We start from the raw sequence: 144,179 nt of genomic DNA, 5'->3' as shown, positions 1-144,179 counted from the left end.
TCACCTGGCTTCTATGTCCCCTCCTATATTCCTGATGCCATGGACATCTCGATCCCATGCATCTGATTAAGTCTGACTCAGTTTCCTCCAATATGTTCAGTGGCATGGACATATATTCCATCCACCTGTTTTAAGCCTAGCATACTGCATGGCTTGAGCAATAGCTCAAGTGTGGGAATGCTCATATCCCATCATTTCTCTGTTCTTTTATGGTAACCCCCATAATTATCTCAGGTGTCATGATAAATACAGTGTTGGATTTGGCCTTGAAATCTGTTACCAATTGTATTAGATTTTTTAATTTCTCATAATAGCATGAGGATGATTAGGCAGATGATGCAAAAAGTGATGAAACAAAGATAAAAATTGTTTTTAAAAATTAATATCGCAGCAATTGTCTTCTCAATTTACCCTCCATAAGGGGGGACTATAGTAATATTAATTTTAAAGAATGTTTCAATTTTTGTTTTATTATATGTTTCATGCGTAACAACTAAGATTCTGAATTCCCTTAGACATGTTTTTGAGAACTTTCATTGTTTGATTTGATTATTGACAAAGCTGTTTTAAAGTTGTGTTAAGCTCAATTTTGTAGGAAATTTCCCTGGCTGATTACCAGCATCCACACATCAACCCCTGAAAAGACTTCCATTCCACCACTACACCTAGCAGACATCTAAGAAAAGACTTTCAGAGACTGTAAATGAACAGTTTTGTTTTCTTGTTGTTGTTGTTGTTTTCTTTTATCTTTCTGTTATAATATACACCATCTGTTACATGTACTCTCTGCAGAGGCCCTCCCTTTGCAAGACCAATGTCAAAGTGCCAGTTCATGAGGACAAAAAACCGCCCCTCTGGACAAAACTTTCCTCTCTCCCTTTTCTATATTGTTATTAACATATTGTTAGTTAGCATAGGATATTATATTCTGTTATTTTTTACTGTTTCATTAAGGAAACACCCCATTTCTTGAAGAAACAAAGGGGGGACTGTAACAATTGGAATGATGCCACCTGCTGGAGACTTACTGTAGAAAAGCTCAACCATGAGGTGAAGGTCTCTGAGGGCAAGACCATGCGTCTTTTCTTTGGCGTCAGGAAGTGATGTTTGTTTGTGGGAGGAAGAAAGGGAAGCCTGGCGCTCTGACTCTCTTCTTTTCATGTGGACTCTGGTAGAGAGTGGAGCTAGAAGCATACTCTCCCTTTGATAGATTAATCTAGGTCTTTCTCTCTCTCTTTACCAAATTCTTATTCTCCTTAATAAATGCTTAAAAGTCTAACTCTTGCTAAAGCTTATAATTTATTGGCAACCACTCATTAGATATTTTAGACAGACTAGCTAGAATTTTAGCCCTTAACACTAGTTGTGTGATTCTGGGCAAGTCACTTAACCCCAATTGCCTCACAAAAAAAAATGTTTTAAAAACCTGTTATATTCCACTTTTCCACCTCAAAATTAAACTCTTGAAATATGACTTCTGACCTCATCAAAAAAATGAAATTGATTTCTCCAGAGTTGCCTATAATTTCTTTGTCTAATTATCTTCCTATAACCTGACTACTTTTACTAATTGTACACTGTTGAATATTCTCATTTCTTATATATTCTCTCTTCCCTGGATTTTCATAACACTATGCCCTCTTGGTGCTCCAGTAATTACATGCCTAAGCTACTTCTTAGTCTCTATAGTTGGATCATCATTTCTGATCTGTCCCCTAACCATAGTCTATCCCAAGACTCTGTCTTGTGATCTCTTTTCTTCTCTCTCTAAACTTAATTCCTTAGTAATCTTATCAACTCCAATGGATTTAATTATTATCTCTTTGCAGATGACTACCAAATTTATATATTAAGCCTATATCTGCCCCCTAAACTCTGGTGCCTTGTCACCAATTGCCTTCTGGACACCTTGATGTCCCATAGGTATCTCAAACAACATATCCAAACTACTTATTAACTTCCTACTAAAACCCCCTGCTTGACTTCCCTATTTCTGTCTAAGGTACTATCACCCATATTCATAACCTTGGAATCATCCTTTACTCTTTATTCTCATTTAACCCCTTTATATATAAGCATATTATATCTCCACAATGTCTCTCAACCTGCTTAATCAACCAACCAACAAGCATTTGTTAAAGGCTACTGTGTGTGAGGCACTGTATTAGGTAATAGGGATACAAAGACAAAAATGAAACAGACCTTGCCCTTGCCCTCAAGGACCATCCTCCACCAGAAGAATATACATATACACATGTGTGTATGTGTACATACATATGTGTATATATCATGTGCACAGTCAATCATGCACATATACATATATGTATTAATATGCATTTATGTGTATATACATATATACACTGTGTGCATATACATGTGTGGGCACACATATATGTATACATGTGTTTGTATACATGCATGTATTTCAAGATAATTTTTGGTGGGAGGAATTAATAGACAGAGGCATCAAGGAAGGCTACAAGTTCTTAACCTGGGGGGTTCTTGACCTGGTTTCCATCCATTGCTTTCAAGATTTTGATAACCATTTCAATATACTTGATTTCCTTTATGTTCTGATATATTTTATTTTATTCATTTAATAACATTATTCTGAGAAAGAATCCATAAGCTTCAACAGATTGACAAAGGGGCCGGTCAATGACACAAAAGGTTAAGATCTCCCAATGTGAAGTGTGATGCTTGAGCTGAGTCTAAACAAAAAGTCCAGACTACCCTTAGGTAGTAAGTATAAGTTATATTCTAGGCCTGGGGGACAACATTGCAATGGGAGATGAAGTAACATGTATGAAGAACAGTAAGAAGACCAGTTTGGTTCAAACATAGAGTACATGAAGGAGAACAGATGTAATAAGACCGGAAGGGTAGGTAGAGGCCAGGTTCTAAAGGACTTTAAATGCCAAACAGATGAGCTTGCATTTGATGGTGGGGATAATAGGAACTTATTGGCTATTGTAGAGTATGGGAGTGATATGCCTTAGGAAAATCACTTTGGCAGCTGTATGGAGACTGGGTTGGAGTAGAATGAGACCTGAGACAGGAAGGACAATTAGGAAGTCATCATAATAATCTGGGCAAGAAGTGATAAGACTCAAATTAGGGTAAAAGGGTAAAAAGAAAGAGTAGAAGGAAAGAAAGGATAGATATGAGAGTTGTTGTGGAGGTACAAACAAGATTTGTCATCTGATTGGATATATAGAATGAGTGAGAGTGAGGAGTAGAATGTGATATTGAAGTTGTGAACCCAGGTGAGAAGGATAATGGTGTTCTTCTCTGTTTATATGCCCACAAACCTAGGTCAAGCCCTCATAATCTCTCACCTTACACTATGACAATAGCCTCCTAATCGGTTGTCCTTCTACTGATCTCTATTTTCTCAATCCATTTTATAGAGATGTAAAATTAATATTACTAAGGTCTGGGTCTGACCATGTCACTCCCTCACTCAAGAAACTTCAGGGGCTCCCTGTCACCTATATGATAAAATTTAAACTCCTCTTTTTAGCATTTAAAGTCCTTCACAATCTTGGCTCCAGCCTATGTTTCTATGACAGCACCATATTTATCCTCCTCAATATACTCTACAATTCAGTCAAACTGACTGAATTGTTTTCTGATCAAGATATTCCAAGTACTTAAATGCCCTTGAACAAGTTGTTTACCATGCCTGGAATTCCTTCCTTCTTCAGCTCCACTTTTGCCTTTTCATCCCTAGTTTCTAGTTCAGTGACTGGCATATGGTAAGCACTTAACAAATGTTTGTGAAATTTAATTGAATTTAGAAGTTCCAGGTCACAAAACCAACAAGATGGCAAGTTAGACACTTTTATCAGCCCCAAATAACCCTAAAAAAAAAAAATGAGAATTATGGGCCTGATGTAGGACAACTGCAGATGAGTCTCAAGGACAAAACATAGATGACAATGACACAGTCAAAATACTTATGAATCAGCACCAAAGAATGTTAATCCATAAAGCGTTCAGTGGTCACCTCTATCTCATCACACTTCTGGCAGGGATGCACAAACTGACCCAAAGTCCTGTGCCTGACAACCACACTGAGATCCCCTCCTGCTGCATACTTTACCCCATTGTCTATTCTCCAACCTAAAACAAGCTGCATATGCTGAGATATGCTTGAGAAGTGGGGAAGAAATATACTGCTTTTTACAGTCCTTAGACTAGGGACATACAAGGCTACAGATACTCTGTCCAAGACAACCTCCACCAACACTGCAAAAATGCAATGGACGTTACTTCAGCTCAGAAAAAGAAAGTATGAAATCCAAGGAAAGAACTGGGGCAAGGGGTCAGAATAAGTGACTGCACTGTGTTTCAAGAAAAGGGAGGTGAAATCTACCTAGGTCCATGTTAGTCCTTTTAGAGGTTATTTAGGACAAGAATCCAGATTGGTGAACACTAAGTCCTCCGGGGTGGGAGGAAGATGAGGAATCTTTGCAGCTCAGCATCAGAGTTGGGAGAAGTAAGAAAGTGTGTGATGAGGAAATAGAAAAAAAAATAGTTGCGAGACCTAATATTTCAAAAGGAAGAAAATTTAATAAAAATCCAAGTATGGTCAGAGCTGTGCATAAGGAAAATTAATTTAATAGCTGAATGGACAATGGACGGCTAAAGTGAGAGACTTTAGTTAAGGGGGACTAACCAGAAGGATTTTGCAATAGTCCAGATATGAAGTGATATAAGCCTATACCAGAATAATGATAGCATCAGGGAGAAGGATACATATACAGGAGTTATTAGAAACATTGGAACTGAAAATAATTTTTTTTTTAAAATAAGGTGGAAACAATAGGACTTTGACAACTGATTGGATGGGGTGTGTGAGAGAGTATGGAGTTGAGGATGACATCAAAGTTTCATGCCTGTGCAAATGGAAGGATGTTGGTAAGGATGGGAAATAATACAAGAAAACTTCCAAGAACTTTTGAAAAAAGCAACAAACAAAATCCATAGATTTCTCTCTTTTTTGGTGGATACAATTTAATTTTTTTTAATAATCAACATTTTTATTTAAAGTTTTGAATTCCAAATTTTCCTTCTCCTTCTCTCCTTCCCCTCCCCCTTCCCTGAGGCAGTAAGTAGATATAGGTTATAGATGTGCAATTATATAAAATATTACCATATTAGTCATTTTATATAAGAAAACTTGAATAAAAGAAAACAATGAAAGAGTGAAAAATATCATGCTTCAGTCTGTTCAACCAATATTAGTTCTTTCTTTGGAGGTGGATAGTATGCTTCATATTTAGTCCTTTGGGATTGTCTTAGACCATTGTATTGCTGAGAGTAGTTAAGTCATTCACAATTGTGAATTCTCAGCAATAGAACTCATAGAACAATAATGCTGTCACTGTGCACAATGTTCTCCTGGTTCTGCTCACTTCATTATACATAAGTTCATATAAGTCTTTCCAGGCCTTTCTGAAATCATCCTGTTTGTCATTTCTTTTTTTTTCTTTTTTTTGGTGAGGCAATTGGGGTTAAGTGACTTGCCCAGGGTCACATGGTTAGTAAGTGTTAAGTGTCTGAGGCCAGATTTGAATCCAGGGCCAGTGCTCTATCCACTGTGCCATGTAGCTGCCCCTGTCATTTCTTTTTTTTTTTTTTAATTTAATTTAATTTTTTTTTTAGTGTCTGAGGCTGGATTTGAACTCAGGTACTCCTGACTCCAGGACCGGTGGTCTATCCACTGCACCACCTAGCTGCCCCTTTTTGTTTTGTTTTGTTTTGTTTTCCTGTCATTTCTTATAGCACAATAATATTCTATCACCTACCAGTTTGTTTAGCCATTCCCCTATTGATGGGCATTCTTTGAGTTCAATTCTTAGCCACCACAAAGAGCTGCTAGAAATATTTTTGTACAAATAGGTCTTTTCCTCTTTTCTGGGATATAAACCTAACAGTGGAATTGCTGGATCAAAGGGTATGCACAATTCTATAGCCCTTTGACCATAGTTACAAATTGCTCTCCAGAATGGTAATCCATAGATTTTTGCCAAGAAAAAAAAAAAAAACACGTTCAAAATCAAAGACACATAACAGCTAAACCTAACAATTCCAGTGATAAATAGCATTTCCTGCATATGGATTAGTGGAAAATTCTGAATTAGGAATAGGAGGAAACAGGCTCATATTCCAGCTTTGCCACATTCTACCTGTGTGACCTAACATAAGTCTTAGCCTCTCTGAGTCTCATATGACAATCTGTACAATAATCAAGTTAAACAATAAGACTCCCATGGTCCCTTCCAGGTCTAAAGCTATGATACTATAAACCTAAATGGATTATTAAGAAAAGAAAGAAAAATAAATCATTAGCTTAAGAAAAACTCCCAAATTAGGGAAACAGTTGACAAACATGTGAGGGAGTAAGCAATCATAAAGAAAGAAGGAACCCTTCCAATCTCATTCTACAATACAAATATGGTCTTGGTACCTATGCCAAGGAGAGAAAAAGAAGATAAAGAAAACTACAGACCAACATCATTAATGAACATTGACAAAAAAAATTAATAAAATATTATTGAGTAGCCTACAACAAAGCTAAAAGATTATATACTATAATTAGGTTGGGCTTATACCAGGATTGCAGATAAATATAATAAACCATGTCACTATATAAATGAAAAAATGTATAATATAATTACATATACTGAATATATTGAAAAGCCTATTTAACACTATTTCTATTAAAAACTCTAGAAATCATAGGAACAAATCAATCTTTCCTAACATAGTAAAGAGTATTCATCTAAATCCAAGAACAACCATTATTTATAATAAGAAAAGTTAGAGAACATTCCAATGAAATCAGGGATTAAAAAGGATATAATTGAGGGCCAGCCCATGGGTGTGCTTGTAAAACCATACCAGGAAATTAAGAACCTAGGCACTAGGAGCTTTTAGCCCCACCCAAGTCTGAGGTATCTTCCAAAGCCTCTCCTGCATTTGAATCATTCAGGAGAGGTTACAGAGGGCAGTTCATTGAAGGAAAGGGTGCTATGGGCTTGATATTTTTATGCAAGCACTTTCAGAAACTTCTAGGCATGTTACTATGGGTGGGGTCAAATGGAAACACAATTTACTGAACCATCTCACGTAGAGCTTGTAAAATTTACTGAACTATCTCATGTAGGGATACACCATACAATATTGGGTCCCCAGGGGGATGAAAATTATTTCTTCTATACTGATGGAGATGAAGAAGGCTGGAGTACTTCATTATAGCAGATTCCCTTACAACAATGCACTGTTAGCTATGATGAAGATGATACCTGGGAGCTTACAGTAGACTACAAGGAGCTAAGCAAAGTCATCAGGTCTATCACTATAGCTGTTCCTGATCTTTTCAACATTCTAGACCAGGTATGTCTGGCCCAGACTGAGTATATGGCTATCAACCTTGCCAATGCTTTTTTTATTTTCCCCTACTTCTATGTTTGAGATTAGTCAGGAACAGTCTGTTTTCACTAGGGAAGAAGTCCAATATCCTTTCACTGTCCTTCCCAGGGCTACCCAAACTCTCCTTCATAATGCCACATTATACAACTTATTCTGAAATGTGCCTGAAATCCTCTGGGCTTTCCCCACCCACCATAATCCCTAAAACTTAACTTAGCAAATTAGACCCTGGATTTTCTTTGGGTTGATTTCTCTCTCTCTCTCTCTCTCTCTCTCTCTCTCTCTCTCTCTCTCTCTCTCTCTCTCTCTCTCACACACACACACACACACACACACACACACACACACACACATAGTATTTTATTTTTTTCCAATTACATGTAAAGATAGTTTTCAACATTATTTTTTTTGTGGGGGGGGGCAATGAGGGTTAAGTGACTTGCCCAGGGTCACACAGTTAGTAAGTGTCAAGTGTCTGAGGTCAGATTTGAACTCAAGTCCTCCTGAATCCAGGGCCAGTGCTTTATCCACTGCTCCACCTAGCTGCCCCCTACTATACTGTCTCTTATTGGGCCTTAGGTACTACTGATCAGATGACACATGATCACAAAGCACCCTTTGTCCAAAATTGCCTATTATGGGTTGGGTGATACAAGCTGATCCCTCTAGCAAGATGGGTAGAGCACAGGAAGCTTTTATTGCTAAATGGAAATGGTACATCAGAAATCACTCTTTCCTGGGACCCTCTGATATTAAGGCTCTTCGCAAACAGGTGGTGACTAGGTCAGGGACTGAGATCTCTACAGCATATGCTGGAGCCCTGCCTCCTCTGCTGACCCAGTAAGCAACACCATTTTGTCTGGTGATCTGATAGTTCCATCCACTACAATAGAGACATATACGACTGGACTTCAATGGTCACTATTCTGGTAATGAGATACCCTAGGGAGTAAGGGTACTGGCAAGTCCTTCAGGTTTGTTGAGTTTCAAGCTGCATGGCTAATACATGAGAGAGCCTTGAGGCATGGAGTAGAGATCTTCATTTATACTAGTTCCTACACCCATGGCCATGGGTCCAGCCAAATGATCTGGGGCCTGGAGACCATGGGACTGAATTAGCAAAGGCTCTCCCCGTTTAGGTCAGAATCAATGAAAGAATTTTGCTGATGCTTCCCACTGTATACAGTTGTTTTGAGGGCATTTCAGCATCCATCAGAAATACATCCTAGATGACCAGGTTGGAGCTGTTACTAGAGTAGAAGAAGTTGGGAAATAGGTCCAGTGTTACTTTGGACATTTGGGTGGTGATGTCATACTATGCTGAGCACAGGACTATATGACCCTCCTACTCATTAAGGACAAGACACCTATTCCTAATCCAAGTGGTCCTAAACCTATCCCCAAGTGGTAAAAGGGAACTCTCATCTCATGGCAAAAGGATTGCCCCTACTCATGAACAGGTTCATCATTATGCAACTGACTGCCCATGTCAGTTGTCCAACCTCTCAGAAGCCCTATCTGTTATAAATCAATACTACCTTGGAAAGAGGAAAGGCTCTTTTATCCAGTGGTTTCTTGGATTTCCAAGAAGACTTACATGATGAGAATGGATTGTTTTGGGACATAGTTCTAGCTGATCTGCTCTGGCCCTTATTCATGTCCTTCCCCGCACAGACTTGCCTTAGCCACAAGATCCTTGCTCCCTCATAGGACTCCATACATCCTGGAAAAGTAATTTATGTTTTACTCTATTGTCAGACTTCCTTTCTTTGGAATGGTTCAGGGAATTCCTTCCCAGAAAGGGTTCAGGGGACCAAGGGATGGATTGTTGGGAGGTATCTTGATTCCTGCATGGGGAAGGTGAAACTGTTGTTATATACAACCCTGATTCAGGATAAATAATTGTTGACTCTACCAAAAGTGTCCATGTAGAGATCCTGATGTTCCTGGAACTGTTCCTGCTCATCATTACCACATCATATCAAGGAGATGAAAACTGTGACTATAATAAAGATGTCATCATTTGTTCTGGGGCTCCAACATTCTCAATGCTATTCTGGTTCATCATTACCCCTCTGCATTAGAAGTGAACTTCAAAGATGTGACATCACATGGACAAGACTGAGACTGAGAGTCTTTCTGAAGGAGTAAGGAAAGGCTTGGGACTTTGGGATTTTATATTCTTCAGTGTTTTTGTTTTGTTTTCGTTCCATTTGTTTCTGTTTTTCCTTTTCCCTTTAGTATTTCCCATGCTAGGACTGACCTGTAAAAGACTTTGAGACCTGTTGCTTCCAAAAGGAGGAGGAAAAGCCTAGATTCCGTGATTCCACATTTGTATTTTGTTTTGTTTTTTACTTATTTACCTGTTCTTCTTTTCCCTCAGCTGTAAAAAGGAGAAATCAGCAGTTTTCAAACCTTTTGGTCTCAGGACCCCTTTACACTCTTAAAAATTATTCAAGATCCCAAAGAGTTTTTGTTTATGTATTTTGCAATTATGAATATTTATCATATTAAAGGTTAAAGTTGATAATAAGTATTTGTTGATGACAATTTGTTAAAATATGCATTTATTAGTTAATTGTAAACAATAATAAATACATTACATGTTGACATAACATATTTTATGAAAAAATGACTATTTTTTTAATTTAGTGAGGAGTGGTGTCATTTTTTGTATTTTTGTAAATCTATTTGATATCTACCTTAATAGAAGACATCTAGATTCTCATATCTGCTTCTGCATTCAGTCTGTTGCTATATATTGTTATGACTGAAGTACATGAAGAAAATTCTATTTCACATAGTTATGTAATTGGAAAAAGGAGGTATGTTTTAATAGGTGAATAATGTCTTAGTATTATTATGAAAACATGTTTTTTTTATTTCACAAGCCCCCAGAGGGGCTCAAGGACCTTAGGAGTCCATGGACCACACTTAAGAATGGCTATGCAGATGTTATCCAAATTCTCTTTTAACTTTTGATGTTATACCCTGATACAATGGGTAGAGCACCCGTCTGAATAAAGAATACTTTTCTAGACTGATGGTCCAGTCATATATGCCTTATCACCAAATTTCAGTCTTTGAGAACAATTCACCTCCATGTAGTAGGATGTTTTGTTGACCTTAAAGGTTAATTTTTCTTTGGGAATTTTTTCAATAGCTAAGGCCATAGATTTTACTGCTGCTTGCTTTTTTAGAATTTTAATCCCCTATAAGCACCTTTACTATTATTTTTGCCCTTATAATCTAACTTGATATATACCTCAATAGAAATAAATGGGCAATGGGAAAAAAGAGAGGAGAACCAGGAAATTAATTATCACTGGTTTCTTAGCTAATGGGTAATCAATGTGCTGGTATGTATGGTAGCTCAGTTGGTCAAAAGTACAGTTTGAATTAATTTATGATTCCTTCCAAAAGAAAAAGTTAAGAAAGAGCTTAGAGTTCATGTTATATCTACAAGTAATAGTGCAAAAAAGAATCTTGCCCCACACCAATCCTTGCAAAAATAAACTCTCATATCTGGGAACATAATCCCCATTCATTTTTTTGTTTTTATTCATTTTTAATAATTGCTACTTTTCCAAAAAATATTTTATATACAATATTTTACTATGATAGAAATAATATAAGAGAAAGTCTATTTTAGTAAAGAGCATCTATAAAAGTTATTAGAAATTAGAGTAGGAACATAGTATATAGCCCTTAAAATAATATTAATATTTCTTTTTAGATTCTTGGTTTTATTCTAATAGATTATATTTGTATCAAGAAACACCTAGGGTAAGCTCTGAAACTTCACATGAAGATATAATGATATATTTGAATTGTTTTATCAATCACAATATTTTGAAAACTTTGTCATTCGGTTGTTTTCAGTCATATCTTGTTTTTCAGGACCATTTTGGGTATTTTCTTGGCAAAGATACTAGAGTGGTTTGCCATTTCCTTCTCCAGCACATTTTACAGATAAGGAATTGAGGCAAACAAGGTTAAGTGACTTTCCCAGAATCACAGAGGTATTAAGTGTCTGAAGACAATTTAAACTCCAGTCTGAACTCTACCCACTGTGCTACCTGGCTACTCTTTGAAAACTTATGAAGCTCTAATTACATATGGTTTATTAGAGATTGTGTTGTATAGCATGCAATCAATTGGGAAATACAACATTGGAAAATATAATACTGTATTTTTTAGGTTTCTAAAGCAACTTGATGTTCTTTGGAATGAAAAACTCTGGAAAATGAAAAATGACACCAAAGAAAGTGAATTCAGTTTCATGATCTTTATTTTCTGATCATCTACGTGATGCTGTATTTCTTGCCATAATGGGGTATTTGACCCCAAGACTAACCTTGACTTCTGCCTTTTTAAAATTCATAAATAGTAAGGAGCAAAGCTCAGTATGCCAATAAAGACAGATGAATAAATTATTGGATTAATCTTTTTTCATCAGTTCATCTTTTGTCATTATGTTAGCCATTAAGAAAAGGGGTCTTTTTTTCTAATTAACTTTTACCTGAGAAGTTGCCTCTCTCTGTGATCTAAACAGCAGCAATAGCTACATTTTAATATTAACTCCAAGCCAGGCAATCATTTCAGATGATTTTAATTTCAGTGCTACAAGGCCTCTGATTAACTTGCATTCACCTATTTTACATCTTCTTTTCTTATCTTTTCTACTTATTAGCCTTGTATCTGATTTTCAAATATCACCTTTTCTGCTTATTACCCCTTTTCTATGTTAACCTCAATCTGATTTCCAATATCCAAATTTCTTATACCAAAGAAATACTTCACTTCCATTTCCACCTATTGGTCTTGAGTGTACTAATATATTGTTTCCAGAACTGAGCTTTTGAGGTTCTTAGTTCTCAAATTTATAAATTACTACAAGTTATTATGAGTACAAATTACAAGCGTTGGAACTCCCTCAGTAAAAGTTATAGCAATGGTCCCCACATTCTGGGCTGAGGTAGCACCTTGTAATAATTAACTCATCTCCATCATTCTGTTGGTCTCTTTCTCTTACAAAGTATCCTGGATGAGACCCTTTCCTACAAATGTAGGGGTAAGGATTGGGGAAGAGAGACTGTTCATTTAAGAAGAAAACAAGTTTCAAACATCATAGAGAAAGCCATAGATTGGACTTTTGAATCTTGTTATATGTCACATGATCATGGAATACTTTGTGGTATTTTCCTCTTTTCAGGACTTATTAATCATAGTGCTCTATTATTGAACAGAGTTATAATGCTAATTAATTGGGGAGTAGGGTTAGGAAGGATTAGGGCTGGCTTGGTTGACTAGGGAAAGAAAAGTAATTCTGATCTAGGACACAAGCTTCAGCAAAAAAGGGGCCACTAAATAATGCTGCCTAGGCTATGTGACCCTGGGCAAGTCACTTAACCCTCATTGCCCAGCAAGGAAAAAGAAAAAAGAAAAGAAAGAATGCTGCCTAGGAAGATTATTTGTGACACCAGTTTAAGCCTAAATGTTTATATATGTATATATGTACTTATACATATACAGAGATATGCATATATTACTGTTGAATTATTCATTTAGTTCAGTATGTTGTATATGTAGAGTTGATCAAAAAAGGAGTTTTCATCCTCTAACTCCTGTGAGGTTAGAGACCATGAAAACTGTTTCAAAATTTTGTAATTACAAAAAAACCCCAGATACACAAAAAACTTCCCCAAAATTTCTATTTAGTATCCAGGCATTTTGAAATGTATACAAAAATTTCTTCTTTCCAACTCTGTTAATGAGAGAATTGTACTGCTAATCATAATTTAAGAATAGCTTCATTTTGGCCACTTAATAGAGATTCACATTAGAAAATGAGAGGTAAAAATTTTGTCTAGTAGGTAACATTAGCATAATATTCTAGAAATCATTAACATATATTTTATGTTGTTTTATGCCTCCTGTTTTCATCATCTGTAAAATGGGGTAGGTCTCCAACATTATGAATAAGGCTCTATGTGGCAAAAGTATTATAAAGGATGTTAGAAAAATATCTGAACAAAAAATAAATGGATCAACCCCATAGCAAATACAATGGACATCACTGGGAGCCATGTTCTCCAGTAGGATTCAAGCAATATGAAGAGACTAAAAAAATAACCAGAATGGGAATGTATGAAAGGACATGGAAGAGAATCCTAGATTGGTAGGTATATATTAGGTTATAATCTGCATTTTTAGAGAGAATTTCCACATTGCTGCAATCCTTGATCTATAGGAATAAAATGAGGTAGATTGGACCTCATTTCCACAGTTATTATCAACATTATCATCAACAAATAACATTTATTGAATATATACTATTCAGTGAGTACTGTGAGAGATCTAAAGAGTTATATAATGTGGTCGCTTGCTTTCAAGTATCTAAAAATCTAATTGGGGTTGAAGAGACAGGACATACATAAAAAAGAAAAATAGCAACATAAGCTAGGTGTCAGATAAGGTCATGAACAAATTCTGCAGAAAATCTCAGAAGGATGAAATATAATGGGGCTAGATTGATAGAAGAAGACTTTCCAGTAGAAATGATGCTGAACTAGATCTTAAAGAAAAGGTAAAAATTAGATAAATGGTGAGGCGGGAAAGTGTACTTTATAGAAGAACAGTTTGAGAAAAAATGGCCAGTAAAGGAAAAATGTAACTCAAGGGAGTGCTAAGGGGATATAAAAGACCTTCCCAAGGCTTCTTCCAGATCTCAAATTCTTGGATTCTAAGTTTAAAAGTTGCAATGTTTATCAGTGGTATTGTTTCTAATATTAAAAGAAGTTCAAGTGTTTTAGCAAGACTGAACATTTTCTTGTTGCTGTTCAGTATTTTCAGTCATGTCCAACACTTTGTGACCCCTTTTGGGGTTTTCCATACAAAGATCCTGGAGTAGTTTGCCATTTCCTTCTCCAGCTCATTTTGTAGATGAGGAAAATGAGGCAAACAGAGGTTAAGTGATTTGCCCAAGGTCATATAAGCTATTAAGTGTCTGAGGCTGGATTTGAACTCAGGTCTTCCTGATTCCAGGCCCAGCACCACCTAGCTGACATAGATCATATGATAAGTCATATACTGAAAACAATTCTTAATGTATTTAAGCTTCTTTCCTTGAAACACAAGTAACCACTGTGCTGCCTTAAATGGAGCTTCTACACAGTCCTGGGAAAACAAAGTGCTTCCCAGCTTAAGTGAACTGTGCATGCCACAGGCAGGAAGTTACAGTTTTTTAATGACACAATATTTTTTTGCTTAAACAGACAAAGAAGAACATGGGATTTGAGGATATATTTTCCTCTGTTAGGTTTCATTTCTTCACTAGGATTTGCATAAACCACTTCTCCTATTCCACCTAATCCAATGGTGCTTCTTGCTTTGCTTTGTCTGTGCTTTGCCAAATCATCAGGAAAAAAAAAAAAAAGAAAAGAAAAAATTGTTTGGTTTGCAGATTTTTGTTCCGGGTAAATGATAAACAAAGAAAAAAGGACTAGTTCTTCCCAGTATGTGTAGCAGGGCTGGTTCTATGAGTAGGCAGCTGCTTACATGGCATGATTTATCTCAAAAGTTTTTGTATGCTCAAAGAGGTTCATGTTAAAATGCAACTACCTGGAGAAATGTCAAGGCTTATAATTTACACCCTAGTTAGGAGTTAGCTAAAAACACAACTGAGACACAATATAAGCTTCCGTGGGAGGTGGGAACACCAAGAAGAAAGGGGATAAGTGGATGAATGGATGAGTGAAAAAGCATTTATTAAGTAGTTAATATGAAAAGCACTGTTAATCACTGGAGATACAATTAGAAAAACAAGACAGTGTTTGTGATCAAGGAAATCATTCTAGGTGGCAATATAACAAAGACTGATTTGGTCTACTTCACAAATTTATCATGAGCCAGCCCTTTGGATGAATAGTAATAATTAAATGAGCATATAATCACTATGCTCAAAAGAAGGAAATATTCTGACGAGGATGCCTCATAGTCAAATTGTTAAAGCTGTAAGGGACTGTGCTCTGTCCTGGTCAGACCAATTAGGAAACACGGTTTTCAGTTCAGGAAGTCAGAGCATTAAGAACAGAAAGACAAAAATGGTGTGAGGGCTCAAGACCATGTTATGTAAGGACTACTTGAAGGAACTGAGTATGTTTAAGTAGGATAAGAAAAAACCTGGGAGAGAGGGAATGATGGTCTTCAAGGATGAGAAAGGTTTGTGTAGAAAACATGGATCAATGGGAAAACTGGAAGATGGTATGGCAGAAACTAGGCATAGACCAACATCTTACAGCTTATGCTAAAATTAGGTCAAAATGAGTACATGATTTATACATAAAAGGTGATATCATAGGTAAATTAGGAGAAGAAGGAATAGTTTACCTCTCAGATTTATGGAAAGGAGAACAGTTTACAACCAAACAAGAGATAGAGAATATTATGAAATGCAAAATGGATGATTTTGATTACATTAAATTAAAAAGGTTTTGCACAAACAGAAGCAATACATCCAAAATTAGAAGAGAGGCAGAAAATTAGGAAACAATTTTTATAACCAGTATTTCTGATAAAGGCCTCATTTCTAAAATATATCAGGAAATAAATCAAATTTATAAGAATCCAAGTCATTCCCCAATTGAGAAATGGTCAAAGAATATGAACAGGAAGCTTTCTGATAAAGAAATCAAAGCTATATTGTCATATGAAAAAATGCTCTAAATCACTATTGATTAGAAATACAAATTAAAACAACTCTGAGGTACCACCTGACACCTATTAGATTGGCTAATATGACAAAAAAGGAAAATAATAAATGTTGGAGAAGCTGTAGAAAAATTAGAACACTAATGCACTGTTGATGGAGCTGTGAACTGATCCAACCATTCTGGAGAGCTATTTGGAACTATGCCCAAAGGGCTATAAAAAGCTGTGCATACCCTTTGACCCAGCAATACCACTATTAGGTCTTTTCCCCAAAGAGATCATAAAAAAGGAAAAGGACCCACATGTAAAAAAATATTTATAGCTGATCTTTTTGTGGTGACATGGAATTGTAAATTGAGGGGATGCCCATCAATTGGGGAATGGCTGAACAAGTTGTGGTATATAAATGTAACGGAATGCTATTGTGCTGTAAGAAACGATGAGCAGGCAGATTTCAGAGAAACCTGGAAGGACTTCCATGAACTGATGCTGAGTGAGATGAGCAGAACCAGGAGAACATTGTACACAATATCCAAAACATTGTGTATTGATTAACTGTGATAGACTTGACTCTTCTCAGCAATACAATGCTCCAAGATAGTTCCAAAGAACTCATGATGGAAAAGGCTCTCCAAAACCAGAAAAAAAAAGAATTATGGAATCTAGATGCAGATTGAACCATACTGTTTCTATTTTTTTGTTGTTTTTCTTTTTTGAGGTTTTTCCTTTTTGCTCTGATTCTTCTTTCACAGCATGACTAATGCAGAAATATGTCTAATGTAATTGTATGTATATAACCTATATCAGATTGCTTGCTGTCCTGGGGAGGGGAGTGGGAGGGGAGGGAGGGAGAAAAATTTGAAAGTAGAAATCTTATAAAAACAAATGTGGAAAACTATCTCTACATGTAACTAGAAAATAATAAAATACTTTAATGGAAAAAATGAAACAATTACTTAATCAAGTTAAAAAATACAGTTGAAGATCAAATGAGATAAATTCTGTAAAATACTTTGTAAAACTTGAAATTATTTATAACTGCCAGGTGATGATGGTGGTGGTGGTGGTAGTAGCTGTCATTATCTTGGCACTCAGATAATAGATTTTTAAGACTGGAAGAATAAAAAAAAAGAAAAGACAGATCAAGGTAGTTTGCTTGACCCCAGTGGCAAAACTAGGCACAATAAGTGGAGGTTTCAGAAGTAAAGATGTAGTATAAGTATGAGGTAATATGAATGAAGATGAATGTATAAATAATTTTGATAAAAAATAAGAGGGAAGGATTGAAAATGTTATGATTTTTATACATTGAAATTAGTAAAATATAAATAGTAAGAAAGTTTAGTTGTTTGTATTTGATGTTTAGTGTTTCTAATAAAGCTTAAATTTAAAAAGATTTTAGGCTCAATATAAGTAAAATCCTCCCAAAAGCCAAAATGAAATGTATAATGAATTACTTTGGGAGGTAATGGATGCCCTCCTTCCTGAAGTCTTCAAGTGTAAGCTAAATGACTATAATTGGATATTATATAAAAGATATTTGTGGTTAGGTACAGATTGTACTGGAAGGTCTCTGAGATCTCTTCCAAATCTAATATTCTTTGATTCTGTGACTAGATATATTGCTGCTTGAATAAAAAGAGCTCCTTAAATCTCAGAAATATCCAAGCCAAATATGCTTGCTAAGTCATATTCTTTGCCAAATCAACAAAAGTTTTGGTTTTTCTCAGTTTTTGTTTTTTAAGGTGATATAAAAATTTGTTAAGGGAAAAGACACATAAAGGTATTTTGTCCTAGATACCAGATTTATTTTGTGGCACCTTGGCAGAGGCAAAAGCCATTCAAAATAGAACACTTGAATATTCATTTTATTCTTGATAATAGCCTAATCAGAAATACTGGGAAAAAAAATTATAGATAATATTTCTTCAAATTTTTGGAAAATTAAGTGTAGAAAAAACAGTTCAAAATAACTCCATAACTCTCAAAATATAGAGAGCTAAAACAACTCATATCCAAATTAAAGACTATCAGATTTTCAGGATCAGCATGTTGTACTATAATCTACAGATGGAAAAACTTTGGGGAAGGCTCTATTGTGGTCAGTGTATGAAAAAATAAAATGTGGTTATATACTTAGAATCAAGCATGAAAGGAAAAATGACACCTGTTACTTAAAGAGGAGAAGGCATTGGAATATGTTCACTAGTACAACAGTGAAACCATTTTTGTTCTCTCTTTTTATTTAGTGGGTTTGTGACCAGTCAGAATTAGGGGATTCACTTCCTCTTTCTGTTGACAATGACTATATATCGTGGCTAAGTACTGCATTAACTGATAAAACAGATATTTTTGTTGTGAGAAATTCTATTATTCCTAATATTAGATACTCTTTCCCTAGAAATAAGGTGCTTTTTGTGTTGAATATTGAACATGATTGATAAAGTTTATGGAGAGTGCCTAATTTATGTGTCTCTTGCATACAAAAACCTGCCCCAGTCATATATGGCATCAGTAAATTCCCTTTTTCCTTATTATAATTTGGAGTTTCCCTCCCTAAAAAATAACAGAATCTCAGAGTTGGAAGAAACTAGAGAGGTCATCTAGACTGCACTGAACTTGAATGGGAACCCATGATGTCCCCGGAAAATGGATGTGCAATCTCCATTTGAAGGCTTACAATGATTGAGGAACATATTACCTCCCAAAGCTCATTCTACTTTTGTACACTTTTTCTTCCCTCTCTTCCCCATTGCTAATGCCCACCCAATGTTACTTGGGATTCTCAACCACAGTCTGGGTCCCAATTATCTTAACTCAGTTTATGTCCACAGTGGACTCAGCCATACCAGGATAGGGAAGTAGTTCCTATAAAGGTTCTACCCTCTTAGCCCTTAACTCCATTCTTCACACAAACACAAACCCCAAATTCCCACCATTTAACTTCTACCCCAGTCCAAATTCCTACTTTTTATTCCATAGTTGTACCACACCAATTCCTCATATCATAATTTTTGTCCCTACAAAGTGACACAAAGAGCCATCTTAGTGCTTGGATCTCAGTAAGGTCAGAAACAACTCTGCCTAATCCTCCAGTTAAGTCTCAAATTTGAATCCCAAATGTACTTTCCATGGGAAGCACTATTATAAATGATTAATGTATAAACATAAATATATATATATACATACATATACATGTGTATACATACATAAGCACATACATATATCAAATAGTCCAAGGAGCACACAGGCTATGTAGGCCTTGGCAATAAGTGACTGACTCACTGTCAGTTACAACCTTTCCAAAATAATTTCTGAGGTTCAATCAATTTGTAAACTTTCAAAATACAATTCATCTATAAGATAAAGGCAAACGTAAGGAATTCACAATTTTTAAATAACCACTATGCACTCTCTGTTTTTCTTTTTGTCCTTTCAAATTTTTTCCCAGTCCTTTTCTGTCTGCTCTCTTTCTAATTATCTTGTTCTTTATCCAAGCTGGAACTTGGCCCTATTATTACCTTACTCCTTTGTGATTCCCAACCACTCACAGCTTACTCCTTGCTCCATGTCTCCCATTTTCTGTTCTAGAATCCCAGTGATAGGTTTGGATCTTTCTGTAGGGATTTCTGGGTCTCTCTTTTTCCCTCCTTAATTGTTCCTGCCCTCTAGTGACACTATTGAAAATCACAGAGAGAAAAAATCCTTTTCCATTCAATTATGTTCAAAGAAAAGAATGCAAAATAGAATTTTAAAAGAACTTGACCTATACAGAGGGCAAAAATAAATTCCTATTCAGAGGAAAAAAGGAATTATATTGGAAATATATGGTCTGATCGATGCAAAACAAATCCCTCAATAATAACCATAGATATTTTCGGGTTTACTTTCTTAGAAAGACAGGTAATATGAAATAGTGGATAGAGAACTAACTTTAAAGCAATAAAATGTTGGTTCAAGCCCTACCTCTGACACCTACTGGTTGTGTAACTGGGCAAATCACTTAACCACTCAATGCTTTCTCTAAAAGAAGTTTCAGTGAAGGTGCCAACTAATATTAGTAGAGGAATTTTCCTCACCAGAGTTCCCTATCCCAGTGAAATCATAGACCTAGTGCCTAATACTATCCTCTTGCTTTTCTTAGAAACACAATTCCTCAAGGAATCTCACAATCCAGATGCAATATCTCCCCCAGTATATCAGCTGAAGAAACCCCCAAGATTCTCAGTCTAACTTTAACTACATACATACTCCCTACTGTGTAATAGCTTATACAAGCCTATATCTGACCCGTTCCTCTAGCTAGGGCAAATTCTCAATTTAGGGATTCTCTTAGATGCCCTATTTAAATATATCTATCCAGTGATTCAAGAAAACCCCTACATTTTCCAAGTGTCCTCCCTAGTTTTCCCAGAACAACTTCTTCAGTTGAGACATATTTGGAGGGCAGCAAGGTGGCACACTAGATAAAGCACTGGCCCTGGATTCAGGAGGACCTGAGTTCAAATCCGACCTCAGACACTTCACACTTACTAGTTGTGTGACCCTGGGTGAGTCACTGCCCCACCAAAAGAGAGAGAGAGAGACATTTGCCCTTCTTGTGAAACTTTCTATCTCCCTTCTAATTCTTTATGCACCCTTTCCTTTCCCCTTTAATTGTTCTCATCCAGTTGTAGCTACATTTAACAGAAAATATCACCTGTTAATGAAAGTAAGGTTAAAAAGTATTTTACTTAGATGACATTTATGAAGGAACATTGGAAAGGAATAATTAATAATAGATTCCTAAGATAAAGTAACCTAAGGCCTAGATGTTGCCTAAAAAGGAGAACTATAGCTGATGCAATATTTAAATGAAAAAAAAAATCATGTCCAAACAGAGAAGTACATACACAAAGAGAGAGAGAGAGAGAGAGAGAGAGAGAGAGAGAGAGAGAGAGAGAGAGAGAGAGAGAGAGAGAGAGAACCTAGTTAGAAGCCAATAAATTGAGAGACAATGTTCAAGGTACAGTGTTGGTTTCAAAGTCAGAAGGGATCACCTCCGACAATAACTAGATGTATCACCACAGGAAAGTCACTAAACTTCTCATCTGGTGATAATCTCTGTCATACTTACATCATAGTGATATTATTGTTGCTGTTGTTCAGTCATTTCATCCATGACTGACTCCTGGTGACCCCGTTTGTTGTTTTGTTTTGTTTTGTTTTGTTTTTTGGCAAAGATACTGGGGTAGTTTTTCATTTTCTTTTACAGATGAGAAAACTAAGGTAAACAGGGTTAAGTGATTTGCCCAGGATCACACAGCTAGTAAGTGTCCGAGGCCAAGTTCCAAATCAGGAAGATGAGTCTTCCTGACTCTAGGCCTGACAATCTATCCACTGTGCCTCCTAGCTGCCCTATAGTGGTATAGTGAATATCAAATGATATGTGGAAATTTATTTTGATTTGGGGACCCTACCTTTAGGCTGAGATTAGAAAGCCTTAGGCCTTCAGGGTCTCTTCTGTGTGGGAGGTGCTGGTGCCCCTCCCCCTCTGCTTCAGCTGAGCCCAAAAGCCCCGTGGGCTGTACAAGATGGCAGGTCAGACAGCTGGGGGGAGGGAGCAGTAGCTCCCTCCTCCCTGAGCAGAGCTATCCGAGAGATCTCCGGCTCGTCCAGGCCGGGCTCTGTCATAGCCTGTGCTGAGGCACGTGATGCTCGAGCATCCCCCCAGCCCCAGCCACAGCTCTGGCTGGTGGATTAGCTTGGTCTGCGGGGGCGCAAAAAAAAGCCCCAAGGTTTGAGTGGAGAAAAGAAAGATATATAGACCTGGGGGTGAGACAGAAAAAGGAGGTCGGCGGACAAGATTAGGAGAGAAGGAGGCTGAAGGACAAGATTAGGAGGCCGGACTGACAGAGCTTGGGAGAGGCTGACAAGATTAAGAGAGCCAACTGACGGAGCAGACAGACAGACAGAACAGAAGGCAGCAGAGAGCACAGACGTGGTCAGCACAGGGCACAGGTTGGAGAAAGTGAAGATTAAGAGGAGTTAGAAGAAAATAGCTGAGCAGGGAAAGTGTAACGTGCCCTGAGGCAAGAGGCCAATGGTCCTTATTGTATTTTTAAAAAGTTCCAGGCCCAGCAGGTGGAAAGAAACAGTGGAAAGAGACACACAGCAATGCAGTCAGGTTGTATGTTTTATTTCCCTGTATTCTTAATTTAAATTGTATCTCATAAATAAACTCTGCTTTGATTATTTCGTTAACAGGCTTCTTAATATTTTGCTTATCAGTTTGGGAGCAGTGTGGTGGAACTTTTTAAACGGCCCATGCTAAATTAATAGCAGTCAGATAGCCAGTTAGTCAAAAGTCCCCAGATTAGTCCTCCAGTCAGATTAGCCCCAAATTAGGCTAGTCATCAAAAATATTTTTACATTAGAATGGCGACACAGATGGGGCTTACGGCCCAATTATAATTTTTCTAAAGTTATAATATTTCATATAATTTTTCTTAAGTCCAATTATATAATTTTTCCAGACTAGATTATTATTAATAATTTTTTTACAGATATCATAATATGTGAATAGCATTTTATAATTCCCAAGTGTTATGGGATAGGGTCAGTGACTAGACCTTCAATTTCATTGGTATATAGTACTCCCAAATAAGAAATTCCCTCTACAATGCAGATCATTAACTTATCTGCAATTTATAACATTGTATTTGCCTGGGACATCAAGTAGTTAAGTGACTTGCCTAGGGTAATACAACCTATATGTGTCAGAGGCAGGACATGAATCCAGGTCTTCCAGCTTTCTATCCACTATACCACATTGCCTTTTGATCTGTTATGTGAGTATTATATATAATCAGAGAGTATGTTCTTAGTTCAATGCCTGACATATAGTAGACATTTAATAATTGCTTATTTATTCATTGACTCTGATTCTCAATATAACAAGTGAAAGTCCTTCTAAAAGAAAGAACTATATGTGGGATGGTGATGAAGAAATTTGTCTGGCAGGAGCAGATGGTGCATGCAAAAGAGCAGATGGAAATGAAAATGGGGGGGGGGGCACAACTGGCAAAAATCCTTGAAACCCACAATCAAGAGGTTTAATCTACAAAGGAAATTGAGAAATGTGGGTAGTTACTGGAGGTGGAATGCTTCACTGAAAAGGGGGTGGATAAACGATGTTTGTTTTTTAAAGAGTTTCTCACAAATAGAAAGAAGTGACCTTTATAGGGTTTGAAATTCAGCCTTTCAACTAGGTTAACAAAAACAAATGTTCAACTAGTTAGCTACCAGCAGAATTTTACAGTCATCAACCTGGTTGCAAATTTCAAATCCTGTTTAAAATGATCTATCCCATCTTCAGAAAGCTGCCTTCTCTAGATATAATTAGCTATTTTTCACCCATACAGTTGCAGGTCATTTGTAATGCATGTCAAAGGATGGGTTCTACTCTGGCTTCAGCAGCTGAAAGCCTTTGAGCTGATGGCCCATGAATTTGCAGTTTACTGGTAGAAGGGCAATGAGACAACCAGGCTGCTTCTGAATATTTTAGATGGAGGTATCCATGGGAAAACAGCTAGAGATCTACATGACGCCAGTTTTAGGAAGGAGGACCCTGGAAGAAATCAGCATTTGAGATTGCCAGAGAACCAATAAGTGCTCTGCTCTTCATGCAGGTCTAATACTATCTTTAAACACCAGAACAATATTGATAGATAACTCATCTTAGCACAGTGCATAGAGCTCTGGGCCTGGCGTCAGTAAAACCTGAGTTCCAATCAGGCCTCAGACACTTGCTAGCTGTGCAACCCTGGCAAGTCACTTAACCCAGTTTGCCTCAGTTTCCTCATCTGTAAAATTAGCTGGACAAGGAAATGGCAAACCAATTCAGTATCTTTGCCAAGAAAATCCCAAAATGGAGTCACAAAGAGTTCAACCCAACTGAACAACAAAAAGTCCTGACAAGACTCCTCACCCACTCTAGCTTCACTATAGTTTTGGCCCAGGCTTTCTGATTCCTGGACTTTACTCTATATTTCCTGTTTTGTATTAGTCACCTCAGCTTAGCCCTACATTTTTAGTTTCATCACTCATGGCCAAAATATGTGCTATGTTCTCTATCCCTTTGAATCTGGTAGCCCCCTATAGGCCTCAATTGGACAAGTGCCCAAAATACACACACACACACACACACTCCAAGTGCTGACCATGGAATTAGGGTTATGCAACCAGCTTGGCACTGCCCTGTTTTCAATAACTGTACTTGGAAATTGTCACCACAATTGCCTCTCTGACACAGCTAAGACTTCACTGTCTTTTCAGGTAGTTATAGATTTGAGCTAGTCCCAAACTCTGCTTCATGCCATAACTCTTGGCGTTCCTACATAGCAATGCACAAGTAACTGAAAGCTGGATTTTACTAGTAAACCAAAAAAGTTTTTTTCAAAAGCTAAAACCTGAGTATATGTTGCTAATAAGTTCAATTTAGGGACAGGATTACCTGATACAATGGAAAGAACACTAACTCTGGGGATCAAAGGACCTAGGTTAAAATCCTGTATCTGGCACTTACTGCTTTTATGACCTCAAATTAGTCATATAATTTCCCTGAGTTTCTTTATCTATAAATTGAGAGACTTGGACCAGATGGCATTTGAAGTCTCTTTGAGCTCTAATCCTACTCAAATCTGATCTTATTATCTAAAATACCTATCACAATATATTATAATAGATTAAAAATATTATAAATGTCCTAGAGAGCAGGGACTATACCTGATTCATTCTGCATGGTTACAAATGGGTAATAATTATTATAGTAGCTTCTAATTTATGTATTGTTTTAGTCAAAGAATGAACTATTCAACTTACATGAATTTTCCAGAGAGCTGAAGCTTATCCTTTAAGTTCTAAAACCTTATTTTTAATCTCAACTCCAAGGGCAGCAGTCTTTGGATCACCCCAAAACCTGGTTGCAGAGATAACCACCAGAAAGCCTTCATAGCCTGTGGTCTACATGGAATTTCCCTTGAATTTTATGCTATCCCTCATGGTATTCATTGCCATTTTGATAAGCTCTTGAAAAATGGAAAGAATCAAGTACATGGCCAAGTTCTCCATGAGTTCCCCACTCCCCACCCCACTGCAATATTTCATTGAAGTACAAAGGACTGCAACCAAAACACTGATCAGATCTGGAAGAACTTAATGATGGACTCAAGCAGTGGTTGCCATCTACTGGCAGAATCCTAACATAATGGCTGCTTCTTTTGGAGGATGCTCTTGACATTTCAATACATCTAGGGATACTTCTGAGGGTGACAAAACATTCCAAGAAATTCAGCTCAGATAAGTAAAACCCAACTCATTATGAAGCCCCCAGACAGCCTACAATTAATCCACATAGTCTGGTGAGTGAAGAAGTTAGCAAGAGCAGCTGGATGACACAGTGGATAGAGTGCCGGTCCTGGATTCAGGAGGACCTGAGTTTAGGTTCGGCCTCAGACATTTGACTCTTACTAGCTGTGTGACCCTGGACAAGTCACTTAATGCTCATTGCCCTGCTCAAAAAAATTATTAAAAAAAAAAAAGAAGTTAGCAAGCTATCAAGAAAATGTCACTTATAACATGACTAATGCAGAAATATGTTTAATGTTATTGTGTGTGTATATATATATATTTATATATAAAACCTATATCAGATTACCTGCTGTCTAGGGGAGGGAGGAGGGAGGGGAGGGAGGGAGAAAAATCTGAAATTGGAAAGCTCATATAAACAAAAGTTGAGAACTATCTTTACATGTAACAGGAAAAAAAATACTTTATTTAAAAAAAAAAAGATGAACAACAATATAATAGGAAGGAAAGACCTACACATTAGAAATACCTTAGAAAAAGAACATAAGGAAGCTTAAAAACACTGAGACAAACAAGGCAGTGTTCCAATTACCTTGTAAAATTTAAATTATTAAAAAAAAATACAAACTCTGTATTGGGGAAAAATAAACTGGACATAAGAAAAAAAAATGTCAACTCAGATTGCCCCCTAAAGCCTACATATTTCTCCCAGGCTCTGAGAAAGACTCCTAACAGCTTCATCATTAGCTCAGGGAATCACTTGCCTTGGCACAGGGAAGAGGCTATAGTAAACCTGAAGTGGCCAATGCTGTTGGGCATTGCAGTCATTCAACAAATCTCTGGGGGTCTTGAACTTGTTTTAATCCTTCAACTTGATCAAAGATGGGAGAGGGAAAGACAATCCATTGTTGATGCTTTTGTCATAACCAGCTGATCCCCCATTTCTCTAGACAAATGGGGGGTTGGTTGGTGTCCTTTCTTCTTGAAGAGGACCAAAATGACATCACTACATTAGAGTCAAATTACAGTATGTCTGACTGTGAGTGATCAGACCATTATAAGCTCTGAATGCTCTACTACAGGCCAGGCACAAAAAATCTATATGAACATTTGGATTGGATTCTCTAAATTGTGCATCTCATGTTTCTTTTGAGCTACTTCCATTCTGTTTTGCTCAAAAAGCACCCATGCTGGGTGGCACAGTGCCAGTGTCTCCCATGTCATGTAATCAATTCCAAAGTTTTGGGGTTTTTTTTTGGTGGGGCAATTGGGGTTAAGTGACTTGCCCAGGGTCACACAGCTAGTAAGTGTTAAGTGTCTGAGGTCGGATTTGAACTCAGGTCCTTCTGAATCCAGGGCCGGTGCTCTATCCACTGTGCCACCCAGCTGCCCCATTCCAAAGTTTTTAAGAGAGACCCTGAGAGTGTCCTTATATTGCTTTTTCTCACCACCATGTGAGCCCTTGTCTTCTGTGAGTTCTCCATAAAATAGTCTTTTAGGCAAGCATACATTTGGCATTCAAATGACATGGCCAGCCCATCTGAGTTGTGCTCTCTGCAGTAGAGTTTGAATGCTTGGCAGTTTAGCTTGAGAGAGAACCTCAGGGTCTGTTATCTTATTCTGCCAGGTAATCTTCAGAATCTTCCTAAGACAATTCAAATGGAAGCGATTCAGTTTCCTGGCATGGTGCTGGTATACTGCCCAGGTTTCACAGGCATACAACAATGAGGTTAGTAAAATGGCTCTGTAGACCTTCAATCTGGTAGTTAGTCTAATACTTCTTTTCTCCCACACTTTCCTTCAGAGCCTCCCAAATGCTGAGCTAGCTCTAGCAATGCATATGTCCACTTCTTATCAATTTGTACATCCCTGGAAAGTATACTGCCAAGGTAAATGAACTTATCCACAGTATTCAAAATTTCTCAATTTGCTGTAACAGATGGTTCCACATATGGATGCTGTGGTGCTGGTTGATAGAGTACCTGTGTTTTCTTGGTGTTAATTGGTAGGACAAAATTATCATGAGCAGCAGAAAATTGATCCATACTTTGTTGTATTTCAGCTTCAAAGGATGCATTGAGTGCATAATCATCTGCAAATAAAAAATTATCCATGAACACTCCCTCCACTTTAGTCTTGGCTTGTGGCCTTTTCAAGTTGAATTTGCCATTAGTATGATAGCTGACCTTGATGCCATGTTTGTCCTCATTGACGGCATTTGACAACATGGCTGAAAACATCATGCTAAAAAAACATGGGAGCAAGCACACAGCCTTGTTTCACTCCATTGGTGACTGGGAAAGTGTGGGAGCGTTGTCTATTATCCAGAACCCAGGCAAGCATGTCATCATGAAACTGATGTTCAATACTGATGAACTTCGGAACTCATGACACAATCGCTCCAAAAAACATCCAAATAATGCCATAGGAAAATGCCCGGAGCAGCAAAACTCACAGAAGTATGTGCTGAAATCATCTTCTAACCAAGAACAGCTTGGAAGGTCAGAAGGAGGGAGCTGATGTGCTGATACAAGAGTCGGGCCCAACCCCACAGTCACCCTGACACAGATCCAGTCCCAGGAAGGCCTCAAAGAGAAGGAGACCCCCAGAGCCTCTGAATCAGCTGAAGCACCAGTGTCATCTGGAACTAAGCTCACAGTCTGGTGAGTGGGCTGAGCCCTGGGCAGGGGAGAGACTACAGGGGTCTATGCTAGTGCTGAGGCAGAACTTGGATTTTTACACCCCTGCTGAGAACCAGGAGGTAGGCTCGAGTAGCAGTGGCCCAGGTGGCGGAGGGGCACAAGCTCATCGGAGCTAACAACCACAACACACAAAGCTGGTTGATTAGCAAGTTGGTCTGTGGTCATCTAGGACCAGGAAACAGGCCAGGTGAGGAAAGAACCTGATTCTCCTTAAATCATACCACCTGGGACTTCTGAACCTTGGGATACTGCAGCCTGGAAACAGTGCCCCACTTTAAGAAGCTAAAAGTCTAGTAAAGAAAAGCAAGATGTGCCAACAGAGAAAGGTGAGGACCATAGAATGTTTCTTCAGTAACAAGGAAGACCAAGGGGCACCCTTAGAGGAAGATGTCAACATCAGGGCCCCTATATCTAAAGCTTCCAAAAAAAAATGCAAATTGGTCTCAGGCCATAGAGGTGCTCAAAAAGGACTTTGAAGATAAAATTAGAGAGGTAGAGAAAAAAATGGAAAGAGAAATGAGGGTGATGCAGGAAAAACATGAGAAAAAAGTCGACAGCTTGAAAAGTCAAATGGAAAAACTCTCTGATGAAAATAATTGCCCAAGAATGAGGATTGAACAAATGGAAGCCAGTGACTTTATGAGAAACCAAGACACAATAAAGCAAATCCAAATGAATAAAAAAAAATAGAGGGCAATGTGAAATATCTTCTAGGGAAAACTGCCGACCTGGAAAATAGGTCCAGGAGAGATCATTTGAAAATTATTGGTCTACCTGAAAACCATGATCAAGGAAAGAGCTTAGACACCATCTTCCAAGATATTCTCAGGGAAAATTGCCCTGAAATTCTAGAAGAAGCTAAAATAGAAATTGAAAGAATCCACCAATCACCTCCAGAAAGAGATCCCAAAAGGAAAACTCCTAGGAATATTATAGCCAAATTCCAGAGCTCTCAGGTCAAGGAGAAAATATTGCAAGCTGCCAAAAAGAAAGAATTCAAGTACTGTGAAGCCACAGTTAGGATAGCACAAGATCTAGCAGCTTCTACATTAAAGGACCGGAGGGCATGGAATATGATATTCCAAAGGGCAAAGGAAATGGGATTACAACCAAGAATCACCTACCCAGCAAAACTCAGCATTATCTTTCAGTGAAAAAAATGGGACTTTAATGAAAAAGAAGACTTTCAGATATTTGTGATGAAAAGACCTGAACTGAATGGTGAATTTGACTTTCAAATACAAGACCCTAGAGAATCATAAAAAAAATTGGAGCTGGGGGACATATCTGGGGTCGTACAGTGGGCAATTGTCTTGTGTCTGAGGCCAAATTTTGGCTGGGATCCCCTTGGGTCCAGGGGTGATGATTTGTCCACTGTGACACTTAGCTAGATGATAACATCTTTAGGGTTAAATTGAGGGGTGAAGGGAATTCACTGGGGGAGGGGGAAGGGCAGAAGTGAAATCCTACATGAAAGTAACAAGAAAAGGCTTATGGAGTTGGGGAAGAGATGGAAGAGGAGCAGGGCAGTAAATGAATTTTACACTCATCAGAGCTGCCTCAAGGAGGGACTAACAGACACACCCAACTGGGTGGAGTAATCTATTTAATCTGGGCTGTAAATGAGCCTAACACTCATCAAAATTGGCTCAAAGACCTCAATCTCATTAGAATTGACTCAAGGAGGGAATAATGTACATACTCAATTGGGTGGAGGAATCTCTCTAACCCTGCAGGAAAATAGGAGGGGAAGGGGATAAAGAGAGAGGGGCAAAAGGAAGGGCAGAGTGGGGGAGGGGACAGAAAGAAGCAAATCCCTTTTGAAGAGTGATAAGATGAAAGAAAATGGATAATAGAATAAATATCATGGGGAAGGGAATAGGATGGAAGGGAAACAGTTAACAATAGTAATCATGAAAAAGAGAAAAGGGGGAAAAAATTGTACAAAAAAATATAGCAACTCTTGGTGGAGGCTAAGAATTGAGAATCAAGGGAATGTCCAGGAATTGAGGAATGATGGAAAAAGTTGTGCTATATGATTGTAGTGGAATGGTCTTGTGCTACAGGAAATGACAAACAGGATGATCCCCGAAAAACCTTGAAAGACTAATGAACATCAATGGCTGCCTTGTCTTGTCCAACCGAACCGCTCCGTCCTCGTCCACCCCTCGTCCGTCCAAACCTCTCTAATCTTGTCCGCCGGCCTTTCCTCCTTGCTCTTAGTCCTGCGTTACTGTTCATCTCATCCCCCTGCTCAGCTCCCCTCTAATCTAATTCCCAGGTCTATATATACCTTTTCTTCTCTCCACTCAATCTCGGGGCTTCCTGCACCCCCACAGACCAAGGTAATCCACCAGCCAGAGCTGCGGCTGGTTGGGGGGGGGGGGGCGGTGCACAAGCCTCACGTGCCTCAGCACAGGCTATGCCAGAGCCCAGCATCTCTGAGATACCTCCGCTCAGGGTGGAGGGACCTGGGGGCTTTTTTCCCCCAACTGTCTGACCTGGTGTCTTGTACAGCCCACGGGGCTTTTGGGCTCAGCTGAAGCAGAGGGGGAGAGGCACCAGCCCCTTCCACACAGAAGAGACCCTGAGGGCCTAAGGCTTTCTAATGTCAGCCTAAAGGTAGGGTCCCCAAATCAAAATAAACTTTCACAGTTGAAAACTACCCTTACATGGAAATGGAAAATAAAATAATAGTACCTATCTTGCAAGAAAAAAAAAATACTGATGAACTTCTCCAGGCAACCAAATTTTGACATAATTTTCCATAAGTCTTCTGTGCTTTTTAAAAATTAAGCTAAAACGGTGTTTTTAATTAATTGCTATTGTACCACTTTTGGAAGTAAGCATTTATTATTAATTAATAATATATATACCAGTAAATAATTGACCATGTGGTAGAGAAAGCAGAGAGTTTTAGCATGCTGGGTTAGCAAGAGCAGTAAAAAAGCCCCAAAAGCCCCATGCTGTTTCCAGTATATGGTCTCAAGCAGAGTTCAGAAGACCTGCACTGTCTTAAGAGGGAGATCCAAGCCAAGAACATGTCCAGGGAGAGTGAGCCAATGGGGTAGCTATGTGGTGCAGTGGATAAAGCACCGGCCCTGGATTCAGGAGGACCTGAGTTCAAATCTGGCCTCAGATACTTGACACTTACTAGCTGTGTGACCTTGGGCAAGTCACTTAACCTTCACTGCCCTACAAAAAAAAGAAAGAGAGAGTGAGCCAAGTGCCAAGAGAGCTCCTGTTGTGGGCAAGGGAGTCATTATATGTTGATCAAAGCTAATTGGTTAGCATCATTCAATTCCATTGGTTGACATGACTTGAGGGTGGTATAAATTAAAATGGAGATGGACAATGGAGGCTTCCTTGAACTCCTGAAAGATAACTTCCTCTTGCCATATAAGCTAAACAATTTCAGTCAGCTTTTGTATGAGCAATGGACCATCCCCCCCAATCTTGTAAATTTCAGCTGAAATAGAATTAGCACCAGGTAGTTTGCCACAGGAGAAGAGCCTAATGGCATTCAAATTCTCTTCTTCATTGAAAATTTGCCTAGAGAGGAGTTCGCTTCAACCTGAAGTAAATGGTTAATAGCTTCAGCATTGATTGATGATGGTCTGTGGAGAACACTGAGAGGGGCATAGGGATATGACCCTCCACTGAAATGGAAAGTGGCCCCCCTTCGGCCTAATGATCTGATCTCAAAGTCTTAAAGCCCCTTAGAGCCCCCTATTTCTCTCGCTCTCTGTTTTTTCTCTAGAGAGAGGCAATAATGGGAAGCTACTATCCCCCTTTCTAAATATAGGCATATCAACTTAATAATTGCTTCATAGAGTCTGCACCGAGACATTATGTAGACATGATACATTGTTGCAGAAACAGAAAATTTTGCAAAATAATCTAACAACCCAGGAGAGAGACTTATCGCTGAATATTCCAGGAGAATGATTTATTGCTAAACCCAATTACCGCATTTTGCTCAAATTAGATGTCTGTAAAGAGTATAAAAACTGCTTGGTTTCCTAATCCTGGTGTGTCACACCTCCTGGTTGTCCCAGTGAGTGTGGTGCACCTTTCTTTCGAAAGAAATAAAATCAATGCTTTGGCCTCCTTTCTCCTCGAGTCTCTAATACAGGGGTCAGTGGGTGTACTTCCCATCCCACTCAACACTATGGAAGTGTTCAGTCCATCTCTCCAGGATCATGTCCTTATCACTAATCAATGCGGGCTCTATCAGCACTGAGTAGTTGAGATGCACTCTATGTCTTTGACCCATAAATAGCCTTCAAGGCATCATAAAAGTGCTTTGGATTACTATCAGCATCAAACTGAATTTCATCTGCCTTCTTACTAAGCCAAGAATCCTGCATCTCTCTCTAAGTTTCACTTGTACTTTACTTGTTTTGTTTTGTTTTGTTTTGTCAAATCTTTATTGGGTAATTTGTTGGGTAACTGGGGCAAGGCAGGCAGGGTCCAGTCTAGTCCTTCTTGGCAGCGGCCTTCCTCATGGCAGCCAGGACGTTACTGAGCTCCTCACTCCTCCTCTTGGCTCCAATGTGAGTTCCCACCCTTTTTTGATGAACTTTAGGGCTTGATTATCCTCGGAGACCTTTAACAATTCCATGGCCCACCTCTCATAAGGGGCAAACCCACACACCTCCTGGATCATATCTCTCACAAACTTGGTGTGTTTGGTCAGGTGCCCACAGTGGCAGCAGTGACAAGGTTTCGAAACATTCTTGGTAACTTTGTGGCCCTTGTTGAGGCCCACAGCCATGGGGTAACAAATGGCCATGACCGCGGCAGGATTGTAGCCTCAATGGCAGCCACAACAGAAAGTTGTACTTTACTTTTTTTTTTTTTGGTGAGGCAGTTGGGGTTAAGTGACTTGCCCAGGGCCACACAAGCTGTGTAAGTGTTAAGTGTCTGAGGTTGGATTTGAACTCAGGTCCTCCTGAATCCAGGGCCAGTGCTCTATCCACTGCACCACCTAGCTGCCCCTGTGCTTTACTTTTTTTTTTTAATTCCTCACTTTTTTAATTTCTTTTTTTTTTTGGAATAGAATTTTATTTTCCAAAATATATGTAAAAACAATTTTTAACATCAATTTTTTAAAACTTTGTGTTCCAACTTCTCTTCCTCCCTCCCTTCCCACCCCCACCCACAAGAACTCAAGCAATTCAAAATAAGTCATACATGAGTAGTCATAGAAAAATTCCCATATTAGCTAGTTGTGATTACTACAGCTCTCAGTGTATCTGCACAAGGTATTTCTTCACTTGCCTGTTGCCATAGGACTTTGAGATAGGTAAAAATGTAAAATGATGATTCTTTGGACTTGTGTATAAATTGGATTTAAGTGATATAGAATTGCATGAAGTCATTGGCCTCACTCTCTCTTCCACAGTCATCACAGTTCAGTGTCAGGACAGAGTCAAGACAACTGGTGATGGCTTGAGATGCAGTGGATAACTGTGGCATCTTCGAGGTCCAACTAAGCTCTAAGCACTCTACAACACTTACTTTAGTTGCCTTCATGGCCGTTGGAACAAATTGTTCTCATCCACCAATGCCACCAGGGGAAGTCTTCAACATGCTTGGAGTAGAGACCCCCCTAATTCACCAGTGGGTATGAGACCCTGAGGTTACCCTCAACCTGGTTTGGCCCATCTGCCAAAACAGTTTACCAGAGTATGGCTGCTGCACGTGCCACAGGTGAAAGTTAAGTGAATCAGGTAGACACCAAAGGTTTCCATCTAGCAGTCCTGAAAAGGGCTCAGCAGCCCTCACACCAGAGGTACTAGTTTCCCCTGAACACACCCTCCACCCCTAGACAAAAAGGTAATAATTCTCAAGTTATTCTCAGTTCTTAACTGTCTATCTCAATCCTCATCACAGGTTGCTAATTTTTTGGGGGGTAGAGGAAACTCCATTAATAGAAGACTATCCCCCATAGACTATTGCTTCCCCCCAAGGGCACCCAGTAAGTCTATAGCCCACCCTATAAGGAATACATGAAACTAGATAATATTCTCCAAATCAATGAATCATCTCTGGACACATAAAACATACTGGGATAAAAGAGATGGGTTTACCAAAGCTACAGGAATCCACATCTACAAAATAATCAAACTACAAACAAAGTCGAGGCTCAGTGCCAACACAATGAGTAAGCTGAAAAGGCTCTGATGACCAAGAACACACAGAAACTATAATTAGAAAATAGTGGTATCCATCTGCTGGTTCATATAGTCCTTGCCTTAAGATGAATGAGAAGATACCACCTCCCTTGTTCTACTGATAAGTGAAATTGCCCAACCATCATGACCCTCACAGAGCACTTAATGTCACCTGGGGGATATAGGTGATCCCATCTCCCTGGAACTAGATGATTGGTTGAGTTTTTAAACTAAACACAACTCAACAATATTAGTGCTCGAAGAACCAACATCATGTAGGAATGTCATCACAAACCCTCTCAGCTGAATTTACAAATTTTCAAAATGTGGTTCAATCTATATATCAATTGTTTCACAAATAATAGGATAATTATCTATTTGTTTAAATAAGTAAGTATTGATGATTTTGCTTGCCACAAGTGAAAATGTTGACCAAGTTTGAACTCCCACAATGAGATTCAAAGATTTTCATTTATCCCTGGTTACCAAATTTCCCTATTAAAGACAGTCAGTCAGTCAACTAGCTCTTTTACAAGGAGCAGCAAGGATGCCAATACCCCTCAGTTATAGAGAACATAGAGAGCAGTGAGTTGGTAGAAGTCTGGAAAGGTAGGAAGGTGCCAGGTAATAAAGGGCTTTTAAAGCTCAAAAGATGTTTGTTTGTTTTTTAATTTAGTCTTGGAGATAATAGAGTTTATTGGAATTTTACTGAATGTTGGCAAGGGTAGCATGATCAGACCTATGCTTTAGAAAGATCACTTTGATAGCTAAGTGGCGAATAGACCAGAGTTAGGAGATACTTGAGACAGGTAGAACAAGTAGCATGCTATTGCAATATTCTAGTTGTGAGGTGATGAGGGCTTAGACGAAGATGGTGGCAGTGTAAGAGGTGAGAAGGGAGGGTGTATTCAAGAAATATTAAGAAAATAGAAATGGAAGGATTGTACCACTGGATATGAGTGCTGAGAGAAAGGGAGGAATGAGGAAAATGACAACTAAGTTGAGACTATGGGTGACTGGGAGGATGGTGGTACCCTTAACAGTAATAGGGAAGTTAAGAAGAGGGAGGGAATTGGGGGGAAAAGATCATGAGCTCAGTTTTGGACATGGTGAGTTTAAGATGTCTAGGACATCCAGTTTGAGATGCTTAAAAGGTAGTTGGAGACATAAGACTAGGTTGGAAAAGAGGTTTAGGGCTTGACAAATAGATCTGAGAGTCATCTGCAGAGACATAACTGAAACCATCAGAACTGATGACATCACCAAGTGAAATAGTTTTGAGGGAGAAAAGGGAATAAAGTAAGCAGAGTCTTTTACACAAATACAAATTTTGCTTTTATTATAAGTGTAAACATCAATAATTCAGGATTTGCAACTTCTTTTCTTCCTTAGAGTATTATTTATATTGACCCTTAGTGATATGTTTATATATATATGTATATGTATATATAAAATTTATTTCAATACTTAGGGATTTATGATTTCAACAATCTAAAATCTCCCTCCAGTGACCAATTACAAACACCACCACCCTATATACCTTAGTAATTATGATGATGATGATAGCATTTATTTAGAGCCTAGTATGTGCCAGGCACTATGTGCTAAGTTCTTTACAAATACTATCTCATTTGATTCTCCCAAGGGCCCTATGAGTTCAGTGTTCTTTTTATTCCCATTTTCTGGGTGAGGCAACTAGAGCAAACACAAAAGTTAAAAGGCTTGTCCAAGATCACATAGCTAGAAAATGTCTGAGGTCAGATTTGAACTCCAGTCTTCCCACTTCAGGGCCAATATTCTATTTATTTACTATATAGCTGTCCTAACAGAGAGTTTCATAAATCGCTGTGGCAAAAAAAAAAAAAAAATTTTACCTGGTTGCCAAACATTTGATAATCAGCCTTTCCAAACTGGTCCTCAGATGGCACACGTATAATACATTGCCCAATCTTTCTAGCTTAAAGACATGGCAGACTTTACACTCCACCAACATGGCATTTGAGAAGCCAAGGTTCACCTCCATGTCATGCTAAGGCACCAGAGAATTTCATAGACATGAAAGAAAAACCATAGTCTATAGCTTGTAAACTTTTTATGAGGAGGAACGGCTTTATTCTTTATTTGCATCCCTAGTACCTCGCAGAATGCTCATCACATAAGTGCTGAATAAATGATTGACTAATTAAAATTAAAATTTTTTCTGTCAATGGCCTCCTAATACAACCAGATTTTTTTTTTTTGGTCTGGTTTTGTTTCTGGCTTTTCCATTCATTTTGGAGATATATGTAGCCTTGTTCAAGCCACTGAACTTGTGGTTTGTAACATAGGATAAAAAACTTCCCCATCTTGTACTTGAGTATTAGTATCATTGCCATTTATATGGATTCCAAAGTTGACAGACAGGTTTAGCTACAGTCATTCCTTTGGGGGAAAAAAAATATGTACACACATCCTATTGTGAAATTACAAACTTTCTCTCATACATTTCACAATCTGCTTACATAACCACTAACTTTTTTTCCTGATATGTCATCAATGTTATCAAAAGTTTTACCAAGCACAAAAGGTGCTTGGTAGTTTTTATATGTTGATCAAAGGTGTCATTTGTATCCTTCTAGGAGAATTTATCAAGCCAAATCTCCCTTCCTTTGGAATATGAAGCATAGAGGAAAGAAAGAAAAGGATAAAAGAGATAGTGCACAAACCTATGAATAACTTTCTCACTTGTCTTCTTGGGAAAGGGGGAAGTGATCACCTCTCCTCACGTCTAATTCTTTGTAGTGAAGGTGACATAAGTCCTTAAAGAATACATGAGGATTTGGCCAATGAGCAGTATATATATATATATATATATATATATATATATATATAGAGAGAGAGAGAGAGAGAGAGAGAGAGAGAGAGAGAGAGAGAGAGAGAGCACTTATCTATTTGCCTGCCTCTGGTTGGAAAATATAACATTAGGGGCAGCTAGGTGGCGCAGTGGATAGAGCACTGGCTCTGGAGTCAGGAGTACCTGAGTTCAAATCCAGCCTCAGACACTTAACACTTACTAGCTGTGTGACCCTGGGCAAGTCACTTAACCCCAATTGCCTTGCTAAAAAAAAAAAGGAAAATATAACATTATATTACATTATACATGTTTATATATGTACCTACATGTATGTATACGTGCATATATATGTACACACATACATCAAAGTATCTATCTCACAGGGTTGCTATGTGTCATGACTCTTTGTTAATCTAAATGTCAATGAATCAGCCATCATTTATTAAGCACCTACTATGTGGCATGGACTATGTTGAGTAAAAAGACAAAGACTAAAATGACATAATCAGTCCTGGGAAGGAGATAATAATCTATTGGAGGAGACAATATCTACAACCTTGACAATAAGAATCTGTGACAAACATATTCTTCTGAAATCACAAGGACACTTAAGACGTAAAATGTTCTAAAATATAAAACACAGCACAGAATTAAAATGCAAGATAATTTGAGGAGAGTAGGCACTGGCAACTAAGGGGATCAGGAATAGCTTCACATAAAAGGTAGTATTTGAGCTAAAATTTATGACTGAAACTCTCAGGATATTAATGTTCTAGTTTCTGGTCCCACATTTAGAATCTTCTGACCTTGCTTCAAATTCTAGTCCTCAGCCTATGTCAAATTATACAGCTCCTGATCTGACTAACTCAATATCTTTTTTTGGTTCCCCTTTCATAATTTCCTCACTCAGATTTTCATTTTTTCATTATTTAAGTTAACAATTAAAATCCTAAAGCCTTTTAACCTGTTCTCCTACCAAAAGCCTGTTTCTCTGATCATTGTTCTCTTTCCTTTAAGTCAATTTCTGATCAATCACATAAGCATTCTCAAAATCCATATTTGCGTCAAAAGTATATGAGGTTAAAAAAAAGTATATGGGGGCAGCTAGGTGGCGCAGTGGATAGAGCACCAGCCCTGGAGTCAGGAGGATCTGAGTTCAAATCAGGCCTCAGACACTTAACACTTACTAGCTGTGTGACTCTGGGCAAGTCACTTAACCCCAATTGCCTCACTAAAAAAAAAAATTAAATTAAAAAAAGGTATATGAGATAATCTCTCACCTACAATTTAAAAAGAATAAAGCTGTGATATACATGTAAGTGTGGAGGAAAGTTCTATTCATTGTTTCTGCTAAGTATCTCTAGTTAGTGTGACCTGTGTATAATAAGGTAGAGTCCCCACAAATTAAAAACATATGCTTTGAAAGTCTTGTTTAACATGTGCTTTTATTTGATCGAATGTCTAATAACTTGGACTAAATCCTGGTAAAGACAATCAAATTAATAATGTAAAATATAAAAAAGAGAGAAGAATATAATTTCAACATTCTAATTATACTTTTTGTCTTTGTTTTTCTGGTGTCTAAAACAGGGCTCTTTACTTAGTAAATATTCAATAGGTGTTTGTTACATTAAATATACCTCAAAGCCGAACACCAAAACAATAATGAAAATACAAAACATTGCATGGACCTAAAGAATCAGAGAGTAAAGTGCTCTTATTGTTGGCAACATATCAAGAAAGCCTTTCGTCTGCAGGATCGTGAAGGAGTTCACTGTGGACCTCAACTTTATATGTATGTGTCTATAGACTGCTATATAACATTTAGATCAGTGAATGAGCTACTTAACAACAAACAAAAACATGAGAATCTTCAATAAAAATGCTAATTAAACATCTTCAGCATCACTTTCAGTGCTGACAGCCTTATCACCGCGAAGCACAGCACTTCCAGGATGCATCCTACACATGCAACTTTCTTGGTTGCAAAAAGTTCTATTATTCTAAAACTGAGTTTCAGAATCACCTTTCCAAGCCTAATGGTGACATTTCAAATGGAGGTGTTAAGACAACAGTAAAGCTTGATCCTGCAGTAAATTAAAAAAATAATTGTCAAGATCAACCTTATCTACTTGACTGTGAGAAACAAATTGTAAAAAATCCCATTTAAAAATTTCTGGGACTCAGTGTTGGAGAAGTATCAAAGGCCTTTATTGATATATTCGCCTGCAAATGGGCCAGCTCCCTAATGGAAATGGTGGCAAGCATGGGACTCGGGAGCCCTTTTTTCTCTTAACCTGGCTAGCTCCGCCCTTCTTCCTCAGTTACAATCTTTGAGCCAAGACACTGGCACCAAACACTAGCCAGTTGGAATGCAGTATAGTCAAAGGATTAGCCCTCTAAACTCTTCCCCGACGTGACCAGCCCATGGTCTTTCTCATCATGTGATCCTGATTGCTGTGGAGGGGGGAAGAAAGGAGTCATTAATAAGCACCCTTCTCCTAGCTGAAATTCACCTCCCAGACAACTTCAATCAGCTTTGGGGGGGGGGCACCCATATTTTCCCACATTGACCCAACAGAAAAACAACTACATGAGGATCTGCTTTTCTCTGTGGCATCAACTAGTTCTCAGTCAGGTCCAGATATTGAGGAAACAGGTCCTGATAACCTAAAAGAAAACAGTGACAGCAGCTCTAGCAATCAGTTAAGTCACAGCTTTTCTGCCTTGATGAATGAAGAACTAATTGATACATTGGAATCCCCTGAGACCATGACTGATATTTTATTATCCTCTCATGAAAAACTCTTTGCCCCTTCTAGTTTAAAAAAAAATGTTCCAATATGGCTGTTTTGATAGGAAAAAGTTTACCTGTGGTTTTGAAGACTGTGATTCTACATACAAAAATGCTAGAGGTATACAGAAGCATCTCCAAAAGATTCATCCATACCATTTCAAACATAAAAAGATATTGAGAATAAAGGATAAAGAGATCTTTCCATTTTTGGACAGTGAACACAGTCAAATAAATAAGAACTTTATTGCTGAGCCTAAGCCATGTTCAGACATAAATAGTGACTCCCCAGATGAAGGTCTAGATCACAATATTCACATTAAATATAAAAAGTGATCTTCAAAATTGTCACCATTCTCCAGAAGCCAACAAGCATTTGTTAAACATTTACTATGTGCCAAGCAATGTGCTAAATGCTGAGGATCTAAAGGAAAAGTGAAAACAATCCCTGCCCTCAAGGGGCTTACTTTCTAGAGGAGACAAAGTGTAGAAAAGGAGGAATATGCAAGAAAAATAGAAAGTAGGTTGAAGGTAACTTTAGAGGAAAAGGCACTAACAGCTACAGGGACTGGGAAAGATCTCTAGAAAAAAGTGACACAATTTGAATCTTGAGAGCAAAGGAAGCTTCTAAAAAGAACAGATGAGGAAGGAGACATTCTATACATGGAGAATAGCCCCTAGTAAGAGAGACAGGAGATGAAACAACATGGGTGGGGAACAGCAAGTAGACCAATATGCAAGGACCACTGAATGCACAGAGGGTAATTGTTATGGGCCCAGGGTACCTCAGATGTTTTCTGGGGGAAATCAAGGAACCTTCTCCTTGAGAAACTAAACCAAAGGATAGACACACCTAAAGAGATAAGTGCAATGGATCTAAACTGAGATAACTCCAGGACCACCACCCTTCATTCCAGTCTCCCCTACCGATTTAGGTGTGACTGCTGCCTTTGTGGGATGAGAGGGACAGAGATGGTTTGAGAGATTGGAGCTACCTCTCACCCAACTTCCCCTAGCCACCACTAGTGGATGGTCCTCCCTCTATAAGGGAACTTTCCACAGTCAGATGATCACCCCATGGTCCTCTATAAAAGGATTTGCCTGTCTCCTCCTGGAGGAGAAAGTTATCTCAGAGAGCCACGCCTCTGTGCCATGCCTTCTCCCCTTGAGAAGTCCAAGGACTTCTTGGTTTCCTTTCCCTAGCATCTTAATAAAATATTATTTTATTCTAATTGGATTTGCGTGAAAGATGGTGTGATTCTTTAAAGAGGAATTCCTAAGGACGCCTACCCCAAACCCCTACCAATTTCTCCCATAACAGTAATACTAGATATGAAGATTAGAAATTAGGAAAAGATTTAAATACCAAACAGAAGATTCTATATTTGATCCTATAGGTAATAGGGAATCACTGGAGTTTATTGAAAGAAAAAATAGATGAGGAATAGGGGAAGGAGATGACAAACTTGGCACAGGGATATGATCTAGTAGGGATGAACAACTTCATTTATTCAGATATCTAGGAACTCTCTGACAAAAGCAGAGCTGTTAATAACGTCTTCACTTGCCTTAGTGATAATTTCTTTCTTCAAAAGTTAGAGGACATAATAAGGTGAAATTCTTTACTATATCTGATTTTCACTAACAGGGAGGATCTGTTTTCCATAATGGATATGCTGGAAACATTGGAAGGAATGACCATTTTATCTTAGAAATTATCAGACATGCAACTTATAATGTGAGAAAGAAGTTTTTGGAGGGTTTAGAGGAAAGATAGTTTCCAGGAGCCCATGGACTAAATTTATTTCAGAGGAAGTTAACCAAAGAGGAATTATATATGCTCAAGAATGAAATTGTGATGGTACAAAGGGAAACAGTTCAAGTGAGAGGAAAATGGGATTTGTCTTAAAATACCAATGTGGATAAACATCATCAATCCACTTAGACTTTTAAAAGAAATGTATAGAATATGGAAGCAAGCCAGGTAACAAATGAATATAAGAGCATGACATGGTTCAGTAAAAGTAGTGTCAGGAATGAAACTATTTTGAGAATGGTAAAGCTTAGAATGAGTTGAGGCTAGAGATGGTAGCTATGAGCAACAAAAAAGTTTTTTCTTTCTTTTTGTTCATTTTTAGTTTTATTGAGAAAAAAGGGAGGATCGAAGATAGGTTCTTTGTGTGGGGTGGATGGGATGTTAATAACTGACAACAGCAAAAATACACCATTTTAAAATTCTCTTTTTGTTTCTCTGCAAAGGAAGACGACTTACAAACTGGAAATAACAGAACAAAAACAACTAATAGAGTTGATACCCAAGATAAGTAAAGAGATGGTAAAAAAAAAAAACAAAAAACCATAGCTATAGCTACCCTTGATGAATTCAAGTCACTTGGCCCACATGATCTTTATCCTTGATTCCTAAAAGAATTAGATGTGATTGCTGAGCTACTGTCAGTGATATGTAAAAAAACATGGAAAATGGGAGCAAAGCCACAAGATGGGTAAATAAATGTCCAGATTTTCAAAAAGGAGAAGAGAAAATGGTCTACAAACTAGCCCAGAGAACTTGAATTATTCCTGGGAAAATTCTGAAACACATCATTAAAGAGATGGTTGGTAAATATCTAGAAAGGGAAGCAGTGATTACAAAGAACTAGCATGGCTTCATCAGGAACAGGTCATGTCAGATTAAATTAGAAAGTGTATCAGACTGAATCCTGGTAGAGAAATCCAAGAAAAAGTTACAGCGAGTCATTTGTTCAGTCCAAGTTGGCACAGGGAGACAGACAGACACACACACACAAACATATCTGTGGACACTAAGGAAGAGGTCTGGGGTGAGTACTCCAGAGCAAGAGAAAGGCTATGCACCAGAGCAAGAGGAGGTTCCAGGTGCATATCGAAACACTACTATGGGAATAAGTGTGCTTTCTGCCACCACCACCACCCCCACTACTATCTGGGTCTTAATGTACCTAAGGGGTATGCCATGTTGATTAGCAATTATACTTTTTTTTTTGAGGGGCAATGAGGGTTAAGTGACATGCCCAGGGTCACACAGCTAGTATGTGTCAAGTGTCTGAGGCCGCATTTGAACTCAGGTCCTCCTGACTCTAAGGCTGGTATTTTATCTACTGTACCACCTAGCAGCCCCCCACAACTATACTTTTTAAAACCCAGCCATTCAATCACTGCTAGTTCCCTCTGATTGTATTGTTATATAATCTATGCCATATCTCCTCCATACTTTATAAACATTTTTACTAAAATCTGAGTAAATTCCACAGCAATTTCCCCATCTACTAGTGTTAAAAAATGGAAACCTCCTCTTGCTGTGGAGTACTCACCCCAAATTATATATATTGTATACCTTTAAAAATTGACTGTGTGATAGGTCTTAAAAACTTCACAAACAAGTTCAGAATAGCTGAAATACTAAACACATTCTTCCTGATCAAAACCTAATAAAATTATAATCAATAAAGGGCCTTTGGAGAAAGGATTCAAACTTAAATTGGGATTAATTTATTTAAATAATTGAAGGGTCAAGGGAAAAATCATAGAAAATGAATACTTTTATTACGTTAAAATGACAATGCAACAATATACCAAAACCATCTTACAGGAAAATTGATATTTCTTGACACATTCAATGAAAGAAAGAAAGAAAGAAAGAAAGAAAGAAAGAAAGAAAGAAAGAAAGAAAGAAAGAGAAAGAGGGAAGGAAGGAAAGAAGGAAGGAAGAATACTTCATTAAACTGGACACATAACTAAAAAATTAGAAAAGCAACAAATAAAAGAACCCAGCCAAGTACAAGAATAGAAACTGTGAAATTCAATGGGAAACAAAATGTAAAACTAAAATTAGAAGCTATTTTAAAAATAACTAAGTAGGTAGGCCATTAGCTAATCTGATTTTTTAAAAAAAGAATACAATACAATACATGAAAAAGAACAAGAAATTAAGAGGCATAAAGGGGGTTATTCAAAAATGTTGCCTAATTAATTATGTCAGTAAAGAAAGAAAATGAAATGAACAAATATTTACAAAAATATAAACTATCCAGGGTCACACAGCTAGTAAGTGTCTGAGGACAGATTTGAACTCAGGAAGGTGAGTCTTTCTAGTTTCAGGCCCTGAAGCTGCCCATAATAACAATAAAGAGTTAACACTTAAACATCACTGTATGGTTTGGAAACCACTTTACAGTTATTCCTTACACACTGAAGGGGCACCCCTGTAATCTGGAAAATCCTTGTAAAATTTTTTGGCCCTCCCTTCATACCAGAGAAGAAGTCTGAATTTTTCTTTTCCTATTATGGGGCATTTACAGTACCTTATTGTAAAATTTGGGTTGATATACAGTACTATACACGTATTTTCTGCATTCCTGAGTTTCTAAACTTTTTTTCTGTGTCCTTTGCTGGTCTTTATGTGTCATCTGCAGCTTCTTCAAAACTCAAAAAATTCCCATTTAATTTCTTATGCCAACCTGCAATATATCAAAACTGTGATGGGAAAGTCACAACGTGGAAGGTATAATTGAATATACATAAGCTTATTTTATCTTCATAATCACACTGAAATAGATGCTATTTTTACCCTATTATATAGGTGGGGGGAAAAAAACACAAAAAAACCCAGTGGCTCAGAGATGATCCAGGAGCACAAAGCTAACAAGTGTCTGAGGTAGAATTTGAATCCAAAGAAAGAATTCAAAGAAAAGGGAGAAGACGTATATGAAGTTATATAAAGTGACAAAAGACAAGCCAAAAGAATACTATGCAGAGCAATGGATGGATGGATGGATGGATGGGTGGATGGATGAATGAATGAAAAAGCATTTAAGGACCTACTATGTTCCAAGCTCTGTCCTAAGCAGCACTGGAGATAGAAATAGAAGAGAAGCTATTAACAACCATATTAAAAAATGGTTCAAATCACTATTAATAAGAGAAACAGAAATCAAAACAACCAATTGGCAAATTGGCAAAGATAACAAAAGTTGAAATAATTAATGTTGGAAAGGTTATACATTTCCACTACGATTCTAGAAATCATTTTGGGATTATTCAAATAAAGTATTTTGATTAAAATATCCATACCCTGGGCAGCTAGGTGGTGCAGTGGATAAAGCACTGGCCCTGGATTCAGGAGGACCTGAGTTCAAATCTGGATTCAGACACTTAACACTTACTAGTTGTGTGACCCTAGGCAAGTCACTTAACCCCAATTGCCTCACACACACACACAAAAATATCCATACCCTTTGATGCAGAGATTCTCTTGCTAGACCTATAACCCAAGGCTCTATATAGTAGTAGCAAAGAATTAGAAACAAAATAGATATCCATTGATTCAGGAATAGTTAAACAAATCATGGTACCCAAATATCATGGAATATTAATGTGCTATAAGTAATTACAAATATGATTAATATAGTGAAGTATAGAAATCTTATTTGAACTGATGCAAAGTTAAGTAAGCAGGGCCAAGAAAACAATATACACAATACATATAACAATATAAATTAAAAGAAACACCATAAAATTATGGAAAAGAGTATTACAAAGTTATAAATAAACTTCATCTCAAAGAAAAGTTTTTAAAAGATAACCCCTACTCCTTTGCAGTACTGAGGAGGGGATTTATCAACATGTAACACTAAATATATTGTCAGATATATAATTTTTCGAAGTATTGATTGATAATTTTTTCCTATTCTTCCTCTTTTTCTGTAAAAAAAAAGTCATATTATGGGATAGCTCTCTGAGAAAGGAAGGGGAGGGATACAAGGATAACTTTTACTTAAAAAAAAAAAGACAATCCCTGATTTCCAGAAACTCACATTCTTGTTAGAGAAGGCATTTGGGAGGTATTTAGGAGCATTAAGCTGAAGAGTAAGTGGAATGGCCCAGTGGGCCTAAGGTTGCATCCATGAGGTGGGTGACAAGATCCAGGCATCATTAGGATATGCCAGCAGGTCAGAGAGAGGTGCTTAGAATCCTGGAGGATAAATTGGTAGGTTATAGGTTAAGGCCCAGGGGACCTTAGGACACAGTGGAAGGGCCGATGGTAAGGTCTAGTTGTCTTCCACTATACAGGAAGCATTGTGGTTGATGACTCATTGCTTATCCAAGTGAAATGAATGACCAAGTACATCCATCAAGGTAGAGAGGCCCAGCCCACCACTGTTGGGAAGTACAGAAAGATCCAGATGATTGTAGCATAGCAAGTACTCTGAAATCCCTCTCTTCTGAAGAGGGGAGGTCAGAGTCCAGTCAGGAGAATAAAGGGAATGTTGCTAAAAAGATCACTGAGGGAAAGAGTTCCCATAGTACCTGCCCCTCCTGGGCCAGAGGGATGATACCTAAACCCAGTGAACTGGTAGGCCAGGGCAAAGGACAAAGAAATTCAAGGAGACTAATCAAATACAATGTTATCGCCATTCTACTGAAGTTAAGGGACTCATTCTTCCTAGGCCATAAAGAAGAATTCCAATGCTTTGGCCACAAACAGGGGAGCAGAAGAGACACAGGTAAATCATTGAGAGCCCGCTTTTAGCCAGGGTGCAGAAAATCTCTGGCCTCCTGTTTTGTTATTGTTCAGTTGTTTCAGTTGTGTCCAACTCTTTGTGATTCCATTTGGGGTTTTCTTGGCAGAGGTACTGGAGTGGTTTGCCATTTCCTTCTCCAGATCATTTTGCAGATGAGGAAACTGAGGCAAACAGGGTTAAGTGACTTGCCCAGAGTCACACAGCTCATAAGTATTCGAGGTCGGATTTGAACTCAGGGCTTCCTAACTCCAGGCTTGGAGCTCTATCCACTGCATCACCTAGCTGGTCTATTGTATTTTTCAGGTATCAACATTCACCAAAATCATATGGTCAGGTGAAGTTGCCCTAGAAAAAGGGGAGGCCAGTTCCTTAGAACACACGATCCTAAAAGTAGACAGAAATTAGGGGAGGAAATGTGGCCCTGTTATCCTGGAGTTTAGGAAAAAATGTGTGGCATCTACGACAATAACTCCTTGGGCCTTGGAAAAGGCATGCCAATAGGGTTGGGAGTTAAGAAGGTAAAATAAGGCCAGAGAAAAGGAATGGAAACAGTGTACCCCAGAACCACAAATGGGGAGAGGAATAAAGTACCCTGAGGTATCCTGGGCAAAGCTCTGGTCACTCAGTCTAGTTAAAAAGCTGATCCTTTAATCCCTTCTTTAAGTTAATGTTTCTAAGTTTCTATTGTATTCATGAGAATGAACAAAAAAGCCTAGCTAAACAAAGACTTAATTAGAGGAAATATTTGACACTTCAAAAGTTAATGTGACCTCTTTGGGGTGTATGTCTAATAAAGGGATCTCTGGGTCAAAACATTTGGACATTTTAATCACTTTTTTAAAGCATAATTCCAAATACCTTTCCAAAATGGTTGACCAATTTGTAGCTCCACCAACAGCACCTTAATGTATTTGTTTTTCCAACAGCCTTATAACTCATTATGACCAATTTGCAATAAGTGAGATAAAACTTGAAAGTCGTTTTGACTTGGATTTTTATTTATTATTAGTTATTTGAAGCAATCTTTTTTTGCAATTAATAATTTTCTATTCTCCTTTTGGGAAACATTTGCTTGTATCCTTTGACTAAAGAATAATATGAATAGAGTAAAATATTTTAGTTAAAAAGTAGATTCTTGGGGCGACTAGGTGGCACAGTGGATAGAACACTGGCCCTGGATTCAGGAGGACCTGAGTTCAAATTCGGCCTCAGATACTTAACACACCTACTAGCTGTGTGACCCTGGGCAAGTCACTTAACCCTAAATGCCTCACCAAAGATTAAAAAAACAAAAAACAAAAAAACAAAACAAAACAAAAAAAAGTAGATTCTTGGTGAGTTAGTATAAAAGAAATTTAAACAAATGTGAATTTTTAAAAATTATATAAGTAGGATGTTAACAAAAGACGATGAAAGCTAAAAAAAAAAACCCTAAATTACAAGAAATATAATGACATTTGCTTTCCATTCTCCCAGTTTTGTTCAATAGGGAACTTTTGGCTTAAAAATTCAGCAAGTGGGGCAGCTAGGTGGGGCAGTGGATAGAGCATCGGCCCTGGAGTCAGGAGGACCTGGGTTCAAATCCAGCCTCAGACACTTAACACTTACTAGCTGTGTGACCCTGGGCAAGTCACTTAACCCCAATTGCCTCACCAAAAAAAAAAATTCAGCAAGTGCTTGTATAAACAATATGTTGGTCACTTTCAAATTAATTAAAACTGTAAAATGGAAGTCTCTGGTTAGGGGCAGATAAACAAATTTTGTTGTTGTTGTTGTTTTTTATTGAGGCAATTGGGGTTAAGTGACTTGCCCAGGGTCACACAGCTAGTAAGTGTTAAGTGTCTGAGGCCGGATTTGAACCCAGGTACTCCTGACTCCAGGGCCAGTGCTCTATCCACTGCGCCACCTAGCTGCCCCAGATAAACAAATTTTTAAAAGACAATATTGCTTTTCTTTCATAATCAAGGGAACTCAGATGTACCATGTTACTGTGATCTACTAGAGGAATTGAGACAGAGACTACCTGAATACCATCAATGCAATGATTTCCCTTATTGGCATTTGTTTGTTTTCAAATCCCACTCAGACACTTAACAGCAGGTCTCAACCTCTCAGAGTCTCAGTTTCTTCATGTACAATGATACTAAAGATGCTTGTACCTCGTAGGGTTGTTGTGAAGAGAGTATTTTGTGACCCTTAAAGTGCTATATAGCTATGAAATGTTGTTGTTATTTTTATTCTTATAGTTTGTTATTGCTATTCCAGGGAATTCAGGAACAATTTGGGAGATGAAGATTTGTGTACTCATTACAGCACTCCTGCATTTACTCACAGGACCGGCCCTATTTTTGCCCTATAAACACCTTTAAGTAAATTTCTTCTGTTCATTGCTCTTCTGAATGAATATTTTTTTGTTCAAATGCCTTTGGAGCATCTGGCAGTTTTCTGGAACAGAATTTGATACCCCTAGGGAAGATTCTGACTTTTCCTTCAGAGGGATCTAGGTAGGGGTCCAAGCCCTATAATGTCACAGCAAAGCCTTCTCATTCCTGCTTGTTTGGGAGAATGCTGTGAGCACCATTCATGATTTTAAGGAAGGTTTAGAAATGAAGAAATGTTAAGTCAAGTCAACCAACATTTATTAAACACCTGCAGTGTTCCAGGAACTGTGTACTAAGTACTGGGGATACAAAGAAAGACAAAAATAGGCCCTTCCATCAAGGAATTTAGAATCTAATTTGAGAGAAAACATGCAAACAAATATGTACAAACAAGATATATAAAGGATAAATTGGAAATAATCTCAGAAGGAAGGCTTTAAAGGGGTCAGGGGAAAAGCTTCTTCTAGAAAGTGGTATTTAGATACAATTTGAAGGAAGCCAAGGAAGCCAAGGGGGTGGAGATGAGGGAAAAGACTTCCAGGCCTGAGGAATAGCCAGTGAAGATGCATAAGATCAGGAGATAGGACGGCCAAGTGCAAATAATAGCAAGGAGGCCAATGCCATTGGATGACAGAGTAAATGGGAAATCTGTAAATAAGGTTTAAAGACTGAAAAGGTAGTGGGGGGGGGCGGCGTTGTGAAGGGTATTGAGTGTCAAAGTGAAGATTTTCTATTTGATTCCAGAGGTGATAAGGAGCCACTGGAGTTTATTGAATTGGGGGGGTGGGGGTGGAGCATTGTCTTGAGTTCTAGGACAACTGAGTGGAGGATGGACCAACCAGCAGGATATTGTAATAGTCTAGGCCTGAGGTAATGAGGGTCTGCACCATGATGGTGGCAATGTCAAAGAAGAGAAGGAAACATATATGAGACTTGCTGGGTAGGTAGAACCAACATGAATTGGTAACATTATATATTGGGGGGTGAGAGATAGAGTGAAGAGTTGAGTATGACACTTAGGTTGTGAGCTGAGGGACTTGGAAAATGATAGTGTCCTCAACAGTAAGAGGAAAGACTGAAATGGGGAGGGATAGGAAGGGAAATGATGGGTTCAATTTTGGCCGATTACTTTGGATCACCAGCAATCATTACCATCTATTATTTTTGTCATTTATACATGATCAGCACTTAGATAAACTTGGATTGATGCTTTATTTAATTTATTATTTTTTTTTTTTGGTGAAGCAATGGGGTTAAGTGACTTGCCCAGGGTCACACAGCTAGTAAATGTTAAGTGTCTGAGGCCGGATTTGAACTCAGGTACTCCTGAATCCAGGGCCAGTGCTTTATCCGCTGCGCCATCTAGCTTCCCCTTTAATTTATTTTTTAACCTTGGTTTATTTGGAGTAGAGGCATTGTTTGTTGTTTTTTTAAGTTATTTACATTGTATAAAATGAAACTAATTTAAACCCATTTGAGAGAATTCCTTTTATTCTAATACTTCTTGAGCTCAAATTACACTAACTTCCTACAGGGTCCCTCTGGATCCCCATAGAGGTTATTGCTAGTCAAACATTAGTTAATTAAGTGGAAAGATGCTCACAGTGAATATTTATACATTTCATTTAATCATCTACCAATGAAAGCAGAGTTAACTCTGGAAAAGATTACCTAAACCGAATAAAAGAAAACCATATAAACTTTTAAAAAATTGTGAAGGTGGTGTTGCAGATACTGGAGTTTGAGGGAAATCACATTTTTTTTTAATAATAGTTCTTAGAATTACTAGTTCCCCATCTCTGAGAAATTGGTCATTGATAGTCCTTCCTTAATTTATACTTAGAAAAAGAGATAATCTTGTCTGCCACACAATAGAAAATGAAAGTGAGTGTTGTAAGATGATAGATTTGAAGTTTGAAGGGACCTTAGATATTATAGGGTCCAACCCACTCATTTTACAGATGAGGAAACCAAGGTGATGCCCAAAGGATTAAGTGCTTTACCCTGATTTATAGAGCTAGTAAGTATCTGAGAAAAGATTTAAATACTTCCTAATTCTTCATTCAACAACCAATCAATTCTCTGTGCCATACTGGTTCATAATAGAGGCAGTACTTAGCTATATAATAGCCCCTACCTCCACACCTAATCAAATGTTTAGTTAATATTTTCATGTTAGTAGCTATCCTAAAATGATACTTATCTTCAAGAAGCTTATATTCTACTACGTGAAACAGAATATAAAACAGATTGGGAAAAAAAAATGGATGGTCAGCATGTTTTTGTGGTAACAGCAATGGATCCATTATCCAAAGTTATTGTTCAGTCATGTCCAACTCTTCATGACCCCATTTGGGGTTTTCTTGGCAAAGATACTGGAGTGATTTGCCATTTCCTTCTCCAGTTTATTTTATATATGAGGAAACTGAGGCCAAGAAGGTTAAATGACCTACCCATGGTCACATAGGTAGTAAGTATCTCAATTCCAATTTGAACTCAGGTCTTCCTGACTCTAGGCCTGGAGCCTGCTGTGCTATATAGCTGCCTCTGAGCAACGAGTCAGAGGACCTGAGTTCAAATCCTAGCTCTGCTACATGCTGCTTGTATGTTCTTGAGTAAGTCAAATAACCTTTTAGGGCCTCTGTTTCTCATCTCAAAAAATACTAGAGTTGGAGTGGTTGATGCCTAAAGTCCCTTCCAATTTTATATCTATGATCTTATGATTTCTAAGTAGTTTGTGACACTATCAACCATTCCCTCAACTCTTTTTCAGTCTCTTTTTTTTGGGGGGGGGCAATTGGGGTTAAGTGACTTGCCCAGGGTCACACAGCTAGTAAGTGTTAAGTGTCTGAGACCGGATTTGAACTCAGGTCCTCCTGAATCCAGGGCCGGTGCTCTATCCACTGCACCACCTAGCTGCCCCTTTTTTTCAGTCTCTTTTCCTGCATTGACCTGTCATTTCTTACTATGGTGGTCCTCTGATCTCTTTACTGAGTCATCTTCTCATATTCTATATTCACTCTTACTGATCTTATCTGCTCCCATAGATCCTATGGTTAACTCTATGTAGACTTCTAAACCTATACATCCATTCTTTTTTTTTTCTTTTTTGCAGGGGGATGAGGGTTAAGTGACTTGCCCAGGGTCACACAGCTAGTAAGTGTCAAGTGTCTGAGGTCACATTTGAACTCAGGTCCTCCTGAATCCAGGAAAGTGCTTTATCCACTGCCTTACCTAGCTGTCCTATACATCCATTCTTAATGTCTCTCTTTAACTCCAGTGCTACACTGCCAACTCCCTGTCAGACACATGTACCTGCCTTCCCTATAAGCATCTCAAACCCTACTTTATCCCACATAGAACTTTTCATCTTCCCCTCTTCCTCTCCCAAATTTGCCTCTTTCTGCTGAGGACATCATCCTTCCAGCCATTCAGTTATGTAACCTCAAAGTGAAACTTCTCCTTCCTCTCCTTCATTTCTCATAAATCATCAGTTGCCAAGTATTTTCATATAAGCTAGCCACTCATACACAGTCACTATCCTACTTCAGGCCCTTATGAATCTCTCTCTGTCTCTTTCTCTGTCTCTCTGTCTCTGTCTCTCACTCTGTCTTTCTCCTTCAACTATTGTAATATTCTCCCTGTTTTCCATGCTAACCCCTCTTTAATCCATCCTCCATGGAACTGCCAAAATATCTTCCTAAAACAGAAGTCTGACCATGTGACTCATGCTTACAAATCTTCAGGAGCTTCCTTTTGCTTCAAGGATAAAATAGCAGTTCTTTAAAGCCCTCCACACTTGGGCTTCAAACTGTCATTTTTGCAATTATGATATTCTTCATATAGTCTTTGTTCCACCTAAGTTGGGCCTACTCAGTGTCCCCTGAACTTGGTATTTCATCTACTGACTCCTAGCCTTCACCCAAGCTATTCTACATACTTGCAACATAGTCCATCATCACCACTTATAATCCCTTGCTTTTCAGTCAGTAAACCAATCAATAAACATTTATTAAGTACCTACTATGTGCCCAGCATTGTGCTAAGCATGGAGGATACAATACAGACAATCCACAGGAAGGTGGGGGTGGGACCAGAAGGTACCTGTTGTGGTTTGAGGGCATGATGTTCAAAGTTGGAACCAAACAGAAATGAAGAGAATGGAAATTTCTTTAAAGACTCCATAAAGGAATTCTTTGGAAGGAGTAAGATTTCTGGTGTTGAGCTTATCCTAGGGAAAGCATAATAATATTCATAGGCTTGAAATCAAGCAAAGGAGCTGATGGGAAATACTTCATTTAAGGCTCACCTTGATGTCATCATCACAGCCTTTCCTCATCTTCCCAGTTATTAATACTTTCTTCCTTTTCAAATTACCTTGTTTTCATTTATTTGTATGCATATGATACCTCCTGGTAGTATGGTAAGCAACTGAGAGGCAAGGGTTATTCCATTTCTGTCTTTGTATCCTATGTATCTAGTCCTAAGCTTTGCAGGTAGTAATTGATTAATAAATTCTAGGAATATAGGAAAGCATGAGCTAGCCTCCCAAATAAGGTCTCTCTCTCTCTCTCTCTCTCTCTCTCTCTCTCTCTCTCTCTCTCTCTCTCTCTCTCTCTTCACTTCTTCCATTCTATTTTTAAGAAAGAAAACAGTCATAGAGCACCTGAAAGAAGAATTATTTTGCCTGCCATTCTATTCACTTTTGGATCAAGTAAGCACCTACTATTTATCAGACCCTATTCTATACTCTGATGACACCATGACAAAAAAAAAAAAGAAAAGAAAGAAAGAAAAACAAACAGTTTTTGCCCTCAAGGAACTTACCTGATCTTGCCAGGTGGTAATACTTTCTTCCTAATCGAATTACCTTGTTTTCACTTATTTGTTTGCACATGGTATGTCCCAGTGGTATGTAAGCATTCTGTTTTAGTATTCCAAGTTAGTACAGAGCTTTACATATACTAGGAGGAGAAAACATGTAGAAAGATACTAAATACAAAATAAAATGCAAAGTAAATGCAAAATAATTTCTGGTGTGTGGGGAGTGCAATAACAACTAGTGGGAATTAGGAGAAGCCCCTTGTAAGAAGTAACACTTGAATTGATCTTTGAAGGGGGTCAGGAATTTGAAGAGGCAGAGAGTAGTCATGGAGATGGCCTATGACAAGGCACCAAAGTGGGAGATAGAATATCATGTACAGGGAATAAAACATAGTCCATGTTTGTTGAGTGAGAGGGAGTATCATGAGATCACTCTAGACAGACCGAAGAGATTTAAATGCTAAACAGAAGATGATATGGAGCATGGATTGTTGTAAGAACTGCAAATGAACAAATTTGAGAATCATTCATCAATTCATTTCTCACAGATGCTACAATTTCTTTCTTTACAGATTCTACAATTCATCTCTAAGGGCCTAAAATTCTAGCTGTGATGACTAAAATTTAATGAGTGGTCGCCTTAAATTAGAAGCTGTAGCAAGAGTTTAGACTTTTAAGTATTTATTAAAGTGCATTAGAAGTTAGTGAAGAGGGGCAGCTAGGTGGTACAGTGGATAAAGCGCCGGCCCTGGATTCAGGAGGATCTGAGTTCAAATCTGGTCTCAGACACTTGACACTTACTAGCTGTGTGACCCTGGGCAAGTCACTTAACCCCCATTGCCCCACAAACAAAAAAAAGAAGTTAGTGAAGAGAGAGAGAGAGATTGAGAACAGATTCCTTATAGCATGGAAAATCCTAGTTTAGTTCTATTCAGTATAGCCAGAGAGAAAAACTTGCCTTTCCCTAACAGCCCACATGAAGTTCTCCCTATTCTGCCTGTCCCTGCCACTAAGCCACCATCGGACCTCACTCCTAAGTGGCTTCTCCCAGAAGCCTCCTGTCAAACAGGAAATAGGGCTGTCCACACATACAGCTCCAAGCTAATTGGCTGGTAACACTGATTGACAGAACCCATGGGCAGCAGACATCACTTCCTGATGCTGATCTGACCTTTGAAACCCCACAAAGGTCACTTCCAGATGTCAAAGTCACATGGTTTCTTTTTAGGCCAGAGCTCACAATGTCCCTCCCAGCAGGGGGTGTCATTTCAATTCTCACACCTTTCACAGTATTGTGTCCTGCTAAACCTCAAACTGTATTATTGTCGAGAATTCTAAATTAGAATGTCTAAAAAACCAGTAGTATATGACTGAACTTACTGAGCTTTTTTACTGTTGGGATCCTAGGATGGGGCATAGTGTAGTGGAAAGAAGAGTAAATTAAGAGGCAGAGGACCTGTATCTGAATCCCAGTTTTGTTACTGGGGACCTTAGGAAAGTTATTGAAAGTCCTTGGGCCTCAGTTTTCCTCATCTTTAAAATGTGGAAGTTGGGTTGGATTTCTTTTTTTTTTTTTAATTAATTAATTAATTAATTTTTTGGTGGGGCAATTGGGGTTAAGTGACTTGCCCAGGGTCACACAGCTAGTAAGTGAACTCAAATCCTCCTGAATCCAGGGCTAGTGCTTTATCCACAGCACCACCTAGCTGCCCCAGGGTTGAATGATTTCTAAGGTCCCTTTCAATTTTAAATCGATGGCTCCCTTCAATTTACAAATAAGAAAATGGAGGTCTGGGACAGATCGGTGGCACAGTGGATAAAGCACCAGCCCTGAATTTGGGAGGACCTTCACTTGACACTTACTAGCTGTGTGACCCTGGGCAAGCCACTTAACCCTCATTACCCTGCCAAAAAAAGAAAGAAAGAAAGAAAGAAAGAAAGAAAGGAAGGAAGGAAGGAAGGAAGGAAGGAAGGAAGGAAGGAAGGAAGGAAGAAAGAAAGAAAGAAAGAAAGAAAGAAAGAAAGAAAGAAAGAAAGAAAGAAAGAAAGAAAGAAAGAAAGAAAGAAAGAAAGAAAGAAAGAAAGAAAGAAAAGATACAAAATAATTTCTAGTGTGTGGGGATGGCAGTTACAAGTGGGAAAGGGTAGAATGGATCAGGAAAAGCCTCTTGTGAAAGTAGCATTTGAATTGAGCTTTAAAGGGAGCAAGGAATTTGAAGGGGCAAAGAGTAGGTATGGAGACAGCCTATGAAAAGTCAGAGAGGAGATAGATTATCAAGTACCAGAGCTGAGATTTCATCTCAAATCCTTTGACTCCAAATCCACAGTGCTTTTTAGCACACCATATTAATGTACTGGATTTGACATTTTTTCCTTCCAGCATTTCCCAGGACCAAGTAATCTTTTCCTATGTAAATCCTACAATTAAGATATTTTGAAGTGTAAAAGGTCAAGTTGATCTAATGTTTCCACTTAACTCTATATATACCCCTCTCTTCCATTTGGAGCACAAAACTGTACAGAGATGTTGGACCCATCATTGCAATAACATGCCAAATCTGCTATCTTCAAAGGCAGATTCTGCAATTGTACCTGGAATATGGAATGAAATTCCCACAATGAACACTGTTAAAGACAATGAGTTAAGAGAACAAGGGGGGGTAAGCAATAAGAAACAGGACCTTTATTAAATAAACATTGGCCAAGCATCTACTATATTCAGTGAACTGGAAAAGCAAGAGGAAAAAGATGTCGATCAAGAGATGGAGTAAAAACAAACTTTTTTTTTTCTTTTGGGTTCAGAGTCTAGAAGCAGTAATTAATGTGCCAGGAAGGGCAGGTAGGCGGTAAAGTGGACAAAGCACCAAATCTGAAGTCAAGAAGATTTGAGTTCAAATATGGCCCCGGAAACTTACCAGCTATGTGACCCTGGACAAGTCACTTAATCCCTACTTGCTTCAGTTCCTCATCTGTAAAACAGGTACACATTGGAGAAGGAAATGGCAAACCACTCCAGTATCTCTGCCAAGAAAAACCCATGGACAAAGTCCATGTCTCCTTGTAGAGTCAGACATGACTGAACAACAACAATATACCATGAATTATGCTAAGTCTGAGGGACAGAAGGGAAGGCACAAACAGTTCCTCTCCTCAAAGAACTCACATTCAAAGGGAGAAGACATGTGACCACACATGTATGTGTACACATACATATACATGTATGTGTATATATACAGGATACATAGGGTAGATACAAAGTAACTTTAGAGAGGAAAACAGTAGCAGCAATCCTCCTGAAGAAGATGCCACTTAACCCAATCTTGAAGAAAAATTGAGATTCCAAAATGAGATGTGGAAGAAGAGCCTTTGGCAATGCAAAGTCTCCCAAAAGGGAGGAAAACGAAGGGTGGGCCTTTACTAGGAATAGCAAGTAGGTCAGAGTAGGTGTGTCATAGATTTCCCATATTTTAGGAGTAAAGAGTAAGAAGATTGGAAAGGTAGGGAGGCAGGGTCCAGGTTGTGAAGTGTTTTAAATGCCAAAGAACTTTATATTTCATCCTACAGGTAATAGGGAGACTATGCAGTTTATTGAATAGGGGTGGTTGGAAGTGGTATGAGTAGATGTATTTAGCAAAATCAATTTAGAAGATAGAGGAAGGATCAAAGTATAAAGAGACTAAGCAGGAAGACTAATTTGAAGACTAAGAGGCTATTTTAATAGTCCTGGCAAGAGATAATGAGGACCTTCATGAGGGTAATGGCTATGAGTGGAGAGAAAGGGATTAATAGGAGATAGATGGAAAAGACAAGCTCAGCAACAAGTACTAAATGGAATGAGAGCAAGGAACTGAGGATAAAACAAGGGATGTGAGCCTATATTCTATAGGGGGAGGTTTGTTGTTGTTCAGTCTTTCAGTCATGTCTAACTCTTCCTGGCCTTCAATTCTGTGTGTCCTCTTTCTGCATATTTGGCAGAAGCAACACAGCAGAAAAGGGAGTACAGGTTGTTAAGGATCACACAGGTTTTAGACTAGTCAAAAACATGAATTTGACTGTTTTTGTTGTTCACTCGTGTCTGACTCTTTGTGATCCTATTTGGGGGTTTCTTGGCAAAGATACTGGAATGGTTTGCCATTGCTTTCTCCAGTTCAATTTACAGATGAGGAAGTTGAGGCAAACAGAGTTAAGTGACTTGCCCAGGGTCACAGGACAAGGATGTGTCTGAGGCCAGATTTGAACTTAGGAAGATGAGTCTTTCTGACTTCAAACCCCATACTGACTGTATCCACTGTGTCACTTAGCTGTCCCCCAAAACTCTCTTCTGCCTCATTTACCTTAAAAACAATAGTTAACAGGGAGAAGGGTTGTTAAGCATTAATAAATGCTTGATGTTTATTAGGCAACATTAGCATGTGTCAAATGCTATGTTGAGTGCCTTACAAAAATTGATCTTCACAAGTATAATGATCCCCATTTTACAGCTGAAGAAACTGTAAGGCAGACAGAGATCAAGTGACTTCCCCAGGGTCATATGGATTGAAATTTTCTGAGGCCTTATTTGAACTTCCAGTCAATAAGCATTTATTAAGTACTAAGATTCAGGTATTTCTGAGAGAAGAATGAAAGGGAAACCTGTAAAATAAAAATATGTCCCAACAGTTTTTTAGTCAATGAAATTTTTGCACAGATTGAGGTGGGGCATGAAAAGGCTTAACTTTTTTTGTTTGTTTTCAATATGATTTTATTGGTAACTTTTATTTTTTTTTAAGGACCACAGGCATTTGGAACACCTTGTGACAAAAAAAACAATTTAGCACAATCTCTCAATATATATGATATTATATCTTAATAGTTCCCAACCTCTCTTCTTCGAGGTGGGGGGAATAGAGTATATTTTATTATCTGCTTCGTGGGACCTTCCTTGATTCTTCTTTTTGGTGAAAGGACTTAACTTTGAACACTTCCCTCTGTCCTGAAAACATTGAATAATATTCTCTGTCTCTGAGCAGATGGGTAAATTGAGTGTGCCAAGGGGTGAGAGCTCATAAAAGAGATTACATGGAACACTTTGCAAAACGTAGTGATATATAAATGAGAGCTTTTTTTTTTTAATCACTTCTATTCCTTAAGCATCACAGGTATGCAAGTGGGAAGGATGTGGCCAGCCACCAGCCTCCTCTAGTTCAGAGTTCACAGAATTGATTTAGGGGCGAGGGGATGGTGGCTGGGAGGTCTCGCGTCTCTGCCGCAGGCAGGCAACCAGCGCAGTTTGTCATGAGTGGATGTGCACAGTGTAGCAGCGAGAACGACTCGTTCTGCACTTTAGAAGCCGAGCACAGAGGATGCCTGGGGGACGGGGGCGGGTTCCTATCCCCGAGGCCATATGCTCGCTAGGCCAAACGACCACCCACCAGCTCTCCAAGTGAAACACCCACGACTCCGAAGCCCCGGGCATCTCCCCCACGCCGCACCAACAGCTTTGGGCTTTTCCCCCGCCCCCCACGCCTCCTCCACAAAATCGCCCCACCCCCATGACGTCTTACTGGAAGGCTGGAGCTTTCCCCAGTCCCCTCTCTTCCCCCCGCCCCTCCCCTCACGCCCCGCCACGCGATTGGCCAGCCGCGCTGACAGCGCCCCCAGTCACGCCTCCGACCGGGCGAATTCGGGGCGGCGAGGGGCGGGGCGACAGTGGAGAGCCACAGGGAGAGGGAGGCTGGGGGGAGGGGGCGGGAAGGGGGCCGCCCGGCGCTCCGGAGGGGAGGCGGGGAAAGGACCCCGGGGCAGCTGGGTGGGAGTGCGCCTCGTGGATAAAGGGGGCGGTCCCGACCGCGGCCCAGGATTCCACCGGCAGCCGGAGAGGCTGAGAGCTCGAGACCGGCGCCGCCGCTGCCTCTGCCCGTCCCTCGGCGGCCGCCGCCTCCTCTCGCGTTCCACTTCCCCCCCTTCTCGCCCGCCACCCCCCGTCGCCCGGGAGACGCGCCGCGAGCGCCGGCAGAGTCGGAGCCGGCTTCATGGCAGCCGCGAAGAAGGCGGTCTTGGGGCCGTTGGTGGGGGCCGTTGATCAGGGCACCAGCTCCACGCGGTTTCTGGTGAGCCCCGGGACCCGGGGATGACATTAAGAGGATGCAAGGGCCCGGGGAGGTAGCTGGGGGTGGGGGCGGGATGGCCTCCGAGGAGGGGGACAGGCAGGGAATAGTGACAGGGAAGCGGGGGAGGAAGGGCGAGGGCGCAGGGGCAGCTGGCCTGCCCCATCCCACCCTTGGCCCAGTGCCTGCGGTCAGTGCCGGGTCGCAGAAGGGAAAGGCTACCCTTGGGGAAGGAGGAGTTGACCCTTTGGGACTGTGACTGCCCCCCACCCGCCCCTCATGTCCTCTTGCCCTGTCAACTCCCCCTCCACCCCTACCCTCTTCACCCGCCTCTGTTTCCTTCCTGCACGGGCATGACTTTTATCAGGACACCCTTCCCGCCTGGGCACGCTCATCTACCAAAGGGGCCTTGTGAAATAGGACTTTCTCACCTCCCCCCACACCCCAATGCTGCATTGCTGGCTCCAGGAAACACAGAATTACGGGGAACCCGGGGAGTGGGAAGGGTGTATGAATGTGTAGAAAGGGGAGGGAATCTCGGAGGGTGGCGTGGAAGGGAACTTTGCACTGTGATCCCGAGTTTCTGCACTGCCTGGGCCACAATGTAAGACCCGCAGGTTGTCCTGCAAGAGGACTGTGCATGAGGGAAATTTGGCCTCTTGGTCTCTGGATGTCCTTGGGTTGGGGGTGAAAGCTGTGTCATGACTGTGGTAGCCTAATACGGTGCTCCCCTAAGAGCGGTAGAAAGAATCATTATTGCACTGTCATCCTTAACTAGAAGAAAGAATGCTGAGAGAGAATAAAATACGAATTTGGTCAGTGGTTATTACCGTGCTTTATGTCTGACTTTCTTATTTTAAGAAAACTCTTGACACTTCAGTTCCATTAGTTAGACTGCTAGGAACATACAATTTCCTTCTTTACTCAGGACAGCATAATGCAAATAAACAAATGTAAATAAGTGTTTTACTTAGCATTTATGACAATTTCTATGGTCCTAGCCACTCTTATTTGAGATTAACCGGAGTTTTATACAGCAAGGAAACATTCTTTAAAACTGAACTACTATAATTTATTAAGTATATTAAACAAATGGGTTGCTTGAAATTACTTATTGCTTTCAGTGATACAATCTAACAGCAAATTGAAGTGTAGATACTCAGTATGATCTTTTTAACTTCCCTATTCAGTTTATTTCTTCCTCTACTACAGATGATTTGTTTTCAGTGTATAAGTATTGGCAAAGTTTTGTAGAGTACTATTTACTATGTTATTGGAATTTTCAATGAGTTTCTTGATTTAAAGATCAGCCTCGTGTCTTAATCTCTAGTTTGATCCTAATAGAAAATTTCAGTTCAGTTTTTGTTTGACTTATGTTGAAACTAGGGAGAGAGAGTTGTACTGCTTTCCAAATCTCTTCAGTATGTTTTGGGTAATCTAATCTTTGGGCAAGATAAACTTAATTTAAAATTTTTACATATACAAATACAATCCTCATTCATACTTAAATAAGGTACACCTTTCTAGTCAAATGTATATTGACTTGAAATTATTGGTCAAAACCTGATAGTTTATCTTCTCCAATATAAGGTTGATAAGTGCATATTAGTAAGTGCATATTAACCAGGTATAGCATTTTAGTCCATTGGTGCTGGTGGACTGACCTGTGGTCCATAAATTTAGATTCTTCATTACTTTTCTTAACTAATCTTCCTTATGTTTGTGTATTGTTAGAAGAAAACCCGAATCACTTTCTGTATTCAATTGATATAAAATCATTCTGTCTCAAAAATTAATTGTCGTTTTCAAGTATTTCTGTAGAAGGGAAGGTAATTAATCATCCTAATTCTTTTCAGCTAATTTAATAAAGATGAAGTTTTTAGGTCCATTAAGAAGACTTGTGTCTACTAATAAATACAGCAAATGGTTTTCAAAGAGGAAGATGGGTTCCAAATCCCAAATATTCCTATCTTAGTTATAAGATGCCATCTTCTATAGTACTTTGCAGTCCTGTAATCTCAATGTTTTTTAAATAGTTAATGAAGAGTAGAAGATATAGAACTCTTGTCAAATAATTGACAAGTAGGCAAGAATGGTACTTAAAAAATGAGTCACTGCACCCTAGACAAGATCCTACCAGTACACTTATTATGATATAGTTCTATCTGCTGAATTCTTTTCTTAAAATTTATTGAATAAATCTTGAGCTAATTCTCAGAAGTTACTGCATTCAATGTCCCATGATGCAATGATGACTCAAAGTATAATTGTAAATCTCCTCCCTTGTTAAGAATAAAATGAGTAATAACCATCATGTACAAGGAAGCTTTTACATTTCAGGTAGTTGCCAATCAAAGATTATAGATTATAGATTCCATCTACCTGTTGGATTTAGTTAAGTTTTTGCACTAGTGAAGACTGAAAACAAGGTGGTAACTGTAAGACAGTTTAATTTTTCTTATGGGTCAAATGAATTTCACATGTAGGCAAAGTTGTATTTCTTTTATATCACCTCAGGAAATTTTTTTACATTCTGTAACTGGATATGTTGAAGTGAATTACTAGAGACAAATATAATAATTGATTCATAATTTCAGAAAGTTCTCATCTTCCTTAATTTGTTATTCTATTAACTGGGAAAAAAAAAAAGATTAACTTTGGGTCACTCTACAAATGCTTTTTGTCCTGAGAAGGATTCACAACCCTTGTATCATAGGAGAGTTAGAATTGGCATGCATCTATTTGGTGTGCAAAGTATACATTTCTTGGAAAAGGATTTAACATAATAGGTTTTAGGGAAGGACCATTTTGTTTTTGTGGGTTCAGTATACATAGGTCATTGTTTTAACAACTTCCTCAATTCAGTTTGGTCATTTAATTGTGTGGGGATTTTGTTTTTGGGTTGTTGGGTGTTGTTTTTTTTAACTAAATTCTTTCACTAAATTACTTATGATGGGGTAGGTTTTTTTTGTTTGTTTTGTTTTGGTTTTGTGCTGTAAAACTCTAGCACGTCTTACCAACCTGCAGAAAGTGTGCCTATCATTAGAAGATCAGCATATCTTAATTTAGAGAGCCTCTTCGCTAGGTTGGCCTCAGGGTGAGGAGTTTTTTTGTTATGGCACTTCTTGAATACTTTTATCTACTAAGTCATAAGAAAGATTTTTTGCATTGTTAAAGGAAATACACTAAATTATACATGCTTGTAGTATTGGTGTATAAATATTACCTATGTTGAGCTTTGCTGAAAAATATTAAAGTCAACTTTATTATAATAATTTGAAGCTTTAAGGACTGTTTCATGGAGTCATTTTTTTGGTGGCATTTTATGGTTTTGTAGTAATTTTTTTTTAACAACTCACTAGAGAAAAGTTGTCTAGAAGTTTTTCTAGGTGCTACTTTGTATAACAGTACGTTTTTCTATTCTGTTCATGCTTTCTCTACTTGAAAAACTCCTACCCTTTCCTAATTTCATATTTGTTAAGCATTCTATTTCCATAATCCTCTATTCTGGATTGGAACTTTTGTGCATAATGTAGTCAAAGCTTCATTAAAAAAAAATCCTCTACTGTCCCATTCCATGGTATTTGTTGTATCTCTAGAATCATAAAAGGTCATAGTTACAGAATACCTGTTAGTTGGGAGAGCCATTAAGACTAGGTTTAACACATTACCATGGAGGTTAGTTAGTTCATACTCATCATGGGTATCACATTGACCCTACCATTGTCCTTTAATTTCCTAGAGTAGGATACTGGAAAGATGAATGGTGCCTTTTTTATTATTTTATTTTTGAAAAGCGGTGGGGGTTGGAGAGGGTGAGGGACAGTGGGTGGGGTAGGGGGATAGTATTCCAACAGTATATATATCGAGTTGCAGTAAGGGGAAGCTTACTTAGGGATTGAGGCAAGAAGGAGAATTGTGCCAAATTTGACAGGAACCAAAGCCTGCTTTACAGTTTTGCCTAGATATCTGTTAATAGAGGTGGTTTAGTGCAGAAGGAATACTAGCTTAGGAGTCAGGCTATCTAGAACTGGAGCCCTTGGCCCTGTCACTTTATAGCTATATGATTTTGAGTAAGATTTCACTGCTGTTTCCTCTTCAGAAAAATGGCAATAATACAACATACGTACCATATGGGATTTTTCTGAAGTTCAAATAGGATACTGTATATAAATTGTAAAGAACAATATAATTGCTGTAGTATCTTTGCCAAGAATACTCCCAAGTTCAGTCATGAAGAGTCAGACACAATTGAACAACAACAAAATGTAAATGTGAATTGTAAAGCCTATATCCTGTAGTACCAGTATTTCACATGTACTTTTATATTTAGAAAGCATCATAATATTTGTTTTTGGTTTTTGTTTTGTTTTTTGCGGGGCAATGAGGGTTAAGTGACTTGCCCAGGGTCACACAGCTAGTTAAGTGTCAAGTGTCTGAGGTTGGATTTGAACTCAAGTCCTCCTGAATCCAGGGCCAGCGCTTTATCCACTACGCCACCTAGCTGCCCCCAAGGCATCATAATTTTTTTGTGTGTGAGGCAGTTGGGGTTAAGTGACTTGCCCAGGGTCACACAGCTAGTCAGTGTTTAGTGTCTGAAGCCGGATTTGAACTCAGGTCCTCCTGACTCCAGGGCCTGTACTCTATCCACTGCACCACCTAGCTGCCCCCATCCTAATATTTTAAAATAAAAACCCAATTTACAGCAGTGACATTGGTAACTCTTATTACCCAGCTGATCCCTAGTAAGCATTGGGTTAGCCTGGGATATATTGCCATTTACATTTAGTTTCTACCTTGATGTAGTTTAAAAATATAATGTAATATAAGCTATATCAGATTGCTTTCTCTCATGGGAAGGTGGGAGGGAAGGAGAGATGGAGAAAAATTTGGAACTTATGAAGACAAATGTTGAAAACTATCTTTACATTTAAATGGGAAATAATAAGATACTTTTATTTAAAAAAAAAAATATATATATATAATGTAGGGGGCATCTAGGTGGTGCAGTGGATAAAGTACTTGCCTTGGATTCAGGAGGACCTGAGTTCAAATCCAACCTCAGACACTTGACACTTAACTAGTTGTGTGACCCTGGACAATTTACTTAGCCCTCATTGCCCTGCCCCCCCGCAAAAGTATAATGTATCTATATATGCAAATATATAGAAATACTATTATTTTAAAGATAGATGAACAAAACAAAAAAAGTATTTAAATCTGCTGAAATGGTTTTTCTTAAAGAAAATCAGGACTAGAGGCAGAATTGTTTAACAACAAAAAAAAAAAAACTTGAAATGAACAATTTATGATTTCTTATTCCAGAAAAGTATTGAGAGTATTTTCACAGGAGGGAGAAGAAAGGAAATGGAGATTAAAACTGGTTTAAATCATACTTTTGATTTACCTATTTACTATTAATGTCATCCCTGATTCCCCTCTTCCTTTTGATCAGATAATAAAGGTAAATGCCTATGTTAGTTCAATAATCCTAATATTATATTTCATGTCTCCTTTAAACTTACCCTGTACCTTTCTTAAAGGGTAAGTCCAATATGAATAGCTTTAATAACCACTCTGTGATATATTTATATCTGAAAGATAACTTAGAATTCATCTAGTGAACCCCCACCCCCTTCATACTGGATGAGGGAACGGAGGCCCCAAGTACACAGGCAGTAAGTGACAAAGCTGGTATTTGAACCCTGGTTCTTAGACTACCAAATCTCGTACACTTAACATGAGACTGCTTTGCTTAGTCTTTAGCAACAATTATTCTTAATACCTGGATTTAGAAAATAGCTTATTAGGTTAGTCCCCAAATTAATCTTAAATAAAACCATGAAAGAGTTATTATGGAATAGTGGATAGAGTATTAGAGGCAGCAAGGGGGTGCCGTTAATAGAGCCCTAGGCCTAGTCAGAATAGATGAGTTCAAATACAGCTTTAGACACTTAAGTAGCTGTGTGACCCTGGGTAATTACTTAACCTTTGCCTTAGTTTTCTCAACTGTAAAATGAGGCTAATAATGTCACTTGACTTCCAAGGTTGTGAAGATCAAATGAGATAAAGATTGTCAAGCACTTAGCACAATGCCTGGCACAGAGCAGGTGCTGAAAAAATGTTTATTTCCTTCCATTGGATTTAGACTTCAAAGACCTGAATTCACAGGTTATATCTTTAGATTGAGATTCTAAAGGCCAATTCTGACATAGCTGTGTGAACATGGACCTGTGATGAAGTCAAGTTCTTCATCTATGAAGAGAATAAAATAGAGATAATACTTGTACTTTTTTCCTCATAGCCATTAAGATGAAAGTGCTAATCTGTAGGCCCTTGAAATTTGTTTATAGTTAAATGCCTGTTGGGTATGAAACAGTATATAAAATAAGTCCATATTTAGATTAATTTCTTTTGTTAAAAGTTCTCTCATATCACATGAATATTATACCTTAAACAACTTGATATAGTGCTGAACTTCAGAGTCAAGGAGAGACCTGGGTTTAAATTCTGCCTTTTATACTTACTTGCTATTCAGTTTTCTTAACTTGACTTATAGAGAAATAATTTAGTTTATATAGTTAACTTTTTTATTGTTCCTTTAGTATTCACATATTCGAGTTTTCATGAGTCACTATTGTAAAAAAAAAATTTTAATGGCCAAGTTTAAGGTAATTAACCTTTCCATATATAGCTATACTGGTTGGTTATAAGAGTTACTGAAAATTAGACATCTTTGTTACCAAGATCCCCTACTCCAACTGGACAGACTTTTTGGGAACATTGTACCATTGTCATACCTTTCCAGGACCCAGACTTTAGAGTATTATCTCATTAACTCTGTAGATGTGATGATGGTACATGGTTATAACTTAGAGAATGCCATGGTCTTGGAATAGTCAACACTATAGGCAATGTTAAGAACTATATGAAAAGATGCATAATTTGCATAAGTGCTCATTAACAAGGACATTTTTGTTTTTTTGTTTTGGTTTGGTTTGGTTTTTAGTGAGGCAATTGGGGTTAAGTGACTTGCCAAGGGTCACACAGCTAGTGTTAAGTGTCTGAGGCCAGACTCCAGGGCCAGTGCTCTATCCACTGAACCACCTAGCTGCCCCCTAACAAGAACATTTTGACCTGAAAAAGAGTTGCTATTCATGTTGTGAACATGAAAAATGACAGAAGCAGACTAAGTGCTACATTTGTATTCTCTCCCTACTTCACAAGATATAAAAAGAACTGGAGGGAGGCATTCAACCTATTAAGTTTTTATGGAGGATCTATGGAAAGAGATGGTCAAGAATGAGTATGAAGTCATGAAAAGGTTATGATAGAAATTTTTGTTGTAAATACCCAAACCGACAAAATCATACATTCACCAAAATATCAAGCTAGGAGTTACCTGTGTCAAATATGTTTATAGCTTTCTGAGTTGTAGGTAGATGTAAGCTTAATGGGTTGTCTAATTTCTGTGTGTGTGCTCTTGTGCCCTTAGTGATCTTTCTTCTGTCTTCTATAAGTTAGACACATAACCTAGATAAGAGAGGTAGGAGTAGGTTTAGAGATTATTTAGTCTCTGTTTACACTTCAGTCTACTAGTACAAATTTCTAAGAGTTCTGAAAAGGAGGAACTTGGACTAGGTGATCCCAAATGTCCTTTAAATTCTAAGATCTTATTAGTGGTGGCAATAATAGCAAACCACACCTATTCCTTAGGCTGATGGCCTAGAAATTAGACTTTGCACTGTTATTGTGGTAAAGAATCCAGCCCTGGGCCTTTGGCATCACTGCCCTAAGGTCAGTTTCACAGAGTGCCAACTTTTCTTATAGGCGATCAGGTGATATTTGCCTTTTGGCCCCTGGCTTTTCACTTTTGCTGATACTGAATCCTTGCTTGGAGCATCTTTTCTTTTGGATTATGTCCTGATTCTCAATCCACTTTGACTGAGTCAGAGATGAAATCCTAATTAACTCACCTTCTTCTGTTCTTGGTATCATATCTAGATTTAAGCACCCCTTGTCTTCTTTTCCCTTTATACCTTGTCTCATATAATCTAGAATGAAAACCTGCATTTTTCCCTTTTATGCAAGGAAGAAGAGAATTTTTTTTTTGATTATACACCAGGATAAGTTTATACATATAAAGAATAACCATCCAATCCCAGACCCAGTGGAACTTTGCTGAAGTTCCCTAGCCTTGACTCGCTTGTGGTCCTCTCAAGGATGAGAAATATTGGATTGTCAAGTTCTTAATTACAGTCAGCACTATCCCTCTTTCCATACTAATTTTGAGATTTGCTTATCTGAGTTCTCTGGATCAAACTTAGGGCTTCCTTCTTTTAAATTCTAGACCAATTGAGAAGCTTCCTAATCAAATGGTATCCATATTACTACATTATCATTTAGCTAATTCACTTGGCTCTCTTGAAACCTCCTCCCCTCCCACACTCTATCCGAAAGGATAAACATGGAAGTAAAAACAGGTAAACATGCCAGTCTTCTGATTAAATGAAAATGCAGAAAAATCCAACTACTTAAATGAGTCATTTCCAAAGTTTACCTTGTCAGTCAACAAGCATTTATTAAGCATTTGCTGTGTGTTAGGCACCTAGTAATCTCTTCCTCACAGAGTTAATGCTCAAATATTACTTCTAAGTGACTGGCTATGGTATGAAAATAGCCCTCCCTCTGATTAGTGAGTAACCCCTTGAGCAAAAGCAATGCCAAGCATGTAAATGACTGTATTCCTCCTGTTTTGTTTTTATTCCTTCCTATTTCACTTAGGCCTGACTTTCTGTACTAAATAGAAGTATGATTATATTAATTCTTGCCTTCAAACTGTTATGTACTAAGCTTAATAATTTATTATTTTTAGGTTCTATTGGTTGGGCTTCTTTATAATATTAAACAGTGCACATAGAATAAAGAATACTGGTTGCAAAAATTCAGAACCTTCTTTATGCAATGTAAACATTCTTTTTTTGTTGTTGTTTTGGTGAGGTAATTGGGGTTAAGTGACTTGCCCAGGGTCACATAGCTAGTAAGTGTTAAGTGTCTGAGGCCAGATTTTAACTCAGGTCCTCCTGACTCCAGGGCCAGTGCTCTATCCACTGTACCACCTAGCTGCCCCAATGTAAACATTTTTTTTTTTAAGATGACTGCAGATGGTGACTACAGCTGTGAATTTATTTATTTATTTTTCAGGGCAATGAGGGTTAAGTGACTTGCCCAGGGTCACACAGCTAGTTAAGTGTCAAGTGTCTGAGGTTGGATTTGAACTCAGGTCCTCCTGAATCCAGGGCCAGTGCTTTATCTACTGCACCACCTAGCTGCCCCTAATGTAAACATTCTTAATGGACTTTTTATCTCCTATTCCAGCTTGTTGTCTCTATACATATGTATTGTCTTACTTTGAAAAATACATTATGCTAGCATTATAGATCTCTAAAAATAACTTGCTCTCCTCTTAGATCTTTCTTGAAGGAAAATATGAAGAACTTGCAATGAATGAATTTAGATACCCAAAGGCTCTGAAAGGCATGATAGAAGAGGAAGCAGTGTTCTCTAATAGTAGAGGAAGTTACTTGATTAGAACTGCTAAGAATATTCTGATATTTTTTTCTTAGGTGGGTATAATCTATTTATTTGGGGTAAGAGTAAATTTATGGGGAAATAAATATTGCTTTAAAGATTCAAATGCTATGGTGAGTTACATCCTTTTAAATATAATATTTTAATATTAATAACCCAAATACCATACATAGTTTAAAAAATATTCCAAGCATATGCATACATACATTTGTAGGTAGGTATATATATGGGGGGGTGTTTCTCTATATGAAGTTACTAACTCTAACTCTGACTTTTTATTTTCATAATATCCATGTTTTTTTGAAAAAAAAACCAACTTTGTTGTACTCCATATCTACTTTAGTTTTCTAAAATTCAGAAGTAGGCCTTCATATATCTTATCAGACTTCCTGCAAGCCAGCCACACAATGACTATGTGTGTATTGCAGTTGTTGCACTCTTCATCAGTCAAATATTATTTTGATTTTAAGTTTAAAAAATATATTTATTTATTTATTTTAGTGAGGCAATTGAGGTTAAGTGACTTGCCCAGGGTCACACAGCTAGTAAGTGTTAAGCATCTGAGGCCGGATTTGAACTCAGGTACTCCTGAATCCAGGGCCGGTGCTCTATCCACTGTGCCACCTAGCTGCCCTGATTTCAAGGTTTTTATCTTAGAAAATCCAGTGTCAATGATCTGTTATTAGAGGAATCAAAAAGTCAAAAGTATACACATTTAAATTTTTTAGGTATGGTTCCAAATTACTTTCCAAATGACTGGTCTGTTTTTGCAGCTCTATCAACAGTGTATTTCTGTGTTTGTCCTGCTATGTAGCCTTTTCCTATCCAAACAATAGTCATTTTCACTTTTTGTCATATTTCCCAATTTGATAGGGTTGAGATGGATCCTCAGATTTGTTTTAAATTTGTATTTCTCTTACTGTTATTAGCGATTAAAACAGTTTTCATATGCTTGTTGATAACTTGCTTTTCATCTTTTGAAAATTGCTCATTCATATCTATTAACAATTTATCTATTAGGAAATTGTTATTGATCATATATTTGAATGGGTTACTTTTGTCAGACCTTCATTAAAGAAACTTGCCACAAAGATTTTTTTCCCCTGAGTTAACTTTTTCCCTTCTGTTTAACTGCATGATTTTGTTTGTGCAAAACATGTTCAGTTTTAAATGATCAAAATTGCTCATTTTTCTGTAAGAACTCTTTCCTTCTCTGTAGTTAAAAAGCTATCACATTCCTCCATCCTCTTTGTTTGGATATGTAAGTTATATATCTATTTAGAGCTTATTATTATAGATAGTATGATAATACTGATTGAAACCTAATTTATGCCAACTTTCCAACTAGTACAAAATAATTTTGATTACTCCTTTGTAGTTTGGTTTGAGATCTGGTCCTATTAGGTTCTCTTCCTTCTCAGTTTAAAAAAAAAAGTCTCCTTGAGAATGTTGACCATTTTTTTTCTTCAGTTGAATTTTGTTATAATTTTTTCTAACTCCAGAGAGTAAACTTAGTTGGATATAGCACTGAATAAGTAAGTAAATTTAGGCAGTATTGTCTTTTTTTTATAATATGAGCATTGCCCAATCATGAAATAATCTCTAATTATTTAGAGCTCTTTGTTTCTGTAAAGAGTGTTTTGTAAATGTAGTCATTTAATTCCTGTTTGTCTCTGTGGCTAGATTCCTATTTAAAAAAAAAAATTCTGTAATTCTTTTAAATGGAAGTTCCATTTCCATCTCTTTTGCTGAGTTTTGTGGGCAATATTTTATATCCTGGAAGATTGCTGAAGTCATTGATCATTTCAATTAGTTTTTAGTTGAATTTCTGAATAGACCATTGTATTATCTTCAAATAAATGATAATTTTCTTTTTTGCTTATGTTTATTGCTACAGCTAACTTTTCTAGAATTTTATCAACTAATAGTGATCATTAAAGGCTTTACCCTTGATCTTATTGGAAAGATTTCTAGCATTTGTTCATTACAGATGATGCATTATAGCTGCTTCTTGGTTCAAGGTATTAAGGAAAGTCCTTTTTAATGTTATAAATGGAAATGGGGGTTGAGGTTTGTTAAAAAGCCTTTTATGTGTCTTTTGATATAATTATGTGATTTTTATTACTTTGTCATTAATATTATCTGTTGTGTTTATAGTCTTTATAATATTAAACCAATCCTGCATTTATTGTACAAATCCAACCTGGTCATATTGTAAAAATCTTTTCAGTGTGTTGCTGTAGCCTCTCTGTTAATATCTTATCTGAGATTGGGGTATTTCTGATTCTGTTACTTGTTATTAGTTTTTTAAAAAATACGTTTAGGCAAAATTGTTTCTGATGATTTCTTTTATTTCCTTTTCATTTGTTGTGAATTATCCTTTTTCATTTTTAATATTGGCAATTTGGTTTTCTTCTCTTTAAAAAGATCAAATAAGCTAATATCTCTTTTCTTCCTTCAAAAATAATCAAATTTTATATAACAATTCAGCAGGTGGTTGTTTTTTGCTTTGGTTTTTCTTGCTTTTGTTTCTGTTAATCTGACCTTTAAATTCTTTTTTCCAAAATTTCTATGCCAAGTAATCCAGAAAATGAAGATGATGAGGAGAAAATTCAGTCATGGGGGATAGCTCGTGAAAATAGACATTTGGAAGGTGAAGGTGGAGTGTCCTATAGGAGGAGAAATAGCAGAGAGGCGCAGTATTATTAGATCTCAAAGTATATGGAGAGGAAAGTAAGATATAAGAAGGGGCTAGGTTATGAAAGACTTTAAAAGACAAGAATAGAATTTTGAATTTGATCTTAGGGATAATAGGGAGTCATCAGAATTTGTTGAATAGGGAGAGGGGAGGGAGAGTGATATGTTCAGACCTTTGTTTTAGAAAGATCAATTTATATCTGAATGGAAGATGGATTGGAGTGAATAGAGACATGACATAGGAAGGCCAACCAGCAAACTACTGTAATAATCCAGATTTAAGGTGATGAACCTGAGAAATATAATTCTAGAAATCACATATGTATAGCATGTGTGTTAGCAGTGACTTTACAGGATTGTTATCTTGAATTGATGTTTGTATACTTTTCTTTTGAGCTGTCTTCAAAGATGCTTAACTACTTACAGTATTTTAAATGGCCTTAACTCATTAACAGTGTGGTGATCTGTTTTTGTTTTTTATTTTTAGCACTGAGCTAAAAATGATTAACCCCATTACCTCATCTACAAGAGCTACGTAGGGTTTGTTCATATTTTGGGGGGAAAGGGAAGGATTTTGGTAGTTGTAATCAGTATTATTAGGGAAAATATAGAGTAAATATTGTTAGATTTTAATAAAACATGAAGACCCAAGTATTCACAAAACCTATAGTTATGTTGGATCCCATCATTCCTGTTGTTGACCTTAGTTCACTTCAGTGTGATAAATGAAGAAAAAAGGAGTTTGAGTCACTAGCTGCAAAGAGGTAAATGACAAGGGCTTTTCAAGTGAGATCATATGTAAATCCCTTTGCACTTAAATCTATGTAAATGTTGGGTTGGGGTGGAGGTAGTGAAGCTGCTTTGTATTACTACTCAAGAAAAAATGACTAGGATGAGTATAGGGTCAAGCATATGGATTAAAATCTTTGGATTCTGAGTCAGTTTAGAAAATAGCTAGAAGTGTGACCCTTAGAAAAGTAGAGCAACAACTATATCTGCAGTGGATGGCATATCATTTGCTACTGTATCATTTTCATATAGTAGCAATATAATTTTTTGTTATTGTTGTTAACTGAATCATAGGATCTTAAAGGGCTTAGATCTAGAGGAGGCATCAGAGTTCTCATTTAACCCATCCACAATAAAGATGAGGAAACTAAGGTTATGAAGTTAGAAGTTATGAAACTTGACTTAGTCACATACAAAATAAATAGCTGAGCCAGGATTTGAAACCAAGTCCTTTGACATCCAAGCTGAGTGCCCTTTTCATTGCCAGTACATTGCATTTTTCTTTAAATTATCAAATATGCAGATTAGTACATTTATTTTCAGTATCTACATATCGATTAAATTTGGCTTTTTTGAATACCTTTTGATAGCTTATGAAGAAGGTACAGTTCAAATACTAAAATCTGTGATTCCATCAATGAAGATATTCCCTCCACATAAAATACAATAAACTCTTATTCTCTATACCTCATAGTTAATTGTATGACTATGAATACATGGTCTTCTGTAGAATTTAATATGCATAAACTTGCCTGCCAGTGAAGAATATCCTCAATGACCTCATACAGATAGATCTTTTAGACATGAGAAAATAGATGTTTGGGTTCCTGCTTGCCAATGTTGTCATGGTTGCATTATCTTTTAAATGAACCATTTAAGGTTTTCCCTACTTTTTTGAAATTCTCTCTTCCTTGAAGTATCATGTATTCCTGAATGCTTTTAAAATTGTTCTGTCTTCAGAAGTAATATCTCATTCTATGCATTTGGTCAGGTAAAACTGTTCCATTTTATGTCTATTCTCAGTTTTCTCAATTTCATCTGCAAATGCCCTTGAAGTGATCAATTTAGCTCAATCCTGCTAAGGTTTTGTAGGCTCTTTCCCCCTCAGCTGGTTTTGGATGTTTTGTGAGGTAATACTTATAATCTTATACCATCTCTTTCTGTAAGGATTTGCAAATAAACTTTTATTGTAAACTATTGTTGCCTTTGGATACTATATCTTTCTCTTTGGCAAGAAGATCAAGTGTTTGGGTGGCTGAGGTGTTATAGCAATTTAGAAGTTATATTTATAACCCTTGTAGCACAATACTCTTTAACACTGTCTAGTAAATTTAAAAATGGAACTAATGTTCAGAAAAGGAAATTTTTTCCATCTCAAAGCTTAAAATTAAGTATAATTCTTATCCCTATCATTTGAATTAGAACTTCTATTATTTGGTCCAAGTTCTAGGGAGAAAGGGGGGAAAAAAGAGAGCCCGCATTTGCCACACATTCCTGTCCCCAATTTTGTTCCATTTTAAATTATTGTAATTAAGCAGTTATTTCTGAGGCCAGATTTAGTCTTTGTATCTTTAAGGGATGCTTTAAAGATATTCCAAATGTTAAGTCATAAATTTACAAACAGTAGTATTTCTGAAAGTTGACACAACAATTCAGGTTTTGTTTTTTTTTTTAGTGATAATGCTATGTGAGTTCATCAGTCTTTTTCCTTCTTCACTCCCTCTCCAATGAGAAAACAGTATCTAGTACAAAATTTTGACCTACTCGACCCTCATCTCTGAATTAAGATGTTTTCATAGAGCCATAGATTTAAAACTAGAAAGAATTTTAACAATTCATCTAATTTGAATAACTTCATATTTTGGTATTTATTAACATTTTCTCCTTAACTTTTCAAAATGTTTTTCAGGTTTTCAATTCAAAAACAGCTGAACTTCTAAGTCATCATCAAGTGGAACTAAAACAGAAGTTCCCTAAAGAAGGGTATGTCTCTAATTTAATGGTCATGAAATTTGTACTTTTTAATAACAATTTTTATTTTAAATATTTGTCATTTTATATCAATATAAAAGTATTATATATCACACAATCAACATATGATAATATAATTTATATCTATATATTACATAATATATTAATAATTTTATTTTGATAATATTTATTTTTATATAAACCATGTGTGTTCATAACCACAATATGAGGAGGCTTGAAGTTCACAGGGAGAGAGACCCATTTGTTAGTGCTCCATTTTTGTTCAATAAAAGGTATTTTGATCACTTAGGAATATTTGAGAACATGTGTTAAAGCACATTGAAAAGTACAAGAAGTATAATAATGTAGGATTATTGTTTCTAAATAACTGTGAAGTTATATACAATCTAAAGAGTCAGTGAAAGTAATATTAGATAGTTAGAATCCTATTTCATTAGTATACTTGTAACATTGAATTCTGAATAAGATTTTCATTCTTTATTATTTCATAGTTATTTAAATGGATACATGTCTTATCTCTAACATTAGACCCCTTTCAGGGCAAGGAATATTATTTTCAGAAATTTTTATCTTTGTATTTCCTACAACCTCTAGAATAATACTGTGCAAATTAGCTATTCAACAAATGTTTGTGTGAATGGATATATATGTGGTTTCTATGCTTAATTGAATAGGTCATATTCATTCAACTTTACTTCCATAACATTTATTAAATATTTACTCTCTGGGTTGCATAGTCCTAGGGTGGCTTGGATACAAAGACAAAATGAAACAACCCCTTTCTTTAAGTACCTTATATTCTACTAGGGGAATAATAGGTAACTAAATGCAGGATAATTTGAAGAGGGAAAGAGCTATAATAACTGAAGAAAATTATGAAGAAGGTGGTATTTGAGCAGAACTTGAAGGGAGAAAAATATTCTGAGAGATAGAGATGAGAGAGCATTCTAGGTATGGGAAGTAGCAAATGCATTATGTGAGATGTGTGATGGTGAATTTGGTGAACAACTAGTAGTTCATTTTAACAAGAAGGTAGAAGGCATAAAATAGAGTTATGTGAAATATATCTGGAAAGGGAAATTGGACCCAGAGTCTGAAGGGTCTAAAATGCCAGGTCAAATTTACTATCCTTGAGACTATAGGGAGCAACTGAAAATAGTATCACAGCAAGGATTTGAACCAAGGTGATATGGCCCCAAAGCAATTTTCTTTCAACCCTTTGAGATAGTGCTAATATTCGTTATCCCTATTTTAAAGATGAAGTAACTGTAGTATGGAGAAGTTAAACTTGCCCTCCTGGTCACAAAATCTTGTTGGAAGGGGCCTTAGAAACCAGTTAATCTAGTTTGTACTCAACCAAGAATCTCCTGTACAAACTTCCCTAACAAGTAAGTGGCCATCTAGCCTTTGCTTGAAGAATTCTAGTGAGGGAGAACTTATTGGTTAGTGGGGCAACCCACTCCATTTTTTTGATGGTCATAATTGTTTGGAAGTTCTGTCTTTACAGTGAGCCAAAGTCTGCCTTATTTTCATTGCTCACAGTTCTTTCCTCTGAGACTAAATAGAATGAGTCTGTTCCTCTTCCACAAGATAGCCCTTAAAATATTTGAAGGCATACCATTTCTACTCCTTTCTGGGTTCAACATCCCCAGTTCTTTTAACTCAGTAGTTCTGAAGTGTGGTCTGGGGATTCCTAAAGGTACCCAAGAGCCTTTTAGGGCTCCACAAGATCAAAACTATTTTCAAATACTTAGATGTTCTAATTTCTAAGATGGTAAATTATGATAAATATAACCCACATAAACAAAAGTACTTTAAGGTCTTCAATAATTTTTAAGAGTATAAAGAGAACCTGAGACCAAAATGTTTGATAACTGCTACTTTAATTGATCCTGGTATAACATCATCCCAGGGCTCTTCACAGTCTTGATTATCCTCAACTCTTCAGTGTGTTTGTCAGTGTCTTTCCTAAAATGTGGTACTCAGTGCTAAGCATAATATTCTAACCAGGACAGAGTATGGTATAATGACACCTCCCTTGTTCTGAACAGTATATGTCTCTTAATGTGGCCTAAGATAACATGAATTTATTTTTTTAGGTTCCCACAACTTACTGTTGACATTGAGCTTACAGTCCACTAAAAGTTCAGATCCTTTTTTGGACCAACTTAGTCATACTTAATCTATATTTGTACAAGTGTTTTATCCATACTTTCATTAAAAGTTTTTCTTCTCCAGGAGCTTCTCTTTCTGTCTTCTTTGTCTCTCTGTCTCTCTAATCTCTCATTATCCACTGATTCCTTTCTTGCTGTCTATAAACACTTCAAGATATTCTGCATCCTTAAGTGATCTTCAATTGACCCTATTATTCTTTCGTTCTATTATCCTATATTTTTTCCTCCCTTAAATAGTCAAACGTCTAGCAAATGTCATCTGTATTCTTTGCCTCAGCTACTTCATATTCCACTTCTTAATTCTTTGCAGTTCTACTTCTGACCCTGCCACTCAGCTTACCTCTACCTCTTGATTGCTAAATCCAATGACCTTTTTGTAGTTCTGTTTTTGTTTCCTTTGTGGCATTTAACACCATTGACCATGTTCTCCTCCTGGATGTCTTTCCCTCTCTGAGTTTTTTCATGATACATTTCTCTTTTGGTTTTCTTCCTTCCTGTCTTATTGCTTCTTCTCAGTCTACTGAATTTCCTACTCCTTATGTCTGGACAAACACTAGGACTATATCCTAATCTTTCTTCCTTTTCTATCTATTCTTTTTATTTTGGGAATCTTATCATCTCCCATGGTTTTAATTGTTATCTCTATACAGATGACTTCCAAATCTACAAATTCAGCTTTCATTTCCCTTCTCATTTCTAGATTGGCATCATCAATTGACTGTTGGACATTTCACCCTGAACGTCCGAGACATTTCTAACTCTGTGTGCCCATAACAGAATTCATTACCCACCTTCCTTTCTAACTTACTTATTTGTATTGAAAGACGTCACTATCCTTCCAGGTACCCAGACCCACAACTTTGGAGTCATCCTGGACTCTTCACTTTCTCTGACCTCTCATATTCAGTCAGTTGCCAAGTCTGATTCTATCTCTACAACAGTACATTAAACTTTTCTACACTGAATTTATGGCATCATTCTTTATTTCCTTGTACTGAGAGTTCTTTCAACAAGAGTGTTCTTAGAGGATTTCCTTGAATGTTATTTTTAAATTTGATTTTTAAAAGTCAACTTATTTCGTGTTTATCAACATAAAGTAGAATTTCTGTTTCCTCAAAAATCACTTTCAGTCTTCTTAGGAATAACAAAAAAATCATCTTTAAACATCTATTGAATTCTCATAGAGTTTATTACCTTTTGGACAAGAAATTATTTTCTTTTATTATCAAACTAATAAACTGGGTTTCAAAATAGGTAGTATATAAAATTTGTGTATTTCTTTTTGCTTTGAAATTAGGAATGTACTTGTAGGGAAAAATCATTGTTTTTCTGTCTAATTTCTTTAGTTTATTGCATGTATTTTTTCTTTTTTTAAATGAGACAATTGGGGTTAAGTGACTTGCCCAGGGTCACACAACTAGTAAGTGTTAAGTGTCTGAGGCCGGATTTGAACTGTTACTCCTGACTCCAGGGCCGGTGCTTTATCCACTGCGCCATTTAGCTGCCCTGCATGTATTTTTTCTTAATCACAAACTTTTGAGTATCAGAAACTGCTTTGATCCTGACTATGAGTCTTCAGATAAATCAAGTCCAGTGGTATGCTAGTATACGTTTAACAAACAGACCTCTTGGGGGCTGGGGAGGGAAATTGTATTCACAATATACTTTCAAGTTTAATCAGCATTATTAACATCTCTATCACTTTCTTAAATCTAGACAATTAAAGCAATAAATCAAGCCCTTGATTTGTAATATTTGCAAATTTTTGAAGTTTAAATGCTCAAACTGAAAAATTAACATTTGGCCAATTCAAGCTTATCTCTAGCATACTTCTGGTCAAGATACTCTGTAGCCTCACTTAATATTGTGAGGACTGATGTCAAGATCTTGGCCTTATAAGTTATCAAAGCACTTGTTCCCTTATATTCAGTCACTTTTTAAACAACTATAAATTTCCTGAATATTTATGCATGTGGCATCCTTGTTAAAATGAACAGATTATTTTTAAATTAAAAAAAAAACTGCTCCAACTACATTTTTTCCAACCGTTTACTTAGTTTTATTTGTTACAGATTATTAGATAAATAACCAGATGTGTTCTTATGTCCAAAGGTGGGTGGAACAAGATCCTAAGGAGATTCTGCAGTCTGTCTATGAATGTATAGAAAGAACTTGTGAGAAACTTACCCAGCTGAATATTGACATTTCTGCTATCAAAGGTATTCTTTTGGGAGCTTGGAAATGGGTGGACTGGGTCTTACTCATCAGTTTAAAAAATTTGATATGCTTAATTTCCATCAGTAACAGTAATAAAGAAACAAAAAGTTTTCTCCAATAATAAAGTGAATCACATCACTTGCAAAAGTTCTTTAAAAAAAATTCCAGTTGATCATGGTAGATTATTTGTACACTCATACACAGTTCATTTTTTTTTTTACAAAGAATTCACCTGTTTAACTTTATTTTGTGTTGAAACACTTTTAATTAGGTTATTAATATGATTCGGCTTGAAAGGGACTTCATTCTCTGACTACCCAACACATTTCTTCCCCTGTTGGACATGTTTTTTTGGGTCCCTTTAGGGATTTTGACTGGAATAAGAGTAGTAGAAGAGATCTTAACTCATGGTCAGAAGTACAAAGTATGCTTCTTAACCCAATATCTAGAGAGAAACTGAATTTTCTAGAACTAATGGTTCGACATAACATTGAGCAATAGCTAGTTAATTACTATTGATCATGTACTGAACTTGGAGTAATCAATAGTACTATTATGTGACACTGGGTAGGTCATCTCACCTTTGAGAAAGTTTGTTGTTGTTTTTATTTTAAGAGGGGATAGTGTGTCAGCTAGGTGGCACGGTGGATAAAGCACTAGCCCTGGATTCAGGAGGACCTGAGTTCAAATCCAGCCTCAGATACTTGACACTTACTAGCTGTGTGACCCACTTAACCCTCATTGCCCTGCCCCCCCCCCCAAAAAAGAGGGGGAAGCGGGGATAGTATTAAATGTTCCCCTTCTACACTTTTATTGTGAAGAAATCATTTTGTGAACTCTAAATTGCTACATATACTTTGTTAATAATAGATGATCACAATAATGATACATTTGTTCATTAACCAACCATTTAGTAAATGCTTACAATGTTTAAAACACTCTGTTACTAGTAAAAGGTATAAAGATAATTAAGACTTGGACCCTGTGCCATTCTTAATAATTACCATTCTTAGTTTAATGTAACTCTGCTCCTCTCTCAAAATGTTGCTTTTAAAAAAATTATTTTGAAACCATGCAGCCCCTGATTTAAAATTAGTTCTCCATCCAAATACTTTCTTGCCGTTTTCTTCAGCTGCTATTAAATCCTCTCCATCTAAGACACATGGTCTATTCATCTTGCTTTGTCTGTTAAAATTTAGTTTTATCAAAATAATTTTTATTGCTATTCTCTTTAAGGGCAGCTAGATCGCCCAGTGGATAGAGCACCAGTCCTGGATTCAGGAGGACCTGAGTTCAAATCTGGCCTCAGACACTTGACAATAGCTTTGTGACCCTGGACAAGTCAACCCCAATTGCCTCACCAAAAAAAAAAAAAGTATATTCTCTTTATATCAATCATTTCCTGATTTAAAATTCTTCTCTCTTTCAATTATCAGAGTTAAGCAAAAATGAACCAACAAAGTAACCACACGTGTGCAGCATTTGTAATATTCCTCATCTATAGTTCTTGATATTAAAAAAATTATTATTATGAACTTGACAAACATCAACAAGCATGAATGTTTCCTTATACAAAAGGGAACAGAAGAAAAGGACTGCATATGAGACCATGAATTTTCTTTATGCATAGCTATATATATATATATATATAGATATATAGATATAGATATAGATATATATTTTAGTGAGGCAATTGGGGTTAAGTGACTTTCCCGGAGTCACACAGCTAGTAAGTGTTAAGTGTCTGAGGCTGGATTTGAACTCAGGTACTCCTGAATCCAGGGCCGGTGCTCTATCCACTGCGCCACCTAGCTGCCCCATGCATAGCTATTATTTTTTTGTTTTGTTTTGTTTTTTTTGCGGGGCAGTGGGGGTTAAGTGACCTGCCCAGGGTCACACAGCCAGTAAGTGTCAAGTGTCTGAGGCCGGATTTGAACTCAGGCACTCCTGTATCCAGGGCCGATGCTCTATCCACTGCGCCACCCAGCCGCCCCCACGCATAGCTATTTTTTAAAAATAGATCTAACACTATTAGAATTTTTTACAATAGTATGTAAAATTTTTGTTCTAGTACTATACTTCATTGACTGAAGGTTCTTTATTGGATGTGGAAATAATGTAGATGGCAGAGTAATGTGTTTCAGGATAATTTCTCACTTTCCCTGTTCTTACTTTCAGTCAGTGTTCTCCATGCTTCTTAATCCCCATGGAATCATTTAATCAACTAACATTTATTAATTGCTACTTATTTACTATGTGTTATATATAAAGACAAAAAAAATAATAAAACAATCCCTGCTCTCAAGGAGCTTCCATTCTATCAGTGAAAGACATTTTTACTTCTTTGGAGATAGTTACAACCAAAAATGTGGAGGTCATATATCATTGACGTTCATGTGATTCTTCCTCCATTTCCAAGTGTCCAGGCCTTGTGAGACCTCTGGAGGGTAGTTTATTTAGTCAAACCCAAGTCCTGGCCTATATCTGAGAAGTATATTTTTGACATGACATCAGTGTCACCACTTTTTGAGATCAATTCTTCTGATTACAGATCCAGCACTCAGCTATAACACCATACTCTTAAATCAGGTTTTCTATGCTTGCTATATATATATATATTTATATCCCACAATTCCTTCACACTACTTAATAAAATCAGTTTTATACTTTAAACTGTTAGCTGTGCATGTAGTATATCAAGAGAATCCATGAAAGATTGGCACTTTAGAAAAGGGGAAAAGCAATTGGACCCAAAGGAACAATCTTTTGTAGATTCATTATTTGATCAATTCTAGTCACCACCATCCAGGGTAAGTTTTGATGGAAATACCACCCAACAGCAAAACTGGCTTCTGTCTTCCATTTTGGATTTATCTGAACTGATTTTAGCATATAATGGGGAAAGATAGCATCATAGATTTCTAAGTGGGATAAGGACATCAAAGGTCATCAAATGTCATTTTATGGATGATGAAACTGAGGCATGAGAGATTAACAGATTTACCCAAGGACATATATGTAAAAGGGAGGCCAGGATTTGAATCCACATACCCTGAAATAAATCTACCATTCTTTCTACTATACCATGTGCACTTTGGTTACATTACAAAATTATACCCTTGGATCATCACTAATCTTATTTCCTAGGCTCCTGAAAAAAACAAAATACATGACATAAGCATTCACAAATTTTTTCCAGTAATGTGATAATTATTTATCTCTATATCTGAAATTAGGTTTAAAATATACCTTCTGCCTATTTTCTGCTTGTTTATGTTTTTTATGCTATTTTCTGTTTCATATTCTTGAAAGCTATTGGCGTGAGCAATCAGAGGGAAACTACTGTAGTTTGGGACAAATATACTGGAGAACCCCTCTACAATGCTGTTGGTAAGGTATCATGTATATTGTTTTAGTTAACAAGTTAGCACACACGTGTGTTTATAGTTATATGTAATATAGACATTTATATGATGTATGTATAATATGGATATTATATATGTAATAAAACAATTCATTAATGTTTACATTTATATTATGATATAAAGGGAAAAGTTGTCTCATTAAGTTTTGATGAGTAGTAACCGTGTTTATCTTAGAATTTTATCTTTTAAAGAAGAGAATCAATGTCCTGTTTATTTAAACCATTTAAACCTCATTCTTATGTATACTTCCCTTTGCTCTCCAGTTTTAGCATTTTTAAAAAGTTATAATCAATCAGTAAAATTGCAAAAAAAAATTATATAATAATTTTGGTATGAGTTGTCAGAAATGTTAAATCAATGTTTGTGAAACTGTCGATGTAATAAGCCTGTTCCTCAACCTTCCTTGGCAGTACTAGCTCCATGACCCGCTGTGCTCAGTTGTTCCCCTGTACTAACTGCCCCCTTGGTTTCAGAAAGGGTTAGGCATGGCATTTCTACATTCATCAAGATAGAACTTCAGATAGTGCTTTCTTGACCGGTTTAAGTTTGTAGTGTTTTAAGTATGTTTCTCAATTTTTTGTTTTGTTTTTGTTTATTTTTTGGAAACCAAAATGCAGTGAGGGACAGGAGGTTTATTCCTTTTTGCTATAAGAAAAAAAAAATCTAAAAATCCTTCTGGCTTCTAATACAAATATATAATATTGAGCTAATACATATCTGGGCTTATTAAACAGGAGTTAGCCTAAATAAATACTTGATTTGTATTTATTTGGCTATATTCCTATTCATTGCAAATGATTATCAGTGCCCTTTGAAATTTTGATATTGGCTAGGGAATGCTGGGACTCATAACCATTATAGTTTGCCAGGAAAAGAAATTGTTCCTAGGCTGCAGCAGCTAATAATATTTATTTATACTCTTAAAATAATCTCATAATATAATTTTTCCCAGGCTTATCATTAGTAGTAACATATTTGTGGAGACAGTAGGGCAAATTACAAGAATACATATGATGTACAATTTGTACTATTTCCATTTTAGAGTTACTTTAGTGCAAACACACTTGAATATAGTTAAAATGGTAATGATGTTTGCATATGAAATGAACCAAAGTGGTAAGTACTTTTTAGCATTGTAAAATCATTATGAATGTTTGCATATATATGTACATATATGTAGACACTCACACTTTTAAAAAATTAATAGTAACAAATGCTAATAGAAGAATTCCTTTTCTTTAATTGATAAATAGGAGTTTTTTTGAAATTAAATTCTTAATCTGTTCAAGAGCTAATAAGTTTTAAAAGATTTCCAGTTAAAGGTATTATAGTTGCTAAGGGATATACTAGGAAACATAAGGCTATCTCTTAAAGAACTTTTCATTTTATTTGGAACCACACTTCTGGCACATATGAAACAATCATTAAGCACTGATTTGGATTACTAAATACAGTAGAAGTTAAAGTAATACATGACCTAGGATAAAAAGAATACAGAGTTGGCATGTCACATGCTAGTGCCATGTAGGATGTAGAATGATTCGGCAAGAAGGGTCAAATTATATACAAATATAATACAATACTTTCCCAAAGATGCAAACAGCAAAGAAAAATATTAAAATATGGACATTAAGACACAGAGTATGTTGTTCTGGTAGTTCTGTATTTGGTACCTTTGTTAAAATTCCCATTGTAGGTCTAAGATTAGGTAGTTATTTTAAATTTGGGTTGTTTCTTCAGTATTTCTTTTTGTTACTTTGAGAGATTTTTTTAAAAATCTAAATGGCAAATTATATTGATCATTAAATTTTTTAAAGAGGCATGATATAATGGAAAAAAAAGTGGTCATTGGAGTTAGAGGATCTGGATTCAAATCTTGGTTCAGCCACTAAACTACCTGTGTGACCTTGAGCAAGTCACTTAATTTCAGTTTCCTTATCTGTAAAATGAAGACATTGAACTAGGTGACCTTGAAGGTTTCTTCCAGCTTCTAAATCTATGATACTATGGTATGTATTTTAGTTTATATGCTATTTGGAAAATTAATGAAATAGGTCAATCATAAATAATACAAGCATGTGTGCATAATTCTATTAAATATCATTCTTTCTTTCTGATTACCAAGTTCTTTATCATTGAATTTCTTAGAAAGCTGTGCTTGTGAAAGGGAAAATACAGAATTGGACAATCTGACCTATTTCACTTAGTATTCATGTTTCTGTTTCTCATTAGTTCCGCTTCATTTCAGAAAGAGGTTTGATATTTTTGGGGCCCATTTTGAAAGTTAGGCTGTGTTTTATATAATTGCTTCCTAATATTATACCAGGACATATCAGTTTAGCAAGGTGCAGAACTTTACCTCTGGACTTATATAAACTGTTGGACTTCTGAACTTCTCCCTTTACTTTTGCATCTTAATTTCTCTCTCTTCTCTCCAATTGTATTTTTAAACTTTCTTTTTTTGAAGGTTATCTTTTTTGCCTTTTTCATGAAATTTCCTTCTTTCCCACACCCTACATTTCTCCAGTGGAAATAAAGATTCCCTTATTTCCCAGATAGCACAGGAAATTTATGAAATTTTAATTTTGCCATAGAAAGGTAACAAGACAGTGGACAGTCATATACTTTTGTAAGGGAAAAGGGTGAACAAGTTATTCATTGTTCATTAACATGCCCAGAATTTTCATGTTCATTTTCACATTCCTCTGAATCAATCAGTCTCAGGAATCAAACACATTAAAACCAGCAAAACTAATTTTACCTTTCTGTTCGTTAGGATCCCAGGACTACAAACTTAGAAATGGAAGGGGACATAGAAGTTATCTAGTCAAACCCTATCTTTTTATAGATGTGGAAATTCAGGCCCATAGAGGCTTAAACAACTTGCCAATAGTGACACAGATATTAAGTAGTAGAGCTGGGATTCCAGTGTGAGATTTAAAATTGGATATTAGATCATAAATCTCCCCTCTTTCACCTTTCCCTTAATTTATCTCCCAGACTAGTAAATAGAAGAAGCTTCTGGTTTTCTAGTTAGAGCTTTTATTGTATGGTAGTCACAAGGTGATGTTGATTAGAAGGATAGGAAAGTAGAAATACAATACAAATCGTCTTAAGTCTAGGCTTAGTCTATATTCAGTATAAAACTCACCAAAAGCCGAAGGCCACCTTTGGGGAGAGAGCAAGCGGGTGCTGACTGTTAGAAAACTTTCATATTTTTTACCACACCAGCCTAATTGCATTAACTCCAAATTCAGTACCCTTTCTACTTTTCCTCAACATTCTCTCTTTAATTCTCCTACCTGCTTCCTTAATCTGTTTGTTTCCTACTAGATTTGGTTAATTGACAGATGAGACAATACAAAAGTTACACAAACCTCATTCAGTTCTTGCTGTGACAAGAATATAAACATATAAACAGACTGTGGTCTCAAAGACTGCTTACTAGTTTGTAAAGGAGGTATAACCTGTATTAATGAAGGAAGTACCTATACTTATGAAATTATACTTCCTTGAACTAACTACTAGAGTAGTTTGATTTGGTAGCCCCAAATAGGTACTCTTCATTTAGTGTACTGAATCTTGAAAGGTCTTTATTACATTACATGGAGTATTATAGTTCAGAAATTTGAGGCAGAAAACTCTAAATCATTCTTTTTACCTTGTATTTCACAACTGGTTGACTATTGTCATCTAGTCTGGGCCAGGGAAACTGCTCCTTTCTCTTTTTTTATGCTGGAAGCAGGATTGTGCTTCAAAGTGTTAATATCAAAGGAAATGATAAGGAATACCGGAATAAAGCTGAAGGCATAGTGGCTAGGGGGCTAACTGGAGTCAGGAAGACTTGAATCCAAATCTTATCAGTGATACTTATTGTGTGACCTTGGATAATCCACTTCCTGGTGCCCCAGGCAACTCTCTAGGATTGTAAATTACTGAGTTGTTGATCTGCCTTGGTAGAGGAGTTTCCACACCAGAAGCTCCCCACATAGATGAAATCACAGGTCTAGCGCCCCGCCCCCCCCCCAAGCTTATCAAGTTTCTTTGATGTATATGTTTAGCTCTGCTGGCCTATGCATTTTGTTGCCCTTAGTTTTTTATAAGTTGGATTAGTACACTAATATTCCTTCCAAACTCAAATTCTATAAATTATAATACTTTTTCAGTGCTGTGTATGCTTCAGCCTTTGCATTTTTTAATTCTGGGGAAATTTTTTTTCAATTAGAAAAGTAGGTTTTTTTTGAATTTGTGATATCTGATCTTTAACTGTACTACTTGTTTATTCATGAAATACCCCCTTCCACAATTTGTAGTCACATCAAAAACATACTTTGAATGCTTGTTCAGTCTTCCTAATTCAGATATAAAAGTAAGTTATCTATAAATATGATAAGGCATAACCAAATTCCAGTTTTTCAAAGGCCATTTAGACATTTAAGAAATGAAGACTGATTTTAACCTTTGAAAATTTTCTACTTCTCACTTGGCTCTGCTTCATTTGAAAAAATGAGAACAGGTGAATAATGGCTTCCCTCCCTATCACTTTATTTGTTTGATCTAAGCATTTCCAAGGACCATTTATGTACACTAAAAAAGTTACTTATCTTTTGGCAAAAGAAAGCTAAGAAATGATTTACCTTTTGACAGTAGGAAACATACACTGATTTGGTCTATATTGCTACCATTGTCTCACTATGAAGAAATATGTCAAGTCATTATTTTATTGGCATGGGAACTCTCTCCATTTTCACATATTATTCATCTCAATGTCTTAGAGAGTTGTCTGAGCATCAGAAAGATTGTAACTTCCTTATAGTCACATAACTAATAACTGTTTAAAGTCAATATTTAAACTCTGAGCCAATTTTCCTGACTCCAAGTTCAGCATGCTATCTACTATGTCATGCCATTTCTCCCTGTAAGGAAAATAGATTGAATTATTTTATACTATCAGTTATCATTTACCTATGATCATGTTAATTGTTCTGCAATCTGTTACTTATCTTCATCTTCAGAGGCTGCTTATAAGGTATCTTCATACATGAGAAGATTGTTTCTAAAAGTTTTCTTTCATCAAAGCCAAATATAAAGATCAGATTGTGTTTAAATTTCATTATTGCCATTTATTTTCCCTTCCATTATAACAAACAGTTGAGTTCATTCATTTTAACAGATATAAATGCCCACTAATTTAAAGTATTATGCTTTATGCACTGCAAACTACTGTTTATAGATTTAAAATAATTTCCTCTGTACCTGTGTAGCCCTTAAGTGATATACTGCGACCATATACAAACACGAAAGATGTGTTTGAGGGTATAGATTCTCTATTCTGTAAACACTTTATAAAGTAAAATACAGAAGATATGTGGCACTGATGTCATTAGCTATTAATTAGGACTACTTTGCTTTGATATGAAATCTTATCCAATGTTGGCCTTCTATGATTTAAAGGTTTAGACACTTTAAATTTACTTATTTTTAGAAAATTTGCATGGCATTCTTTGTTGGCCCTCCCTACAGAACTTTAATGCCTTCCTTACTTTTAGAGAGTGTTTTCTTTTCACTTTGACCAGTACTTCTAGCTTTGCCAGAGGGATTCATTCTTGGAGATAGTAGCTTGTCAAACCATTTTTACAAATTTCCACACCAGAAATCTTGGCAAAATAATTTATGTTCCTTTCCAACATAATATTCTACTGGAATGTGCTCCTACAATGTTCTAGTCTTCGTTTCATTACAATTGTATTTTTACTGACAGGAGCTAATCAAGCCCATTTCTTGTGCCTGTTCCTTATTTCATAATGAAAGTTTATATCCCTTCTAGGATCAGAAAGGCTAGTCCTGGTCAGCAGTTGGGAGGGCTATTAAACAGGAGAGATTGTGTTTCTCCAAAGTTTTGCCCATTTTCCTTTCTTCTTTTTCTATGTAAATTTACTTTAGTTAATTCTTCTCTGACCAACTTGCTCAACCAGTAATTCTGTAGGTGGTGGACAGGTGAGCTCTTGGGCCCTGAATCTGGCCTGCTCCAGTTAGAACTGCCATTATTTCTTCTTCTTCTTCTTTTTTTTTTTTTTTTGGTGGGGCAATGGGGGTTAAGTGACTTGCCCAAGGTCACACAGCTAGTGTCAAGTGTATGAGGCCGGATTTGAACTCAGGTACTCCTGAATCCAGGGCCGTTGCTTTATCCACTGAGCCATCTAGCTGCCCCCCCATTATTTCTTCTAATGCTCTAGCTGCTCCAGTTTCTCCTGGTCCTTCAGTTCCAGTTGCTGTTGTTCCTTCTGGTTCTTCAGATCCAGCTGCTGTTACTTCCTCAGGTATTGGTGCTGTGGCCATTGCTGGTTTGTTTGTTTGTTTGTTTTCCTGATCTTCAAATGCAAAGATTTTGTCTTGGCTGGCTCTGGATCTGCTTTTTCTAAACAAAACAAAACAAAACAAAACAAAACAAAACAAAACAAAACAAAAACCCCTGAAACAAAATCTACCTACTCAATGATAATGCACTTTGGTCTTAGTCTTGCAACTTGGGTTCTCACTTCTCTTTCACTTCCATTTTGTAAATCTTACTTTTACATTCAAGTCTCTTCCTTGATTTAAGAACAACATCCATTTCTGATTTCCTGCAGTTTTAATTCAATGAATATTTGCACATCTATGATGTGTACCAAGCACTATACCAAATGCTGTCTTTTACTCTTGATAGCTCTACCAATTATTTGACATCCTCTTTCCTTACAAATGTTGAATAGAAAAATCAAGTATCATTGCAGCCTTCTATAATGCCGATTGTTCATTTTGGTGAAGGATTACCTTTCTGGATCCCACAACTATTGGGTAGTAAAAAGTAATTGGGAAGGTGGGTTCAAAGAGACTTAAAGTAGCTCTTTTTTTTTTTTTTTTTTGGTGAGGCAATTGGGGTTAAGTGACTTGCCCAGGGTCACACAGCTAGCAAGTGTTAAGTGTCTGAGGCTGGATTTGAACTCAGGTACTCCTGACTCCAGGGCTGGTGCTCTATCCACTGCACCACCTAGCTGCCCCTTAAAGTAGCTCTTGATGAAGAACAATGGACCAGTGAATGAGGGAATCTAGAATCCACCTAATGTTCAGAATTTCATTAAAGGAAGCAACAGAATCTTCTAGAACCTTGAAGACCATACTCTAGAAAGAATTTTTAAGTTGTTAAGTGATGGGAATAGAAACAGAACTGTACCTCGATAGTCTTGAAGTATATTTTCTTTTTTCCTAATTATTCCATTGATCACTGAAGCATGTGATATCTATAGGGACAAGTCTAGCCAATAGGAAAAGTTCACACTTGCCACACTCTTTACATAGCTTACTGCCAAAATCTTTGGGCAGTTTTTTATAAACTGCTACTACAGTACAACAATTTCTTGGACATGAAATTTTTGATCATGTCCAATTGTGTTCACTTTTTTGTAAGAATTTCTATTTATAGGTATATTATACTATTGTTTCCTGTCTTATATACTAGGAAACCTGTGAAAGAGTCCCTAAATCCCATTGCAATCTAATAGGAAGTAAGGGTACTGTCAAAGTTAATCACCATTTCTTAGGGAAATGACTTTTTTACAAAAAGTAATTTAAAAGGACTAATTAGAGTATCTCATGGGAAATAATAGGCCTTTAAAGGAACTGAAAAATAAATTGCTACACTTAATCAAACTAGTTAGCCAGTTAATTCCCAAATGTGTTTTCCTGGGATCTCCTTCCCTGGAATCTTTTAGAAAAAGAATAGGCAATCATTTGACTTAGGATGTTGCCATTATTAGGAATGGTAGGCTTGGTATTATGGACTCAATGATTTAGTATCATAAAAGTGGAAGAGATTTTAGAGAACAATAAATCCAATCCCTTATTTTTATTTTTATTTTTATTTTTTGTGGGGCAGTGAGGGTTAAGTGACTTGCCCAGGGTCACACAGCTAGTAAGTGTATCCACTGCGCCACCTAGCTGCCCCCAATCCCTTATTTTTTCAGGTAAGGAAATTGATCTTCAGAGAGGTTGTTACTTAGGCCTCAGAGCTGGTGACTGAAGTGGGATTAGAATCCAAATTTCCTGATTCTAGATCTAGTATCCTATTAACTATATATCACACTGCCTCTCAGTATATACTTCAAGGTATATTATGATTGTAGTGGGTGTTCTGAAAAATGTCGACCAAGCTGGAGTCTTGTAATAAAAGTAATGAGAGGTAATTGCAAAACTTAACTAAAATAGCTCAGAGAATTTAATTTACTAGTTTTCATAGTTGTTTTATGCAACTTATGGTCTATAAAAGTTCCTTCTCATGAAAGTAGAGATGCCTCTGACCCAAGTGGAATTTTTGTTTAGTGAAAATGATTTTGCTGTTTGAAAACATGAGTAATTCTTCATTCTAATTGCTTTTGTTTTAAAAGAATGAACTTTGGTTCTTATAATGACAATTCTGTGTCTGTGTTGTTTAATGGGTCAGGAGACAAGTATCCTCAAGAATATTTAATGTTTGAAAGAATGAATGGCATTTTCCTTCTCTAAGTACACTAGAGTGATCCTTAGGTACCAGAATTCAGAAAGAAATTTTGTAGCATTCTGTGCAGTACTTGTTGATACTTTGTACAAAGCATTGACCAGTGGCCAAATGTTTATTTTAAAGTTGAACAATTCATTGTAGATACGACGCATTCCATCTTAATTTTTAACCAAAAAAGACTAACAAATATCAAAATGTTATTTGGGACCTAATATATCAATCTTCTAACTTGAGGTTTTAAATGTTTGAAAAGCTTAAAAATAGTTCTTCATAAAATATCTCTATTCTGATATTTCCTGCCTTAATAAATTTCTAATTATTAACTTTTGGAAATTTTGTAATTTTAAGATTTTTGCTATTTATAGAAACTAATCAGTATACTAATTTGGACATTGATTTTAAAAAAACTACTACTTTTATTTATAATGATCTTTCATACATATTTTGATTTCCAGTGTGGCTTGATCTAAGAACCCAGGGTACAGTTGAAACTCTAAGTAAAAGAATTCCAGGAAATAATAATTTTGTCAAGGTAAGGTTGTTTCCATGAGTATCTTTTATAAAAGACATGTTGCTTTTAAAATGAAGAGTCACAAATTTAATTAAGAGAATTCCTTTATAGGTCCTTTTATTTGTCACCTGTTAGTTGTCTGAGATAATATAGGATGTTGAAACAGTTTATGCTAATGATACTTAAAAACTTTACTAAGACTTTTGTGACACCATATATGTAGTAGAAGAGGCAATTCCCCTAAAGATGTTTTTCCAAAGGTAACCAAGGCCAGGTCAGACCCAATCAAGGCTTTATTATATTTGCTGATCATGTAGAGAACAGGAAACTCTTTAACACATGAAGGATTAAAATACTAAAGGAGATCTGAATCCAGCTCTGATGATTTGAATTATATTCTCCACTGTGGATATTCCCAACATCTCACTCAATTCCTGTTTTCCTCTATTACTGAAGGAAAAAAAAAACATTTGGGGGATTTGATAAAGCCTGCAATCTTTTGGTTTCAGAAATTTCTCTAGGCAGGGCAGGGAGAGGAGGGAAGTTAGATAGGATTTTAGTCCTTTTGTTGGATTCCTCTTGTTTTTCTTTCTGTCTTCCTGAGATCTGGGAAATGGCTTTATTATTTTTATTCTTTAGCATGGGTGTGACCATGCCATCTTAAATTTAAGAAGATAGCATTTTTTCTCAGATTAAGTTCTGGCCTTCAGCTAATTTAACTTAATGAAAACTTTCAATGGGTATTTTAGGAATAGTTTTTGGTTTCCCCCCCACTTTACCCTCCGATGGCAATCTTTGGTATTTACTTTTTGGTTCCATATTCCATTATTTAGGCTTATAATTAGGGTAGGCAGTTTTCTCCTTTATAAAAAGGCCCCTGGATGGGCCCTATGTCTGTTGTTATTGAAGTTCTGTCTTACTATTGGTCCACTTTGGTTCTATTAGCTTAGAAACTGCTTTCTGCCTCAGGGCCTAAAATGTAGTATAAAGCACTCCCTTTCAAAAGACAAGCTTTTAAAAATTTTTCTTTTCAGAATCCTTTGCATTTTTCCTCAAATCATGAGACTAAAATATACTGTGTATCACTTCTCCCCTCTTCTAATCTTGTTAAAATCTCCTATAGGACTTCCCACCTATGATTCTTTACCCACAAAATTGCCCCCATAGATATTTTTGTCATGCTTTTGAACATTTTTTTTTTCAAATAAAATTCAGGTAACCTAGGACAACGCATCTCAATTTTTAAATTGCATCACTCTAATAAATCCATTAGGTTTATTTATATCTTATGTTGAAGCATAACATTATGAAATAATGAGTAATTTCAATTGATTTGGTCAACTGGCCAAAAACACCCTTTATGTATTTCACAATGTTGAGCTACTACATGGCAGTTTTAAAAGAGATGCACCTCATTCTTAAGGAAAAGGGACAAGTATATATGTTTAACTTTAAAAAAAACATAAATTGTATCTCTGTTAAAGGCAGGGTATTTAATAACTTTGTTCACTGAAGTAATATAGAGTAGCTGATTTATAATCTATTGTGGATACAATTTTTTTTTTTTTTTACACCAAAGTTAATTTATTTTTCCGTTACATGTAAAGATAGTTCTCAACTTTTGTTTATACATGCTTTACAATTTCAGATTTTTCTCCCTCCCTCCCTCCCCTCCCTCCCCCCTCCCCTAGACAGCAGGTAATCTGATATAGGTTATATCTATATATATCTATACATATACATATAGATATATATATACACACACATATATATACACATAATAACATTAATCCTATTTCTGCATTAATCCTGTTACAAGAGAAAGAATCAGAGCAGTGATGCAAAACCTCAAAATAGAAAAAAAAAACAACAGCACCCAAAACAAAAGAAATAATATGGTTCAATCAGCATCTATACTCCACAGTTCTTTCTTTTATTGTGGATACAATTTGATTTCATTTAATTGTTTATATTGCTTATCACCTATTCACTACTGTTTAAGGTACTTGGCATGACGTGATAAATGCTATAAACGGTATAATACCACATTTTCTGGTTATGATCATAAATTCATCTTGCAAATTAATTACAACAAATTACAAATAAAATGTTAGTTTCATGAAATATATGACAAAAGCATACCAATAATTCCAAAAGAAACATAAAATATAAACTTGATATAAATAACAAGTGCTTACTCGCAAGATTATTTAAAGCTAACGTCCATTTTATTTTTTTTCTTTCTTATTACGTGGATGATCTTTGAACCACAAACATAGCATTATAACCTTTGTTCATGAACATGCTTGCTTACCTGTGTATGAAGTGGAAAAAACTATTTTTTACTCATTACTGTTGTCTTAGTGGGATGGATTATTACTCTTTCTACAGGGTTATTGTTTTTTAACTTCTCTAAAAGGATCATGCTAATTGTTTTTTTCTCAAATTTTATAGTCCAAGACTGGTCTTCCACTTAGCACTTATTTTAGTGCTGTGAAACTTCACTGGATCTTAGAAAATGTGAGAAAAGTTAAAAAAGCTGTTGAAGAAGAAAGAGCTCTTTTTGGTACCATTGATTCATGGCTTATCTGGGTATGTTTTTATATATAAAATGTACATAGTATTGCAGGGAAATCTTTTTGACTATTCTGAATTCTATCTTATAAGATTTTATATTCTTGATATTTTTAAAAAGTAATTTACTAGGTTTGACACATACCTAATTTATTTGTTTTAAATATTTTAAGCATTTGACCTCTCTAAAGTCCTACTTTTATGTTGTATCATAGCACATATGGAGGTGATTAGGTTCTTGTACTCTATGCTAGAATACAGCAAGTTTTAACAAATTCTTACCAATCTATCAATGAGTATTAAGTGTCTACTATATGCCTGGCATATAGTATAAGCCCTGAAGATACAAGTACAAAGAAGGAAGCATTCCCTACTTGAAGGCAGCTTACATTTAATGGGGAGACAAACACATATATAAATATAGACAGGATAAGTATAAAGAGAATAAATCAAATATGCCTTGTAATTTGGGAGGGAGGCCACTAGCAACTAGGAAGAACTAGAAAAGTTTCATGCAGAAAATGGTGCTTGAGCTGTGTCCTAGTGGAAAAGAGAGACTCTTATGAGGCATAGGTAAGGAAGAAGTGTATTTTAGGTATATGAAATGATCTATACAAAGTCAGGAAATGGGGTGTTATGTGAAGAACAGAACAGCATATTACAAGACAGAGAGTTATATCAAGAGTCTGCAAAGAAACATGGCTAACATGGAAATGTTTTGCATGACTCCACATATATAATCTATATCACATCACTTTCCTTCTCAAGGAGGCAGGGAAGGGAGAGAATTTGAAACTCAAAATGTTTTTAAAAGGGTGGGAGAAAGGGAGTCAGAGAATTTGGAACTCAAATTTTTTTTTTTTTTTAGTGAGGCAATTGGGGTTAAGTGACTTGCCCAGGGTCACACAGCTAGTAAGTGTTAAGTGTCTGAGGCCGGATTTGAACCCAGGTACTCCTGACTCCAGGGCTGGTGCTCTATCCACTGCACCACCTAGCTGCCCCTCAAAATTTTTTTTTAAATGGATGTTAAAAAAATTTTTTTACATGTGATTGAGAAAAAAAAAAGTTAAGTGAAAAAAAAAAAAGAGTCTGCAAAGATAAGATGTGACCAGACTGTGTAAAGTTTTAAAAGTTTAATAGAGGAATTTATATTTTAATCCAAAGGAAATAGGAAGCCACTAGAGTCAGTTAAAGATTTCATATAGTCACTTGAGGAAAATTATTTGGAAAGACTTGGAGTATACTCCTGAACCTTTTTTATGTCCATCCTAATTAAGTTTGGAAAGAGTTTCATCACTGTTGGTGTAGATATTTGGTGATGAGTTCTTTAGCCATGGTCATCCATGAAACAAATTAAAATATAAAATGTGCCTCAATTCTCTGCAGCTTCCATTAATGGTGGCAGAGAAGGGAACAGAAATTGTTAAGAATCATACAGTTTTGAGACAATACATGGACATTAACTTGGGTGTTAGGACTTTAAACTTGAAACCCTTTCCTAGTGATTGAGTGGGCATATTACTGAAGAAACTGAATTGTATCAAATTTGACATTCTTGTTATAAATTAAACTAGGAGATAAAGGGAAGCTAGAGCTAAATGGAAAGTGCCTCCTAGTCTGTCTTTGGAGAAGCACATAATAGAGTTAGAAGGGTTGATTTTATCTTGCATTCAAATGTAACAAGAATCATAAGACATATGGTCATTTCATATGGCTTAAGATAAGCATTGCAAAAAGACTACTATAAAAATAATGGTGGCTTATGCCATTATTAATGCCAGCATTTAACTTCTTAAGCTTAGGAGTTGTGACATTTAAAATCTAGTATGTGGTCGTCTTGTTTCTACCCCCAGTGTGGGGGAAAACTAGCTAGGGTTTATTTATAAATTAGAAGCGTCAGCACCAGTTTTTTTGGCAATAAGCATTTATTAAAAAGTAAAGAGAGGGCACGTGGAGGTCAGGAAGTTAAGAAAGAAACCTATCTACCCTGGGGTTCAGACTGGCCTCCTTCTTCTCCTTTCCTTTCTGCCACCAACACAAGGTTTGGCAACGAAAGAGAGCAAGAGAGAGCATGAGAGCCCACCACACTTCCTACTTCCTGCCTCCCTGTGGCACAGGAAGAGGAATGGTCCCCACACACACCTCCAAGCTAATTGGTTGGTAGCATTCGAGTCCATTGATTGACATGACTTAAAAGTGGTCCATGAATTGTGAGGTAACTTCCTGATGCTGATTTGACCTCAGAAAGGTCACCTCATGCTTTCTTGGCAGGGCCCTGGAAAGAGTTCTCATCTGTAAAATGGGGGAGGGGGTGTGACCTCTAATGTCACCTCTACCTCTAAATCTGATCATCTATTGTATATGATGAGGAAGTAGAGAAATTCTGTGAAAAACCTGATAGGCTCCAGTTCAAATAAATATATACTTTAGTATTTGCTAATTTTAATGCAAAGGTGGGAGTATGGGAGTAAATGCAGACAATGAAAAGTTTCTTGCTAATATAGATTAGAAGAAAGAAATGAGAGACCAAAGCTTTGTAGACTATATAGAAGCATCACCTGCATATATATCATGAAAACTTAAGTCAGGAAGTCAGGAAGCACTGGATATGACAAAAAATGAAAATCTAGTTTAGCTCATTAGATGAGATGACTCAGTAATATGCTAATTCTGAATGAGCTGTGTAAAAGCAGAGAACGAATTTGTTAGAATAAATATAAAAATAAATTGGAAGAAAGAATTTAAAATGTGGTTCCAACATGACCTACTTAAACAAAATATTGATGCTCAAAAATGGGAAATAAATGAAAGACCATATTGAGAGAAACAATCACCATTTTTGAAGGATATTTAATTGATATAAACCATTGCCTATAATGAGACCAAGAAAGTCTACAGACTGTTTAAACCAACAGATTTCCTTGCCATGCAGAGAAATAGCTTCCAAATGCAATACTGGTGTAAAAATATAAACTTGTTTGCAAAATCTTATTGTAGGGTAGTGGAATACTAAATAATATCCTCACAAAAACAGTAAAACATATTGAAGGGAAAAATAAATTTATTTATGACCAACTAAGAAAAGTAAATCCTATGTGCATTTAAATATGAAATTGGAAGGTTAATGGCCCAAAAATGAAAAGAGCAAAAAGCTTTTACATATTTCTGCAACTAATTCTTCATCCTCACTGACAGTGGAACCACCACATTTGGATTCTATGTAACAGTGGTGGATGTGCTACATAAACAAGTGTGGGAAAAGTCCACCTACAGATGAGAACAAGAATGCTAAATACATAAGAGAGTAGCAAAACATGCTTGTTTTCTTGAATCAAAAGTAGTCTCAGAATGAGAATTGTGTGTGTGTGTGTGTGTGTGTATAAAAATATGTATACATATATATGTTTATATCTGTGCACGTTTAGTTGGAAACTCTGCAAGATGTAGTTTCCTACTGCATGCCCCCAAGAAACAACAGCCCCCTTGAATGTTTAAAAAAAAAATTGAGAAGAGTTGAGATGATATAAAAAACCAATAGTGAGCTGGGATGGTTTTGTTTGTCATAAGAAATTAGTTTGCTTCACAAAGCCTGCTTTGAACAACATTTTAATACAGATATAACAAATTATTAGTCATGCCCATTCCTACCATCTCAAAGAAGTTGGAATTTGATTCTGGGTGCAAAATAGACTTTTCCTCCGATGGACCATCAGTTGGGAGTGACATGAGCTCGTATATCTAAAGGAAGGATCCTCAGAGGCCTCCTATAATCAAAGTATTTTGGGGGGAGACATGATAGGCAACAATATTTAAAGGATGGATTAGAATCACAAAAACTTTCTTTAGCTTGGGAGACCATCTAAAGTATTATATTGTTAGATTAGGCATGAAGTTTGAAGGTCTAAAAAGTAAGGTGGTAGTAATAGTAACAGAAATGGAGAGATATTTAAGAGTTATTGCAAACAGGAAAATGAATATTGATGAAACTTCAATATCAGAAGACTATGAAGAAGAACAACTGAGGAATGGGGATTAGACCTGGGCTTCTATGAGTATAGGGAACTTTTGAGGGAGGAAATTCTCACCAACACAGGTCAGCACACCAGGGACAATTTAGAGCCCCAGAAAGCTACCTAGAACAAGGAGAGATTAAATGACTTTTACCCAGGCCCACATAGCCAGTCTACCTCAGAGGTGGGATTTAAAGCCAGGGCTTTCTGGCTCAAAAGTTAATTCCTGATGAGTCCCAATACTTTTCCTAGCAATTACCATGTACAGACGTTATTAGACACATAATGACATATGAAGGCAGACAGTTTCGTTTTTGTCTTTGTGTCTCCAGTGCTTAGCACTGTGCCTGCCATAGAGCAGTCACTTAAATGCTTATTGATTTAGCACTTTAAGTTTGGCAAAGCCCTTTAAATCCATTACTTAATTTGATCCTCACAACAACACTGTGAGGTAGGTGCAACTAGTATCATTCTCATTTTATGGGTAAGAAAATGGATTCAGAGAAATTGTGATTTAGTGACTTCCCATAGTCATGAAGCTAGTGCCAGGTGCAGTATTTAAACCTAAGCTGCTTCTGACTAAAAGTTTAGTGCTATTTCCACTCTTCAGTACTTCCTCTTATACATGAGGAATTCTGTAACAAAACACCTATCTCTTGTGGTTGGAGCACTTTAATTTTATTCCCTTCCAAAGGATATAAACATGGGTCTCTTTCCTGACTGTCAGATGTTTGAGATGGAATAATTTTTTTCATATGTAGTACAACTGCAATTAATTATAATCCTACAACGTAGAATTTTTCTTTGTGTAATCTTCTTTTAGGAGAGATACAAGACCAAAAAAAGCCCCACAAAACAGATACTTGGGATTGATTAAGCAGTTTAAAATTTAAATCAGAGTTACATTGTGAGCCATCAATTGTTTAGAATGGAATGATCTATTTTTTCCATATGTAATTAAGCTTTAATTAGAACAAATAAAGTAGATTTTTTAAAAAGTAATTTTTGTTTAAGAAATACAAATAGAAAAAGCTGATATCTGGGATTGACTCTAAAACTAATTTCTAGGCAGTGTCTTAATGTCAGATTCTGAACAATTCTTGACATTATATTTGATTGATATTTAGAATAATGATGTTGGAGTACTGAAATCTAAATCATCAAAGAAATTCAATTAGATTCTCTATTTACTAAGTCAAGAAAATGAACTGATAAATATTAGGATTTTTCAGTTACAGGTTTTCTGTTAAATCTTTCATTAACCAGAAAATTCAGTAACAATGTTTTCTTCATTAATCAAAGTCTTAGGTAGCAACAATTCTGATTAAATATTTCTTAGAGAAATCTCAATAAAACCACAAATAATAAGCAATTTTTTTAATCTTTCTATTTCCAGAGTTTGACAGGTGGGCCTAATGGAGGAGTCCATTGTACAGATGTAACAAATGCCAGTAGGACAATGCTTTTCAACATTCATTCTTTAGACTGGGATATAGAACTGTGCGAGTGAGTTCTATTTGGGATTGTATTAAAGCATACTTTTAAAAATTACTTGAAAAGATGTACTTTTGCTATATTTGTAACTTATTGGTTCCTATGATTTGATTATATTAACATTGAATTGCTTGAATAAATATAATTTAATGATAACTTGTCATTAATTAATTGGTAGGATATGCTTGCTACATAAACATATTATTTAATTATGGTTCCATAAATATAAATAAAGTATTGCATGGTGACTACATTTTAGGGGAGATCCTTTTAGTATGGTACTTCATTCTGTCTGTTTCTTTTAAATATTTGTTTGAAGATGAAGTAATAAATACCTAATGTGTAATGATAGTAGTGCACTTCTATGTAGCAATTTATAATTCAGAAAATGCTCACAACAATACTGTGATACAGAAGAGTGCATGTATTTTTATCTCATTTTGTGGGTAAGGAAACTGAGGTACAGAAAGGTTAAATAAACTTCCCAAAACCACATATCGAGGCAACTGGGTGGTGCAGTGAGTAAAGCACTTGATCTGTACTTGGGAAGACCTGAATTTAAATCTGGCCTCAGATACTTATTAGCTGTGTGACCTTGGGCAAGCTACTTAACCTCCATTGGCCTCAGTTTCCCCAACTGTAAAATGGGGATCATTACAGCATCTGCCTCACAGGGTGTTGTGAGGACCAAATGAGATGATATTTATAAAGTGATTAGCACAGTGCCTGGCACATAGTAGGCCCTGTGTACATGCTTATTCTCTTCTCCTCCCCCTAGTAAATGATATGACCAGAACTGTGCTATAAGAAACTGTCTTTTGTTTAATCTTGGGATCTTGAAACCATGCTTGGTTCATTCCTTACTGTATAACTTTCTGTTCAAATACATTTCATATTTCCTAGTTTTAGGTAATGTGTTGCCAAGTATTAAATTAACAATGACATACACCCCTAAATATTTCATTGTTTTTAGGTTTTTTGAGATTCCTATGACAATACTTCCAAATATCCGGAGTTCTTCTGAGATCTATGGTCTAATGGTAAATAATAATTTTTAAACGTCATTATTCTGGATTTGAAAGCCAAATTTAGCTAAATCAAGTTTAACTAACTTAAGGGATTTGTTAAATTTTTAGTGTATGAGTAACAGTGGCAAACTGATGAGTTTAGTAAAAGCCTGAGTTCTACTATCAAATCATTTTGATAAATAATTCATGATGATGAATATAGATTCTAAACCTTTTCATAGCATTACTACAGTTGTAAAAGATGCTATGAGAGCTTTTGATAGTTAGCCTTTGGACTTTGTTTCTCTAATTCACTTAAGTGATTGTGGTTACTTCTCCTAAATGACAAGAGGGGAGTTTCCACACAGTAAAACATTTTAAATTTAATGTTTTTCTTCAGGCATTCTCTTTTAAGTGAACAACTCCAAGTTATATATTGTGAACTTAGTAGATTTGGACAAAACATTCACCAAAAAATAATATCAAAGTTTTCTTGTCTGATCTGTGACATCACAATCTGTGATCATCTTCTTTATTAAATGCCTACTATGTGCAAAGTATTGTGGTAAGCCTTAAGGGAGATTTAGATAAGACAGTTACTATTCTCATGGAGTTTACAGCTTAATAGAAGGATTAGACATAAACATAGATTGATCTACTACATTAGAGAGTCCATTAAAACAGTGCTTTCTAAGGTTCAATTATGGGAGGGATTACTGACTTAGGGAAGAAAGGAGCATTTTGAATGTGATAGGCAAGAAAGCAACAGGGGGAAAAGAGGGGGGTAGATGTAGGGAATAATGAAAAACAGAGATAAGAGAGCAGGACATTTTGGGAGATAGTTCAAGTGAAAGGGGCCTTGTGGAGGACTTTGCCAAGGGGTAAAAAATTTGCAACTTCATTTGATGGGCAGTGAGAATTTTTGAGTAGAGGAATCAAATAATTCACTAGGAATATTGTTCTGACATGAACATGTAGGAAATATTTGAGAACAGAGAGAGGGGAGATGGGAGGACCTTAAAGGGGAGTGAGGGTTTATAATAGGATTGAGGCAGTAGGAATAGATAGGTAGGGCAAAGAAGCAAGAGATGTTGCAAGGGTGTAATCAATTGACCTTACAACTGGATATGATAATAAATTAAACTGAATATGATAATAGGGTTAAGAAGAGAAGAATTAAAGATAACCCCAAGATTTTGAATGTGAGAAACCAAGTAAATGGTTCTGCCAGAAGTAAAAATAGCAAACAGAGGAAGAAGAGGTTTAACAGCACCAACAAACAAAAATCTGTTTTGCATATGTGTTTATGGTGGTGCTACACGTGAAGACACCCTGGAAGCAAGCAGAGAGGCAGATATGGAGCTCAAAAGAGAGGTCAGGACTGAAAATGTAGATTTGGCAGCTTTGTATAGAGATGGCTGTAGAAGTGATGGGAGTGAATAAAATAGTCAAGGAAGAAAGTGTTGAGAAAGGCAAGAAGAACCAAGGAAAATCTAGTAGGAATCACTCATTACAATTAAGTACCCAAAGGCAAGCAAAGCAGTTTTGTTATTATCATGTTAAATTTGACAGATACTTAAGAGTACAATGTATTTAAGTTCATAGTTTCATATACAATCTTTGTATAAATATATTGAAATGTTCATGCTTAATTCACAAATAAAATTCAGAAGAATTATAGGAAGGGTTTTTTTTATGGATTTGGGAGATTGTTCTTATATTTGGAGGCAGATTTTTAAAAAAGGTGGTCCAGTAGAAAGGGTCATTCATTGCTGGGGCACGATTCTGGAAAGAGAGAAGGGAATTGGATGTAGGGCACAGGAAACAAGGGTTTTCCTTAGTGAAGAATAGGTGTGTAGTCTGCCCAGATGGGAGATAGTGGATGATGATTCTTAGAAGTTCTTAGGGTTATAAAAGGGCAGGTAAAGGAATTGATGCCAGATGGCATCAGTTTTCTCAGTGAAGTGGGAAGCAACTTCATCTTGGGGGGGGGGGCGGTGGGGATTGAAGGCATGGTAGGAGATGAGAATAGAGACACATTTAGAACAGTTGCTATGGAGAACACAGTAGAGAATTCATAAGAGTAGAATAGAAGGATTTTCTAGTAGCAGAAGGGGTTGTATACTATAAATTTGTGCGAAATCTGTTTAGATTATTTTCTCTATTGATATATAGTAGTGCTGAAGATGAAATGGAGAAATTGGATGCCTGGAGTTGCTCACAGATAAGGATTCATGAGTCTAGAACCATAGGTCAGGTAGACAGAATTTATACAATGGTTAGGACACCTTAAAGTTGCAGACTTTGAGATTTGGCGAGATGGTAAAGAGGTGGAGAGAGAGGAAGAGATGGAGGGACAAGAAATTGTGGTCAGAGAATAGAATTCCAAAGTTCAGGATCTCTAAAAATGATGGGATTAATTTTACAGCTGATGAAGTCAAATCAACAGGCATTTGCCTGGCACTAAGGATACTAAGATAACAATGAAACAATCTCTGACTTCAAGGAGCTTACATTTTAGGGAGAAAGGGTACTGTTTACTGTGGACAACATGTTTATATCTTTATGGATATAAACACAATAAAAGATATTATGGGAAGGCAGCTCTACCAACTGGAGAGAACAGGAAAGGTCTCAAGTAGGAGAGGGCATTTCAATTGAGCTTCAAAGGATAACAGGAACCCTTTAAGAGGTGAAGGTGGAATATATTACCACTATGGAGAAGAGCCTGAGCAGAGGCACAGAGACCACAGTGTTATAATTGAAGAAGATCCTGGCTCGGCCAGTTTGGCCCAACACATCAGCATTGAAATGTATATGCAATAATGCAGTTTTGGTTTTTCAAGAAAGGCTTCAGTTAAAAAAAAAAACATGAAATTCAATTTAAAGTAGAGACAGAATACAGTTATGATTATAAGAAATTCTTAAAACATTTCATGCTCTTAGAAACTACTCACAGAGTTTTACTTTGATAATAGTGAATTGAAGTCCTAGGTTAAGTAGATTTTTAAAAGTCATCACTTCTATGTATCAATCTATAAGGGAAGCAGTGAAAGTATACAGCTGTTAAAAAAATGCCAACTGCTTATCTGCATACTGTTTATGAAATTATAGAGGAGCTGTCATTGAACTGACTAAAATTCAAGTACATAAAACTGTACACATGAAGAATAGTTTCAGAGAAAGGTTGAACGACATTTAGATTAGCTAATTTTTCTTTTGCATTTGAAATGTGTCTCTATCCCTTTTCTCCCTTCTTGCTGGCTGTAGAAAATCTCTCATAGCCTGGTGAGTAGGTCATCCAACAATTATGTTTCCCATCCATCCATTTGGTAAAGATAACAGTGTATTTCCACTTATTCTAGGAAGACAAATATATTTAAGAAATAATTGGATGTATTTAGAATTTCACTTGCGCAAAATTGCAATAAATTGTACTCAGATTTTTTAAATCAATTTTGAGTATTTAAGGGGTTGTTTTTGTTGCTCTCCCTAAGTTTAAAGGATTGAAAGTCATTCTGAAGCAAATAATTATCTGTAGCTTCCTATTGAGATTCTGAACATAAATTATAAATACTTTAGTCATCAGAATATTAAAACTAAATGTTATTTTCCCTTTTTTACGTTGGATGTAAATTGTGTCTGGATGCTTTAAATAGTTTTCTTAATTTCCCCTGAATAATAATTTGTATTCAACATCCAAGATGTGTCAGTTGGAAATACACTGTCACTTTCTATGCATGCTTCACCAAAGGTAGATTCTTATAGTCCACAAGAGAATTTCCCTCAAGAGAATATACTGCCTTGTACGGTTATGTTAATATCTTCAGAAGTATAAGTAGAAATTTTCTGATGTTATTTACTGGTTGATTCATTTTTTTGTTTTCCTGGTTTTTTACCTTTATTAATTTCATATCTCATCATGGAAGTATAAAGACATCGCTTCTATTTTTAAATGACAGCTCATTAGTTAACCAACAAGAGTGATCCAAGAAGCATTTCTTCTGTTCCTATTAAGAAAAATTTTATGAAATAAATTTGTGGTTGGGCATGTTGAAAATAAACGAAATTGAAATTTGGTAAAGTGCCAAGTCATTCACCATATATCTCAATTTAAAATCCTGGTTTGGTTTTTGGCTATATTTGTAAGATTAAAAACTACTTTATTCAACATATTTTACTTATATTAATCTGATAAATGAAGTGGTCAAATTATATATGATATTGTGTTCAACTTATAGAAACAGTTTTTAAATCATCATCTTAAAAGTTATTTGGATTGTAGGAACAATGAGGAGGATATAAATCCTAAAAAGTAAATAACATGTCAAACTGGTTCAGCAAATGGTTGCATATTTACTGAAGTTGTATTTGTTATAGAACCAACATTTTATAAATGTTTTAAAATGCTGACTTTTTAATGGAATTTTTTTATTGATAATGGTATCAACTATATGATAAAATCATAGAATCCTAGAATATTAGATCTGTAGGAAACTTCTTAGGTTAGTTCTACCTTTTCATTTTAAAGTGAAGAAACTGAGGCCTAGAGTGGTTAATTGACTTGCCCAATATCACTCACATAATTTTCATGGAACTAGGACTAGCCCTCAGATAAAGTGAGAGTATGAGTCTCATTCTGATGTTCTCTCCACTCTACCATACTATGGTATTGTTATTATTCTAGGTGTTCTTTTAGGACATAGGAATGTATAACCTATGTAGTCATAGCACTTTGCTTTGTCTTGTCTGCCTGTGCACAAGAGCATGTGGCTTTTTTATGTTGATCCTTTTATAATATATTAATAAGGTGGGCTATTTTTATTATATCATAACTGTATTTTTATATTTCATTAGAAAGCTGGTGCCTTGGAAGGTGTGCCATTATCAGGGGTGAGTTCTGTTCTGAATATTTTACTTTAACTTTCCTCTGATAAACCTTTTCTGCAGTTAAATTATTTTCCCATCTAGATTTTACAAAAGTAATGAACAGCAAAACTAATTTTTCTTGTCTTACTCTCCTTTGTCATATCCTTTATTAGTTAATGGTAGTATTGAATAATAAAATGCTCAAAAGATGGAATGCAGAAGGAAAGGCCTTTTTATCTCTTTAATTTTTTGTGTAAGTGATCATCTAGGAATTGTTTACATTGTTCCCATTGGTGGTATTTTGTTACCCTTATTTATACATTTGTGCTTATAGTGCTTGGGAGACCAGTCTGCTGCCTTAGTTGGACAAATGTGTTTCCAAGATGGACAAGCTAAAAATACGTAAGTTGTAGAAACAGAACTTAAAACTCAATTACAGTTTAGCTTGGAGTTTGGTGGTGGTTGTTGTTGTTATTGTTGTTGTTTAGCACTTTAAGCTTTGAAATATATAAATACTGAAAATAGTCAACATCTTCAACATAAGCATATTCAAATTATTTTATCTTTTTCTTCTTGATCTGTACCTTATGATATTTAGTTCATAAATAAAAGCATACTGTAAGTATGGTATAATGAGCCTAGAACCATGATTTCATTAGTATTAGGAATTCCACCAATGCAAACAAACACCTTGTCTGCAATTTAGAGTTGTTTGAAGTTCAGTGATTTGCTTTTGGTCCCACATCTATCATGTTAGAGGCAGGACTTAAACTCAGCTCATCCTAATGACAAGACTGCCTCTGATATTAAAAATACACTAAAAATTCATGAATACCTCTAAAGATATTAATTAACAATTTTATCTCCCCATGACAAAATTTTGGTTTTAGTATATTAGCAAATAGAAGTAATTATTTTAAAAGCACAAGATTTCAAAATTAATTGGAATCACAATTTAATAGTTACTTTTTGATAAATCTTAATGAATTGTGAATCTAGATTTTTATAGGATTTCTTAGTGTTTGATTTCCACTAGTGAACTTACTATCTTTCTTCCAAATGTTTTCAACTTTTAAAGTAGAAAGTAAAAGACCTGTTCCAAGTTCATAATAAGAATTCAGCATATTTCCTTCTTAATCTTATATCGCATAGATATGGAACTTTATTTCAGCATGTTTGTGAAATCTTTCTATAGGACATGAGTTTTTTTTATTTTTTGCTTCATGCTAGTGTAGAAATGTATAATGTTTATGGTCTTTTGATTTACCCTTGTTATTTACATTAGCATATGATAATATAAGCAGATTTTCAGAGGCATACTTCATCTAAAGCTTGAGCAAGATAGTAAATAAGTTTGGTTTTATTTTCTTATGACTGGAATAAGTACTATCTGATAAAGTCTTAACTACTTAAATGTGATTACATATTGCATATTTTCTTTACTTAAAATTTGCTAAAATAAGATAATTAAAAATAAACTTACAGGAAGGGAATAATTACTATTTTAAAGTTAGAATAATATTAGTTGTGACACTTCTAATGTTCTGTGGTATACAAAGTACTATTCTCAGAAAAACCCTTTGATGATGAGACAGCTAGGTGGTACAGTGAATGGAATGCTGGGCCTGGAGTCAGGAAGACCTGAGTATAAATACAGCTTCAGATACATACCAGATGTGTGACTGTGGGCAAGTCATTTAATATGTTTGCTTCAGTTTTCTCAACTGTACAGTGGGAATAATAATAGCACCTTTCTCCTAGGGTTGTTGTGAGGATCAAATGGGATAATATTTGTAAAGCACTTAGCACAGTGCCTGGCACATAGTTGGTACAATATAAATTTTAGCTATGGTGATGAAAATGATGATAATGATGATATGGATTGATATGAGTTTTTCTAATTCCATTTTTACCAGTAAGGAAGTTAAGAATCATATTAAGTGGCTTATTCCTAGTCACACAGTGAGTAAATATCTGACAGGGGTCTCAAAATCAAGTCCTCTAACTCCAACATCCTACACTTATTCTTTTTTTGATACAGCAACTGATAAGACAAAAACAAACAAACAAACAAACAAAACCCGGATTCCCATAGTTTGGCTAGTTACTCTGCTTCTAGACAGGTGATATTCCAAATCGAATCACTGAGGTATTTTTATATAATTTTGAATATTTTATAATTTCCTGATAATCTCTATACGTTGCAAGGTAGTTGACATTCTTCCCCATGTCTAACCTAATTACTGGGGAAAGTAACAGTCAGCATTTGGAGCTAGTGGGAAGTAGCAGACAACTGATTGATGATTGGATAAAACAAGCTTCACCTGCTTCACAGTTTTTAACTAAGGAGAGCTTAGTCTAAGGCTGGTGCTACTCACCATCTTTCATGGGGTTGTCTGCTTCTGGTCTATGTTATCCTTTTATTTATTCTTACTATTTTGCTATTTTCTTCATCTTTGCTGAAGTTGGGAAAAGGACACTACTCTCCAGAGAGCTATAAAAATAGGTCATATTGTCACTTTTCTGACAATAATGCCTTAAAGTATTAAGGATAGAAGGATCGATCTGTGATTGATGATCCTGATCCTATGTAGCTAATTACTGCTTACAGTTCTATTTCTATTGTGAAGAATGTGAATACATAATAATACAATCTTAAAAGAACTATTTTACTTGTGAATCATCTTGAAAGTTTTATTTTCTGAATGTAACATTAATATATTGAGAACAATTGTTAAACATGAAGGAAAATACACTATATTTTGGAATTTTTTTATTATTTGTTTAGAGTTCTGGATCTTTCTTTCTTGAAATAATTGGTCTCTCACCTAAGAATCAAGAGATAAAACTTTAATATTAGTAATAATTTTTTAATCATTAGGCAAAAAACATAGGTATGTATTAATAATTATGGGGTGGGTAGGTAGGTAGGATAGTGGATACAGTTCTGCACTTGGAGTCAGGAAGACTTATCTTCCCAAGTTTAAATCCAGTAATATATTGACTAACATATACTCTGTTTCACTGAAAGAGTTAATTGTTTAAATCCTGTGAATTTCCCAAAGGTGAAAGTAAGATAGTCCTAGTTGGATGAGAAGAGATAATAGTTGTCCCTGACATTCTTTATTCTTATTCAGAACATTATCTCAGAAAATCGTTCTCTTGGACTGATAGTATGAAAGATCAAAATAAGGTTGAAAAACTATTGGAATTTGATTCCATGTTTTGTCAGCCAGAATAAGTTTCCTGTAAATTACAACAATAACTTTCTTTTTCTTTTTCTTTTGGTAGGGCAATGGGGGTTAAGTGACTTGCCCAGGGTCACACAGCTAGTGAGTGTTAAGTGTCTGAGGCCAGATTTGAACTCAGGTCCTCCTGACTCCAGGGCCAGTGCTCTATCCACTGCACCACCTAGCTGGCCCTACGACAATAACTTTTAATTAAGGTCTCAATTCTAGAAACAACTAGGGACTTTTTAGGAACCCCCTTTTCTGCTTTGTTTAAGTGCATTAGCAGAAAAAATGAGACTAGCAGCAAAGTAGCAACAGTATTATCACAGAGTGACTGGAATCAATTCTATGTCCTTGAGAACTCAGGAGCAGAGTACACAACCAGCAATATTTTCATCATTGACTTGAGGTTTAAATTAGCTCCCCCTGATTTCCATTTGCATCCTCTTCAGTTTATGAGCTACCTAATGTAGGCTAGGGGTACTGTTCTGAAGCTAATATTGATGATTATTAGCTGCTACCCAAGATAGAGCTATCGTGACTCTTTTCTGTTTCTTTTTGAATCTGCTATAATACTGCTAAACAAAGTATTTCTCAGATACCCTATTCTGACTCTTGTTCCAAGATCCAGGTGGCCACAGTTGCAAGGAGCCCCTGTTATGTAGTTCTACTGGTTAAATATCTACCATTAATAATGTTTGTTCTATGTAAATTGGCAGACAAAAAATCTCTGTGATTGAAACTTAGTTGTCATTTGGTAACACAGATGGCATAGGTACAACCTCAGATTATGATTAATAATATAGTTGATATTTAAACACAATATTCGTTTGACAAAAAAAAAAGTTAGAAGTAGCCTAAAGTTTATCTCAAAAATGTATTACTAAAAATGGTAGTTGTATTTTTCATAAAGAGTGGTTCTCCTGGCTTTGTCCCCAAGATGATCTAAAAGATATATGTTAAGAACTTTAGAACTTAGCAAGTGCTCTAATACAGTTTATTGTGCCAATAAATTAAATGTTGGCTTTGTTAACTTGTTGGGATTTGTCTTAAGTAAAATTACTATACTTTTCCTTCCCATCAATTATAGGTATGGAACAGGCTGTTTCCTACTATGTAATACAGGCCAAAAGGTTAGTTTTTTTTTCTTCTTTATTATCAGGGCCTTATTTTATTTGTGAAAGCAATAAAGTGTTAAGCATGATTTGTTACAAAGCTTTTTAAGTGTTTGGATCTATTTTTAGGTGTAAGTTAATATCATTTTAAGGTGCTAAGACTAGTCAAACATGAAAAATCACAAAATATAACTGTTGGGAAGAGCAAGCATTTATGTTACTTAAATCTTCATTTGTGGAAAAACTAGAAGCTAACTGGCAAAGATCCTTTATTGAAACTAATTTGGGGAAATAAATGTATTTCATTTATGATGTATTATTTATAATACTTATTTTTTCAAAGTAGCCAAAAGTAAGCTTAGTATGGTGAAAATATACATGTGTGTATGTATGTATTTATACAGGTATATATGTGTACATATACATATATAAAATGTATAAGTATTTTACCATTCCTTTTTTTAAAAAAATTATTTAACCTTAAAATATTTCTGTTTTGTCTAGTGTGTTTTTTCTGATCATGGCCTTCTTACCACAGTGGCTTACAAACTGGGCAGAGATAAGCCAGTATGCTATGCATTGGAAGTAAGTTTATTTTCATAATTTTTATGATATAATAATTTATCTAAACATTAAAATATGTAGTGCTTTTTAAAATCTTACCCCCAAATCTTAGTGAATGACTTGGAAGGTTGATATCTGCTACATGGTTTAAAAAAAAAAAAAAGGTGGCTCTTGATGTACTATATTCCCCAATGAAAATCCCTACAGAGACAGGGCAGTTCTCCTTACTTGTCTTCTTGTGATAATCAGCTTACTATAGCACTTAGTAATTTAAGATGTGGAGAAGGAAATTGAGAAATTTTAAAGCGCCAACACACACAAACAAATGGTTTCTCCAAGTATTTTTAATTCATTAAAAAAAAAATTACACACACTGCCACAGATGTTTTTTACAAAGTCTTTTTTTTAATTGACTTAAATTCGGATGATTTCTTTATGAATTACTCAAATTCAATATTGCTTTAATAATATGATTTTTGCAACTGACCTAATAAATGAGTTATCTTACTGTTCCAACTATATCCAATCTAAAATTTTGTAAATTACCACTATTTTAAAAACTCTATAATTTACAACCTAGGTGTGTAAGAGCTTTAACTTGTATTTCATATCTTTTCTTTTTACTACATTTTATGTAGCATAATGCTTTTGTATATGTAGTAACTCTATTGAAAAGTTTTTTCTCCCCAGTGCACTCTATATCCCTACAATATATGTCCATACACTGATGCTATAAAAACACTATATTGACCCTTCAGAATAGATCATTGCTGTTCACTTATTCTCTTGCTCACATATTCACTTTTTTGCTTCTATTTGTTTTCTTCTCTCATTTGTTGTGCATTTTTCAGTACATAAATTAACAGTAGAATAGCTGACTTTGCTTTGTAAGGTACCCTTGTGATTGGGCATCTGTTCTAACCTCTATCCAATCTTTTACTTCCAGACAAACAAGGAACCCACCACCTCCTGAAGTAGCCCATTCCTCTTCTGCATAGTTCTAATTATTAGGGCATTTTTGCTAACATCAATCCTAAACTTCCCCCTTTGTAACTTATGCTCATTTCTTTAGGTCCTGTCCTTATGGGCTAAAAGGAATAAGTCTAATCCATTTTCTATGACAGCCATCTTCATATTTTTTAAGGGGGGTTGTCATTTGCCCCTTGAGACTTCTCTTCTTCAGGCTGTACATCCCCAAGGATCTCATCTCATTCTTCGTAATCTTTCAACAATTACTTATGGTGGCTCAGTAATCACATCTGCCAGTTATTTCTGTCCCTAAGGATGCATTCCTTCATTCCTTTTTTTTTTTTTAGTGAGGCAATTGGGGTTAAGTGACTTGCCCAGGGTCACACAGCTAGTGTTAAGTGTCTGAGGCCAGATTTGAACTCAGTTACTCCTGACTCCAGGGCCAGTGCTCTATCCACTGCGCCATCTAGCTGCTCCAAGATGCATTCCATATATTCTAGGTGACCTCATTTCATCAAAGATATCTAGGTGCTCTCTTATTGTCTTCTTTATCTTGGTTACGAACCATTAGCAATTTTCATTAAGTCACTCGTTGTACAAAGGACTCCTTGGCAGAGAAAAAAGAAGCAAAGCAACAATTGAATATTTCAGCCTTCTCTTTTCAGTTTCTTTCATTCCAACAATCCCAGGCACTGGTTCTTTCCTTCTCTTGGCCTCTTTCTTCTAGTAGCTTAAAAAATAACAACAAATGTTTTGCTATGCTTAGCTTCCCTCATCATCTTCCACTCATTTTGAATTTTAGCACCCCAACATTGTTTTTACTGGACCCTGTGCCCAGATCTTCTTACCTCTCACTTCTTTCTCCATTGTTTTTAATGTAAATTATTTGAATTCTCTGTAAATCCATATCCAGTCTCTTCAGATAAGTTCTGTTTTTCCTTCATTGAGTTTTTCCCTTTGTGTCTTGAATTTCATTCTTGAGAATTTCCCATCCCTCCTCAGGACTTCCCTATGTCATTTTAGTGCTCAGGACCCTATCTGCCCTTCCTCTGAACCCTTTGAAATCTGCTTTCTTAAAACTTAGGCTACATCTCAGATTATGTCTAACTTTCTTCTCTTTTTATGTTACAATATTTGAGTAATTGGTCACTTTCTCTGACAAATTTCCATCATTGATACCCTGTTAGTGAGAATTCAATCCAGTATGGAATGTCCCCTTATTGATTCTTCTTTATTTTGAAGGATAAAATTACATTAAGGCAAGTCAAAAAGTTAGCAGTTCTTTTTCGAAAAGAAAGAGCTCCAGCAGATATTCAGATAATCCAGTATGTACAGATGTCCAGAAAGTCTATTATCATGATGATAAGCATGCCTCTAGGTTAGGCTTATGATCTGTTTAGACTAGATTTGTTTCCTTTATCTGGACAGGTAGTCCATAGCATATCCCAATGGCAAAATGGCTTCTATTTTTCCCTTCATTGGTCTTAACCCACATGTTCTTCACTTTGCTGTCCCCTTCTGGTTGTTGCTCCCACTTTTGAATAAAGTAGAAACAGAATTTCATCCCACTAAGTCACAATGATACTTATAAGGCCAAATTTGCTTCCTCATCTTGTGGCCTCTCATTCCTGTTGCTTATTGCATAAACTTTAGGCATTAGTGTATGGACTTTTGAGTGTCCATGGGCTTTAGTTCTGCCCTCTCCTGGCTTGGATTTTGTCTACTGTGAACTTAGGTGTCTCATAGGGTGATTTGCTGGTGCTAGATACAAACATCACAAAGTCAGTGAGGTTACTGCAAAATCCCCCTTTTTCTCCATACTAATTTAGATTCTCATCTTTGAATTTCTTTTTAAAGAATTGTCAGTGTTTATATCTAACCACCTAAGCACCTCTTTAAAATGTTTATTTACATTATGACACTTGGTAATTTAATTGCTGTTTTATATTTCCTTTTTTTACTAATTACTTTGTTTCACCAGTTTGTTTTTCTAACACTTTACTTTACCTGTGTTAAATTTATCACTTCTTTGCTTACCTTTTCTTCCTTGTTTAGCAAAATGACCTTGAGTCTCTCTCTTTAGATCCTTATTCCTTGTGATCATGTTTGATCCTGTTCCTTTTTCTTACAGAAGCCAGAAATAGACTCTGAATCTGGATGTTTTTCTGACTCAAATTTTTCTCAATTTCTCCAAAGCTCAATCTGTACTTCTTCACTATTCACCTTTTTATTTTATTCAGGTCTTCTATCTTTTCCCTCTTTTTCAGTGGAACATGGAAGTAAAATTTGTGTTGTAAACAGTGTCTTAGAGTTGGAAAAAACATAGGTAATCTTATTCAACCTCTCCCATCATATAAATCATTTCTACTGGGGCAGCTAGGTGGTGCAGTGGATAGAGCACCGGCCCTGGAGTCAGGAGGACCCGAGTTCAAATCCGGCCTCAGACACTTAACACTTACTAGCTGTGTGACCCTCGGCAAGTCACTTAACCCCAATTGCCTTGCCCCCCCAAAACCAAAATCATTTCTACTACATTGAAGGCAGATAGCTACCTATCTTGGCTTTACTGGACATTTGGTTTAGGGGAGTGAGATAGCAAATATATTTCTTTCAGTTTTCATTGTTAGAAAAGTACTTACTTTATATTGGGCTGAAACCTTCCTACCTCTATTTTCCATCCATTGGGCCTAGTTTTAGCTTATACAGAATAAGCTAATTACTTCTTCCACATAACAATCCTCCAGATATTAGAAGAGCTTTCCTCCTTTGTCCTTGACCCCTCAGATCCTTTCTTCTTTAGGCTAAATATCTTGAATTCCTTCAATCACTTTGTAATTTGAATTTTAGTTACCTCCCAATCATGGTCACCTTTTTCTGGATGTGTTGTAGTTGTCACTGCCCTTCTTAAAATGTAGTACCTGGGGGGCGGCTAGGTGGCACAGTGGATAGAGCACCGGCCCTGGATTCAGGAGTACCTGAGTTCAAATCCGGCCTCAGACATTTGATACTTACTAGCTGTGTGACCCTGGGCAAGTTACTTAACCCCCATTGCCCCGCCAAAAAAACAAACAAACAAACAAAATGTAGTACCTGGTATATGAAATGGCACTGTTACCTTCCTTAATTTGGATTTATCTTAATATTATGCAGCTTAATATTACATGAACTTTTTTATTGTTGTTGTTCAATTGTGTCTAACTCTTCATGACCCCACTTGGAGTTTTCTTGGCAAAGATACTGAAGAGGTTTGCCATTTCCTCCTCCAGGTCATTTTATAGAAGAGGAAACTGAGGCAAACAGGGTTAAGTGACTTGCTCAGGTCAAGTGACTAGCTTATACAGCTACTAAGTGTCTCAAGCCAGATTTGAACTCAGGAAGATGAGTCTTCCTAACTCCAATGCTAACACTCTATCCACAGCATCACCTAGCTATCATACAGCTTTATTAGCAACTGCTTAATACTGTTGGCTCATACTGATTTTGTGGATAAAATGCAAAATCAAGGTTTGGTTTTTTTTTTAAATATGACCTACTGTTGTACCTATGCAATTGATTACTTGAACCTAAATGTTTGATTAAATTATTTAAATTAATTTTGATTAATTTATTTAAATTTCATCTAATTAGCTCATAATTGCAGCTTGTTGAAAATTTTTTATTCTGTCATCAAATATATTATCTATCTTTCCCAGCTTTTTGGAATCAGGAAATTTCATAAGCATTTTACATCTTTGACTTACTGGTTTAAAAAAAAATGAACAAGACCTCTTTGGCCTCAATTTGCTTGTTTTAAAAATGAGGTAGCTGAACTATATGATCTTTTTCTCTTCTAAAATTATTTGACAGGACAAAGCTTAGAGTTCCCTCTTTTGATTGTGGTATTGATCCATTAATCAAATGTTAAATAGTTATTCATTTAGCTAAAACTGCATCTCTCTCATGTTATCCATTCGACATTTTCTTGTCTGAAAGGCTATAATGGAAAGCTCTATAAATGCATCAGTGAAAGTTAAGAGAAAATGAGGTTATATCTATAGCACTCCAATTTTCTACCGATTTAATAACCTAGTTTGTTTAGGTTTCCTATGTCAGCATTCAGGGCTTATTATTTTCTTTTATAGGTTCTCATAAAGCATTTTTATGAATTCAGTTAAATATTTTGAGAGATATCATGCTGCATAGTTTCTGAAGTATGATTGAATCAAAGTGTGTTTTTTTCCATGAGTCAAGTACTTTATTCATACTGGATGCTTAATAAATATTTCTGAATCAAAAGTAAATTCACGGGGCAACTAGATGGTGCAGTGGATAGAGCACTGGCCCTGGAGTCAGGAGTACCTGAGTTCAAATCCGACCTCAGACACTTAACACTTACTAGCTGTGTGACCCTGGGCAAGTCACTTAACCCCAATTGCCTCACTAAAAAAAAAAAAAAAAAAAAAAGTAAATTCACTTAAGAGGCAGCATTATATATTAGCAAGAGCACTAGACTGGGTTGAACTAAACTAGCCATTAGCTAGCTGTATGACTTTGCACAAATCACTTAATCTTTCTGTATCTTAATAGCTTTCATTATCAACTTGAGGTTCTTGGGCTAGAAAATAATGGCTTCCTTATAGCTCAGATTTCTCCCAAGTTTTTGTATGTCTTCAAAATATTAAGGCTATAACTAATCCAAGATTCCTCATTTATCCTTTGTAAACCTTGATAGATATACTATCTTTGATTTCATTTGAACTTCTTTGAAAACCTCTTTTTTTTTTTAAGTTATATCTGTGGAGTGAGAGTTTCATAAATTTTCTACATTACTTTGAAATTTGGGGGAGGGCTCATAATTTTATTCAAGGATCTAATAAGTAAAGTTCACAAATCTCTCTCCATGGGTCTTACAAACCTGGAATATATCCTACTTATTTCTCTCCCAGTCTCCAAGTTGTCTTCTCAGACTGCAAAGGTTGTTTTTTTTTTTAAGATTAATATTACAGTCCTTCTCTCTGTTGACAAAATTAGTTTTCTTTCTTTCATTGCCAAAACTAGAATTTTATGCAGTATTCTTGATACTCCCAAGTAGCACATTAGGCGAGTATCTATAGCAGGTAGAATGCATTTACTTAGATCCTTTTTGAGATGTCCTTTAGTCAAATCCATTATAGAATCACCGATTTGTTTTCTTTATTAGTATTTTATTTTTCCCAGTTACATGGAAAACAATTTTTAACATCCATTTTTAAAACTTTGAGTTCTAAATTCTCTCCTTTTCTCCCCATCTCCTTTTTAGAAGGCAAGTAATTTCATATAGGCTGTACATATATGTGTATTCATTGAAAACATTTTCATATTAGTCATATTAGACTGAAAAAAAACCCTCAAGAAAAATAAAGTTTGAAAAAAAGTATGCTTCAATCTGTATTCAGACACCATCATTTTTTTCAGAGTTGTCTTGAACTGCTGAGAATAGCTAACTCACTCATACTTGATCATCCTACAACATTGCTGTTACTTTGTATACAGTACATTTCACTTTGTGTCAGCTCATGTAAGTCTTTCCAGGTTTTTTTTGAGAGCATCCTGCTCATTTCTTATAGCATAATAATATTTCAGCATAATCATATACCAGTTTGCCCAGCCATTCCACAATTGATGGGTATCCCCTAAATTTCCAATTCTTTGCCACCAGAAAAGAGCTGCTATGTGTCTATAGGTCCTTTTCCTTTTGGTTTTTTATTCCTTTTTGGGTACAGACCTAGTAGTGGTATTGCTAGATCAAAGAGTATACATGATTTTATAGCTCTTTGGGCATAGTTCCAAATTGCTATCCAGAATGGTTGGATCAGTTTACAACTCCAACAATAGTGCATTAATGTCTCATTTTCCCTTCCAATATTTTTCATTTTTCTCTTCTGGCCTATTAGATAATCTAATAGAAATGAGATGAGGTGTAGTACCCCAGAATTGTTTTAATTTGCTTCTCTCCAATTAATATTGAGTTAGAGCAGTTTAAAAAATATGGGTATAGATAACTTTGATTACTATGAAAACTGTTCATGTCTCTTGATAACTTATCAATTGGGGAATGGCTCTTTTATAAATTTTACTCAGTTCTGTATATGTTTGAGAAATGAGACCTTTATCAGAGAAACTTCAGGTTTTTTCCCCCACAGTTACTATTGCTAACTGTATTTCCCTCCATCATATTACCTCATCCCATGCCTGTTTATTCTATTCTCTCTCTTTCACCCTGTCCTTCCTCAAAAGTGTTTGGCTTCTGACTAACCCCTCCACTAGTCTGTCCTCCTTTCTATCACCCACCTCACCTCACCTCTATCACCTCACCTCTTCATCCCTTTCCCCTCCTACTTTTACTGCAGGGTGTAGATTTCTATACCCAACTGAGTGTGTATATTATTCCTTCTTTGAGCCAATTCTGATGAGAAGCTTTGCTCACTCACCCTCACCTTCCCCATCTTCCCTTCCACTATATAAGATTTTTCTTGCTTCTTTTATGTTAGATAATTTACCCTATTCCACTTTTCCCTTTCACTTTCTCTAAGCACATTGCTCTCACTCCTTAGTTTAGCTTTTTTAGATATCATCCCTTCATATTAACTTACACCTGTACCTTCTGTCTATATATACTCCTTCCAATTTCCCTATTAATGAGAAAGTTCTTATGAGTTACAAGTATTATTTTCCTGTTGTAACGTCTAAAATTCTAGCTGTGATGTCTAAAATATAATGAGTGGTCACCTTAAATTAGAAACATATAACACCAATCTTTGGGCATTAAGTATTTATTAAAGTATATTAGGGGTTATTAAAGAGAAACCTGTGGATAAAGAATGAGATCTGTCTATTCTCCCTATTCTGCCTGCCCCTGCTGACAAGCCTAAGTCCTGAAACCAAAAGACCTCACTTCCCCATGGCTTCTCCCAGAAGCCTCCTGTGAAACAGGAAACAAGGCTGTCCATACACACAGCTCCAAGCTAATTGGCTGGTAGCTCTGATTGACACAACCCACAGGTGGCAGACATCACTTCCTGACACCAATCTGACCTTTGAAACCTCTTCTCGTGGTGGAGCTTCCTTGCAATATCTTTCTCAGCAGGTTGGTAGTGCTCTGATTCTCACACTATGTTGAAATGTAAACAGTTTAACTTTTAAAAATCCCATATGATTTCCTTTTCCTGTTTACCATTTTTATGCTCCTCTTGAGTCTTGTATTTGAAAGTCAAATTTTCTATTCAGCTCTGGTCTTTTCATCAATGCCTGAAAGTCTCCTTTTTCATTGAATGCCTATTTTTCCTCCTAAAAGATTATACTCAGTTTGCTGGGTAGGTGATTCTTCATTGTAATCCTAGTTCCTTTGCCATTCAGAATATCATATTCCAAGTCCTCCAATTATTTTAAAAATTTTTATTATTTTTATTTTTAGTGAGGCAGTTGGGGTTAAGTAACTTGCCTAGGGTCACACAGCTAGTAATGTCTGAGGCCGGATTTGAACTCAGGTCCTCCTGAATCCAGGGCTGGTGCTCTATCCAACTGCACCACCTAGCTGCCCCTCTCCAATTCTTTAAAATAGAAACTACTAAATCTTTTGTGGTCCTGACTTTGGGCTCCATGGTACTTGAATTATTTCTTTATGACTACTTGTAATATTTTCTCCTTGACCTGGGAGCTCTGGAATTTGTCTATAATATTTCTGGGAGTTTTCATTTTGGGATCTCTTTCAGGAGGTGATCAGTATATTTTTTCAATTTCTATTTTGTCCTCTGGTTCAAAAAACATCAGGGCAGGTTTCCTTGATAACTTCTTGAAAGATGGTGTCTAGGTTCTTTTTCTGATCATGACTTTCAGGTAGTCCAGTAATCCTTGAATTATCTCTCCCTAATCTGTTTTCCAGGTCAGCTGTTCTTCCAATGAGATACTTCATATTGTCTTTTATTTTTTCATTCTTTTTGTTTTGTTTTATTGTTTGTTGATTTCTCATCAAGTCATTAGCTTCCATTTGCTCAATCCTAATTTTAAAGAGTTATTTTCTTCAATAAGCTTTTGTATCTCCTTTTCCTTTCAGCCAATTCCACTTTTTAAGTGTTTTTTTTTTCTCAGTGAATTTTTATGCCTCTTTTTCCATTTGGCCAATCTTGCTTTTCAAGGCATTCTTCTCATTTACTTTTTGTACCTTTTTTTTTTTTTAACCATTTGACCTAGTCTTTTTTGAAGGTGTTATTTTCTTCAGTATATTTTTGTCTCCTCAACCAAATTGTTGATTCTTTTTTTCATGGTTTTTCTTGCATTGCTTTTATTTCTCTTCCCAATTTTTCCTCTACCTTCCTTACTTGATTTTCAAAGTCCTTTTTGAGCTCTTCCACAGTTTGAGACCAATTCATGTTTTTCTTGTAGGCTTTGGATGTAGGAGCTTTGACTTTTATCTAATTCTGAGGGTATGTTTTGATCTTTCTTGTCACCACAGTAACTTTCTATGGTCAGAATTTTTTCTGTTGTTAGCTCATTTTCCCAGCCTTCTTCTTGACTTTTAATTCTTTGTTAAAGTAGGGTTCTCCTTCCAGGGCGGAGGGCACACTGTCCCAAGCTCCAGGGGTTTTATGCAGCTGTTTTAAGAGATACTTCTAGGTACCTGTAAGTTTTCATTTCTTCCAAGGTGGTATGATCTAAGGAAAGGTGTGTTTACTACCCTCCTGGCCTGTGCTCTTGTCTGTGAGTGACCATGAGCCCACTTTTTCTGCCCTGGAACTGTGATAAGGGTACCTGCTCCACTGTCACTAAAAGCTCTGGTGTACTACCTCACCCTGGGACTGCCACCCCAGGACTGCAACCTGGATTCAAGTATGGGCAAAGCAAAGAGACCCCTGTAATCTCCTTCAGACCAGTTTTTTGACCCCCTTACTGTCTGTGGGCTGAGAATTTCAGAGGCAGTTGATGTGGTTGATGATTCATTGGTTCCCAAAGCCTGCTCCTGGTTTGCTGGGGCTGGGGCTGCACTGTCACAGCCTGTGCTAGACTGTGCTTCACTCTTACCCCACTACAACAGACCTTTCTCACCAACCTTCTAAATTTTCTTTGGCTAGAAAATTATTTCACCCTGTCCTTGTGTGTGTTCTGCTGTAACAGGAATTGTTTTATGGCATTATTTAAAGGTATTTGGAGGAGTTTTGGGGAGAGCTCAGGTGAGTCACTGCTTTTGTTCCACCATCTTGACTCTGTCTGCCCCTCTGCACCCCATTTTTTTTTAGGTCATTTAGTTCAGCTCCCTCATTTAACAGATGAGGAAACTGAGAGCCAGAGTGGTTAACTGACTTGCCTAAGGTGATTTTAGATTCTTTTTCTCTAAATGTATTATACTTCATAAAGTTAGTGGCTTCTGCATTAGTTAATGATGGTCTGTTGAGAACACTATGAATATGGATAATGTCCATATCACTGATCAGTGTGGCTCCATAATAGCTGAATAGTTGAGATATGCCAGAGGTCTTTGGCCCATAAATAGTCTTCAGGGCATCACAGAAGCACTTTGAATTGTTGCTGTTGGCATAAAATTGAATCTTATCTGCCTTCTTACTGAGCCAAGAATTATGCTTCATTTCCACTTTACTTCTGATTACATCAAATACTACCTTCTTGGAGACTAATGAGCTGTCCTGCTAATAAACCCTATGGAGTTTTCATTTCTCATTTAGCACCTTGTAAATTTCCCTGTCATTTTCATTAAACCAATCCTGATTTTTATGAGTGTTCTGGCTCAGATGAGCTTCTCACTCCATTTCTGCTCCACTGTTCCTGTGTGCTGACTCAGCTTTCCCTCCAGGTCAGCAATAAACTGTTCAATTATGGAGAAGTGCTCTAACCTGTCCTTTGATACTGTTACCAATGTGGTATAGGCCCATATTACCTCATTCTTAGACTTTTGCAGTAGTCTTCTGCTTGGTTGGCCTGCTTTAAGACTCTCCTCACTTCAGCCCATCCTTAGCTGCCAAAGTGATTTTTCTAGAGTGCAGGTCTGACCATGTCATACACACCTTCCCCCACCCCCACCCCTGTAATAAACTCTAGTGGCTCCCTATCAACCCTAGCCTCAAATACAAAATCCTCTGGTGTTGAAAGAGCTTCATATTCTACCCCACTCTTACCTTTCCAGTCTTCTTACATTTTACTCATTGGCTTCCTGGCTGTTCCACGACCAAGATACTCCATGTCTCGACTCTGGGCATTCTCTCTGGCTGTCTCTCATGCCCAGAATGCTCTCCTCCACTCCAACTACTGACCTTCCTGGCTTCCGTAAGTCCTAACTAAAATCCTACCTTTTACAGGAAGCTTTTCACAATCCCTCTTATTTCTAGTGCTTTTCCTCTGTTAATTATTTCCCTTTGCCCCTGTATATAGCATATTTGTATATATTTATTTGCTTAGTCTCTCCCATTAGATTGTGAGTTCCTTGAAGGAAAGGAATATCTTTTTGTATCCCCAGAACTTAGCACAGCATAGTGTGCGCCACATAGTAGGCACTTAATAAATGTTTACTGATTGACTGACTGAAATAAGTTGTCCAAGTTCACACAAGTAGCATTTAGCAGGTCCAGGATTTTAACCCCTGTACCCCCCTCCCTTCCACCAAGTCATAGAACTTTTTTTTTCAATCTTAATAGGGTTTTTTCCAGTTATATGTAAAGATAGTTTTTAACATTTGTTTTTATAAGATTTTGAGCTCCAAGTTTTTTCCCTTCCCTCCTCACTCCACAAAACAGCAAGAAATCTGATATACATTATATATGTACAATCATGTTAAACATATTTCTACATAAATCATGCTGTGAAAGAAGAATCAGAACAAAAAAGAAAAACTTCAAGAAAGAAAAACAACAAAATGAAAATAGTATTATCCTGTCTTCTGACTCCAAATTTGGTACTCTTTCTGTTGTACCATGCCATTTAAACTAGTATTTCAAAACTGTTAATTTGGTTTTTTTGTGTCTTTTTTTATGGGGCAATGAGGGTTAAGTGACTTGCCCAGGGTCACACAGCTAGTAAGTGTCAAGTATCTTGAGGCTGGATTTGAACTCAGGTCCTCCTGAATCCAGGGCCAGTGCTTTATCCACTATGCCACCTAGCTGCCCCTAAAACTGTTAATTTGAAAAGAAAATTTGGTTGTAGAGTTCACCATAAGTCTTAAAGATTAAAGATTCAACAGTTCTTCCTATCTCATAGAACTTTTTTGATCAAATGAATCTGATGGCCATTTAAATAAAACAGAGAGGAAGCCAGTTAAGAATTTTTTTAATATTGCAGTTTGAATTCCTTACAGGGTAGTATTAAATTAGTTTTTCATTCTCCTAATTGCTTAAAGGTCTAGAATTTATAAGAGATACCTGTATGTGTACAGGTGTCTTTTAACATATATGCATACACATATATGTGTGCATGTATATTACATATGTATACACATAGAGTATATACGTGTATGTATGTATGTATGTATGTATGTATAAAAAGAGAGTCATCTTCCTCTCTACAGAAGTGGGATTTAAACCCATGGAAGCTGATGAAATATCTAAGAGAAAGTGTAGCAACAGAAAAGGGGACAGAGTCCAAGAGGACCTCTATAGTAAAAGATACTGAAAAGGAGTGGTAACATGGATAGAAGGAACATCAGGCAGGAACAATGTTACAGAAGTCAAATCAGGAAAGAGTGTCCAGGAGAAGGGGCTAGTCAAGAGCATCAAAAGCTGCAGAAAGGATGAGGTCTGATAAAAGGTAATCAGATTTAACAATTAAAGAGACTTTGGATCTTAAAGTAACCTTTGAGCATTTTCAATAGAGTTATGGGGTGAGTCACTACTAAGGTTTGAGAAGTAAAATAAATTGTGAGTAAATAGAAATATAAATGACTTTTCCTAGGAGTTTGGTGTTAAAAGGGAGAAGATACAGGATGATAACTCAAGGATACAAAAGTGAAGGGCTTTTTCCCTGATGTGATAGAAATCGTGATTTGGAAGAACAGATTACAAATCATGCTACCTACCTTCTGATAGGTGATGAATTCAAGATATAGAATGAGTTCTACATTTGGATATGGACAATTCTGGAATTTGTTTTGCTTGACTATTGCATATGCATTACAAAGGTTTTGTTTTTCATTGAGGGTAGGGATGTGAGGGAGAGAAAATAAGTTTCTGGAAATTGAAAATTACTTAAAATGTGATAGACTTGAGCATTTGTAGACAATTGAGAAATAGCCAATAGATTTACAATATGGTAAAGGCAGGGAGTGATGGGGCAAGGTCCTAGGGAAGATAAGATAGAGGGCAAAAGTAGAGTAATTGACATTGGCAAGAACCACCACCTCTTTATCAAAGACACGGGATAAGAAGACAGATAAACAGAATGAGTTGGGAGCTTGAGAAGAGAAGATCTAGAATTTTTTTTTCCAGCTCCTTAGGGCAATGCAATAGAGAGTCAATCAAGGATTAATAAAAGTTATGGAGTCAGGAGGACCTTAGTTCAAATCTGGCCTCAGACACTTAATACTTACTAGCTGTGTGACCCTAACCCCAATTGCCTCACCAAAAAAAAAAGTTATGCCCTGCGGCAATGAAAGCCCAACTAATATTTGTTATTGTTTAGTCATGTCTGACTCTTCATGATCCCATTTGGGGTTTTCATGGCAAAGATACTGGAGTGATTTGCCATTTCCTTCTATAGCTCATTTTGCAGATGAGGAAACTGAGGCAAACAGGATTAAGTGACTAGCATTGTCACAAAGCTAGTAAGAATTTGAGACCAGATGAGTCTTCCTGACTCCAGGCCCTGCACTCTATCATGAATTTGTAGTAGACTCAGTTGACAGGATTATATAATGGTAGTTCAGGAGTACAAAATTGAGGATGCTCAGAGCATGAATGAGGAGGGGGGAAGAGTTGGCAAGAGATTCAAGAATGGAAGATAGTATATTATTTAATTTGTCAACTTGGTCAAGACTATGAAGAGAAGAAAATGAGGGATCTGAGGTGATGCACTGGGAGAACAGAAAAAATAGAGTAACTGGTGGTTTCTCTAAGTCATTAAATTAACATTTATTATAGTCCCTTCTCAAAGAGCTCACATTCTAATTGGGTAGGCAGTGTGTAAAAAATAGGTGCAAAGAAAGAGGAAGAGATGAAAGGAGATGAGTTTGTGATAAGAGAGGGAAATGTAAGTTCAATAGCAGTTATGGGTAGTGGTGAGATGACCACCCTGGTGTGTGGATGAAATAGACCCACCAGAATGTTGGCTGGGAGACCAGCATGTGTATTAAAGTTCCTAAATGTGAAAGGTTGTTGGGGTTTTTTTTGGGGGGATGCACTTAGGGGAGAAAGAATAGCCACCTGGAAGCTAGTAGATTATATCAACAAGAATATAGACAGAATGCTATTAAACAGAGTAAACCTCCAAGTAGAAGAGTTTGCTGAATGGTGATAGCAGAGGAAGGAATCCAAAAAAACTTCAGTGGGAAGTAAAGAGTATAGGACAAAAGGAAGAGGACATCGTATTTTAAAGGGCATGGGAAGTAGAATGGAGGGTCACCACATGTTATATTTTCCAGTGAGCCAGGTTTCTGTAAATATAAGACAGAAAATGTCTGAAAAGAAAATATCCAGGATGAAGGGAAATTGAATGATTTGAGCAGATGTTAAAGGGCACAATAGAGGAAGAGGACTGGAGAGTGGTAGAATTGAGCTAGGTGTAAAATAAAATACAAGGGAAGTGGTTGCAGAAAACATGTCAGAACTGAATCGCTGAAGTTGGATGTAAATAATTAAGGTGTATAAAATGGAAAAATCTATTAGCAAATGTATAACAGCTATATGATGGCTCTTTTGTTAGGCATAGTTTTTGTTTTTTGTTTTTTTGGCCTTTAAGTCTCTGTACCTTCTCCACTTGTTTTAAGATAGACCCCTGCTCAGAAGTGTAATCAGAAGTGTAAACCAGGGACCAGGACTCTTATTAATAGACAGTAGTTGTAACAATAAATGTATACATTTTTCCATGAAACATTTATTTGAAAGACTCCTATAAATATCATCATAATTAATTCATTTGCCATTGTTTTAGACGTTAGATTACCACTAGAAATAATATTTATTTACATATATACATGAAACACATACAATGTACATGTACAGGTAACTTTAAACATATCTTCAATTTTCAAAAACAAAAAACCTACCTTATATTCAGACAAACTAACAAAGGAATATGCTATAAATGTCTATATACAAAGAGTTTATTTTATTGACTCCCCTTTGCTAATACATAAAATTATGTATCATATATAATATGTATTGTTATTTATGTGTGTTATATGTGTGTGTATATACATATATAACATAATACATCTTATCTATCATTTTTCAGTCATGTCCTACTCTTCATAACCCCATTTGGGTTTTTTTTTTTTGACAAAGATAACAAGAGTTTTTTGCCATTTCCTTCTCCAGCTCATTTTACATGTGAGGAAACTGAGGCAAATAGGGTTAAGTGACTTGCCCATGGTCACACAGGTAGTAAGTGGCTGAGGCCAGATTTGAACTCAGGAAGATGAGTCTTCCTGACTCCAGGCCCAGCACTCTATCTACTATACTACCTAGCAGAGATGTTTAGCTATACAAACATATACATACAGACACATATACATATGTGTGTGTATTTATGTACACTTATATGTATATACACATATAACAAATTTATGTGAATTTTATTTCACTAGTTTAGTACATTACAGGTAGCCTCTACTGGGGGAAAACAAAAACCTTTTTGGTAATAAAAAAAATTGCCTTCTTGGCCCTTAAGAAGAAATTCCATTTAAGATTGTTTTTTCCCCTTAGGGATCTGTTGCTATAGCTGGTGCCGTTGTTCGCTGGCTAAGAGACAATCTTGGTATTTTAAAGACTTCAGAGGAAATTGGTGAGTGTGGTTTTGTTTTTTGATAATTCCAAAATAAAGTGTTAGAAAATCTAAATCCAAATCATAGATTCAGAGCTGGAAGAGACCTTAGTAGTGATCAAGGCCATCATTTTAGAAATTAGGAAACTTAAGGCCTAGAGAGTTCAAGTGACTCGCCTCTAATCGATTGATAGGAAGCAACAGAGGCAGAATTCAAAACCAGACCTGAGAATTCCGCACCCAGCATTCTTCTTACTGCATTGCAGGACGTCTGTAAACATATTATTATAAATATTCTAACATTATTCCAGTGCATGTATGAATATATATATACATACATACAAATATCTACCATATACAAGGAATAGCCATCATCATTTTATTTCCATATATATATATATATATATATATATATGTGTGTGTGTGTATGTGTGTGTGTATTAGAACAGGGTAATTCTGTTCCATTCAATTGACATCAATAAATGTTAAGATTTAATAAGCATGAAAATGAAATGTTTTGTGAAGTCTTATAATGAGCATAAATTATTAATCTGTGGCTGTTAATTTTTTGATGGGCTATAAACGCTAAACTCAAAAGCTTATTATGATTACAATCCAAGTATTTCCAAAAATAAGCAAAATTCTAAAAACTCAAGGCTTCTGAGAAAATGTCAAAGAAAGAGCCTAAATAATCCTGACTAAACTTGCAACTGTTTGTTCTCTTTGAATAACAAGTTTTAAAAAGTTTTTTATCATCCTTTTATTATTTTTATTACTCATGTTAGCCTTATCAGTGTACAAAAGCCTTACTCTGTTGCCTGATCTCTATTTCATTGTAACTCTGGGCTCCCAAAGGTTATATAAGGGGAGGACCAAATAGCCAAATACAGAGCAGCTCATCATCAGGACCTAATAATTTCTTTGGTGATAGAAACCCACAAAACTTTTAATAAACCTATTCATGCTTCAGTCCATTTTCTTGACTTTGACGTCAGAAAGTGATATCCAAAATATGTTGCTGGCTAGAAGATTGACAAGAAACAAAAAAACTAAATATAATTAGAACCCACTTTACTCACTGACTTGAAGAGTAGAATGAACAATCTAGGTTATTAAAAACAAAAGTAGACACCACCAAATAGGGCACCTTTTACTTTTGTAGTATCATCCTTGTCTGGAGTGGAGTTGGAGGCCAGGGTTACAATGTTAGATAGAATAGTAATTATTTAAAATTCTCTAAAATAAAGAGAATGCATTCTGCTGTATTAAATGAAAGGAAATAAAAAAATCTTTCTACTAGTTACATTAGGGCAAAGAGCAACATTAAATAGCCACCTTTTCTATGTATTCTTTTTATGGATTTTTTTTCTCCCCATATTAGAAAAACTTGCTAAAGAAGTGGGTACTTCTTATGGCTGCTACTTTGTTCCAGCATTCTCAGGATTATATGCACCATACTGGGAGCCCAGTGCAAGAGGGTATGGATGAAAATACAATATAGTTATTTCTGTCTTGATGCTTTCACTGAATTGCTTTAATGTCACAGCCCCCTCATTTTAAAGATAGTTTAGGATCAATTCTAAGTAATTTGAGGGAAACTCTTTAGACCTAGCTCATGAGGAAAACAAAAAGGTAGGAAATGTAATTCCAGGACTTTCCAGTGCTAAAGATATGTAAATCATTTTAACAAGAGCTTCTTGTTAAATCTATTTTTTAATATCTTTGATTCCTCATGTTCGTGGAGAAGTTAATAGTCAGGAACATTATCTAAACTAGAGTAGTGAAATGTTTCAGCTATTTAGAGAACCAATTTTTTCTTTATTTTGTGGCAGTAAGAAATGTTCTTTCTTCAGTGCTATTCCAGTATATTCTCCTTACCAAATTCAACCCCTCACTCCCTAAAAGAAAATTTGTCTATTCAGGAAACTTTCAGTCAGATAAGACAATCTTCTAATACTCTGATCTTTAAAACTTTTGTTTGTTTTCAGGATTATTTGTGGCCTTACTCAGTTCACCAATAAACAGCATATTGCTTTTGCGGCATTAGAAGCTGTTTGTTTCCAAACAAGAGAGGTAAAAAAAAAAAAATTCAGGCTCAGGTTTATCATATTTTCTTTAATTATTACTATTTAATGAATGCATGGTATTTTGTACATTAAACTTGACTGAGGAATGCTGTAGATGTTTATTTCTATTTTTCCCAAGAATACTATGTGAATGTGTTTATACTGATAAAATTCCATATTTGTATATTATACATTAAATAAATGGGTACATACATGTATTACATATTTTTATAAAAAGTTAGCTGTGAAAGCTAAATTTTGCCCTCTGAATTGTTTTTCCATTAGCTAATACTGCAACTAGTTTATACAATTGATGGGAAAGTAGAGAAGAGAGAAGATTAATTTCTGTATTGATATTTGAGACCTGTATTTTCAACTTTAATTCCTACCTCTAAAAAAATTTTTTTAAGTTTCTATGAATACTGCAAAGCTTATTTACAATCTATCTGATACTATATTTTAATTAGAAAATTATATTGATTTAAGATTTTGGATGCCATGAATAAAGACTGTGGAATTCCACTCAGCCATTTGCAAGTGGATGGAGGAATGACCAACAATAAAATTCTCATGCAACTTCAAGCAGATATTCTTTGTATACCAGTAGGTTAGTAAACATTTATGCCTTAAAACTTTGAGCCCCAATATTGATAGGAATAAAAATTGTAAATTTGAAAGCTGTTTTAGGTATTTTTAACTGTTGCTTATACTGATCTGCACTTTTTTCCAACTTAGTAAAGCCTTCAATGCCTGAAACAACAGCACTAGGTGCTGCCATGGCAGCAGGTGCTGCAGAAGGAGTTGGGGTTTGGAGTCTTGAACCTGAAGATTTATCAGCTGTCACAATGGAACGGTTTGAACCCCAGATCAATGAAGAAGGTAAATGGGGCAGCTAGATGGTGCAGTGGATAAAGCACCAGCCCTGGATTCAGAAGGACCGGAGTTCAAATATGACCTCTGACACTTGATACTTACTAGCTGTGTGACCCTGGGCAAGTCACTTAACCCTCATTGCCCCACAAAAAATTTTTTTTAAATAAGAGTATAAAATGAAGAAGGTAAAGACAAACTCTTTTAAAGACTATGCTTTAAAGCAGAGGTGTCAAACTTGGGCAAACTGCTACAAAATTTACCAAGTGTGCCCTGCCAGATTAAAACATAATTGGGAAATGTTTAACAAAACAAAAATACTATAAAACATAGATGTTAATTTGTGGTTCTCTAAATCAGTAGGTGGCCCACAGGGAATCCATCCATTTCTGAGTTTGATACCATTGCTTTAAAATGTGTGTGTGTATATATATATATATATATATATATATATACGTACACACACACACATATATACACATTTAATATATATTTATATAAAATATGTATAGATACATAGCATCTTATTGACATTGAGGGCATAAATATTCTTTAAAATATTGCATTGTGATAATAAAGCTTTTTCTCTATTAAAAAAGCAAACAAATGATTATAGTTTATAACAGAAGTAGCAGTTTATCATTTACAATAATTTGGCCAGAATAAAGGGTAATGCTAAAACATCACAATAAAAGTTAAGTTTTCCTTTTTGATTCCAGAAAGTGAAAATCGTTATGCCACTTGGAAAAAAGCTGTACAAAAATCAATGGGCTGGGCTACAGGACAGCCTCCTGCAAACGGTAAAGTTAAAATATTACCATTATTAATACTGGTTATGATTTATTCAAAAGTAACTTAATTGGTTTGTTAAATATTTGGAAAACAAGAATGCTTAGTTACAGAAGAGGAATAGTTAGTGTTCTAGTTTTTCCTAAAAATTTTCTAAAATATAAAAACATGATCATTATTAGTTAAACTTTTAAGTGTTCTACCATATCAATCATTACTTTACTACTGCTCTTTCAAAAGAAAAATAATTTATAAGAGTTTTTTAAAAGAAAAAAAATAAGAAAATTCATGACTTTCATTTTTTGAACTCCTTATTACCATATGACTGAAGTAAATGATACATTGCATTGCACTACACTGCAATTTTAGAATATTTTTCATAAAGAGAACAATTTCATAGGCTACTAGTTGGAAAATAATTTCTTCCCTTTTAATTTCAAAGAAATCTTAAACAAGAAAGCTACAAAATGGCATGGTACCTTTAGGCAGGAGCTATTTATAGACAGTCTTAAGTTTAATAATTCCTTATTTTTAAAGTTGCATTCAGAACTTAGAAAAATAAACTAATAATTAAGAATTATGATAATAATTCTTGAATAAAAGAAGCATGAACAAATTCTGTTCATATGCCAAAGCACAAGCTTTTATCTTTGTAGTAGAGATAATAAAACAATTATCATAGGATATAGAATTTATATTTTTAAAAGTCTTTAATGAAGTGATTTTTTTTTAAGCTTTTATGTATATGTCATGGACTCCTTTGGCAGCTGAGGAAGCTTGTGCACCCTTTCTCAGCATAATGTTTTTAAGCATTAAATAAAATATATAAAATTACAAAGGGAACCAACTCTATTGAAATACAGTTATGAGTTGCAGGACCAAACATGAAATACTCCTTGGCATTTTTATCTGTATTGCCGTGAATCTATCTTTTCATTTGAAAGGGTATTCCCTTTAAATGAACCTAATTTTCCCATTTCTTTAAATCTTAAATTTTGACAAGAAGCTTTCTATATCAAGGAAGTAGCAGTACTGTTTATTGAAAAGATTACCAGCATTTTTGATGCTACTTAATATCAATCAGTATTCACTGAATGTCTGTTATAAGCCTGTGTTTTGAGGGATACAAAAGAATGTGAGACATTGCCTTTATATTCAAATAACTTAATCTAGTTTTTGTTTATTGTTGTGAGAAGTGTACTTGTGTGTAAAAGTTTTTTTTACTCAAGTGGAATTCAAGTATGGTCTTTAGTTAGCACTATCCTTTTTATTTCCCATAGCTTTTAACTATGTGAGGACAAGATAATAGAAAGTTAAAAGAAAACATGTAGCACCAGCCCTGGAGTCAGGAGGACCTGAGTTCAAATATGGCCTCAAACACTTAATACTTACTAGCTGTGTGACCCTGGGCAAGTCACTTAATTCCAATTACCTCACCAAAAAAAACAAAACAAAAAAGAAAACATGTATTTTTAGTGTTGGAGATTCCAGCTTCCAAGAAAAATGTCTCCAATACTATGTTCAAATCCATTATCTAAAATTAGAAAAAAAATTATTGGGTAATTTGGTCAGTTCCACCTGTCAGTATTCTAGATGGTATAAACAATTTGGTTTCTTGAGCTTATTTTGTTTTTTGGTTTTTTTTAAACAGCAGCTTTTTGTAAATACCATAGCAGATTGACCAAATTTATAAAACTTTTTTGAAGGAACATTAGAACTTTTTTGTGGGCAGAGTCTCCAGATTCAGAATGAAAACCCTCAATTACTGAAATGTAAAATGCTTCCCTTTTAAACCATTCATTATGGTAATACCTACTTATACAGGTAGAATCCCTTTTGGCTTGGAGAAGTATCTAAACTGCTACCTAGTATCTAGTTGTAGAAACTTGAAGTTTATTTTTGTAGTATATGGCAATAACATGCTAGATAACTTTTTAATTTGTGAAACTATGTTTTGCCCTTATAATGCTTTTCCTAAGTTACATCCTTCTGCTGAAACTGCATTTGAATTCATTATGATTTCCTTCATTGAATTTGACAAGGGTTTTCAAAATGTTGTGGAGGTGATTCTTTCAGCTATATAAACTTTCCTAGGAGGTTTTCTCTTTTGGAGGGGAGTGGGAGAGAAGAATATTTGGTAGTCTTTCCTGATTTGCTTTTGCTCCATTGTGGATTTCTCAGATTTTTCAAGATAATAAAATATCCCAAATACTGTGAACTGCTTTATAAACTGCCATAGTATATTACATACTACCTAAAACATCACAAGTTTTGATGACTTTGAATCGACCCTGGCATTTTTTGCTATACATACTTCTAGCACAAATAGCCAGAATATGCTAAACATAGCTCTAGAAATTCACCAAAGCAACATTTTGAAACAAATGTCTAATTTATCAAGAATATTTAACAAATTGTAAATATATTCAAATGCAAAAATGTTCTACCTTTCCAAAACAGTAATTTCTTCCTTAAATAGATTTGCTACTAAATGAGAGGCTTACTAGGTTTGCCAAAGAGTGATGTTTTGTTTTGTTTTGTTTTAGCCTACACATCATCTTTTTTAGTTCCTTCACATCATTTACTAAGTTATAGAGAAGGGAAAGTGAAAAGTATTGGCAAGGAATTATTCACATAAAAGATCACAAATTTTTGAAGTATCAAAATAAATGGAGATTTGAGAATATATAAATGTTTTAGTATTCCTTGCTCAAATAAAATTTATTATATCCAACGCTTAAAAGTTGTTAGAGATGTTGATAGTCTTCCAAGGCAGGACAAACAACACATTGTAAAGGGATTCAGTTTGGTAAAAATAATGTCATCTGATCATGTTATCAAGGTTTTTTTAATTGGCTATGCCTACTTTTCATGAATTAGATATTTTTCCCTCCAGATTTTTATATATTGCTTTATCTACCAATATATCCCTCATATTGAGATGGGGGTAGGACAATATGCTCAGTTAAGGCAGAGAAATTACCATTTAGTGCACAAATAAAATTAGAATCTTTATTTCCTTCTGCCTTAGACACTTCTATCAGACTTTATTTTCAAGTAACGTCTTTATAATAGTAAAATATTCTGCAAAATGGCATTTTAAAATCAAGCTCAATATGATCATGTGAGATTTCCTCATTGTCTGGGAAAGAGAAATATCTGTTTACTGGTTTTGTTACCCAAGTTAGAGACACTTAACATCCCCAAATTTCTCAAGGGAATTACACAACCTAAATGGAGAGTTGTACATTTAAGTGATCATATCCATTTTTCAATGTTCTATGTTGAAGTTTCAATTTTAGTAGCTGTTAATTCTCCTGAATATCCAAATCCTTTTTAATATTCATTTTAAAAAGAAAGTCTTAATATTCTCATAAAATAAACCAATATATTAGCTAAAATAAGGATTAGTGTCCATTTTCAGTAAGCTAATATAACTCTTCCCTGGAATCTAAAGAACTGCTATTCTGAATCAAAGTTTTTTGTTTTGTTTTAACTTATATTGCTCATTTGATGTTCATAGAACACAGCAGCAAAGCTAAGCTTATTTCAACTCCCCCCAAATTTTTGGATTTGCCTAGCTTGTACCAATGATATTCTTGGCTTACTTATTGTTGCATGCTTTCTGTATTGTTTGCCAACTGTCATAAGCTTTCAATATTGATTATATTTTTTGATTTAATATAACTTTGCTAGCTTTTGAAAATATACTATATATTATTTTGTGACTCTTGTTTTGCTATTCATGTGATTCTTAACACAAATTTGCACTTTTTAATGTGTCTCTCTTTCGGTTTGCTTGACTGGAATTCCCTCTTCCTTGGATGACAGCAGGTGACCCTAATATCTTCTGTAGTGTGCCATTGGGCTTTTTTATAGTGACTAGCATGGTAATGTTAATCGGAGCAAGGTACATCTCAGGTTAGTTATTATTTGAATTAGAACATTTTACTAGGTAGCTTAAATGTATTTGTCTGTGATAACTCAACAGAAAAAGTTTTCAGTGCTTTTTAGTATTTCAGTATAGAAAAACATAGAAAACAGATTTCAGGTCTATCTAGTTAGACCCATTGTTTCTAGGGAAAGTTAGAAGAGGGAAAAAGCTTAAATATTATTTTAAAGTACAGAGGATTATGCTTTGGGGATGGAGGGAGAAGTATCCTAACATCATATGCAGAAACCAAGCAAAATTGAATATTATTAATTCTATGAAATGAAATTCAGGGTGATTACTTAAAGTTAGTATTTAATTTTGTGGGGAAACTATTGGTATATTTGAGAATCCGGGTTTTTTTGTAAATGTTGAAAACTTGTGAAAGTAAATCATTGAAAAGTCTTTTAATTTGCTGGGTCACTGTTATAGTAACCCCAAATGTGAGTTGGTATTTCTTACTTCTTAATTGTAATTGCATTACTATGTTTAGTATCCACATTCTATTGGATAAAATACTTTAAATTGTTGCCCAAATTCCTTGTGGCTTAAAGCTGAAATATATCACTGCAGTATCTTTTGCAAGTGAAAACTGAATAATGGATTCAAAGATATAAGGTAAATACTGCTGACTTAAACATCAGTAATGTCTTTTAAAAGCTACTAATAATAGCTGACTCTCCTCATCCTGACTTTCATAGCAATAATGAATCAACAATAAATAATCTTAAAATAGCACTACTGTTAACTTGGATGTTTTTTTCCTCATACCAATAATCATGATGTGTTTCCTTAATCCTTTAGCCTCTTAAATTATGAATGATAAATTTAAAAGTTTGGGGCATGTAATCAGTTCAGCACTATATCTCAATTTAAAACAGAAATTTAAATTAACCTTAGATAAGAAAAAAACACATTTTACACTTTATACTTGAATTAAAAAAATAAATGCCTTCATGGCATCAGTCTAGGTGACTCTAAAGCATTTATTCCATTTAATTATTGAGAAAACTGCAAATTAGTTGCACTTGCATTTAGGAGGCAAATATTATATTACCTATTACCCAGATTCATTATACGCTTAAATTGTCTTGCTTCTGTATGGTAATGACTAGCCCTTTTTACCTTATAGAGATCTTGTGAAAGTATCTGAATGTTCTTGAGGGAGCTCTCTAATTTAATTTGATGCACCTTTAGGAACAACTCCATTGTTCTTTGTAACTCTGTACTGTAATAGAAAAAGAAATCAAGAAAAAATGCTGGGGATTAATTGTGCCTATTTTCCATTCAATACTTTGGCACAGTATGTTAAGATCTTATAATTTGTGGAAGATTAAGATTTATAGCACTTCTTCAGAGCCTGAGTTAGGTTACCAAAACAAATATGGTCACAGTCTTCATTTCTTCAGTTTTAGTGACATTATTATAGTCACATCACATATATTTGATACTGGAGATAATATAAATACCTAAGAATTATTAAGTGCAATGTGAAATGCTTTGAGTGGCTATTAAGTTCATTCAATTTCCATGAAATTTTTGTGCAGTAGAATTTAATTCACACTGCCTTTTATTTTTGCTATTAAAAACAATAATTATTCTTAGTATATACCATTAATCCACATCATCATTGTTTAGCTCTTTAATATTAAGTATTATTGACATGTAATTTTTTTTTCTGTTTTAGGTGTTCCATAAATACCTGAATATATTCCATGGACTCCCCGGAGGCAGTCTTTTTTATGTACCAAGAGAATCTAGCAATTCTTTCTCTTATTGTGTTATACTACCTAATAGAACTTTATTTTTATTTATGTCACATGCTGCATGACCCATGAGAACCCTATGGGTAGTCTTGTGGCTTGAATTAAAGAAAACACAGCAGAAAGAACTATAGAAACACATAGTGTATTTTTTGTTAACATCAGCAATTAAGGTTGGGCTGGTTCTTTAAGGAACTGAAGACCCTCAGTTATTTTTATCATCTTGCCTTCTTCCCCTCAGGATCTAGGAAAAACTAAATTTCCATTTACAGTGACTTCTCAAACATTTTCAAATGCTGATGGATTAAGAATTTTATATTCTGGCTGCAAGTACTCAATGGAAGTACTCCTTCTATACCACTTTTTTTAAAAAAGGAGGGTGCATTTTTGTCATTGGTCCCCAAAGGGCCTCTTTCCTATGTGATAGGAAGGACAAAGGTTACTTGAACAATTCTGAATTTTAAAAAAGTGGAGATTTCACAAAAGCATAGTTTAGTTTTCTATAAATTATTTCACCTAACTGGAATTCTTCAGTTATAATTCTCACCAATATAACTAAAACCTCCCATATTTTTGCCTGACTCTTATAAGGAAGAACTTTTTTCTTCCTTTTTGTCTCCTTTTCTTTCACCTCTCCTTTCTGTGTTTTTTACTTTGTACGGCCACAAATTGTACATATACAGTGTAGCACCTAAAAATAAAGAGTACATTGCACTCACTTAGTCAAAATGGGTTTGAGTTTTAAGTGGACTACCATGTACACAAATATTTTGGGGATAATGACTTATGTACATTATGGGAGAGTTGTTATGCACATTAATCTGCAGGAGGTGCTTTTCCTTGAAGAGCTAACAACATTTATAATTGAAATGCATATTCCATGTCCGCAGATGAAAACACACCCTATTCTGGATCCAACTATATGTCCTACTTTTTTACTTAGGTGTCATAATTGGATAAATGCTGAACATCATTTAAATTTACAAGTATTGGTCCAAATAAAGATTTTTCTCTGGCTCAATTTTAGCAATATTGAGAATCATTATTTTTTGAAAAACTGAAGAGAAAAAATGAATTTGGACATAAAGTCAAAACATTTCATTAGGTCCAAATGTATCACCAACTTAACAGTATGTAGTAATTTTTACTTTGGAAGACGGAATTATTCCTGTTTCATTTCTTTTAAAGATTTCATCTAGTCTTTCTTGAAACTAATTAAAACCATCTTAAAATTCATTTAACTGTGTTTCTTCTTTAATGACAATGAGAAAACATTTAATAACAATATACAGTGAATTTCCATACAACATATTTAACTTAACTGTATTTTTATAATCAAGTACAATCAAGTCTAAGAATGTGGCTTTAAATAATGTTCACTCTTAAAAGCACCTTTTCCTTCGTTGGATATGTATATGGATGTTTGCATGTTTGGGGACAGGGAAGTAAGTAATTCTGCCTCTACTATTAGCCATACTGATCATTCTTGTGCAAAATTTTTTTCTTGTAAATAATATCCAAAATATGAAGTGATAATCTAATAAGCAAGACCTGTTTTTATGTTTGTTTTGATTTGTGTGCAAAACAGCATAAAAAGAGGGGCAACCAATAAAATGTGAATTTCTTTTTCACAGTGTTTTCTGTATCTGAATCTTGACTATTTACTGGTCTATTGCTAACATGTTTCCCATTTTAGTCGGGTGAACCTTGGACAGTTGCAACCCATGTTTAAAAAAAGTTTTCAAGCTTTTCCTTGTTCAATATGACCTCCTAATTGTTTCATCATTTGATGCTCAAAACAAAGCTTTTGAAAATCAAATGTAGAAATGTTCTCATTACCCTACCTTTTTAAAATTGATGGTACTCATTTACAGTTCTGATCATGCTACTTTCACACCTATTTAACTTGTTACTATGATTGTTCCAATTCTGACAGATGATATCTATCATGCTATCATAGTAAGTTATTGTGAAATTATCGTTTTGGGGAGATGGGAAGAGGGAAAGTATTTTAATACAATTACATTTCTACCAAGGTAGGTCGAATTAATTGTAAATAAGAATGAAAAAATACTGTTCAAATGATTTTTTAGCACCTTGTGAATTTTTCTATGAATTACATGATTTATCATTTCTATTTGAGATTGTACACAATGATATCAAAATATGATGAATAAATTTACTTTTAAAAATTGGCCCCATAGTTCTTACTTGCACTTTTCATTTACAGACCAGGATTTGGATCAAAATTTAAGAATATATACACCTCAGGAAATGTGAAATTCAAATTTCCTAATTACTCTGTATAGCTATCATTTTGGCTGTATAATCAGACATATTTTGAAGAACTTATTAACTAAAGAAGCCTTCCCTGCTTTCAGGAAATCATTTACTAGAAACAGATTTCACATGCCTAATCACAAATGCAAATAAAATTAATATATATACTCCAACTTTTCTCTATTATGAGATAAGGGGACTCTTGAAAACTTCTTTGCATTGAAATATTGTCATGAACAAAAAAAACAGGGTAGGAAACATCTCTTAAACAATGGTCAACTTTTCATTTCCATAATAATTGCTTTCAATTTTAAAAATACTTTTAAAGAATATGAAGTTATAATACTAAAAGAGTTTTAGGTGTTTTCTTTCATTTTAAGACTGAATAAGGATGAAATTTAAAATATACTTTGAACTTTTGGTTGAGAAAGCATTCTGCAAACATGGAAAACATTTTACCACACTGGACCTGTAACACTGCTGCCAAAGAATACCATATAATTCAGTAAAACAAATTGTAAACATTTAGTCTGTTTAATAATTTGTGTTCAACTAAGTCTAGTATTAAATACCCAATATGCAATTTGTCCATTGTAGGTATATTCTGTCCCATCTTCAAAATAAATGAAAATGAGTCAGTATTATACTTAATTTTCAAAAATATCAAGTTCAAGATAGAGATATTGAATATTTGGAACTTAAGTTGCCCAACTGGGTCAGTATCTTTAAATACCATTTTTCAAAACCTACAAGGAGTAAAATAACTAAAATTAGTTAAGCCAACAGACAAGCATGTATAGCATTGCAGGGTGACAGTCAACTTCAAAAGCTTATATAATCATTATTTTTAAAAGTTGGTTATTTATAAATAATGGACAGATTCCAATGAACTTTTATAAAATGTCTAACTTCTGATAAAACTAAATTCAATTATTTTGGGGGGAAAGTTGACTGATTTTTCACCACTCAGACTTTATTTCAGGTATTGATAAGGAAGTAGGTAGATGTGATGTGACAAAGGAACCAGGCTTCGAGTCAGGAAGAACTAGATTCAAATTCCACTTTTGGTGAATAGTCATTAATGAACAGTCAGTAAACATTTATTAAAGGCCTATTACATGCCAGGAACTGTGCTAAGGTTTGGAGGGGGCTGGGGGATGGTACAAATAGGAAAAGACAGTTTCTTCTCTCCGGGAGCTTGCAATGTTATAGGGGAAGACAATACACAAAAGTGAAAGGGGAGGGTGAGGGAAATGGGGGGAGGGTAAGGTTGGCACAGAACAGAGAAGTCAAATCCAAATGAGTACCTCCTGGTGGGAAATGGGATTTGTCCTGTTCTCTCCTTATTTGGAGGGGTAGATGGTACTGATGAGGTGATTATGAGATTTCTTTTTGTTTTTGTTTTTAGTAAGGCAATCGGGGTTAAGTGACTTGCCCAGGATCACACAGCTAGTAAGTGTTAAGTGTCTGAGGCCAGATTTGAACTCAGGTACTCCTGAATCCAGGGCCGGTGCTCTATCCACTACGCCATCTAGCTGCCCCGATTATGAGATTTCTTAATGATAAGGTTCCTGAGGGCATAGTGGGAAAGTCAAGTTCAAAATTAGTGCAGCCAGGTGGGAAATGATTCTATCCCTAGAAGAATATTCTTATAGCCAATTTTGTAGAATCCAAGGGCCATGTACAGCACAGTAGGCAAAGTGCCTGCAAGAAATCTAATCTTTCAATGCCCCAGGCAAACCTCTAGGACTATGTATTTCAAAAGAGTTGCTGCTTTGCATTAGTAGAAGAAATTTCCTTAAGGAGTTCCTAACTATGAACCACCTTCCATCCACCCCTGCCCTTAAGTTTCTTATACTTGCAGTAGATAGAATGAAACAGTCATCCTCTTCAGTCTTCAGGAAGGTTTAATTTTTTTCAGGTGATTCAAAATTCATAGATTTTTTTATTCGTACATTTGCCTACTGGCTAAAATTTATTTTTTAATCCCTGAATCAATAGTCATGATGCTTTCATGGTTAGTCATGAGCAGCAAAAAATTTGAGTCACCTGCACATGTTCCCAGCTGAGGTTGAATGAAGCTATGCTCTTCCTTGTTTCAGCTTTCATGCTGTTTTATACTTTCATAAAGCATGAGTTATAGTGCTGATGGCCTTCAATTCAATGTTTTTTGGTTTTTGTTTTTTTTTGCGGGGCAGTGGGGGTTAAGTGACTTGCCCAAGGTCACACAGCTAGTAAGTGTCAAGTGTCTGAGGCCGGATTTGAACTCAGGAACTCCTGAATCCAGGGCCGGTGCTTTATCCACTGCGCCACCTAGCCGCCCCCTTCAATTCAATGTTAATGAATCAACATGTTATGGGGGAAATTGGTGGGGGATTTGGGGAAGGGGTTCTTGCCATGCTTTTAAAATAGAATTACGCCCTCTTGCACACAAATCAAATTAGAGTAAAATAATAATTTAGGCGCTAGGGAAAGGAAACCAAGAGAGAATTAATTGGACTTCTTGTGGGGACAAGGTATAGCACAGAGGCATGGTTCTCTGAGATACCAACTCCCCGAAAAGACAAATACTTTTATAGAGGACCAATGGGGGTCCGATGGGGTGATCTTCTGACTGGAAAGTTCCCTTATTGGGGGAGGATCATACCCCATTGGTGGTGACTGGGGGACGTTGGGTGAGGGGCGGCTCTGATCTCTCTTGCCATGTCTGTTCCCCTCATGCCACAAAGGCAGCAGCCACACCTAATCTTATCTCCCCAGGGGATACTTCCCCCAGAAGACTTCTGAGGTATCCCAGGCCCATAGCAATCCAATTTTCCACATAACAAACAATATAATATATCTAGAAAAAAGAAGAGGAAATTTGCTGAGCACTCTGAAAAGTGCTAAAGTAAATAATGTGACCAGAGGTTAACAGAAACTTAACCCTTTATTCCCCTTAGGAGCAATGGTTCAATATTTGCCAATTCAGTGGTCATGGCAATTTTTATAGAACATAGCTACCCTGAATGATGAGATAGACTGTATGCTGATACTTAATATTGTAAGTAATATTTTCTGCTGCCACATTAAAAGAATAACGACATATTCCCCTACAAATATCTGCTAAAACTCCATGATCATTTCCCCTCAATCTGACTTTAAGGGAAACTTAAAATTTTTGTAATACTTGAATAATGCTTCCTAGCATTCAAACAGAAAATCCCCCAAAGGCTTAGAATCACTATTCTAGGTGAATTGAATGGATCCTGGCAAAAAGGAAAAGAACTAACCAACAAGGTGGTTATCAAGCAATTGAGACAGAAGAAGTGAGATGATAAAATATTACCTGCCCTACATTAAATCCAAGACCCTAGTCCTGAATGAATTATATTTTATAACACCAAAATACTTAGAAGATAATGACTGCTGACTGATCTCTGAAAAAATTGTGGACAATAGAAGAGGTATATAGGATTGGAGAAAGGCAAATGCACAGATTTTCCAAAAAAGTAAAGACGGTAAAGCTAGCAAGCTAAACCAATGAGCTGATATCTCCAGAAATGATGGAAAATCCAGAATATAATGCAATGGGATCATGTGTGTATTTAATAAAGTGATCAATGCTAAGAGCCATCATAACTGTTTTGAAGAATGCCAGTCTAATCTCATTTCATTTTTTGATATGATTATAGACTACAGGATTAGGGAAATGATGTAACCAGGGTTTATTAACCTTTTTGTGCAGTGGATCCTCTTGGTAATCTGGCAAAGCCTATGAAGTCAGAAGAATATTTTAAAATACATACAATATCTAGGATTACAAAAGAAGCCAATTACATTGAAATATATATATATATATATATTAAATCACAGACCCCAGAGTAAGGACCCCTGGTAGACATTAGTATAACTAGATTATAGCAAAGCATTTGACAAAGATACTACTTTTGCAATCCTCGTAAACAAGATGGAGATGGGAAACTGTCTTTGAATGAAAGTTTGGGTGCACACTAGTTGAAAATATCACAGAAGTAATTTGGAACCAGTTCCAAGAATGGACCCCCAAAATAGTCATTAATGGGATTTGGTCAGCTTGGATGGAAATCTCTAGTGGAATGCTTTGGGATCTGTCTTTGTCTCTCTGATAGACAACATTTTAATCAGTGGCTTTGGATGAAGGCATAGATAACTTGTTTGTCAAAGGTGGGTGACCAGGGCAGAAGGTATGTGAGATGTCAGAGGCAGGATCAATTGAGATTTTGACAGATTAGAATGATGGCCTACTCTTTCTGAACTTTTCATTTGCAAGGAGATGTAGCTGCCTTTTTTTTTTCTTTCGGGGCAATGAGGGTCAAGTGACTTGCCCAGGGTCACACAGCTAGCAAGTGTCAAGTGTCTGAGGCCAGATTTGATCTCAGGTACTCCTGAATCCAGGGCTGATGCTTTATCCACTGCACCACCTAGCTGCCCCAGTAGCTGCCTTTTTTTTTTTTTTTTTTTTTTTTAGTAAGGCAATTGGGGTTAAGTGACTTGCCCAGGGTCACACAACTAGTACGTGTTAAGCATCTGAGGCCGGATTTGAACTCAGGTACTCCTGAATCCAGGGCTGGTGCTTTATCCACTGCGCCATCTAGCTGCCCCAGTAGCTGCCTTTTTAATAGTTAATTTATAAGATCTCAGAGTTTTAGGGGCTAGAGTGTTACATTTAGTGTTAAAAAGACTTGAATTTGAATCTTAACTCAGATACTTAGTTGTGTGACCCTACGAAAATCACTCAAGCACTCTCAGCCTAAATTTCCTCATCTGTAAAATGGAGAAAATAAATAACCCTACCTCCTGGAGTTTTTGTGAGGATCAAACAAGATAACATATAAAGTGCTTTGTAAATTTTTGAAACACTGTATAAATGCTAGTTATTAATATTAACCTGTCTGACCACTCCAATTAAGTCTCACTTGTTCTAGCATTATCCATGTTCTGCTTCCTAAGTATGATACCTCCAAGGATCTGCACTTTTTTTTTCCGTTTCTATACACCTCTCAATGATCTCATGAACTTCCTGGGAGTCAAGGATCATCCACAGATAAATGACTCCTTGATGTACATATTTAGTCATCTCACATTACCCATTTCCAGCTAAGCATCTTCTAAGACTCCTTGATGTTCTTTTAGGCCTCTCAAACGTAGCCATTTGCAACACACCTCTTTCTTTTTTTTTTTTTTTAAGTGAGGCAATTGGGGTTAAGTGACTTGCCCAGGGTCACACAGCTAGTCAGTGTTAAGTGTCTGAAGCCAGATTTGAACTCAGGTCCTCCTGACTCCAGGGCCAGTGCTCTATCCACTGTGCCACCTAGCTGCCCAACACACCTCTTTCTCCTCCCAAAGCTGCCCCTCCTTCAAATTTCATTATTTCTATTAATGATACCAACATTTTTCCAGTTACCAAAGTTTGTGATTGATGTGTGCCCATGGTTACAAATTAATGGATTATGTTTATATTTACGCCATGCTCTTAATATAACCATTTATTAACAAATATCTTTTCACCATTGGGCTCTGTTTACAAGTCAAAACATCTGTGTTTTGCAAAATGATTCAAAACATGACATTTAAAACATGATATTTAAATATTTAAAACATTTTCGAGGAGAAGGAAGCACTACATAGGGTTATGATTCAGAAAAACAGTTGAGAGATAATGCATGCTGACTTCATTAAATTTTAAAAAATAATCCAAATTTAGAAAAGACCAAAAATGGTAATCATTAAATTTTCTTTTGCTTTTAAAATATTTAGTGATTCAAACTGATTTCAGTCGGGCAACTACATTAATGTTACAAATGAGTCCAGCTTATTTTATTCATTAATTTAAAATCTTATTTTATAAAATTCCTGACCTCAAAAAAAAAAAAAACACCAAACGAGGCAGCTAGGTGTCGCA

At 36.1% G+C, this 144,179-nt stretch overlaps 1 protein-coding gene and 1 pseudogene across 5 annotated transcripts; one reads left to right on the top strand and one right to left on the bottom strand.

The window, feature by feature from the left end:
- Positions 1–32,680: 32,680 nt before the first annotated feature.
- On the bottom strand, positions 32,681–33,000 carry LOC122750828 (annotated as a pseudogene).
- A 26,532-nt stretch (positions 33,001–59,532) lies between these two features.
- On the top strand, positions 59,533–136,997 carry GK (glycerol kinase). Of its 5 annotated transcripts, none has more exons than XM_043993044.1 (21): positions 59,533–59,862; positions 74,846–74,919; positions 79,215–79,321; positions 82,632–82,709; positions 88,981–89,064; positions 91,736–91,812; positions 94,246–94,383; positions 99,772–99,881; positions 100,843–100,909; positions 105,734–105,769; positions 106,080–106,147; positions 110,066–110,108; positions 110,595–110,675; positions 126,500–126,578; positions 127,939–128,035; positions 128,546–128,630; positions 129,110–129,230; positions 129,359–129,502; positions 130,213–130,293; positions 134,114–134,203; positions 135,901–136,997. In XM_043993044.1, exons 1-21 carry the CDS (start codon positions 59,785–59,787, stop codon positions 135,909–135,911), a joined length of 1,749 nt encoding a protein of 582 aa, XP_043848979.1. In that variant the 5' UTR covers positions 59,533–59,784; the 3' UTR covers positions 135,912–136,997. The 5 variants fall into 5 exon arrangements, with proteins under 5 accessions (XP_043848979.1, XP_043848981.1, XP_043848980.1 ...); XM_043993046.1 differs by lacking the exon at positions 88,981–89,064 and adding an exon at positions 104,147–104,164 and having other exon boundaries at positions 59,535–59,862; positions 134,117–134,203; XM_043993045.1 differs by lacking the exon at positions 88,981–89,064 and adding an exon at positions 104,147–104,164 and having other exon boundaries at positions 59,535–59,862.
- Positions 136,998–144,179: the final 7,182 nt, after the last annotated feature.

This window comes from Dromiciops gliroides, chromosome 3 (assembly GCF_019393635.1).
Source record: "Dromiciops gliroides isolate mDroGli1 chromosome 3, mDroGli1.pri, whole genome shotgun sequence".
Taxonomy (NCBI): Eukaryota; Metazoa; Chordata; class Mammalia; order Microbiotheria; family Microbiotheriidae; genus Dromiciops; species Dromiciops gliroides.
This window is presented reverse-complemented; position numbering and strand designations above follow the sequence as displayed.

What these genes read in the sequence shown, in the direction of transcription:
- GK (XM_043993044.1), top strand. Translation starts at nt 59,785, where the DNA reads ATGGCAGCCGCGAAGAAGGCGGTCTTGGGGCCGTTGGTGGGGGCCGTT. An exon ending in CCAGCTCCACGCGGTTTCTG is followed by an intron (nt 59,863 to 74,845) that starts GTGAGCCCCGGG and finishes AATGTTTTTCAG; the next exon opens with GTTTTCAATTCAAAAACAGC. An exon ending in ACCCCTCTACAATGCTGTTG is followed by an intron (nt 82,710 to 88,980) that starts GTAAGGTATCAT and finishes CTAATGCTCTAG; the next exon opens with CTGCTCCAGTTTCTCCTGGT.